This window comes from Haemaphysalis longicornis, unplaced genomic scaffold (assembly GCF_048455015.1).
Source record: "Haemaphysalis longicornis isolate Haplotype H1 unplaced genomic scaffold, Haemaphysalis longicornis Haplotype H1 scaffold_3, whole genome shotgun sequence".
Taxonomy (NCBI): Eukaryota; Metazoa; Arthropoda; class Arachnida; order Ixodida; family Ixodidae; genus Haemaphysalis; species Haemaphysalis longicornis.
The window spans coordinates 207,758,142-207,902,320 of NW_027526335.1; the positions used below are offsets into that span (position 1 = coordinate 207,758,142).

The 144,179-nt window shown below is 46.2% G+C and overlaps 1 long non-coding RNA gene and 1 pseudogene across 1 annotated transcript; both read left to right on the forward strand.

The window, feature by feature from the left end:
* The first annotated feature begins 16,670 nt into the window (after positions 1–16,670).
* LOC144175659 (uncharacterized) lies at positions 16,671–17,531 on the forward strand (annotated as a pseudogene).
* Positions 17,532–32,196: 14,665 nt separating this feature from the next.
* On the forward strand, positions 32,197–96,770 carry LOC144173672 (uncharacterized). Its single transcript, XR_013323356.1, has 3 exons — positions 32,197–32,313; positions 47,506–47,815; positions 96,528–96,770. It is a non-coding gene; the product is annotated as an uncharacterized LOC144173672 (long non-coding RNA).
* Positions 96,771–144,179: the final 47,409 nt, after the last annotated feature.

Below are 144,179 nucleotides of genomic sequence, written 5' to 3' on the forward strand. Positions count from 1 at the left end.
GAATGATCTGGTACAGAAATTCCATTTTGATGCGTGTAGGTAGCATTGAGAATGTACCTGACAAAGAGGCTCCAATGTAATTATAGCAAGAATATTTTTACTTGGCGAGTAAACATTCTCGAATGAGGAAGAGCAACTCCGGTTGAAAGCTAATGTTAAACACTCAGAAAGTTTTCCGCATGCGTTATCAGGTAGCTTTTAAGTCTTTAAAATAGCGGACAATCGCTCTGTATATCAGAGCTATTTTAAGGGTATTTGCAAATAGTCCTATTTATTTATTTTTTATTTAATTATGTTTTATTTATTTATTTATTTATTTATTTAACCTATTTATTTCCTTGGTCAATAAATACCAAAATTCCTCGACACGAACACGTTAAATGCTGCTTTATTATAGGCACTTATAATAATGCGATAAAGAGTTTCAATGGTTCCTTGTCTTTGATTTTTATACTAATGCTAACAAATTTTATTACAATGTGTTTATATTGTATCATTTGCACCTATTCTAGTTCGTCAGCTTTCCAATGGTCTACTACAGGCAGCTACATGCTCTTCTAATCCTGCTATTAACACCGGTGAGTTGAGAATGTTTGCTGTTTTTACGTTTGAGGCTGCAGCTATACTGGGTCTTTTACGTTTCTAAATGTTTTCTGTAAACAGTCACCGAGTGGCTAGTTTATCAGAAAATTCGAAAAAGATATTGTAGGTTCGCGATCTGCAATTTACGGCAATCACATTATTTATAAAGAGAAAAACTGTAACTTTAAAAAGTCTTCTATTACATTTCAATTAAGGAAATGACTACCCCCATCCCTTAATGCAACCTCCTGCTGTCGTACAAACAGTACCTTTCATCCTGACCTTCGCTGAACAGTTTACACGTAGGCCCGATGCCTGATTCCTTAAAGACAATACGGCATTCACAGTAGCTTGAGTCGGTAGTCCACCGGGCTATCTCGGTATGGATGGTCTTCGACTGTACTTAGCCATCGCCGGCCCAAATTTTGACTAGCCCCTGTTCACCGAAATAGTAGATTTTCTCTGCACTACAATGGCTGCAACTTGCTCGGTATCACTCCAGCCCTTGGACATAGTGGAGGGCTTCCATGACCCCTAAATGTTTCTGTGACTGCGCATTGGTCTCTAACGGAGGGGTCTAACAACAACCTACCATCTACCTCGCAATACCGTGGGCGTACAAATCAGACCTATCGCACGTTCTCTGCGCTGATTTGTTATTGAGGAAACGTTTGCAACGTTTGCGGCACCGTTAAAACCCCGTGGGTAACCTTATGGGATTTGAATCCTGATCTACACTGAAGCCGGCTACGCGCTCTACACGCTCTGCCAACTGTGATGCATTTGTGCGTTGACCAGCGTAAGAAAAATTTATTCATTTCTTTGTGGCAAATACAAAATGTGGTGATTGGCGAGTTATCAGAAGCTTTGAAGGGCAATGTGCTCGCTTCAGAAAAACAGTATTAAAAAATAATTGTTCCGGACTAGTGTGAGCGTATTCGCTACGCATAACCACAATCCTATGCAAGCTGTCGTATGTGTGCTGTCTGCTTAATACGGTAATTTTCATCGTTAGAAAAAAAACAACCAAAGAAAGAGAGGCATATACCGCGTAGCCATAAAGAGGACAGTAGAAGTAGTTTGTGCCAAAAAACAAAGAAACCGGAGCAAAGAAAATGCAAATACCAAGTACCAGTCAACAGATTTCTAAGAAGGGTCGCCAGGCTGTCACCATTAACACACGTTAGGCTACAAGCGCCCCGAAGTATTTGAAGAGCGAACCTGTTTCGCAAGTCGTAATGTTTCGGGTCCGCTGTTAAAAATACACCGAAATTGCCGAGCACGTACACGTGACCGCTGGCCTCACGGTGGCAACCTGGCAGTTAACAAAACGAAGGAAATGCCTAGCGTCTGTGTGTGCGTTCCTCGCGGCCACCACCCAGCGTCCCCGGCGAGCGTTTGTCAAGCCAAGCATACCCACTTAGGGAGATTTGCCAATATTGGCAAAAAACTCCAGCGTGCGCCATATTCCTGGAAACACTTGCACGCGACGAGAAAGAATACAATATTGACCGTAATCGTGGCAAAACTGGGTCGGAATGAGACAAACACGGCATAGCATACGCCCTTACAATGAAATGAAAGAAGCTCACACTAAGACCAATATAGATAGACTGAAGGCTGTTGCGGCAGCGAACAAGAAGCAAATTGGCTGCGGTCGTGGACATAAATCTTCGTAATGGTTGGTACGTTTACGCAGAGCTTCACTACATTTAGGGTGCCAACTCTATAATTTTTGAGTGCCATCTCCGTCGGCAAACCTTGATTTACTCTTAGGTACTAAAATGTTTAGCGCTTTATTATTATCTGTCGTAATTTTTTTCAAAAAAGTTTTTGGGCATAAATAAATTTTACAAACAATTCCGAACATTTTTTTCAGCATGTACGCTACCCCTAAAAACTCTTTGAAAACATATGGCAATAGCAATAAGTGAATAGTTTAATAAGTACGCACACCACAGTGCATTTACAATGTTAATGTGGCGATTTTTTTTCGGCACAGGGTTATTGCACGTGTCGGTTATTGCACGTGTCAGTTTTTACCGTGTAAGTGAAATGTGTAAGTTCTAGGTCGTCATGCGATTTCTTCACTTCGTATTTTTAACGCCCACTCTAAAGCGTTTTCGTATCTTGAGCCCTTGTCATACAAGGCGGACGCTCTGTCTGCGCCATTTATTTTGTTGACTTGCATTGACCCCCATCGCGTCATCTCGTGCTTCATCCTTCGCTCTTTCTCGCACTTTTAATAATAAAGTATGGATACCTTATTATGCGAAAGTGTGCCAGTAGTTTGCGTCAGTGTGCATACAAAATGGTCTAAAGAACGGATGACAGCGCCAATAGTTTAAAATAAAAACAAGAAACAACAGGTCTAAGATTCCAACCCGGACGCTGCAGGGTAGGCGTCGCAGTGGCATCCCCGGCCCCATCGCTGAGCCGTTTGTTTATGTAACAAAAGGTGACCTAGTGAAGGTGGTGTTGCCTTCGAATTATAACCGCAGGTTAGAGACCTGTATTGAGGCTGGGTATAGTGAATGGAGCAGTGTAATTTTTGTAGTAGCAAAGCAATATGAGCAGAATATAAATATTTAGAGTTTCAAAAATAAAAAAATATAAAAGTAAAGTGAACAAAATAAACCCAACTTTGGTGTGCGCTATTATTCTGAAAGAGAAAGGAAACATTCAAAAAAGAAGATAAAAATGGCGTGACTGACAAACGGCTATAAGTGCTACAATATTAAGGCAAAATTACCCCACTGGAGGTCCACTGCAGTATTTTCAGAATGCAAATTACCGAAGTGGTAAAGGGTGTTCATGCTGAGAGCAGATATGTGTGGCTATCCAGAGTAATTACATACGCCTATCAGCCCCAGCAACAAAGAAAAATAAACGACGCCACGCGAGAACAGTCATAAGTATTATAATAGAAGGACAGAGTGCCATCTTTGGAGGCCGACATGAGTAATTTGCCAATGCTCATTAAAAAGTTGAAAAGCGTGTGTACCCATCACCTTATAGAAGTTGCTCAAATGGTGCTTGTGGAAACCTTAATATGCAAAGTGAAATGAAAAAAAAAACGACGCATATTTTTAAAGTGTACAGATGATTGTAATGTATACTAATATGTTTGTATTGCTTGCATGAAATAAACTTTCACTTAAAAAAAAAAGACACAATCGCTCTATGCAAGATTAACTGTAGGCCGTAGACCGCTTGAGTTGATCAGAGTAAATAGATTGTTATTAGGTGGTTAGTTCTTTTAATTTTTGCGAACTTTTCTTTCACGGCCTCCTTCTTTCTAAAAAAATATTATTTTTCAGTCCTTTCGAAGTATTACCAATAACCAGGGATTTAGCCCTGGCTTATAACGTTTTTTTTAGGGGGAGGGGGGGGGGCGGGGCAGATGCCATGAACATAGAGGTCATCACTATCATTAATCACCGAACTTCCGACCTTTTATATGTCCTTGCGGCGTTTACTCCGGTTAACGCGAAAGCATGCACCTCAGCCTCAGCTGTGAAACCTATTCGGCCGGAGAACCATGTCTCCTAAGAAGATGCGAGGAAACACGATAATGCCGCACAACAAGCACCATAGCTGGCCGTCGCTGAAGCTGAACCAGCGGCAGGCCGACTCCATCGGAACCGTTAAGGTGGGCGACGAAAACACGCCAGATATACCTCCCTCTTGTGATATAATATTGTCTCAACAGAAGACGATATCATTGGGTCCCTTCGTCGTGGGATATCCCAAAGTTTCAATTCGCAATAATACACGCATGTAGTCCTATGTGCTGCCGTTAGTTTATATATATATATATTTTTTTTTTTCAAACTCCCTCAGTGACCGTTATATTTGACGGTGAAAAAACCAGCGAAATAGACGGAAGACGTAGAAGAGACGAGACAACACACACGCTGGACTAGCAACTGAGAATTTAATTGAAAATTGAATTGAATTTAATTGAATTCTGTTTTTCAATTAAATTCTCAGTTGCTAGTCCAGCGTGTGTGTTGTCTCGTCTCTTCTACGTCTTCCGTCTATTTCGCTGGTTTTTTCACCGTCAAAATGTACCAACTGGCCCAGCAAGCTGCACTTCTTCAGGACCGTTATATATCCGTTTGATGCCCAAAAGCTTGTTTTGTTTTTGCTCAGGACTGTGCAAAGATTTTTATGATCTAAGAAACTTCTCGCATCACAAATATGAAATAAAAGAAATGTAGGTGATTATTACGGAAACAGCGACCCACAGGGCACTGGGAAACACTGGCGCTGGCTGACCAATTGAAGAAGAAAGCTACTTTGATCAGCATGATTTATGGTTGAAGTGAAGAAAATACCGTAAAGTTTGTATTGTTATCGTTTGTACTAACAACAAAATTACGCAATCTCAGCTACGTGTCCCACGCCCATTGCACCCCTTCGCCCCCGACTCGATTCGAGTTTACACGCATAAACAAGACATTTTTAGCACGTGGAAGTACGTGCTACGCTCTCTTTTGAAATTTTGAAGGTGTGGGAACCTTTGTCTGTCAAATGTGGTGTTAAATATAAAAAAACCCCAGAATGCGCGAGAAAAAAAGAAGTATTCTTTGAGTTCTTGCTCCCGAGCAACGTTGGCAATCAAAACCATATGTGCAATGAAAATTAAAACTGTTTTTTCTCTTTCGCAGCGTGCTAGTTAAACAACTTCTCTCTCATCAACCCTTCCGAAATTCCTAAATGTACCCTTTCGAAGGCGCATTCTTCTCGCCTCTGTCTGCCCGCAATTAACTGTGTTGTATCACTATTTTCTATACTTTTCTTGTCTCTCTTCCCTTCCTTCCCTTCACGCCCAAATCTTTAAACCCTATCCCAGCCCTCAATGCCACACTGAATTATTAAATACATTTACCTATGCATATCTGTTCTTTTTCGATCGTGCACCTTGAGTGGTAAAGTCACTTCCATTTACTCTAAATGAGGCCAGCCGTGTGCCTCATAGGTAAGAAATATTCAGCGTGAATGATTTTATCTAATGCCCCACTTTCCACTTACCCTATGCTTACCCCGTATTAGGGAGCTTTCTGTGCTTCTAGATTGTTTTGCCTTTGTTTTGGTTGTGGCCTTACCAGCTAATCTTTAAACATTTTTCAGGTCATTATCTCCGAAGGTAAGGTTCCCGAAGGGTTTTTAATAGAAACCCACTTTCTAAAAATGGAAAGCATGCGCATGGAATGTATAGTTTGTTTTCTATGTCGAAAGAAACAGGAATATGCAATGCAATATAGCTTCCCAAGGGTTACGGTTTCATTGCACTAGGTGGGTAGCTGCAATTACGCTGTGTGACGTCATCTTTGGCATTACCACTGTTTTCGCGCTCTTTTCTCTGGTTGGCCTTGCGCCATTACATCCAACTAGCATCATCAAGGCTGCCAGAACCCTTATACTGCATTTTTATGTTTCAAAGGCAATACAAAGAACAAAAACTACAAGCCTAAAATGGGTAGAACGTTTTCACACCTTGGTGAACTGATAGCAGGCGAGCCTAGTCTTAACAAAACTTAAGCTCCGTAACTCCAAAAATTGCGTATTTGTGTTGATATGCTCGCGTTTTCGGCACACCTATACCGGCTCAAACGTATTGATGCAATACGACTATAAAACAGTTGCAAAGTTCAAAACGTGGTTCGTAAGTAATTTATCAAAAGTAAAGTCAAATAGAGTTTTTTGGGTATCTAGGACTGTTGCGGTTTGAAGCAAGATATTACACAGAATTTACCTTAAATCGAACTTGAGAAGCGCGAACTAATCTGCAACGTCTACGTAGTGGTGGTTCAGGTCACTAATAGGCTGGTTGATTTTAAAGCCAAGCTTTCCATGCCTCACTGATAGGGTTCGATGTCGTGCGAGGAACACCGAGTGTATACATTGAGTGTAACATGCCGATAACGATGATAGGAGAATGCACATGAATCGCCTCAAAAGCGCTTCTCAAGGTCAGAAGAGAACCTTCATCTCTCGGGTAATGAAGCTTATATATGTCCGATTGCACCATTCCAAGACGATCAAAGCTTCGCGGTTGAACCATCGTTTTCTTAGAAAAGAAGGTATGTATATGATTTTAAAAGACAGTAGCAGCGACAGCGTGTCAAATTTTCGCTTTAAAACACAAGCGCAAGTATTTGTACTCGGGGCGTGCTGTCGCGTCTGATACACTTTCCCTTTTTTATGTTTAAAGATTTGGCGTGTAAAGGACCTCATACTGTCAGGTAATTTTATTCAGCTTCAGAGATAACTGTATCACGCGGGGTTGTCGGTGCGGTGTATGCGAATAAGTGTAGATAATTGTTGTGACAGGTTTCTTGATAGATGTTCAGTTTTGGATACCTTTTTTTGCATCTTTTCGCTTGATTTTCAATGACCAACACAAACATAACCTCAAAGATTATTGAACAACACAATATCTAGCTATATAGTACCAATCCTGTCTGGTTGGTGAGAGTGTGAACTAGCGGTTGTGGAGGGCGCAGTCAGCGAGGGCCGTCCTTTCTTTCCCTAGGGTGGGAAAGCCCATACAGTTAGCATTGCGGGTTGCAGATGTGGTTTACGGAGGGATTTTTAACATGACAAGTAGAACCGGTGCGCGTGTGGGGGTTTTGACATACGTCGCGGCGATGACCAAGGCTGCTGCAAAGCGTGCATAGCTGGACGATGTGACGGAAAGGGCGGCAGGGGGTGAAATTGCCGTAGGTGCGTATGTAGAAGGGCACCCGTTGTCCGCCGAAGGTAATGACAGCCGACGTGGTGGAGCCTAGGAGCCGTGCATTTAGGATTGGTGCGTCGTCCGAGGCCAGAGCATTGGGCAGGTCGGCTTTGGGTGTTGTCGGTTCCAATTCATGTATGAGACACCCCGAGTGGTGCCGGGTGGAGGTTTTAAGTATGAATGGAGGTCGTAACTATTGTGGTTGAGTTGAGTTTGAGTTGTGGTGCCTAACCCGAAAGCGCATGTTTCGTCGGCTGTGCTGGCGATCCTTAGGTTTTGCCGGGTCTGCACTTGTACGATGACGAATTGCTGGAACATGGTGGGTTCAATGCCTTTAGCGACTTGGAGGCCGTTCGTGATGACTCGATCGGTCCAGGTAGAGAGGTTCACGCCGGTGCGTTTGCGGTAGTCGATTTTATAGTCGTTTTCTGGCAGTCGACGTAAGGTCACCACAATTTTTGACTAAAAATCAGGGGTGAGGGTATGAAGTAATTTATGTTGTAACCGGTCAATCCTGTTCGGTTTATATTTAAAAATGTGGTTGGGTATGCCTAACTTGCAGCCAACTATATATAAACAAATATGGTGTGACCTTCCAACCTAAGCTTTTATCCTCACCGCCAGATGTTTCCATCGATATTCAGCATTAGAATTTCTTGACAGCTTTCTAACAATACGACGTGCGAAGCCGCTTCAAGGAGTGAAACAGAGTGCTGCCTGTGACGGTTATTTTTATTTTCAGAACCGAATGCCGCAACGCATCGTCTGGGTTTATGTATGTTCAGCAAAAACCATTGAACGTGATTTCGGAAGACAAACTTGTGTTTCTGAGGGAAATATTTATCGCACTGAAAATCGCATACATTGTTTTAGTCACAATGTTAATACACTCGTATCGGCAGCTACCATAAACCACATAATATTAACAACCAACTAGATAATGCATGTCTGCAGCGGTGAACTGGCCTTAACCCATCCTTTTGTGAACCATTGATTCATTTAAGTGGAGAGCTAAGAAGTTCGCGCCTTCGAGCCTGGTGTGACGAATGGTCAATGGTCCTGAAATTTTCGGATTTCGACGTGGTATTTGGTTCCATCTGGAACTCGTACTTTCTTCCCTTTTTTTGCTGAAACACGGGTGCTTTTCGACATTTTCAGCCTGCTCCAGCCGTTTTTACACCACAGGGTGGTTAACTAAGATGGTTATGCTGAATGTGTCGGGGCGCCGACAGCGATAAGCCGCCCTCAAGGCTCGTCGCTAAAATACTACTTTGGAGTTTTTTTAACCACAACCAGCTGTGCCTTCCTTTATTGCCGGCTTTGCACCTTCAAGCTAACCCTGATGACACTGTCGTTGTAGTCAATGAAAAATGTTGCCCGGCGATCGATTATCTTGTCAATGAGACCCTTCACCGAGGCTCAAAATGAACAGTGACGTGAGGTTGAAGCTCAAGTGCACCAAAATTACTTGCTACATAGTTTGTTAGAGAGAGCTGTCCGCGCAGCGGAAGCCGACAATCAAGCGGGGCGGCGCACAATTGCAGCAGAATAATGAAGCAGTATTGGGCGTCGTGTTCGACAAGTAGGTGAAATTCGCCGCCTACGCCATCCACCTGAGTGGCCGAATTGAAAAGATTTTGTTCGCCCTGATAGCCTTAAATATATTGCACCCGCTTATATTCCGAACGAACCTCCGGCTCCCCTCCTGCCCAATACTTCTGTCAGCCATCCCTTATGGAGCACCTGCATGGTTGGGGGCCCGACAGCATTCTTTGTTTAAAGCGAGGGTTTACTTATCGGTGCCCTCTCCGCCCATTGTGGTGACCAGCGATTACACGACCACCGGTACCACAGCGCTGGAGGTGCTGGCCACGTCACTTGCCTTGGGGTTACGTGTGGACACGAAGACCAATTTTTGCAGGTTGTTTCTCTTAGACGGCCTGTTGATTTGGCCAATACCTGTGTTTCTCGTATGGAAGTATATCATCCTGTTAACTGAAGAACCAGCCATCCCGCGCTTCGTTTCGGAATTCCGCACAACACAACTGACTTCCGAAAGGCCCCATGGTTTTTTACGAGCACCCGGTTACACGCGTACATAAGGGTTCTTTCAGCATGACATCTGCTGGCGCCGCATTCATCGTATTCAATGCTGCAGACGTTATATTGACAGCTCAACGCTTCCGGATTGGCCCTGCTACAAACTGTTATGACACAGAAGCAATCGTGTATTTTTTTGGCGCCCTAATAATACGTCCCCGAGCACTCTCTTCATCTCTACCGACTGTTTATGCCGACGGCTTGCTTTTGAAAGCCCCCTCAACATCTAGGACACTATTTACCGAATTCAGGCAAGCTATCAACCATTGGTTTCCTCTATTACCGTACTTGTGCATCACGTTGCTGGTAAGTTGGGGTTGGGCGGAAATAAGCTTGCGGACCTTGTGGCAAAAAGTGCAGTGACCGGCCCCGAAGTGGTGGGAACGCGTGTTTCAAGGCGCATCGTCAGGGAGATGCTCTTGAAACCGGGTCCACTGGCGTGCTTGCAGTCATGGAACACCGACAACACTGAGTGTTTGAGTTTCATCGCTGGGGTCCCAGCATGGTCGCTATGCGGCGCTACTTTCCTCTTCCGGGGCGAGTCTTCCAATCACTACCGGGTATGCCGATCACCCGCACTTTTTGACGGAATTTACTTGCTTGTGAATTTATTTACTTACTTCTGAACGTATTGCCCCTCAAGTGAGCCGCTACCTATGAGATTGCGATTAGATAGCCCCTACTATAACCCGACTTCAGATGTCGTCATCTTGGGACTTCTACCGTGCCATCTCTGGAAAGCTCTGCACATTGCTTGGGCGACTAGATCTTGGTCGAGCTCGTTGAGTTGGTGAACAAGGTCAACTGCGACGTCTCGCGCTCATGATATGCGCAATGAAACGATGTGTGTCAGGTTGTAAAATGGGAGGCACAGCAATTGCAAGTAGTCATTTGCGACCCAGCGTTGTGTATTCAAGCTGGATGTTTTTGCTGCTTTTTGACGACGTCGGGCGCTCTTCCTGATACTCAGACCTGGGCGGCAATATTGTTTTTTTGGGTGTGCTTCTCTGTAGGCGGGCTCTGCAATGGAGACAGAGTGTGCGTGAATGCGTGAAATCTAAATTGCTGACGCTGCCTCTAGACGCTGCAGTGTGTTGGAGTCTACAGCAGAGTGTTATACAGCCGTGTTCTCGTTATGAGATTCCTATCTATTTTAGGTTGTTTATCAATAATATGCTATTTCAGTTTTTTATAACATTTACATTTTAAGCACTTGCCCCTGGTCATTTGCAACTGATTAAATGCAAATCTCCAATAGTTCTGCTGGAGCGGGTGCTTTACATCACATTTGTTTTGTGTTTGTAGGGTGGAACAAAGAAATAATTGGAATGGGCATCTTTTTTAGCGCTCGTACATTCCCATAACATACTACAACAGGACTGCGGCAGTTGAATGGTCTTAACACATTTTATGAGCAACTGATCCACATATGTGGACAGGTAAAAGTTTCAGTTACTGGAAAACCCTAGACACTAAACCGTAAAGAAAGACATGCAGATTAACGATGCAATGGTACATAATAGTGAGAAACAGCCGAAAGGCCAGATAACCAAAAAATATTTGTCATTGCGGCCTGCGAAAGTAGATGTACCGCGAAGCTGTTGTAAACCACTAAAAAAGCTGATGAAATGTTTCTAGTTGTCTCGGCGGGTTTGTCGCTTGCGCTCAGCATCGCTAGTAGTAAATGTTGGGTCGGACCTAGCCTGACGCTGGCGCTCGGCGTCTTAATCAGGAACTGCTGTATTTAACGATAATAAACCTACCTAGCCTTGAAACATAATCCGTAAGCATACTCTTTTTCCAGGAACTCATGGTGGGGGGTCCCACTGTTCACAGGCATCTTATCACCAATATTGCGATGCTTATATTGCGTTTTTAACAGAAACTGTGTTCTATACCGCAAGCCTGACTAGTGTGGCGCTTGCGCTCGGCTCCTTAGTCCATGGCCCCTTGTCGTTTTCGCCCACGGAGACGAAACCGTTGAGGTAGAGGTATAGATTTTTGCAGTAAAAAGGCAGCCAGTGCGTCAGTGACACATGGGTGCTTCTTCGTGTCAATAAAATTAATTTTTTGGAAGCTGCGTTTTAAATGTAGCTGTCATGCCATCGTTTGATGTGGTTTTCGTCTGAGCATGCACCCGGTGAAGAGACCTGTGTATAGGTACATGAGACGATACCTCTCATAAGACCATTTTCAAGTCGACACTTATTGCGTTTTCTCTATTAATGTCAAGGTCCTAGTCGCGCTCTAATTTTTCACAAAATTTAGGTCACCTCTTTCTGCCGTATCTTCCACAGCGCGCGCAGCTCCTTTCATCATTACAGACACGTGGTGAATGTCGAAACTCGGGAGTGGCAGGTACAGTCGGGATCAATTTGAACTTGATCGCCCCGGTGACAAAGGAATAAGCAGGAGCGGGATGTTCCGGGTTGTACCAGGAATGCATCATGCAAAATACGATGGGAAGAAGGCACGGGTAGCTTTATCTCCAAAGTTCTGTAAACGGCTGCTGTGTAGGTTGAAAGGTGTACGGATCTGTGCTCCCGCGATGAGCGTCAAATTTATTCTGACTGTACTGTATGTGCCAGTGTTGGATGGATTAATATGGTCGCTCTTTGTTCTTACAATTGAAATATGCTGGTGTGGTGTCGCAACGGTTATGTATCTGTCACATATTTTTTTGTCGAAGGAAGGAGGGCATAGTTCTTAACGATAGGATCGGTTACATTGTTGTTGGCGGGTCTTATAGCAGCAAGATTTTGGATTACTGAGCTCTCGGCAGGGCACTCGGCATACCTCTTAGTCTCTACAGAACTGTTGTATAACGCTAACTTTAGATCAGGGAAACGCTGCGCTGGTATATTGAAATGAGGCTGAAAGTGCAGAAAGTGCCATCATAGTGTTTTTAAATCCCAAATTAGAGATATAGATTTGAGATTTTCCAGCAGAAACGATTACCAGTGTGCGTATTAGGCTGTATATCCATACACCACCATTCTGAGGGCATGGAGTCAGCATGCAGCGCTGAATATGTTAACTCACTATTTTTGCTTCAAGCTATTCTTTGCGTGGTGCTCCTAATAGTTCAACATTTACCTTGCCCTGTTTCAAGCATTCCAATGAGGCAATCACACCGTCGACGCCGTCATTTTGTGTTCCCTCGGTTGTCGGTTCCTTCAATTTTGGCAGCGTGTGCCTAATCTTGCGACGTCCTCTTGCGGCCTTCTTCCAGAAACAAGTAGATAGATTTACAAGAATAATGAAAGATATAAACACACGAAATACAAAAACAAGTAAGCACCAAAAAACCTCAAAGATGGACCGCACCCTTATACAGCTATACATTTCTTCATACTGTTTGAATTCCGCACAGTTTCTTCTGAAAAGCGTCAGCAAACCAAAGTAACCGCTTCTACACTGCAAAAACATTTGCATACACAATTGTAAAAACGTGGTAAGTGTAAAACTAGGAAATTGCGCCCGCACCCATACCTAAACCGAACTAGAAATTTCGGCAGAAAATCAACTAGTAGGTGCTACGTTATATTCATCTCGAAAACATTGTCAGTTAGCCAAAATATTCATATAAGGGAATGGGCGGAAAAGCAGCGAAAATTTGTATAAGAGCTGTGGTACTTGGTAGCTTTATTTTCTTTTGCAATTTTCTGCATGCTGGGTCTCTTCCGCTGGGTTTACGTCCTACTCGTCCTTGGAAATGCTTGATTAGGCAGTGTAAACAGAGCTTCGGGAAACTGCTTTGTACTCTTGGTTGTTGACCATTCAGCTATATGCAGCCATCCTTATGCGAAACCTCGCATTTTTATCGTTCTCCTTTTTCGTACGTGTATATTTTTACAAGAAAAACGCCAAGACAAGCACTTGATTTATGTTTTGTGTAAGTGTGGTGCACTACCTCTTTTTGTTTCCGCGAGGCATGGCGCTTCGGAACTTTGCTAAACATGAGGAGAGTTGTAGTTCCTCCTAGCTATATACATATATATATATATATATGTATATCTATATATATATATATATATATATATAACACAGAAATAAGGGTTGGCAGTCGAGAAAACCTCGGAAAGCAAAGGGGAAGATGTGGTAGATCATTGAAACAGATATATATATATATATATATATATATATATATATATATATATATATATATAGAATCAAAAGAGCAAATGAGCGGCTCGTAAACATAACACAGAAATAAGGGTTGGCAGTCAAGAAAACCTCGGAAAGCAAAGGAAACGTTGTGGTAGGTCATTGAAACAGATAAAAAATTTGGAAAGAAAGAAAGAAAGCGGAGAAAAAATGCCCGCCAGGTGGGATCTGAGCCCACGCCTTCCAGAATACCGGTCTGGAAGTCGGGGGTTCGGATCCCAACTGGCGGGCCTTTTTTTCTCCGCTTGGTTTCTTTTTTTCCAATTCTTTATCTGTTTCAATGACCTACCACAACCTCTCCTTTACTTTCCGAGGTTTTCTTGACTGCCAACCTTTATTTCTATATATATATATATATATATATATATATATATATATAAGAGAAGAAAAACTTCGAACAAGGTAAACGCACGACTGTGGCATACGTTTGAGCAAAGAGAACTTGCTTTCCTCAGGGCTTTCCTATATATATATACCCTACTAATATTGTTTCCTGATAGTTTGACAACCTCCTCTGTTTCTTAGTTATGCAGTCAGCGAATAACTCAGCCACTAAAGTGCAACCAAACCAGGCAGGCTACTTGTCGCCGGTAAATGGCATCATTTAAAATGTTTCTTGGAGTGGAACAGTGAACACTCGAATGCAAACATTATCGTCTACAAATATACTAATAGAAGTGAATAAACGAACAGTAGATTAACCTTCTTCAATTGAGAAACCTGGGCAAACTCCAAATCAGTATCAGTATTTTGAAAGTAAACTGACCGTGATCTCTTTGAGGTCCTGCATGAGCAAAGGGTAACTCCGTAAAATGTACCTAAATCAGGCATGATGACAAATAAATAAGAAGGAACCAGCTGCTTCTAACACTGCACTGCAACACCCTCCCTCCATCAGTAAAACAAGGCTCATACACTGCCGTTCGAAGCCTTACATTACAAACGCTGGCGTTGTTTTAATTGTCACTGGCTTGATAAAGTTCAACGTTCTGTCGGAGAAAACTTCCTTGCGGTAAATATTCAGACAATCTCTTTCTGAAGAGAAATATCAGAGTATACACCTCAGCTGTTGAAATTGTGGTGGACCATATAAAACGTACTGGTCATAGAAAAAAACGCAAGGATAAAAAAGCAGCAACAAAAAGGTAAGTCAGATTATCCGGTGCGGAAGATCGCGCAGGCCACACTCAATGCTCCCATCTGTAAGGTACGGCGAGCAGCACAGTGAAGGAGGAGGGGCGGAATTTTTTCCGCCAGTGCCAATGCAGCGGAGCGCATGGGTTTGATTCAGGCATCTATTTCCAGGTGTCAGCCTCCTCTGACGCCAAACAGCCTCGCGAGACTGTGGGTGCTCTGGCGACGATACGCCTTTTAGTAGGGGTTCCGCTGTCTCTCGTCCTTCTCATTAGGCACCGAAAACGTCTTAGGATGTGAAAAGTATGGACACGGAGATTCTGCAACCACTGGGTTACTTGAGGGACATCGAACAAAGTGTTTCTGGTCGACCACTACAATTTGCTTTAAAATGTTTCAAATATTTCCCTAATTATCCCAGGTCAATTTATATTTTCGCGTGAAAATTTTGTTGAACTGCAAAAAATTTTACAACGCGTCAAGTGGACCACCGCCCCTGCATGCCCGCGTGCCTCGATCAACTTTAGCGACCTCTAGCTGCGAAAATATTATTGTGAGGCGATTTGCAAATTTTCTGCACAATTTACTCCTGTATTTAATTTATGTAGAAACGTTTTGCTGCTTCAAGGGTATAAATTTCCGCAATGAAATCTCGCATTCGGCTCATAGCGCCATTCTGCTCGAATTTTTCCCCTAAATGTTACAAGAAGTACAAAAGTTATAAATTGCCCATTTTACTCACGTCTGCAGCTTACAGGTTTAACTAAAATCAAGGAATATTAAAACTGTATACTGTACGGTTGAGGTTCCTGGGCGAAAAAGTTGAAAAAAGAAACAGAAAAACGCAAATTTAAGGACCTAATATATAAAAAGAAACGCAACAATTTTCTCTCCTTCTCGACAAATATATCGCTGTACATGTGCTTGCATTATTATCAAAAACAGGTTGCATCATTTTGTCCAGCGAGCGCGTACAGTGGGAGAGAGAATCGCTACCTTCCTAGGCTCTCCACGACATACTGTAGTGATTGTGACCTCCCTCAAACTTGTACAACATATCTGCCTGGTATCAAACGCGTTCGATCCCTTTACAAATGCAATAAGTCAAAATGTGACACAACAATTGCCTTTTTAATAATAAAGTTGCCACCATAACAACGAGTCTGCACCAAATTTAAATGCTATCAAATGTGGAGAAAATGGCAACATGCCTAGGCTCAGCCTCATATTCAAAGAAGCTCTCTTTCAATTTTTGTAAAACTATGACAACATGTTGACCAATAAATAAATTTTGAATGAAAGAACAAACATCCCGCATGCTATCGATGCTGGAGTGTGTACAGGGTCCCATTGCTATGAATGTAGCACCGCGGGAACGTATCCTAGAAATGCGGTCAGTGGTTAAAAAGAGAATGATGTCTTCATGATCAATTGTTAAAGCTTACTCAGAATTTTAGAGCGTTGACACTCTTTGTTTTGACGTGCAATTTTGCATTACCCAAAAACACACGTCCTATCAGCAACACACCGCATTCGTGGACCCCGCCATTCTGAATGTAATGTATTCGCTATGCAAAATTGAATACTTCAGAATTCGAGATTTCGCATACGATTTTGCGTTCTAGTTTGGCGCAAATACCATGAGGCTGCCTTCTCGTGGCAACCTCTTTTTTCCTCATTCGCACGCACACACACTCGTGAGGCGTCCCTATTGATCATGGAATGCAATTCCGGCAGTGCGGAAAAAAAGCAATAGAAAGCTGGAGTTCTCAACAAAACTCAGATAAAACACCGTCTGCGTTGTCCGTGGCGGCGAGAAAACTGGTGAAGAAATACTTCAAGAAAAAATGAATTCCGTGAGAATTCCACTTGCACAAGCAAAGCTATCCTTACTACAGGTCTGGGCTAAGCAAGTAGTGGGCACGGAAGCAGCGCATCAAACATGACGCCTGATCTACGTGTTTTTTCAATGCTGGCTGCACTGGCGCGGTTGGTGGTCTGGCTACCGGCGTCTCTCCTGACTCGGCGCGTTCGCATCTACTCTGGCAGGTGCATTCTTCAGGCGTCAAAACTACAAGAAATGGTGAATTATTAACGCAGCATCATCGGCAAGGATCGACTATCACCTACCAACCCCATTGACGATGACATCGCTACCCGGAAACGACAAAAAACAGCTTGCGGACCAACTCGCTCTTCAGTGTGCGCGGGAGCAGCGCATCAAACATGATGCCTGATCTACGTGTTTTCCCTACGCCGGCGGCGCTTGCGCTTTTGGTGGTCTGGCTACCGGCGGTTTCCCCTGACTGGGCGTGATCGCATCTTCTCTGGCAGGTGCATTCTTCGGGCGTGAAAACCACAAGCAGTGGCAACTTCATCGGCGAGGCTCGAATATCATCTACCAACTGGTTCGGCAGCGGTGCGCTTCGGACGCGGCACTTATTCCTGCGCTCTTTGCAGTTCCTGCAACACGTGGCCTCTTTCCGCAAGAAACGCTGCCCTTACACCGGCTGCTGGCAAGACCGGGCTAACGCCTGTTTCAACATCACCTTATCAACGGACTCGGGAAGCACCGGCACGCCACAAGGAGGACTGCGCAGGACAGGACACAGGCGTCACTGGACGACAGGATTCCACCATAAAAGCAGGACGTACGACGGCCCAGCGCTCTGTTCGGCAGCGGTGCGCTTTGGACGCGGCACTAATTCCTGCGCTCTTTGCAGGTGAGAGTCCTCATTTTGTAGTGACGGTGACAACTTTGAGCGCATTGCTGCCGAACCCAGCATTGATCTTGCAGTATTGATGAGCTGATGTATTGATAGGTTTATAAGGTTCTGCTTGCGTATTCGTAACTGCGGTATTTTTGACGCAATGAGCAAAGAAATGAAGGAAATGCAAAAGACCCTTGAAGACCTCAAACGAGAGTTAAGGGCTGACCTTCGAACCCTCAAGGACAGTGTAAAACATTTTAGTGACAGCTGTGATGGTATAAACGACATTAGTACTGAATTGAAGGAGATTCGAAAATAACTGCTAGCGCTCTCGCGGCAAAATGAAGAACGTCGCGTAGAAAATGGCGGGCTCAGTGTAAGAATCGAACAACTCGAGCAACACTCACGATCTAACAACTTGGAAATAAAGGGAGTGCCGGACGGTGGTGACGTAATAGATGTGCTCAAAAGAATTGGAAGCCACGTAAACGAGCCGATAGCAGACTCAGATATCGATGTATGCCACCGTGTCCCAACTGTTCGACCGAACGAAAAGAATATAATCGTGCGCTTTGTTCAACCATCGAAGCGAGATAGCTTCCTTCAGAAATGTAGGAAGCAGGCAACCACATCGACCGACTTTGACTATGGCGGTAACAGCACGGCAGTGTACGTGAACGAGCACCTTACCCCATCGAATAAGAAACTGCTCGCCGCAACGGTTGCCCGACAAAAAAAACTGTCGGCTGTAAGTTCGTCTGGACCGCAGGGGGGAAGGTCTTTGGTAGAAAGGATGAGGACTCACGTGCTCTCAGGATCGCACGCGTGAGCGACGATGAAAAGATGACAAGCTGAGCAAGAATAAATACCCCGATAGCGTTCCCCCCCTTAAATGGCCACTATAGAGACAGGTTGTTGCTATTATGATTACGAGGCTTTCAACGAAAAATTTGATGACAAAAGATGAGGTTTCCAGGCACTGCATTTAAACATGCGAAGTATAAAAAATAAGATGGATGATCTAGGTATGTGCTTGAGTTCTTTCACTACTGAGTTTGATGCAATCGTGCTTACGGAGACTTGGCTGACAGATGCAGACCTCACGCCCCACCTCAAAGGCTATAGGAGTGTAACCCTGAACAGAATAAATAGAAAAGGTGGCGGTGTAATGATATATCTCAAACGTTATCTACACTTCCGGGTTATTGATGATGTAACCAAAAGCAATGAAAACGTGGAAAGTCTATTTATTATAACATCTAATGTTGTTGGCGCCTTGTATAGGCAACCCTCGGGCAATGTGCGTGAATTTATTACATTTCTTGAAAGCGCATTTTATTGTCTTCATCCTATGAATGTAGCGTTCATGATTCTTGGAGACGTAAACATTGATGTCATGTCGGAAAGCCGTTCTGCAAGGGAGTTTAGAGATATTATCAACGCACATGCCTGTAATAACGTGATCAACATACCAACTAGAATCACCCCTAACACTGCCACATGTCTTGATATTTGCATAACTAACATAGATATTGAGAATGTCTCAGCAGATGTTCTGCTAAATGATATTAGCGACCACCTACCAATTTTTTGCCTCGGGTGCTTGACAATCCAAAATAATTCCTCAAAAAAACGTGCGAAGTTTTGGGTACGAAGTATAAACGAGGAATCATTAAGGCATTTCCTTTGCCTCATAGAACAAGTAAATTGGAGTTACGTATATGCAGAGGACTGCCCAAAACGCGCATACAATTCATTTTTTACGAAGTTTGAGGAATGTTATAACTGTGCTTTTCCTCTTAAAGAATGCAAAACACAACACAAAAAGATTAGAAAGCCATGGATAACATCAGAACTGTATAAAAGAATAAAAAAAAGATAGGATGTTTCATATTTTTCTTCAGAAGCGTGATTCTGAATTATTCTCTGAGTTTAGAAAAGTACAGAATAAGGTAAATTCTGATTTACGAAAGGCTAAGAGCGATTACTATCAGGGCAATTTTTTTTAACGCACGAGGGGACCATAAGAAATTGTGGGATAATGTTAACGACTTATTGAACAGAAAGCAACAGCATGGCTCTGTGCAAGAAATAAATATAAATTCCCGGCATGTCACTGGGGAAGAACTCGCTGAAACAATGAATAGGCACTTTATAAGCGTTGGGAAATAGAATGGGCAAATTCAAATCCCAGATTACCCTATCGAATGCAATAAACTCCAAGACTCAATTTTTCTTTCACCAGCTACATTTGTTGAAATTCATAATATAATTGACAGCCTTGATAATGATGCAGCCGCTGGAAATGACGGAATAAAACCCCTACCATTAAAGTATACCTCCCATATCATTGGCCCAGTAATAACACACATAATAAACAGGATGCTGGAGACAGGCGACTTCCCTGATGAATTAAACGTAGACAACGTCACCCCCGTTTTCAAAGGTGGCGGAGAAGGCGACTTTAATAATTATAGGCCTATTTCAGTTCTTCCCATTTTGTCAAAAATATTTGAAAGGATTATTAATGATAGCTTACGTCACTTCTCCGAAAAACATCAAATAATAAGCCAATCTCCATACGGCTTCCAGAAAAATAAGTCTACTGAACTAGCTCTCGTGCACATTAAGGAAAAAATAATCGAAAATATTGAAAATAAATTAATCACGCTCGGAATTTTTCGGGATTTGCGAAAACCTTCGATACTGTACAACATGACATTCTATTAAGAAAACTTCAGGCAACAGGCGTACGAGGAAAAGCTATAACCTTACTAAGAAATTACATCACAAACCGATACCAGTATGTTCAGATAGGCAATCAAACCTCCTCAAAAATGACAATGAAATACGGCGTTCCGCAGGGCTCCATTTTGGGACCACTGTTATTTCTCGTTTATATTAATGATGTTGCGACAATAACAGGTTGTTCTAGTGTAATAATGTATGCTGACGACACAAACGTTTTTTTCTCGGGACAAACAAAAGATTGCTTGAAAAACAAAACAGCGAACGAATATCGCCGCAAATTATCGCATTGGCTGCCGCAAAATCACTTCAGCCTTAATACAACCAAAAGCCACTATATTATTTTTAAACCAGTAAATAAACGAGACTGCACGGACATTAATGTAAAATATGAAGGTGTTTCACTTACACAGGTTACGCAGTTAAAATTTTTAGGCGTGTGGTTTTCTTCAGACCTATCATGGAGTGTTCACGTTAACAAGCTTAAATCCAATTTATCCCGTGTAATTGGGTGTATTTATAAAATACAGAACCTGGTACCTACCTGGCTTAAACGGATACTATATTACTCCTTTTTTATTACAAATTAAGTTATGGAATGTTGGTTTGGGGCACTACTACAGCTTATAATTATAACAACATTGTTATCCTGCAAAAGAAAATGCTGCGTATACTTGAGAATTACAAGGGGACAGACGTAATCTAAGAACGGGACCACTTTTTGAGAAACACCTTTTGTTGAAAGCAGACCAAGTCTATTTTTCTAAACTCTTGCAATGGATACACAATAATAAGACTCACAAAATCCCAACTGGAAATGTAAGTACATAAGCAATTCGTCATCAAAGAAGAAAGCTACCCTCAATACGAACAAACTACGGGCGACAAAGTATACCGTATCAAACCAATAAACTGCTAAATACCTTAAATGGGAACTTAAATTTTGACCAATCCTTCCCTTGCTTTAAAATGAAATCCACAACATTTCTCATTAATTCAGGCCTCTCCTTGATAATCTGATCACACGCTCCAACTAACTACTATGCAGTAATTACAATATCTGCAACTTTCTACACTTTTGTTATATGTCCCAATTTGATGAGTGGGCTATGTTTTCTGATCTTGAAAATTCTGCTTCTGAAAACATGTTTCTTTATTGATTTTTAAGTTCGTTTCTTGATTGATTTCTAAGTTCTGAGTTCATGATTTCTCAGTTCATGTAGAATCTGTACTGTACATGCATTGTATTTGCCTATTATTGCATTATTTTTTATGAGGTTACTTTTGATGTAAAGAACCGCAAAGCTGAACGGTTCATTATGTTCTGAATGTATGTATTGAATGATGTAATGGCACCGAGGCCCCGTCAGGGATTTCTTGCCTTCAGCCTCGGTGCCCTCTTAGGCGGTGTTTGAGAAAAAAAAAATAAAACCCGATCGACGATGCCATCGCTCCCCGTAAACGACAAAATCAGATTGCGGACCAACTCGCTCTTCAGTGGGCACGGGAGCAGCGCATCAAACATGATGCACCTGCTATGAAGATAAATATAATGTCCCTTCCTGCTCCCCTAAACTGAAAGGGTCACCTATCTCGATTCGCCAGGACTACTCAGCTGGTGTTCGGATGCCACAGAAAAAACTTGTAACGCCTCATCCTATATTTGTTTTGATAAATTGCTTCTCGATGATAAGACGTTCACCTGACATGCCGAAACAGATTCTATAGCCGAAATGAAATCATAGCAATTGCCACGCACTATTCAATATGCGCCCTCCTCTCCTCCTGAAACCTATCGACAATACTCAAATTCCAAAACTTACGACAGTATGGCTGTCCTGTTGGCAAATGTTCGCAGCTATCTTCCAAATAAAGAAGCCACCGAGTCTCTTCTAGAGGATAACGACACCGACATTGTCATACTAACCGAATCGTGGCTGACTCCTGACATACAGGACCAAGAGCTGCTCCAAAGTAGTTCGGCGTACACAATTCACAGGCTCGACAGGATGGGGCGGAGGAGACTAGGCGTGGCCATCCTCATAAAAAAGAACATTCCGTCATATCTGTTGCCCTCCACGTGCAATAAGAAAATTGTCTCTGCAGTCGTTTCACTCCCTGCCAGCGCGAACATAATCATCGCCTGATATCGCGCTCCAGATAGCGATAACTCGTTCACTTCCCAACTACAGTCGTTGCTTCTTGACCCTACAATTCGCTTCCCACGGGCCAATCTGATAGTAACCGGCGATTTCAACTTTCCCGATATCAACTGGAACAAGTTGACTGCGCACTCACGAGTTTTTAAAGACCTTCTCGACGAGATTCTTACATTCAACCTTAGTCAAACAGTCAACACACCAACCCGAGGCAACAATATTCAAGATCTTGTTCTTGTTTCCAATCCTGAACTAACCAAGCCCCCAACATGCCTACCTGGTCTGAGTGACCACTGTGTAGTATCATTTATTCTCTGCATTCCCATCCCAACTGCCCAACCGTCCCTCAAATACATATGCGACTACAACAAAGCTGACTATACCGATCAACTCCGAGCTCGAATCCTTCATCAAGCTCTTCAAGCTGGATGCCTTTCTAAGGACAGAAGACAAAAACTGGATGCTCTTCAAGAATAAGCTCCTATCGTTGGTCGACACACACGTGCCCCTTGTCAAAATTCGTGGTTACGCTAACAACCACTGGTTTTCCAACTCCCTCAGGAAGCTGCTAGAGAAAAGAAACGCCTGTTTCAATGACCTACAAAAAATTCTCGAAACAAACTCCCAATAAGTTTGAAAAATTCTACAAACAAAAAGCAACTCGACCCATAACATTTCCTTCTCCTACCTAGATGGCTCGTATGTTCCCCTTGACCAGCGCGCGATGTCATGAACCAGTGTTTTTCTTCCATTTTTACCCGCGAACACAACCTTGATAGTTTGGTCCCTTCCAACTATATTTTCTCAAATGCCTCCCGTCACAGTTACTCCCGAAGGCATAATGAAGTTCATCTATAGTTTGAAGGTGTGAAGTGTTCCAGGATGCGATAACCTAACTAGCAAGATAATCAAAGCAACCAAAATAACCTCTAGCAAGATTTTCCACATACTCTTTGCCCAAGTGAATGCTACCGGTGCATTTCCGAACGACTGGACACGTAACAGAATAGTTCCCGTTTACAAATCAGGCAACCACTCCGATCCTTCGATTTCCGCCCTATTTCGCTAATATGCATTACGTGTAAATTACTAGAACTCATATTATATTCCCAAATTGCGCGTCACCTCGGCAGCAACAAATTCTTCCTTCCCAAACAACACGGACTCTGCCCCGGGCTTTCATGTGAAACCCAACATTTTGAGTTCACTACTGACCTTCACTTTATCCTTGACTCTTCATTTCATTTACCTGGACTTTTCTAAATCTGTCGATCGCGTTCCCCATCAGCGCCTACTTGCAAAGCTTTCTAGCACTAAAGTTGACTCCGTAGTATTGTCATGGATTCGCTTTTTATTACTAACCGCTCCAGGTTCACTGTAATCAGATCCCAAAACTCAGCCTTAAACAAAGTTATCTGCGGAGTTCCTCAAGGCTCGGTACTAGCTCCCCTACTCTTCTTAAATTTTATAAACGACCTTCCTAACAGAATTTCATCGTCCATTCGCCTCTTCGCGGATGATGCGTTTTGTACCGCCGGATAGAGTGCAACAGCGATGCAGAACTACATCAACATGACCTTAACGAAGTAAAACAGCGGTGCTAAAAAAATGTAATGAAGCTAAACATTGATTAGTGCAAACTCATGCAAATAACACGAAAACGTTCCAGTATAACCAATGCATATCAGTTAAGCTCTTCCACTATCTTTTTAACAGAATCATACCGTTATCTCGGAATTCTGATCACGAAAAAAACGTATCATGGTCCGAACACATTGAAAATTTTGCTGCTGATGCATCCAAATCCCTCCGCTTCAAACGAAGATCTCTTGCTTCATGTCCTTCATCTACCAGGCAACTCGCCTACAAAACGTTCTTCAGGAGCAAACAAGAATATGCGTAATCCAACTGGAACCCTCACCAAGCGTACTTATTCAACTCCCTCGAAACTGTACAGATCCGTGCCGCTCGCTTTATCGCTTCCAAATATAGCCCTCACCATAGCATCAGCAACATCAAAGGATCCCTTGGAATCCCCGCACTGATACTCCGCCGGAAGATCGCTCGACTATGTCTCTTCCATTCACTTTTCTTTAATTCCCCACACCTCCACGCCCCACTCCTGATCCCCCAACCCGTTCGTCGTGGCGCCTTTTAACTCCCACAGCCATCAGCGCTTACATGGCACCAATAATTCCTTTAACAAATCTTTCTTCCCAGCTGCAATTGAGGCTTGGAATGCACTACCCGATGCCATTGTAAATGAGCACGATACAGAGAAATTCCGGCAGAAATTAACCAATTTCTTCCGCACTTAATCACGCCTATTCTCTTTTCTTCTTTGTGCTATCGCTTATAGAACCTACACTATGTAACTAAATAACTGCGGTGCTTATTTTCAAACTTTTTTTGTATAGCAATTACCGCTTAACAAGTTTAAATATGCCCTTGGTATGTTTATGTGTCATAGCCGCCTAAAATGAAAAGAATGTACTTTTTGGGCTTTTATGTGTCAATCACGTGTGTTTTATAACTATGTTTTATGTACTTCCTTGCTGATCTTGCCCCCCCCCTGATGTAATACCCCGAAAGGGGTCTTTAAGGAAAATAAATGGTGATGATGATGATGCATACTTCCTGACGGTTCCTTCGAGTAATATTCTCCAATTCAGAAAACAAATGCCCAGTAGTGCAAGCTGTCATTATAACACACGGAAGAAAAGTCTGTGCGCAATCATTTCTGTTGCCTGCATACTTGATCTCACTTTACCCCACCAGTATTTCATTTTATTTTATTTTATTACCTTAAAGGTCCCCAGAGGGACATTACATAAGTAGTGGGCTTACAAAAAAACGTACAAAACGTACGTATTTGTACCATGAATTAGTTTGAAAAATGGCTTGTGAGGCTAGGCCTAAATGTTATGGACAGGACATTGCTGTAATGTAGTGGGGGAGGTCATTCCGGTCTTTTGCTGCACGAAGAAAAATAAGGCAGCAAATATAATGGCACGGGAACGTTAACAACCAATGCGATATGATCTGCGAAATGGGGTGGAGATGTAAGGTTCGATTGTAACTGAACTGTGAAAAACTTTATGAAACAAGCAAAGGGTAAAATGCGGCGGCCGGAAGACAAACGTGACAAGCCAATTTCTACTTTTAAAGATGACCCGCTAATGTTATAGTCATAGTAGGAATGAATGAATCTACTAGCACGGTTTTGACGTGATTCGGGGGCAGTATTGAGATACGCGTGTTGTGGGCTCCAAATTGACGACCCATATTCGAGCTTAGTTCGTACGAGAGATTGATAACGTGGTAATATTTTATGGCGAGGTGCGTTGCGCAGATCACGTTTTAGGAAGCCGAGAGTACGATTAGCAGCTGCGATGATAGTCCGGAAATGCTCAGCCCAAGTTGGGTCACAGCACAAAATTACGCCAAGTTATTTGTATGATTGCACTGGTTGAACCTGAGTATTAGATTGTGTGTAGGCCGTGGTCAGCGGGTTATAGCGACGCTGAAACGACATATGTTTACATTTGTTAAGATTATGTTCCATTTACCAGGGTTCACACCAACGCTGTACTTGGTTAAGGTCACTTTGGACGCTAATTTGATCGGATACATTAGTTACTGTGCGGTACAAAGCGTAGTTATCTGCAACCATGCGCATGTTACAAGTTAAGTTCGTTGGGAGGCCGTAAATATATATAAGAAATAATAAGAGGCCAAGGACAGAAACCTCAGGAACACTTGATGTGCAGAAGGGTTTCAAGCTGGGCTAGTTGGAAAGACATTCTTGGATAAAACCAGCGCGAACACAGACGAAGACGAAGGACGTGAAGGAACAGGCTGTCCTTGTGTTACACTTCCTTCGTCTTCGTCTGTATTCGCGCTGGTTTTATCCAAGAAACACCTGATGTAACTGGAATAAAATTGTAGAGCTGATCATTTTCAAGGACCGATAGGGAACAATTGTTTAAAAATTATTGAATTAAGAATAAGGGTGCGAGGTGTAAGTTTAAGTGAGAAAGTTTTCAGTAACAGGCGTTTTTGGGCCAACTTATCAGATGCTTTTGTGAAAACCCTTTTCTGAAGCCATGTTGTGCAGGATAAAAAAATTAACCTTGTCAAGTAAACTGATAATGTGAGTGAATATGACGTGTTCCATGATTTTGCAAGGCCCTAGAGTTAAGGAGATGAGACGATAATTTGAGAGGCAAATTTTTGTTACCGGTTTTGAAGACTGGAATGACCTTCCCTTTTTTTCAATCGTCGGGCAGTTGGGCTGTTGCGAGTGACTGCGAATACAATAAACACAAATATTGGGCACCTACATCTACAGTGTTTTTGAAGAACTTGGAGTTAATATTATCTACTCCAGCGGAGGACGACACCTTTAGGTTGTATATTATAGATATTATACCTGACACGGAAAATGTGAAGGATGGCATGAAGAGTTCGATAGTGGAAGTCGGCATAAAAAATGGAAGGTCCGTTTTATTTGTGAACACTGATCCAACTGCGTTATTAAAGATGTTAGCACAATCAACATCGCTCACTGGTCTGCCGGAATCATCGATGAAGTTATTAGACTGCGTAAATTGAGGGTTGATTATTTCAAAAAAAACTTGCGTGGGTCACTTTTTAGAATGTTTCGCAAGTCACAGTTATATAAAGGTGCTTTGCTTCGCATATTTTTTTGGTTGTCATTTTTGGTTGCATAGTATTTTTCCCGTGCGCACTGGCTTCCCTTCTGTTTGGCTGAACGAAAGAGGCGTTTCTTTTTGTTTTCTATGCGGTTTAAAGTTTCAGTGAACCAGGGATTTTGAGTGTCCGCCTGGAAATTAAAGGGGGGTATATATTTGCTCACAAGGTAATCCACCTTGTCCGTAATTTATTTCCAATTATCTTGCACTGATCGATTTTGGAATAATGATTCGAATGATGGAAAGAAAGAGCAGAGTTCTTTGTGTAATTTCTTTTGTAATTTGTGTAATAGCTGTGTAATTTCCTTTGCCATAAAGACGTATATTGTTTACTTTTCTGACAAGACACCGGTTTAAACGTAAACTCAGTATGAATTACCTTGTCATCGCTCATTTCTGGAAGATATGAAACGGAAGAAATGCTCTCAGGGGGATTCGTTAGAATTAAGTCAGGGAGTTGGCGTACGTATGAGTTACGCAAGTTGGTTCTGTTAAAAGTCGGGTTAAGTTAAAGTTAAGGCACATATTATGAAAGTCGTGCGCTTCGGTTTCTCCTGATGCTAAATTAATTTGGTTTACGCAAACAATGAGGGATTGATTGAAATCCCTCGAAAGAAGAAGGCGGACGTTTGTGTATGCAGTAGTTAAATAATTTAACATGTCGTCAAGTTTACGAGCAAAATCGGAGTACTGTGGGGAGTTCTATAGCAGGTACTAATTAAAACAGTTTCAGGTGTGGCGTGGAAAATAAGCCATATAATTTCGAGATCAGTATGAATTATAATATCATTACAAAAAATATCTTGGCTGATTGCAATAGCTACGCCTCCACGTCGCCTATCTATACGGTCCTCGCGAATTACTGCCAAATTCGGAAGGTCTGCTGGAACTTCATGGTCGATGATGTCACTGTAGAGCCACGTTTCGGATAAAACTATTATGTTCCTGCTCGACGAGAACCAAGATTAGAAATGACGTCACGCTTTGGTAGAAAACTGCGTATATTATAAAAATAACTGAGACGGAAGTAGTGGGGGTGGGGTGGATCTGGGGCCATAACGCACGCGTGAATTGCGAGGCACTAAGTATAGTAATTCTTTTACCCTTTGTGTCGATTCGTCAAATATGTAGCGTTTTTTGCTCATGCGTAGGGTTTCGAAGCTCAATATAAATCGAGAGGAGTGGCACCTTGCGAAAGCGATAAGATGCGTACGAGCATTTTGAACTGTGGCGGGAAAGTCTTCGCCAACGCTGTAATCGGTATCTTTGAGCTTGCGGCCGTTTGAAAGAATCTTGTCGTTTGTTTTAAACTATTAAATTTTACAATGTCCGGCCTTTCCCTTGCCCGCAGCGCGACGCCCAAGACGATGCGCTCTGTCTATATTTTTTCGCTCAATATTCAGCCCCATGTGATTACCACAAAGAGCAATGACAAGTTTTTCTGGTTCAGTAAAAAGTTCGGAAGGGTTAGTTTCGGGAGTGCCATAGAATATTATGCTTTTCCTGCGGGAACGACTTTCAGAGTGGTCCACCCGGGCTGATAAGCTGCCTATCTGGGGGGCATAAGAAGTGTGGTAGCCTTTAAAATGTCCATTTCAACTTTAACAGATGAAAGGTACTTGCAGTGGTTGTCGAGATCTGTTATTCTCTTACCTAAGTTTGCTATTACTTTATCAGTGCATTGCAGGTGATCATTTAACTCCTTTAGATTGGTGGGAACGATGGATTGACCAGCGGATAATTTTTTTTACTTCGGTGGCAACTTCTTTAATGGTACAAAGGCCGGAGTATTTTGTGTAATCCGATGAACATACAGGACCGCAACCCAGCATGACGTTTTTGCGCCAAGTTTTCATTCTTCTAGAAAAATGGTCCATTTCTCAAACCCTACCACAATGATTAAAAAATTGACACTTACCTGTCAAATTGCAAGCTGTACGGTCCCGTAGATATATGTACATATTGTGCTGTGTTGGGTGATTTTTTGCCTGCCATATCTTTGTATTAAATACGTTCCAGTACCAGGGCCCGAAAACTAGATATAAGATTCGTGATACACTTCCTGGTTGTCGCATAAGTTGCTTTACGCTTCCTAACGTTCTGTAGGAGATATAGAAAACCAAATGCAGCCTTGGGATTTGCACAACTGTGTGTTTTTTGAAAGTTATACGAGCATAGTGTGAATAATCTCTTTGCTGCTGCGGATAGGACGGCCGGCTTCTGAGATAGCAGATATTAAAACGATGTTTCACTTAAAACCAATTTGGTTGAGCAATGGTCATTTCTTGATCAGTCTCTACTGAAGAAAAGAATCCTTCCATCGGTATGACGACTGTTCTCACTAGTTAGCTTGCGCTCAATTAGACATATACATATAGAAAAAAGCAATTTTCACTGTTAAAAGCCATTCCTTGGTTTCATTTTATTGTACCATGCAAATTTCGACGATCCGTAGTACGAATGAAGTTACACAACTTGGTACAAATTCTTGGCATGCAGGACAGCGCTGCTTGTTTGAACTTAATAATACAAATACTTGGCTCGAGATCTCTCGTGATTACAAAGGGGCTGTATCTATCCATCTGTGGCCGCTTTCGTGATCTTGTGCTAAATCAAGATTTCGCAATTGTGTTTTGTCGTTTCGTTAGGCGTCGTCAAAGGCATTAATTTCCTTGTTTCGCTGCAGTTCCCGGGGACACAAAACGGGGGAAGCGCATGTGACATACCACCGGCTGAGCTAATTAATGGCAGTAGTTGTAACCTGCGTGATGAGGACGACTGTAACGTCCCGCCACTTATAGGTGGCAGCGAACTCATGCTACGCTTATCAGGTGGACGCACACGGTACAGCGTATATGGCCACTTTATAGCTTTGGCGCGAACAGACTGCACTGAACGGGACAAATCTGCGTCACTAGTAGTCGCCTGAGCAACATGCAGCATACAGTCTCTCTCACAGCCTGTCCCCCGTAGTGCCTCCTGCTTGCAAGCCAGGTGTTTATGCTACGCGCAACGCTCCCAGCTGTATCAGTTGCCCAAGCAAAAGCGGAGTACGATATTTTTGCTCATGGGCAACGCCATTGAAAGCCACAGTTTTAAGTGCGAATGCGCTTCTTAACCGACCCTTGTCATCCGTCCGCCGCGCCGTCCGCAGCCCGCTCCGCCAGCAGGTGTTATCTCTCCGCGCTCCTCCTCCTCTCCCCTAGCAACGGAGCGCGCGTAGCAACGAAGCGGCGCCGCGTGAGGGCGCGCGCATCGACAGCGCTCCAGCGGGTTGGGCGCGGGCGCTCGCTGCTGCGCGGGTGTAGTAACGGGTTGCGCCGCGTGAGGGCGCGTCTCCTTTCCCTCTCCACGCGCACCCTCTCCACTCCACGCGTACCCTCTCCACTCCACTCGTTTACCGCGCCTGCGTAATCAACTCGTGCATTCGCACTTTCACGTGCTCCCCCTCGGGTAATGCGTGGGGAATTTTTTCTGCTCCAGGGGACCCTTTACGCTGCCTGGTAAAGCTTGGTTCACCAGGAACACCAATCGTAGCACTCAGTGCGACACAGAAAGCATCGCTTATCTACGCGTTTATCAAGGTATAAATCAGTGTTTTTGCGCATGCCTTAAAATGGCACACGCTTCCGACCAGCCTGAGAAGGGTAAAGCTGAAAGGATTCACTAGGCTACAAAATAAAGTACAAAGGTGAACAAAGTAATCATTTGTACACCAGTTGGTACAGAGGTGACGTCATTGAGCAGGGGAAAAGGAAAAAAAGCGCGACAAAACCAAAAAAAGTTAAGGAAAAATGCGCAATTCACCTCCCCAAAAAACAACACCGTGTTCCGCTTGGCACCTCTGGCAAAAGAGTGGGGTCATATTTTTTTTGTACGAACGAATCTGGAGGAGCGGTGAAGAAAGCAAGCCTTTTTTGCTAAGTCGGACTGCCCATGGTGATGGTGTCCAATTTACCGAGAAGAAAATATATTGGATAGCAGGGGATTCTTTTTTCATTGGTTTCAAGCCATCACAACCCATCCACCAACAAGGTGCGAAGTTGGGGCTAAAAGTCACAAAAAGAACGATTCACCCATGAGCGCAGGATAAGAAAGGCGACGTGCTCTAAGCCGGTGGTGAAAACAAAGCAAAACGACACAAAAAAGAACATTGACGGTGTCACCAGTGAGGATAGCCAAAAGATATGCGACACTGAAATTTCTTTTAATTTTTTTATACTCACAAATAACGGATAGCCATTTCGCCCTCCCTTCCAAAGTAGAGTTGACAGAAGCTTGAAATCTCGAATTCCATCCACCCAACCCTGAAACTACATTTAAAATACATCTTCAAACATTATGAGCACCAAATCCGAAACGAAGAACGAACCCATGAGATTCTTTTGTGCGCACTAAGCAAAGTGATCTAGGAACGATCTAAAGGTGTACTGATACGTGGTTTAAGACTTAAAGGTTCATTACTGTACTCCTTTATTATCGTTGCGAGTGTTGTCGTTTCCACAACGGTTCCTTTTCCGAAATTTTCTTGTAACCGCTTAGACTAAATGCATGCCCTATTTCGCGCAGTCGCTGTGTGTTCACAGGCCTTACCAGAACTTTTCGTTCGACCAACCGGCCGGGGCAGAAGCGCATTAGTTTTCTTTTATAAAATGGCAACGGTTCCCTAAAGGAAGCTTCGGTTTAAAAGTGTTCGCCGCAAAGGTAAATATCAGTAAGCCTTTCTGCTCGACCAACAAGGCCGTTAGCCTTATATGAGCGTTAAAAAGATTTACGTTTTGGCGGAAAAATTTTCGCATTGATGCTCTTTCCCCCTTTAAACAAGAGAGCGTGTGAAAGCGCATACTGATACACTGTGGAGCTGCCTTTCCAATGATGTTCACGGTACTAGGCTCACGTCTTTGTATTTCGTACATTTACTAAATTAAGTACAACTTTCTGGGTTTAATTTGACAGGCACTTTATTTGTGGTGTTTTTAAGTATCTTACGACAGTGAAAGTACCAACGATTTTTATCAGAACCAGGGAGTACAGCGGAAGCGTAATATACGCCACAAACAGAAAAGCATGCGTTAATATAACAATTTCAAATCACTCTTTATGCTGAAAATTTCATGTTTTTTTTCAGATTCTTCTTTCCGCAACCAGCTGCAAGAAATAGCGAAGGCATACCTAGACTTGCCTACTGCAACTGATAATAGCTTTATGAACAATACTAGCGAATGGAACCAACGTATTATAGAACGAGGAAAGTACGTCTTTTCTATATTACTGGTGAATTCTTAGCAAACTCCGACGTCGAGTTTTATGTTTACAGTTCTCCAGGTCCGCGCACAGAGCAACATGGGTATCTATCATGACACTGAATGGCGACACCACAGACCCCCGCACCCACACGCAGCTATAATCAACAGCGCGATATGTCATGGTTAACAGCACAATCCCAACATGGAAAGTAGAGAAGCATTAGTCAAGGTCCGGCCGATCTACTCTATTTCTGCATATTAGGCAGACAGTTCCGGGTACTTGATGGGTATTGGGGTATTGGTCATCTATATTGTACACAAATTACGGCTTTATACCCCGGTTGACAGTGTTCCCTAAGCCCCTCCTTGAACCTGCTGGGGCTGTGCTAGGGGCGTGAACCTTGTCGAGCTTTCTTACCACCATTGGTGGTCCTTTTAATCCAACTGCACAAGTTTCATAGCTTTCTTGCAATGCAGTCTGTGGAAGAAGCTCTAGCCAGGGCGAAATTTGACTTTCTAATCACATTTGGCAAGCGCATGGTTTTGTAACAACTACAAGAAAAACAAACCCCCACAAAGGACGTGCTTGTCGAAGTATACACCCAAAGACAATCTAGAAAGCTCATAAGCCTGATTAGTATGCACAAAGTGGTTGGTAACAACTACAAGGCGATCAACCTCTACAGCTCAGGTCCTCGTCAATGTCAGCCCAAGCGAATGGTTGGTTTTGGCTTTGTTTTGTTTTTTTAACAGTCCGCAAAAAAGAACAATCCAATAAGTTCCTAAGCCAGGCTAGTATGCACAGCATCGGAATTACTGTCTTTCCGCAACAAAGCCAGAGGAGCTTACCAGGTTATATCTGAACCTTACCTCTTACAAAAATAGCTTCCAATATTCTTGACCTGTATCTCGTTGAAGGACGTGGTGTAGAATGCGAATAGTGATTTTAAGGAACCACCTCCCAAAAAACCTGCTACTAACATCTGTATGGAGCGCACTTTTCATTTCCCACTGCATAATGCTCACCTTGAAATGATCGAGCAAATTGTCATGCACTCTGCGATAAGCGTCGTTTCCCGTTCTGCTGAAGCTGGAGAGTGCCAACAACCACAAGAACGCCCCACTCATTCGACTGGCATTGAGAAGCCTCTGTGTCCAAACATTTGCAAGGACGTTAGCACAGACTACCCTTCCCCAATATTAACTACGTCCTGTACGGGAAAACTCATAGAAAGGATTGCGCAGAAACGGTTGTTTTTTTGACGGAAGGCCAATATATATTGTAGCAGTAAAGGAAAGAACTCAGTTTCTTAAGGAACTGCGCACACAAAACAGTGCAACCTCCAGATGGCCACTTCTTATTTACATATTAGTCCATGCCACTTCGTTATCTAGCGGGCGTCCTTATTGCTGGCGCATCGCCTTGAGGGGTCATTGGTATTTGCAGTGTGACCCTACTCCCCCTCTTCTTAAAAACACATCGTCCCGATGCTGAAATATTTTGAGCCCTAAAAAAGCACAAAAAATCCAATTTGCATGTAGTACCAAGAGAGAAATGGGCGGGTTTTTGCGCCATTCACTGGTCAGAATATTTGGCCTGAACTCGGCGAACTTGCGTAGAACATCAGCGGCAAAACTAAGTTCAATGACTAACCGCATTGCAAACACCACCATCACCCAGCGGCAATAGTGTGGCTTCATTCTAGCAATATGAATGACTTCTGTAACAGTCCTTCTGCGAGATCGGACTGGTCCTTCTAGGAAGAACTTGGTAGGTAACACTACTCAGCCGATGCCCCACTTTGTAAGAACCGAAGTAACGCCATAAAGTTTTTCATAACGCCCACGACGACGTACAGGGCTCGAAATTCACAATTCGTCGTGGACTGGTAGAACACCCCGCTTAGGCGTTTGCTATACTGGTATGCGTCGACACACTGTTCGGGGCGTTTGCTACATTGCGCAAGATGCCCAGCTGCTTCGGCAGAGCGAACGATTTCTTCAGTGCCTGCAAGGAGCGCTTCCGTTTTATTGGATAGAAGCATGGCATTTAACTTAATCGTGACCTTTTGACCGCGAACTAGACAGGAAGGGGTGAAACCTGTTGCTTCTTGGACCGCCGTGTTGCATGCGAATACAACGTAAGGTAATACGTCTTCCTAGGTGCCGTGTTCGACGTTTACATACATAGACATCATGTCCTCGGTGCTCTTGTGGAGTAGCTCATTCAGCCGGTTTGTGCACGGATGGTACGAAGTTATTCGGCGGTGGTCGTTGTAGGCAAGTTTCATCATTTTCTTGGTAAGGTTTGCGGTAAACGATCTACCCCTGTGAGTGATTACGACGGCTGTGGCACCATGTCGAAGAACGATTCTGTGGACGAAAAATTCACAATCTCAAAATATGTTCCTTTCTTCAGAGTGTCGTGTGAGATAGTGCGCATGGAGCTCAAATGCCCAGACGAGGGTGTGTCACGGCAACCATATAGGATATTGCCGTGAACTATGTACGGGTTTGTTTATTTATTGTTTGTTTTTAATGCCCGCCCGCGCCCGGCGCTGTTATCTGTGTCCCATGCGAAGCGCGTGTTCCATTCTTTATTTTATGCCGCACGGGCTATCTCATTCAGATAAGCAGTGTTTCGCCGTAATGCCACTAGCCCAGATTGATCTTCTGTGATCTACCATGTTCTGGATGTGAATCGACGGTTCCAGAAACTCTCGCGCCGAAAGATAAAAGCCTGCACAGCAGACGCCGCGGCATTCGATTCTGCGACGCTCGCCGACGGAAGTCACTTTGTTGACAGTTACTTCGCCACCTCTGTATTCTTTTGAGTTGTTAGGGGAGCACAAGTTTGTTCCAATAAACTTGTTTCTCCTTCAAGACAACTGCGTCGTCCTTGTCTTCGTGACAATATTATCAAGCAGGCAATTTGGCACTAACAGAAGATGGGGATTTTCTGAAGTATGGAAGCTCATTTTGTAGAGCACACCGTCCCGCAGCCCGAACGACGAACTACAGCGCCGAAAAATTTGCGGGAACTTGCGAGCCACGCCCTTCAAGGTACTCGATGAGTGGCTTGAGCTTGGGCTCCTCTCTCTGTACTTGGACCTCATCTGTGAACTCCAACGTTCCAAAAAACGCTGTATTGTATTCCTACTCAACAGTATACCGCTCAAGGGCAGCTCGGAACAGAGAGTCAGCGTCGTTGTGCTGCTTCCCACATTTATGGACGATGGTCAACTAAAACTCTTGAAGCTTGAGGCTCTATCATGCATATCGACCCGAAGAACCTTTGAGACTTGCGAGCCAGCACAAGCAGTGGTGGTCGCTAACAATGCGGAATGGTCGACCGTATGTGTAGGGTCTAAACTTAGTGACCGTCCATATATTACAGCGAAGCACTCTTTCTCAGTGGTTGAGTAGTTACCTTCCGCACGAAAAAGAGTACGGGTTCCGCACGCGATCGCTGGCTCGACTCCATCGTGCCACTGCACCAACACGCCACCAGGAGGCACGTTCCTCGCAATGGTTTGAAGTTCGTCTCGGCATCTTTGTGGAATTGCCCGAGTACAGGGGCGAACTGTAAGCACCTCTTGAGCGCCTAGAAAGCCCGGTGCTGCTCATGTCCCTAAGCAAACGGCACGTCGTCTTAAGTCAAACGAATCAAGAGCTCCGCAAAGTTCCTCGCACGGGGCACCTTGAGTAATCTTGATGACGGTATTGGCGACACCACGGATGACGACCCCAGAAATATGAGCTGTAGTCAACCGTGGCAATATGTTTATACGTGGAAGGTGAGAAACCACAAATGTGGCCGTCGGAGTCATGGTCAAGCTCGGGCGGGTCGTCTCCCTGTCTGTTTACCAGGCAGGGAGCTCCGGGACCTCTCAAGCTATCACGGTAAGTACCCTGTCTCCTGCGTTTATACTATAGCAAATTATATTTTCAAACCCCCCTCCAAACGCGATCGATCCCTGAAAAGAGGCCACGCCGAAGTTTCTTTTCCTCCTTTGCAAGCAATCTCGCTCCCAAAGCCCGATAATTTCACGCGCTTTTGGTCGCGAAATCTCTTGATAATACAAAGCCCATTACTCGCCAGTCCATGTTTGTAATTTCCAAGTATCTTGAAAACCTTATCGGTAAGTCGTACGAGGCTAAAAAACTCACAACGGGAGAAGTTTTGATCAAAGTAGAAACAAACAGCAATTCTCTAACCTCCTCAAGCAAACGCGTATGGTTGATGTTGACATCAAGATGACGCCCCACCGCAGCCTTAATAGCTGCGAGGACGGGATCTCTGATCGGGATCTAATAAGGAAGACCGAAGCCGATCTCTCGAGGGCCTTCGTGATTTGAGCACGAGGGCAGTGAGGCGAATAATCATACGCCGAAACTACCAAATAATAGCAACCAAACACATAATCTTGATGTTTGACCGCTTAACACTTCCTGAGTCGGTCAACGTAGGCTTTATGAGATGTCAGGTGCGGCCCTACGTGCCAAACCCTCACCACTGCTCCAAGTGTCAGCGATTTGGGCACGACACAACCTCTTGTCGTGGTAAATTGACGTGTGCTAAATGTGGGGCACAAGATCCTACAACCGACAATTGAGAACCCCAGAGCTTCTCTTGTGCGAACTTCTGTGGACCGCGCCCTGCCTACTTGAAAAAAGTTTTAACAAGAAAATCAGATCATTATTTTGAAGGTTAACGAGAACATCATCTTTCTAGAGCCGCGATAGAAGATCGCCTCTTTCCCCGTGGGGACGTGCGCTGACGCAGGTCACAGGGGGGCCGAGCGGCATCGGGTTTCGGCGATGACCTAGTGCTGGGAGTTGAACCCGGTACATCCGGCACCCCCCTTCCCCTGAATTGCCTCAGGCAGCCCAACAACTCGCCGTCACACCGCAGGGCCAGCCCGTAGCGGTTGTGGGTGAAACAAGCACCACAGGTAGCGCTGCTCCCGTCTCTTTTCCCCCCGTTCCCTTAAATCTGCGGGCACCGTGGAGACGGAAATCGAGGGACCCTCAGCGGCTCTCAGCCCCGCCCCACAGCGTGCGCCACTCATGACGCTCCCAACGAACGCGGCGGTGACGGCTGAAAGAAAGGGAACCACCAAGGGTGTAAAGTCTATGGCATCCGGTCCGCCAGGTATCCTGTCAACCCCCCCTCCTCTCCCCCCCCCCCCCCTGATGAGGAGGTGTATGTGGGACCTTTTCTTTCTCATTCGCAGCGGAAGTAGCGAGTCTCTTCATTCAAACCTCCAGGGATGCCAAAAAAACCCCTTCGAGAGTTCAAGTTCCGAAAGACGATACATAAACAACACACTCCAGTAGCTCCCAACTCTCAATAATGGGAAGAGAAAACATTTTCCAATGAAATTGCAGAGACCTTCATAAAAATGTTGACGATGTATACGAGATACTGCATGCTAATCATCCAAGTGTCATATGTCTGCAGGAATTTCACCTTAACAGTAAATCGGCAAACTTTTCTAATAGATGTATATCATTCAGAAAAGACAGGACTGGCTGCGCACACTCTTCCGGCGGTGTGGCAATATATGCCCGGAAATCCTTAGCATGCCACCCTGTCCCTTAAAACACCTCATTGAGGCTCTAGCCATCCGCACAATAATATGTAATAGGTTGATAACAGCCTGCTGCTATATATTCCTCCTGATTGTGCATATTTGAGCTCCGATTTTGGGGAGTTTGCTGACCAGCTCCCGAACCATAATTCCTTTTGGAGCTATTCCCGCACGGATGTCGGAGGCCGCCTTACTGTAAAATTCTTAACATCTTCTGCAGCATGCCTATTCAACAAGAAACAGCATACATAAAATAACATAGGACACAACACATACCAGTATCTTGACTTGGCTATTGGTTCCGTAGTTCTCTTTTCTTGTCTTGAGTGGGGCGTGAGCGACCCATATGTCAGTGACCACATCCCCACTTCACTAACATACATAGGTACAGGCCCAAGAACTCCATCTTCCCATAACAGGTGCAATGCAGCAAGAGCTAACTGTAATACATTTACAAGCACATCTAAACTTTACTACACATCCATAAAACCCTTACACATAGATGAAGCAACCCAACTCCTCACGGCGAACATCATCGACGCCGTCAAAAAGTCCACCCCAAGGCCATCAACATAGCCTGGATTAGTTTTTTCTATAGTAAAACTTGCACGTTTCAATACCTACCTCTTCTTTTTCTTTTATTCTGATCAATTTTGTTTGGCGCTGTTTGTTCTCGCTAGCCTTGCTAAAAACGAATCCAGCAATCATCATCGCATAAAGGCATTGAAATACAAAACTAATGCACACATCACTTTAAACGGCTTTAAACGAACTTTAAACGAACCTGTGTTAAAGGTCATGGCAACATAATTTTCAGATAGTAACCTCACTAAATTTTTTCTACACCCTTGACAACATTGCGCAGTCAACGATAAATCAATATAAAGATATTGCGAAGCATTTAACCGGGGGACATTAGGACAGGAACGTGCCAAAACACTAAACACGCTAGTTGATTATGTGAGGGTGGCTGCTAAGCGAAGCTGTAATCGGCACCCACAATAATTATACATGCGACGTCATCTCAATTCACACACGGGGCACTACAAAGAGTGAAACCTGAGTCAAGTGCACTTAACCACACTATTTACTCCTTTAAAATATATATTTTTGCTAACTTTAAATCACTGCTTTATCCGCCCATGGTGGTTGGTTGGATTATTAGGTGAAGCGCATGAGTGGAAACTTTTTTTTATAAAACACAGGAAGCATAAACCCGGTGTTAGATTATCTCTCTTAGCCTCCGTCTGTGCCGTCCCCGACGCAAGCGGCGACTTCGGCGGCTGAGACAGAGGAGAAGTGGGATGCCATGCACCGGCGTAAGCTTCGTTGAATTTTGCTAAACCCTGGCGCATGCCCAAGGCACGCACTCGGCCGCTTCACATGCGGTGGTCGATGCGTTACCTAGCATGTGTTTGCCTACGCTGTTTTAACTTCAAACGACGCTCAGCCGATATCTTTATGCTCTGTTTGTTAGTTGTTTTAGAATACGCTCCTAAGGCCGAACGGCCTAACTTTATTTGGTTCAATTCAAGCCATGCTAGAGCGCCTGTTTTTAAGCAGGGTACCACCTTCGCGAATGCGAGACCTGGAATCATCCCTTATTTCCACATTTCTCTAACTACTTCAAAATTGTTATACGCCCTCAGAGTTCAGGGCTTCATTATAGCTGCGTTTCGCTTTTTTTTACCGTTAAATTGCTTCTCGTGAGTTCCTAAGTAGCTGTCCCCTTCGTTTATTCACACTCCCAAATATTTACATTCCTTGACTCTGGGTAATTCACCTGGAAGGGTTGACGCTGCGTGATTGCTAGTATCATTGAAAACCATTATTACTGATAGTTCTGTGATAAAAGATGACTCCATGTCTTTGGCTTCCGTACCACTAATATTTCTGAGCCGTTGCATATAGGTATGTTTATCGGCTATGAAAAAAATGCCATTTGCGGGTAACATTGCCGGAATACACAGTTGTACGACTTCGCCTTGCCTTGAACCCTAATCGTCTTTCCTCTAGTTTCTTTTCTAGCCTTGCCATGTAAAGCATAAACAATATTGGGCTCAAAGGGCATCTCTCAGTCCCAGATGAATGCTTTCCTGCTGTCCGCATTTCTTCCCTCAGCATGTCTAATGCGCTTTATTATCGTATAGGTTGCTACAAAGAAATCTTCATTTATTCTCTGGAGTTTCAGCACTCTGAACGACAGTTCCCTGTATACGTTGTCATGTTCCTCTTTAACGTTCAAGAACGTAATCCATATTGGTCTATTCTAAGCCTTCGCACTTTTAATGCACTGCGTTGTCACGAACAAATTATCGTGCAAACGCCTGTCTTATCTAACACATGCTGCAGTTTCTTAAGGATTTATTTTTCTTTAACCCATGCTGGTATGTCTAATTTTCTCGCTTGCAATATGTATCTATACACTAATGACGTTACGGTGATTGGTCCGTATGCATGAATACGGGGTTTGTAGCGTCTGCCATCATATCTTAAATTTGCCTTACTTTCTACCTAATCCTCCGGTACTTGTTTATTTGGTATGACCTTAACTAGTGCACTCATAAACGATGCCACAATTTTTGTTAGAAGCAGCTTAATGAGCTGCACTGCTATTCCATTTGGGCTTACTGCTGCATGGAGAAAAGTGATCGCTCTGCTTGTTTCTTCAAAACAAGGCTGCTCAAGTTATATTCCCTTTCCGCAGTCTTCCGTTGTGGTGATGGTATCTGTACAGGCTTCCCTAACTCTATTTCGCTAAACTTTTGACTGCAGTGGAATCTCGCAGGTAATATTCGGCCTAACACGTTCTTCGGCTTAATACGTTTTTCTTTTTATTCCCAGCCAACGTCCCTTACAAATAAAACATCCTGGTTCGTTTTCTACGATTACATTTTTCTCAAAAATTGGATAATGCGATTGCAAAAGTGGATCGTGACCGACAGTTCTAGAAATCTTACTAGTTGCTATACTAGTTGAAACCACTTTTCAAAAAAACCACGATCTGTACCTTGCGGAGCCGATGAAGCCGCGGCAGTGCCATTTTTTTGACGAAAACATCGCTGCCAGGCGTGGCCGCTCAGTCCAATGATGATGATGATTCGTCCGGCGACACACTGCACCATCTTCCGAAACGTAGCATAATTTCACCGGAAGATGTCCTCCGTACATGCTTCGAGGAAGGTCGAGCGGAAGGACTCAACATTGAACATGAGTTCGATGCGAGAAATTTGACATATCCGTGCTCTTCTTGCACTCTGAAGACTTCCAAGCGTCCGGCGGCGGGATTCAGGGATTTAAGGCACGACGCTAATTGTCGTACAAAGCAGCGCCCGGCGAAGCGAAAGATACCGCTAGCTTCTTTTTTACGTTACATAAGGACGCTGAAAAGGGGGAAGACCCGCACGAACTGTCCAGCAACTTCGATGGTTCTCAGTAAAAGATAGTTGATGACAGATACAATTTTAGCATAATATATCTTATTTTCCGGTTCCCCTGGAAAACGTATCAACGAGATTTCACTGTATTCATTCAATAAATATTCGCCAACGCCTTCTGTCCTAGAAATGCTTCCCATCGTCATCGATCAAGTGTTTTTGATGGATCTCGGTTTCGGAGCTTAGTGATTTGACATGCTTCTAAAACATATTGGTTTCACCTTTGTCGTTCTTGCGAGTTTCTTCCATTTATTCTTCGTTTTTATGCTTGATCTTTGCATCCACCATATTCTGCGCTTGTTGTTTCCCCGGTGGATACGAAATTTTTCCTTCGCAACCTCCAGTCGCATACCAGTTCTCTTATCAAGCTCTATTTTCTCTCGAGGCTTTTTTCCAACCGGACAATAGCCTATCCTTCTCGTCATTCCGCCAACTTCTCGGTTTTCTCTTCCTTTTTATCGGTTTCGTTGCTTGGCTTCATGCATCTATTGCTGTAAGAACGCGATAATTTCATCGTAATTACAAGTTTTGACTCTGTGCTTAATGATTCGTCTTTCAGCATATCAGCGTTGATTGTTCATCGTGCAATTTAGTGCCTCCGGTTGTACAGGTGTCTAGATTTGTCCGGGTTGCGATTCCAAAGTGCGAGACAAATCGCTTGTGGCCTCTTCCATACCTGTCTCTTCCGTTTTTATCTGTCCTCATCTGCCGCAACCATTCGTATACTGCCTCCCAGGGTAGACTATGGTCTATGCTGGGCAATCTGCTACAGCTACCCACATTGTCTCTCACATTTGTTGTCCTGGTTTACTATTCCTAGCCGGTTTTCCTGGCATACCTCTATCACTAGAGTGTCCTTCTGATCTGCCATTTGTCACGTTATTTCCCTCCCTGTCTTACTCCTGTCTCCATGAATGGAAAAGAGGTTTGTTGAACGCAATTCAATTTTTCCGCTTTCGCAGTTCTCGCACTTCATACCCTGGGACAGCTCGCATCCTTTTCTTTATCGTTTGTTTCTTCTGCCTGCAAAAGCGCGAGCGGAAGCTCTCCTCCTTTTGGGCTAGCTTTCATCTCTCACCTGTTGGAGCACTTCTGGGCATTTTTGAACACGTGTTTTTTTTTAGATGCGAAGCATCTCATGCTCGGGGCTATGTTCCTCCCTTCCTTGTTGTCTGTCGTCCGCACTCTACTGCGCATGCGCGTCTTTTCAGCCCCGTCTCCATTTCCGCTCACGTCAGCGCAGTCCACTATAAACACAAACAGGCGGCGCCTGGTTTCCATCCCACGATTCTCTGGCCGCAACCGGAGGTACGTGGCACTCTTCCCACTGCGCTACAAACCTTGACGGGAGCATGTGCCACGAATTCACCTTATGTCCTTCACGCATTCAAACTACGTCAAGAAACTACTGATAGAACGAAGGCACGCAAAACTGAATGCCAACGGAAACGAAGAACTAAAAACTTTAAAGCAGGATGTTGAATTTCCTGCGGGAAAGATGTGGTGGGAAGCGCCACCCTCCTTGCAGCTCAACCAGCGAAGAGGACGAAGAGGGCGGCCAGCGGGGTATGAGCGTGAGCACGCAATAAAAAAAAGACGACGACCAGGAGGTGTTCGATCAGGTAACGCGGGTGTCGGTCTCTTCGCTGTTTCTACATTTCTCCACATTTTTTGGTCTCTACATTCCCATTTTTGGTCTCTACATTCTACATTGCTCTCTACGTTCCCATTCGTACTCCGATAACTGAAACAACATAACGGCAACACAATGGAACCTACAGGGAACCCCCATGATGCTCCGCCTCCTCCTCATGTTTCCCCATATGAAGATAGTGTTTTTTGTCCTTTTTTCTACTGCGGCCATTTTTTAACTTACTATTGTTAAAACGAACACATTGATGAGTCCTAACTAAATAGGCCCTATGGCTGTCGGTTAAGTTCATGGTATTTTGCCCTAATATACCTGCCCTTTCTTTGTGGTAAACCATGGGGGCATTCATTACCAATGCCGGCAGCACTACGAATTTCGAATAGTTTTGCCTGTGTAAACTTCATTTTCAATTAACCCCATAGAAGTGAATCGGGGGAGAAACGGGTATGTTTTCAACGCCTCTGTGTGCGTGACGCCACGTGGCTGTGGTGGCGGATGAGCCACGACAAGAAGCCGGGCCCCACAATGCTCCGTACGTAACAGTGTGACGTCAACGAGCCGTTGTTTTATACATGCGCAATACACGGTGAATCAGCGCTTCATGAAGGAACATGATTTTAGGAGCAGGAAAACACTTTCTATTGCAAAATCTAAGCAGATAACATATTTACGAGAATTAAGAAAAACAAAGGCGGCGTGTAGGGGGCTCGAACGCCAACAACTACTGCCTGCATGACGACGCTGTTGTGTGCCCTCCCTGACCGCTCTACGGGAGTTGGGGAGGGCAGAAGCTTATCACCACTGCCACCTTCAAGCGCGGTGCCTCGTTAGAGATGACGCGGGCATAGTGGGAGGTTGCTTTTGTCTTGCAGCACGGACGGCGAGTGCGGCATCGTTTTCAAAATTTACGCAGAAGAAAAGTACGCTTCCTGGTTTTTATTACGCAATACATCACATCTTGTTGTGCGTTTTATGTGGACATAAGCCGTGCCAAAATGTTAAGCATTTTCCAAGGCAAAGCGTCGTTCAATATTTGCAGAGTTACACTTCACATTATTAACCAAGAAAAGTAATAAAACCACGAAATAATAAATGGCGTGGAAGTTAGGGAGAAATAGAACAGTTCGTACGGGCACGAGAAACCCAGTGCAGCTTTGAAAATGTTTAACATGTTCGCCCAAGCTTAAGCCAAGTAGGACTCACCAGGCACAATAAGAAGCAAAATGCACTGCTATTTAGCAGGAAAATGGGGGACACCCCGCTAACGAAAGCGGAATAAACTGAAGAAAATAACGTTGTAGTAGTCGAATGCACAAGATGGGCCTGCACATTCCTTTGTTTTGGTACTTCAGTATAACCATTATCGCTGGGTGGGCGCGTTTTTTGAAGTGTACAGGCTAAGCAGTTCACAGACAATAAAAGATATTGGAATAATCTGACATCTGAAAAGGCAATCGGATTTTAGCTTGTTCTAGTTTCTGGTAGCCCAGAGGGTCATGTGGTGTTTTTCCGCAGAAGTACGCGGCTTAAGCTACACGGCCATCGCCACACTGCTCCCGCAGGAGAAATGTCGCAAATGATGAATGTTTGCAGTGGCCCACTTTGGGACAACACGACCAAGCATTGCATGTTTTGCCGTGTGCTAATGCTCGAGTCTAATTTTATTGTCAACCGTACCTTTTTCCTAGAAGGTTTATAAAATCATGCGACCTTGTTTTGTGTAGGGCGGGGGTCGGTTTCTGCGGTATGATATTTGGAAGCGTAACTGGCGTGCTGTTAGGCATGCTCCACTAGAATATCTAGGATCACAAAACCGATTCAGATTATATTGTACAGCCATCGTTGGGTTATCTGACGACACGGTGTTTACGGAGACGCTGTTATACCAGTTATAACGGGTGTTAGAATGAGCTCCTTGCATATGCCGGCTTTGCAACGCAAGTCTGTAGCATACCTGGCGCTTATACATACGAAACTTGACAACAACCCAATGACTCGGTCCTCTACTGGAGCATCTATTGCAATAAATCTTTCAAAGCTATTTTCGCGTCTAAACGCATTGCAGTACCCTACCCTCAGGCGAATCAATGAATGGCATGGAGTGGAGAACAGTCTGTGCAACTGAGGACGAGAACATGGGTTTGAGTCCTGGCCGCAGCGGCCGATTTCCTATGGACGCGCAAAGCAAAACTACGTGTGTACGCGACTTAAGCATGCGTTAAAGATCCCCAGGTGGTCAAAATATAATCCCGATGCCTCCACTATGGCGCCCTTCAACGCCTGCGTTATGTTGGCGCGTTAAACTCAACAATCAGTCAGAACAGACCTAGAATGTTTTCTTAATATTGGGTCGGAAACATTTACTCTCGAGAACATATTACATGCAAGCGGAGTAAATGCATCAAAGAAATATAAATTTCGAACGCATCCTAACGGGAACTGCAATCGTGAACGTAGCGCAAAAGCAGCGGCGACAGGGGGGAGCGGGCCGGAGCTCCCCAATGCTGCTTTCGCAAAGAGCCGCTAGGCGTATTTCATTCGCGCCCCTACAGGCACCGCTCATGGCGTAGAACCAGTAGCCAATTCACAGTATATTACCTGAATCGGTTTGTAACAAGACAGCGCACGCCCGCGTTTACCAATTGCCTGCATGTGTTCACATCTGCCCTCAGGCGAGACCATATTACGAGATCTAATGCTTGCGTCATTAAGCGCCATGAATCCTCGACAAGAACTTATCACGGGCGCGGCAATACCGGCATGACATGAAAAAAACCATTTTCTAAATGGTTTGCAATTTTTGGAGCGAACAGGAAAGCTTATGAGAAGAGGTGTTGGGAAAGGTGGCTATAATTGCATGTATTTTATGTAGGCCCTCAACGTGCTCCGGGCAGTTCGTGACGCTCTCTTCAGCGTCTCATAAATGTAAAGGAGAAAGGGGCGAGTAATGCCACCTTCATTTTTTTTAAGCAACAAAGTCATCGTTGCTTTTCGAGTGATACCTTAATATCTACAAAACGCGTGGTCTTTCCGTCAAACCGACACTGTCATTCAGCTTTAGTCTCCTGTGAAACTAAAACAGCTCCTTGGGAATAATAAACTGAAAGGGAACGCCTCGGCACTTAAAGTGAGACTGAATATTTTCTTGAAATTCGTGTTTAACCAATAGTTGTTTGCTTTGTTGTGTTGGTCTGTGCTCCCCGTCTTGCAGCGATCACTCATTAAATGTATAACGATAATTTTACGTTCATTGGCATCTACAAGATCAGGATTTTTGCTCTAAATGGAATTGCAATGTATTTACGGGTGTAGACTATATTTCATGTTCCCTAAAGTGATGCACTTCTAATCGCTGCTCTGTTGTCAACTACTCCTGCTATAGCCCTTAAAAATCTGAAGGATGTGAAATAAATAAATAAATAAATGAATAAATAAATAAATATGTATATATATAATTAAATAAATATTTTAGTGTGTTTTGAACAGCCGCAACTAACACTACTGTTTAGAAATCATGCCTGACTTGGCTTCGTCTACGCCAGACCTGTTTACTTTCTCAACCTATATCAGGAGTTGCCTCTCTTTCTTTGTTTCTTTCTTTCTTCCTTTCTCAATTTCTTCCTTCCTTTCTTTGCTCCTATCTTTCTTTATTATTTCTTTTTGCACAGAAAGGAGAGCCCAAGCTAAAGGCTTGAAGCCTAACAAGGGCCGCTGCTCGGGGTGGCAGGTAGCATGCGGTCACAGTGTATTGTATTGCAGACTTGCATTCGAGTGTGCAGAAAAAAAAACAGAAAAACCCCAAAAAACTACGGAGAATACATGTGCCGTCATGCACCTCGCCCGCTCTATGTGCGACTACTTTGAAAAAAAAAAAAACAACTACAGAGAATCCATTTGCCGTCAGGGGCCTCGCTCGCTGTATGTCCGTATACAAAACAAATGAATAGAGAGCGAAACTTTCCTCAAGGATATGGTATTACAAAACTCGAACGTTTTCCCGTACAGTGCAATGAGTGAGCGGACAACTAAATACACACAATACCGAAACTTACATAAGCATAGATATCTACAATTTCGCTCCAACAATTTCTTTCATGCTTCGATAAATTTCGGCTATATTTAATTAACCTCTCCAATAGGTCATTTTTATTCTGTTTTTGACAACCTTTGGGCAAAATTCAAGTGGTTCGGAGCTTTGTTCAATAAAACAGGGAATTTATATCCTGCGTGTTGCCGGCCGTAGTTTGTTCTTAAGGAAGGCATTGGTCGATGTCGTCTACACAAGTTATCTTGTGTTGCAGTTAGAGGGTTCAAGTACAGGTTGAAATTGTGTCTTTAATGTACTAAAATAATTTGCAGGAACATAATTTGCAGTAGTACAAACACAACCTCATAATAGCTGTGGACACCAACCTAACATTCTTAGCTCATGGACGAAATATGTTACATTGAGTCTACAGACACACTGAGACTGGAAGGTCTGAATATTGGTTTATTTACCTACTTTTGTTTCCAGAAAACCACTGGAAATCACAGTCTCCTCCATGAAATGTGAGAACGGAAACACAACGTCACAACGTAAAGGCAGTTATTTTAGTTACGATTGCGACAAGATATTCAATTGGACATTGGACCATGTCCTTAGCATGGGGCGCAGTATCAATGGCAAAATTAAAGTTCCACTTCTTTCTAATCCCAACTGGAAAACCCAGGAAGTAACAGTCCAATTTAACGATACCAAGGAAATAACCACAAGACCAAGAGGCTGGTACACGAATCGTCCAAAGAATGATACAATTTGGAGTGGCATTTGTATGCGAAACAGGGTGAGTAATACAAAACTTGGCCATTCGTAGCTGTGAACGTATGTATGCATATAAAAAACTAGCGTGTGTTATTATTCACTTGCAACAACAATGTACTCAAGAGGGACCAAAGCTAAAAGTTTTAAAAGTTGGGTAGGTGTTAACTAGATTTTAATTGCGCAAGGCTAACGATTGGAATGTTCGCCAAAGCATGTTAAATAAACGTGGTGTGAAGGAAAATGCTAAAATTTACTTAAAATTCAAGCCACCGAAAGCAAAACGAAAGAAAAGTGGCTGTTGTATACGGCCAGTTCGCGATGATTTGTGACAAGAAACCAGCCCTAAATTTAATCTGTGATTGGTACCTTAGAACTCGCCTAAGACAAATCGTGAGATCGTAGGATAGAAATTAAAGTAGGCGAAGGCGAATTGTTCGCGCGATGTTGTGTCTAGTGCCTTGCCCTGATTTACAATGTGCATTCGAAATTGGCATCTCCGCACCCTACACCGGGGTAGTGAGCTGGTGGCTGTGGGTTGCATGCGTATGTCCTACATGTAATTTACAAATGCCCGCTATGAAGGCTCTATTTTTCTTCTTTCGTATTATCTACCTATAAGGGGTTCTTGAAGCGGGCAGTTGGTTGCCTGTTTGTGGGTCCTATGCTTTTTTGAAACCTTCCCGGAGTATCAAGTGTAAAACTGGCTGTGGGTGCTGCTAGGTAACAGGCGGGCATCTACCTCACAGTGTCTTATGGCATCAGCGGCGCCCTAGTCAGCAAATGTATTGCCCACAAATAGCTTTCTCTATGCGTAAAATACACAATGGTTCTTTTTGGCACAAAGAATCAGATATTTATTTTACTTAGAAGAGGTCTGTGTAAGGTGTAAAAAACTGGTCTTTGCTTAGTCTCCTTGCGTTGGCAAAAGGTAAGTGACTAGAAAAATTTAGTACATAGATATGTCGTGACAAACAGTAGCACTAAATTCTGTGTAAATACCTCGTATCAGCGACCATCGAAGAATGCCAGCGGCCTGGGTAATTAGGGTTAGGATTAAGATAATTAAATCAACGCTGGAAGTGCTCTACAGGGATAAATACTAAAATGCCCTGGTAAAAGTAAGGACTCAAAAGTTGCTACTGGCAGTGAGCGCGACCACTGGCGGCGCTGCGAAGCGCGGCTCCGTGGCGTCGACTTAGGGATCCTCGCATTTGGCATCTGCTTCACACGGGCGCGCTCTCCATTGTGTTTGTTTGCGCGCGGTTGACTTTTGATGCTTGTCCGCACCATATTTTGCGTATGCGCAACATTTTCATAATAAACGACTTAAAGTCGCATACACAAGCTCAAGGCATGATTTAAAGTATAGTTTTTGATACCGCTCCGGAAGAAACATTGCCGGCGTCTCCCCAATCCTGCGAAGCCGGACCTGTGCGGGGCGCGCAGAGTCGGAGCTAGGCGTCAGCTTCTGTATTCAGCAATCTTTCGAAGAAAGGGAACAGCCAGGGTCTAATAACCAACAGCAGCGAAAATGGGAGACCAAAACAAATTCCAGGCCTTAGGGGCTGTCGGCTTTGGCAGAAGGCATTACGATTCCGCGTAATCGTATGTAAGATGAAAGAGTTTTTGCAACCTTTCCGAGCACTCGAAAGTATTGTATAACATCACTTTACGTTGTGATGGCATGAGAGTATGCCCAAATGCACTATGGGGCACAGAAAATGTAGGTTGAGTTCCAAATAAAATACAGTGTGTGTAGGCGCGTGGTGGTTTTATACTAGGCTTCTAACCAGCATGGAGGCTTATTGAGCAAAACAAGTTAGTGTATGGTAAAAATACAGTAACCCTAGGTTCAGACCGGGAGGGATATTTCGGTACATTTCCCACAGCCATATGTTCCCAATGTTCAGGTATGCGCTACAGTAAAACTACACTCAAGAGGAGTAGTAGGAGGAGAGGGAGAAAATATTGTTAGCAGTAAAATTGAGCTGGTTAGTGTGCGGGCTCCTCAGTCCATGACAAGAGAGTAATTTTCTTCAATTCATCAAACGTTATACCGAGTAGGCCAGGATTTGTTTTTTACACCTGAACGGGTTGGAAAACAATAAAGAGCTGCGTGGACATCTTTATAGGTTTCGATCCTTGTTATACTGAAAACCGCCACGTATACTATTTATTGCGTCCGTTAGCGGGTAAAACAAGCCTTCAACACCATAATCATGTAATAACGGTTAGAGTTGAGGTTCAGTTCATTACGATAACAATGGTTACGATAGAAATTCGGGGCAACCCGCCGCGGTGGCTCAGTGGCTAAGGCGTTGCGCTGCTGAGCACGAGGTCGCGGGTTCGATTCCCGGCCACGGCGGCCGCTTTTCTGATGGAGGCGAAAAGCAAAAACGCCCGTATGTACGAGATTTCGGCGCACGATAAAGATCCCCAGGTGGTCAAAATTAATCCGGACCCCTCCACTACGGCGCGCCTCATCGCCTGCGTTGCGTCGGCGCGTTAAACCCTACAATCAATCAGAAAGCCGTCTTCGAGTGCTCTAGAAAACATAGTCTGCGCGGTTTCGCGGTGGCGCATAGTACAAACCTTTTCATTGCATTTGCATGTGAATAAACAACGCACCCTGCGTATAGGCACCTTCATCTACGCAGCCATATCGAAAGATAATTTCTGAAGAAGGTACTCTATGCCTTACAGCCCGAATAAAATATCCACACCAACTTTGCAAGCCTCCCAAACATCCCCAGACCCCAAATAAGACGTTAGTGACGGTGCACAAAAATAATGCATTTGGCACAAACAAAAACATTCATCTGATCAAGTAAGCAGCAACAAAATAAATAATATACAGCCGTTTTGTTTCCTGCTATGCGGCGCGGGGACCCGCTGCTTGGGGCGTAGCATTAGACTGTTGAGTCTTCATTAGAGTATCTCAAAAATACTGTATGGAATCCTCCGCATTTGAATACTTATCGAAAAGCTCTGAGCACTGAACCTCGAAAGTAAGCTACAAAGGACGAGTTACACAAGATCTTCTGAGCGATGCTCCAAGAAAGTGGTTCTCTGTCTCTTCGTGTGTTGAAAACTTGTGTGGGATAAAGTTTGAAATTATTCAGAGGTGTCAGAAGCTAGAAAAATAACTGAATTACTTGAAATACGCTTTTTAATGCACCAGAGAATCAAAGCGGGTGATTTCTAGCACATGCACTGCTGCCCCTCACAAGCGGACGACAGCGCCGCGAGTTTAACGCCGGCGCGAGTGTAGCAGACGACAGTGGCGCGAGTCCCTAAGCTGACGGCGGAGCCAGGGGGCACCACTCAAACATCTCACCGCCAATAGGGCGAAATGCCATTCGTGAGATTTGCTTAGAGCAGAAAACACGCTACGCTCGCAGGAATCGGCCAGCGGAAATTTTAAATCACTTAGTGCTAGTGAGTGACTCGGAGCAGATAGAGGGTCTTTTAATTAGAAAATTTATTGAAGCACTTGTTTCACTCGTGAGGTCGACTTCGATAAATTCAGCGGAAAATTCTTGATTGTGTCACAGCAATCATAGATGGCATCCCGTCGATCATTATGATAGCTGCACCAGAGTTACTGGATATAGACAGTTGCGAAACTCCCCATAGGCCCCATGTATCGAAAGCCGGTCTTCGGTTGCCCCCCTGCGCCGGGGCAAGCACGGGGCAAGTTGACTAGCCTGTCGTCTGTCGGCAGGACGTTGAAGCAGTACTCAAGTGCTTGCGGCTGCTGCCGGAAGTCATAAAAAGAAAAGCCGAAAAAACACAAGTAAATTTTACGTAATTATTGTGTTTTAATTTAAAAAGCAATCTTTATTTTACAGAAGAATTTTAAATAATAATAGTTTAGCGAAGTTCCGTTTTTATCTCCTAGGTGCCGCGCGCGTCGACTTGCCCATCAGCTTCCACGGAATGGGGGGGGGCTAGCGCCGCCCGGATTCTGAAGCGGAGTTTCGCAACTGTCTATATTGAGTAACTCTGAGGTGCACAAGGTGTGCTAATAAAGTGAGCTCCCGATTGGGGTTGGTAGATTCTTTTTCGGCTGAAAGCCTTAGCTAATCCAGCGTCTGTGAGGGCTGTGGGCTGTGCCTGCGCGGTGCCTCGGCATAGCCGTTTGAGAACACTGAACTTGGTGTCATAATGGGCCGTACTAAAAGGGTTCAACGCTTGTCTACAGTTCAAATGTCGACCTACTGTCCTTCCGCCACGACCCAACCTCCCTTCCCCCCTCCTCCCCCCCCCCCCCCCCGGGAGTGGCTACCGCCTCCGCCGCCGCGTGTCTCACTCAGCTACGCCCACCGGCAACGCAGCACTTCGACATCCTTGGCTCTTGGGCTACGGGGCTAACAGAGTATGAGAATACTTTGGTCAAAAAACCGCAAAAGGTTCAGGTGCGTCCCATGCTTACTGTATGAGTCCGCAAGAACGAGGCGTACTCACGATAACCCGCGGGCAATAACGCTACCAACAACGTTGCCAAGAGCAATACCACGATTACCGGCCATTTCTTTCAAAACAGCTGTCAGAAACGTCCAGCTATCATTCCCGTGGCCATCTGCCTGGGGAAACAGCCGATTGAGTCAATTCCGTTAGGTTTTATTTCAGCATACAATACAAGACGAAATCCGTAAGTACAGAGTCAAAACTTAGGATTCTGATGAATTGATCACGTTCTTAAAGCATACGATAGATGAAGCCAAGCAACATAACCAATGTAAAAGGAAGAGAAAACCGAGAAGATGACGGAATGAGGAAATAAAATACGGTATTGACCGGCGGAAAACTCAAGAGAAAATAGACCTTGTAAATAGAACGGGTATGGGACCGCAGGTTGCGACGGAAAACTTGGGTATCAGCCGAGGAAGCTACAAGTGCAGAAAGTGCTAAAAGGAACGATCAAGTAGAAAAACGAACAATGAATGGGAGAAATACGCAAGAACGACAGAGGTGAATCACAGAAGTTTTAAAGGCATGTAAAAATACCAAGCCTTGAAACCGATATCCATCAAAACCTCTTGATTGTTGAGGAGGGGAATTATTTCTAAGAATAGAAGGCGTTGCCGCATATTTATTAAGAGGATACATTTAAATCTCGTTTACACGTTTTCCACGGGATCCGGAAAATAAAACGTATCATACGAAAATCGTAATGTCGAAACAGCCTAAAAACAGGAGGAAAGTATACATACTCTGTCATGAACTCCGGTTTACTGAGCCCACCATCGAAGTTGTTGGTCAGTTCGTGCTGCCCTTTCCTCTTTTCATCGCCCTTCTGCAACGAAACAATCAGCAAGCGGTATCTTCCGCTTCAGCGGGCGTTGCTTTGTATGACAACTGGTGCCGTGCTTTAAATCCATGAATCCAACCACCGGACTCTTGAAAGACTTCATAGTGCAAGAAGAGCGCCAATATGTCAACTTTCTCGCGTAGAACTAACCTTCGACGTTGACTCCTGCCGCACTAACTTCCTTAAAAGCATGTAAGCAGGACACCTTCCGGTGCAATTATGCTACGTTTCGCAAGTGGCGCAGTGTGTCGCCTGTCGTATCATCATCATTGGACGGAGCAGCCACGAATGGCAGCGATATTGTCGCCGCAAAATTGGCCCTGCCGCGGCTTGCGGCCGCGGCACTGGCGCGTTCCAAACACACAGATTGCGCCTATTCGTAAAGCGGTTTGATTATGTATAGAGAATAATAAATGTGAGATTTATAGAAGTGTCGGTCAAGATCCACTTTCACGATCGCATTATCCAATTTTTGACAAAATTGTTATCAGAGTAAACGCACAAGGATTCATTATTTCTAATAGACGTTGGCCGTGAAAAAAACGTGTTAAGCCAAAAAACGTATTATGCCGAATCGTATCAACGACATTCCGCTTTAGTCAGAAGTTTAGCTAAATTGAGGTAGGGAAGCCTGCACCAATAATATCAGCGCCACGGAAGACTGCGGAAAGAATAAAAGGTTTGAGCAACCTTGATTTCAAAAAATAAACAGAGCAAATGGTTTTCAACATGCAGCAGTATGCCCAATTCGAATAACAGTGCAGCTCTTAAACCACCTTAGACCAAAAAGTACGGAATTGTTTATGAGTGCAATAGGTAAGGTGATACAAACCAAGCAAGTACCGGAGGAGTAGCTTGAAAGTACAATAAATTTAACATATAATGGCAGACGTTACAACCCCGTATTCATACATACGGGCCATGCAGCGTAACGTCAATGGTGTATTGATTCATATTGCAGGTGATAAAATTCAGCATGGGTGGAAGAAATTTAAATCACTGAGATACTGCACCATGGAATAAACAACACAGGCGTTTGGACAAATATTTGTTTGTGACAAGACAGTGCACTGAGAGTGCGAAAGCTTCAAATACACCAATACGAAATACGTTTTTTAACGTCAATGGGGCATTTGACCACGTAAATAGAGAACTGCTGTGGAGAATGCTGAAACTCCCCGGTTTAAATGACGAGTTCTTTATAGCAACCTATAAGATAATAAAGCCCACTACACATGGTGAGGGAAGAAATGTCAACAGCAGGTAAACACTCATCGGAGGTTGTCCAAGTCTAACACTCAAGGACGGTTGTCCAAGTCCAAAATGTCCCGATAGGACGCTAAAAGATACCGGAGTTCATGCGCTTGTGGAGGTGGAAGGTCCGACGCTAGTATCTTCATAAAATCACTGTTTGTCGGCGAAGTGTCCCGTGGATCATCCCGTATGTATATTGCATGAGTGCCCTTGAGCGCAGGCTGTAGCATGCCGTAATGGATGCTGATCATCGCACCACCTGCACGCTCCGCTGTCAGGTAGCTGTTTGCTTAAAATACTGGTGACGCATCATTGTTTAAATATTGTTTGAATTGCTCTCCAGCCCTACAAAGTGAGCTCCGCCTGACAGCAGAGACTCAGCATCTTGCATAAAACTCGACAATAGTTTTTGAAGTGTGTTTCCAGGAAAAACAAAAAAACAAAGGTGGCACCCCACAGGTTTCGAATTAATACGTGCAGCACTCGTCATATCAAATAAATAAATCACCGAACTGTTGATATTGCAGTGCAGCCACCTCTTGCGTTGAGCAAAGGAAGTGTCTGCCATGGTTCCTAGTATAATGTTCCCTTTTTTAGCACGCAGAAAATATAAGCTCGTGTTTTTACAAGAACAATTTTTAATATGTATACCCGTGTAACGTTTTACGTAAAGCAGAGAAAACAATTACTTTTTTTTGTGACGCATACATCCGTAGTAGCTATCACGAAATCTATTTCAGTGATAAGAGCAATAATACAATGACTGAGGGTTAACTAAAATTACTTAGAACAAAATAGCTTTGATAAGGTGACCACTAATAAGTTTTTCTAGGTTACGAAAAATTCCAATTAATAAGTGCCATTCACGTGGCGGGAGTAGGATTCTGATTATTACGCCGGGACTACTAACAAATGCACAACGCTGGTATTATTTGCTAATATTTAGACACGTAATTACTGAGGCAAAACTGTAGGCTTTGAAGTTTACCGTGAGATGTTTCATAGAATGTTCTTGTTATTGCCAGAATGTTTTTGTTATTGCCAGTGAAAGTTCTTCATGACTAGCCGGCACAGATTATTTCGTCCGGAGGCTTTCATTTCTCTCCCAAAGTGGACCGCGTTGGCACGCGCTAGAACCCGCACACAAGCTCAAAGCCAACGCGCGCGCTACGAATCCAAAGTAAATACTCTGGTGATTGGAAAGGCTCTGGTACTAGAAATTTTTGTAGATTTTTCCAAAGCGATTCATTTAGCGAAGCAGGAACTACTGATAAAGAAACTAGCGTGCTACAGTATTAGGGACAATGCTGGTTTGTTAATAACGTCATAAATGCCTAACAGAAAACAGGTTGTCCACATAAATGACACATTCTCCACTGTTAGCCCTGTGGTTTTTGGTGTCCCGCAGTGCAGTATACTGGGACCTTTGTTATTTATGCGGACGACACTAGTATATTTTTCTGGCGATAATATTGAACTTATATGTACATGCTATCTCACGAGGCGGGCGCTGCCCAAATCGTGTGACGCCAACTACTGTTGTGCCAGAGCGGCCGGCCCAAAGGCGTTGCATGCAAGGAGGTTGCATAAAACTTCTGGAGTGGAGGCCGCCCATAGCGGGTAACGCGGGGAGGTGAAGCCGGGCGAACCGGTCGGCGGCCATATTGCCGTGGGTAGAAAAGGCGCTGCGCCGGCAGGGACGCTGAAGTGCAGTCGCGTTTTTTTGGCTTTACAAGGGAGAAAACGATGGTAAGCTAGTTTATCGATTACGATATTTGAGGGCGGACTGAATTTCGCCTTACGCGTAAGGTTTTGACGTAAGATATGGCTCAAGCAGCGAGTGCGCGTGTGTATATCTTACGGTGGTCAACAGAGCTGTCGATGCGGGAAAACGCGCAGCGCTATGCTAAAGGCACCACCCCTGATTTTATTTCAATAAACGTTTATTCGGTATAGCTAAGGCTATAGACCGCCCCCTTAACATTAAAATTATCTCATGTTGTGCGCCATGGCAAGAGATTCCGCGTTATAAGGTTACTATTAGCCGTGATTTCACGCTGGAAGTGCGGCACACGCGAAAGCGCGATTATTTGACGCTTGTTTCTTTTAGCGGCGTTTCTAGGATTAATGAATGCTTATTCATTAATGATTAACAAATAATAACGTAGTAGCGGTTCCAATGGTTTTTAAGCAGTACTGCAAGAATCATATCCATCAGGGTATTGCAATCTTTATATGTAATGCAAATGCACGTTTTCTGGTTTTAACAACATGCCCAGTTTTGCCCTTGCCGAAGAAGACCAAATTAAGCACGAGCTTTTGATTGATTGATTGGTTGATTGATTGATTCATTGTGGGGTTTAAAGGAGCCATGAAGAGAAAATGCAAGTTGGTTCTGTTCGAAAGATTTCGTGTTTTATAGTGCCCCCAGCGCTTGTCCGGATACAAACGGTGCTTTATTCACTGAGAAATTAAACAATTTAGGTTAAAATTTTTATTTTCCCGCTCAATCGTGCGTTTTCGTGGTCCCAAGTGACATCACAGGAACCGACCGCTCTGCAGCCTAGAGTACCTTCATTCACGCATCCGCCGTACAGGGTAGAGACACGTATACGCTGGCGCCGCCATTTTCGGTTGCTCGCTCGCCGACGAAGCAAGTCATTGTGTCAAAACCGCGCTAAAATTATCGCCGCAACGCGGTTTACTGAAGAAGTTTTGAATCATATTGTCTGTTTCGCGTTGCTAGGTCTCGTGGGAAACGAAAAGACTAACAAGTTGAGCCCGTTGGCCCAATTGCGGCGGCACGGGACCGTTCAAAGGTTGTCTCCACCCTGTACAGCGGTGTTGGTTTGTTCCCGCGTTTCTTTACGTTCCGTAACCTAGATGGCGCCACCATACCGTGGCAAGCGTTTGGTTTGTTTTTGTCCGCATTTAAACCTGGCTTGTTTTTGTTCTGGGAGAAAATATTCATTCCCTGAAACAGTGCTCGCTCGACAAATGGGGTAACGTAAGACACCGTTGCTTGCGTCAATCGGACAGTGTCGTCTGAGACAACCCCAAGCCCCGTAGTGCTGTGCAGCTAAACCAATCATGCTGTGCGCAGTACGAACAGCAGAACGCATCAGTACTTCTATGTTTACATGTGCTTTCGTAACTTCCACTGTTTGTCCCATCATTCTTATTGCTTTGTAAAGAATGTGCCCTAAATTTAAGCGCAAATCGCTCGTTCGTCTAGTTTGTAAGCTCTACCTAATTTGCGTCTGCTTCTGCCAGCCTCCGCCAATCGCAGAGCTTAGCTCATGTGACATCACAGGTTCTGTTGCGGGAAATGAGCTGGTGGGTCGCATGACCATTCCCGTTTTTCCTAATTATGTAGCTTATTTGAGCGAAGTTTACGTTAAAAGTGGTGTCAGTATGATTCTAACGAGGCAATCTTTTGAATGAACCAAACTTGTGTTTTCTCTTCATGGCTCCTTTAACGCGCTGACGCAACGCAGGCGATGAGGCGCGCCGTAGTGGAGGGCTCCGGATTAATTTTGACCACCTGGGGAATCTTTAACGTGCACTGAAATCTCGTTCACACAGTAGTTTTCGCTTTTCGCCTTCACCAGAAAAGCGGCCGCCGGGGCAGGGAATCGAACCCGCGTTCTAGGGATGAGCAGCACAGTGCATTAGCCACTGAGCCAACCTGGCGGGTCTATTTCCAGCTTTTCAATCGTATTTTGCGAAATGGATTTGGCACACATGTACTGAAGCACATTACAGCAGGTTTTTTTATTCCGCGTGCACTTTACAGAAGGCATGGGACAAAATTAAGGAATTATGAAATGCGTGAGAACATAAAGCAAAAAAATCACATGATACTCAAAAATATACCTGTTATTCTATGGAATACAATTTAAGGAAACACAAAACAAAGTATTTACAACAAATCTCAGGAATTCTGAAATGCCGCAAAAATATTAAAAGTGAAAAATCACAATGCACTCACAAATATAAATGGAACTCTGAGCAATACAATTTCAATAGACACAAAACACCGCAAAACTAAGAAGAAATCTACAGGAGGTATTTACAAGAAGGTTTAGGAATTATGAAATGCCGCAAGAATATGAAAAAATTGATTGATAAGAAAACTACTCGCAGGAGGTTACTCAATCACATTCACAGCCTCGTTGACCGCGCAAGTTGGGACGCGAGCAGTGTGGTATTGATAAGAAAATCATATGGACGAAGAACGCGGAAGAGCATTGCGGTGCATCATAAACTTGTACGAAACAGCGCTAACAAGAAACGTCATAGTATTCACGTATTGCGGGATGTAAAGGAAATATATGAAACAAGAGTGCCTTGATTTTTTTTACGGTAACTGCCTTAGCAATACTCTGCATTTAAATTAGTGCGGAAAAACAATTTGGCCCCACATATTTACAAACATGTGATTTCGTGCTGCCAAGCGACTACAGGACCACCACAACTACGAGCGAAAACATTCGCATATCTGCGTAAACAAGCGCGTACGGTGGTATGCTCAGTAAGCGGACGGCAGGTGCTACGGCAAATTTTCCCTTTACATCACGCACAAACGCCGGGAAAATGTGTACTCATAACGTTATAATACTAGTAATGCCCTCGAAACCCAAAACAAACACATACCCTCAGTACTTACAGATGAAAGGTGATGCCCGACGCCTTCTTCGCGCGATTAGCGCAGCCGAACGCGACGCACGAGCAGACCATTTCTGCTTTCTACACCTTTGGAGCATCCATCCGCGAATGAGGATCGAACGAACACGAGTTCTGCTCTTTGGCAAGAGAGAACTCCGAAGAACGACACATGGGGCAGAAAAAAAATGTCATTGTGTATACTGTTTATTTTAGTTGTTTGCGCCCAAGAATGTAAATAATTACCAGATGTGTGCGCCCCCGCCGCACGCACGGGCGACTTGCGAAGCGCTTAACTAGAAACACGGAGAGGGGAGCATAACCGAAACCACATGCGGAGAAAGGAACGCGCGCAAGAAAAGCTCGGTGCGCTTGAAGGTAGCCGCATGAGAGAATCAACTTGCAAAACAAAAAGAAAACAGAAAAAGAACGGAAGCAAAAATATAACGTAACCCGCCGCAAAAACAAGTACATTATGCGACGAATGGAATGCGTCTGCTACCGCGGAACGAGTTTTCTGCACAAGGCAAGATGGCGGCCGTCAGCGTCAGTTTTCGAGCACCATCTCCACTCCAGAAGTTCTATACAACCTCTTTGGTTGCATGGGGCGACGCGCCGACAGCGGGAGCTGATTCACGCCTGGTTCAAACCAGACAAAACCGCCCGCGGTGGAGAAGCTGAAACACGCACCGCCGCAGAGGCACCTCTCCTTTTACGTTGGGGAATATCAGCGAGATCCTGCCTCGAGTGAACGCCCGCAACGGGCTTGTCGCTACTCCCCTTGAGGCGAGGCCACGGAAACGGCGGGGGCGTTGCCCTAACTTTCCCCATCGGGCGGGGCGGGTGACGCAGCCGCTAAGCTACCACTTGTCGGATTTCAAACTTCAGCCAGCGAAAGCACTGATTGGAGCGATTGAAACTTTACCGGGCCTCGAACGACATTCCGGGCAATAAAACCCACCCGGATCATGTATCGTCGGCATTCCTCGGCGGCTTTTTCCGGCAGCATTTTTCGGGGCCACTTTGTGGATGCCCCGAGTGGAGAGGTGCTTTCGCCTTTGTGCGATCCATCTAACTTTTGCCTACCCTTGTACATACTGTATATAAATGGTACTTCAACTTTTCGTCGGCTCGAGAACTTAATCGCTCTGCTTTATGCCGCGTCGATAGCGGACGGAGCAAGGCAACGCCGCTACACCGGTGGCTAAGCTTGATGGCCAGTCGCAACAGTGGTGGTTGCGGTTAGTGGGCCCAGTACCAACAGCGGAGACAGCGTCGGGATGATTGATTCCCAACATCGGTGACGAGGTGGATGCGAGTCACAACCTGGGAGCAGCACTGGAAAGGTCATTCCCAACAATACGTCCGAATAAATAAAACAAAAACAAAAACAGTTATATTTTGGAAAAAAAAACCGGTTCCCTCTAATGATACTATTAAATTAACTTAGCACAATTTACAGTTTCTGGGTAGCCCTAATTGCCTAGGTGTCATGTTATTGCAAACATATCTCGGTATAATCATGTAGACATTGTTATAAATAAGTTGGCTCAAATCACTGATGTCATTGGTCCTTTCAGGTACAGTCTCCCCCAAAACTGTAAAATTGCTTCTTTACAACTCTCTTTTTTATTCTAATTTTAATATTGTCAACTTTTTTGTTCGGGGTACCGCAAACTATTCTTCTTTACACAAACTTTATTTACCTAAAAAATTCTTTGTCGCGTTTATAACAAAGGTCACAGGGAGCCAATCAGGGACCTCTTTCTTATAAGTGGTGTAATGTAAATCCTCAAGTTGTACAATTATCGTTTCAGTAGCCGATTCAAACAGAAACCAAAAGAAATACAAACTATATGCGTAATTTGGCCCGGTTGCGACAAAAAGAAATGAATTACCCTTTCAGGTATAAGGAACCTTGGGCGGTCCCTGCGGCCCGTTTGAACACTCGGAAAGAGCGCATACAGTATACCCTGCCTTCTAATTTGAATGTATTTGAGTGCTCCGATTTTGATATCTATAAATGTTCTAAGCGTCAATTATGTGCCGTGTGTACCAAAATGTGTTACCCTTTCTATACCTCTCATTTTCTTTATTGTTTAACTGTTCTTCTTATACCCACTGTTCTTCTTATACCTGCAACAAGAAGTGTCTTTAGTTAGCTTTCTATTGTACCTTTTTCCGTTTGTCTTGAAAAAGGTGTTTCATTTTGTAGCGATGCTGCTGTTGAGCAAAAAGGGGGCTACGGCCTCGTCAAGCTGTCTATGACAGCGTTTTTCCGAGGTTCCTTTTTTGCCATCTGTGTTTTTCAAACAGAAATAAAGTTATTATATTGTTGTTATGATATTGGGCGCCCGGAATTCAAGGATAGCTCAATGGGATAGGCGTCGGTTTTATAACGCGAGGTACCCAGGTTTGATTTCGACTACAGAGGCATGTTTGTTTTCTTTCCATTTGAATGAACATGTCAGCTTTTCCCGCCGCTGCTAACCCCGCCCATTCGGGCCATTGGAGTGTCCTGATTTTTAGGTTGCAAATGTCATGGCATAAACGTACCTCGTTTGATTCCCGGGTCCGCCCTAAACGGATTTTTACACCAAAGCTGTTAGCAAATCGTAATATCTTGTATCTGCATACCAAGACATTAAAAATACCAAGACATTGCACGAGCGAGCGAACGTAGTGACCGCGTGGCAGGTAAGAAAACCAAGAAAATGCCCAGCACTCGGGTGTGCTTGCCTCACGGCGACTGCCCAGCGTCCCCTGCACACGTTTGTTTAGCGAAGGATACCCACCTAGGAAGATTGGCCGATAATGCCTCCCCTAAAATCTCCAACGTTCGTCGTATTCGTGGCGACATTTGCTCGGGACGAAAAAGACACGTTATTGCGTACTCCCCTACAAGGTGATGTCCAATGATTATCACCTTCAAAAAAGGAGAGGACGCTCGCACTTAGAGCAAATATGATGTGTTAAAGGTCCTTGCGGCAGCAAACAAGAAGCAAATCGGCTGCAGTCGTGGACTTAAACCTTCGTGATGGTAGTGAAGGTTGCGTACAGCTTCCCATCTTCAAATCGTACGCGTAATTGTGGGCTTCGTTCATTTTTCCTTGAGGCGCCAATGTTTTTTTCGCGCGCCGGACGGACAAAGCGCCTCCTGAGCAGCTCTGCTATTAAGAATTTGGCTTGCCTTTAGTCGGTCGCCACGGCTACTGCTCTTCGCTCGGCGTGCTGTGTGGTGGAAGCAAGAGATATTCGAGCCAACTTATCGAGGGGTGAAAAAGGACAGAGTCTGTCTCGCGCGCAGCCTTCGGATCTAGACCAGGCGCTTCTTCACGTTGCCCGGCAAGCTGCGTCGGCGTAACTCGACAGGGGTATACAGGCGAATGCCTTATTGCAGATCTGGCAATTCTCTTTTTGCGTAACTAGAAATCTCCTTTTGCGGATCTGTACATGTCCTCGGGTATACAAGTGAATCTCTTGTTGCTGAGATGGTGTGCGTGATTTTCAAGTTTTATCTGCATTGCTGTTTATGCGGAGCTTCGCCTGCGCGTGGCCACGATAAACCTGGAATGCTAAGGAAAAAGATGTGGTTACCGCAGCCTCTGAAATGAAATTTTATACCATTACGCCACGAAACCAACCACCGCACCACTGGTCCACCCCAAAAGCCCACGGGGCGTGGTGGTAGCAGGAGCAGGGAGAAATAACATCGGCAGCCAACTGAAAAGAAACTTCACATTACTGTAAACCTAAACTTCACGTTACCATACTTAACTGGATCGAGTTTCCTGTTTAACTACTAACAACTCATTACTGCTAACAAACTAAATTCTTCTCTGTACCACATTCCTTTAGGAGTTCCCCATTGATCGGTTCATCATCCTCTCCGGTTTATTATCTACATGACGACCGTTCGTCTCTCGTATCTGACTGTTTCGGCACGTCAGCAAATACAGCCGTCGGGCATCGCACATGGTCAAACCTAAAGAGCAGTAGTGCTGGGGCTCAGCAATCACCGATGATGGCGTGCCACGTGTCGCTAGCGTGGTGCGTGCCGCGGTCGAGAAATGAACGAGTCCTCAGTGTGTTTGTACCCACGTATTAGTTTCTGCAATGAAAATCAAACATCCTGATCAATCAGCTTCTCATATTTCTACCAGTAGCGCCAAAATACTTTTGTCAATATTACTTACGGGACTACTGAACGATTATTTGACCAGCTATATATATTATGTAATACTGGAAACGTTTCGGAGTTTTGCGGGTCAAGACGGGTGATCTCCCAGGGCGAGCCGCGAGCATTGCACTGCGCTCGTGTTGACCCCTGCCACTACCCGAAACAGGCGCAGATGGGGCATGTTTTTTTGCAGAATGTGAGAGAAGGGCACTGTGAAAAAAGAGCAGTTTAGAAATATTTACTCTCGCCGTAATGGACACCTTGAGTATTCATGTTGACGGTGTTCACAACACAGCACACCCCGAGCTATCATACCCACTCTCTAACCGACCGTGGTAATGAGTTTTAAGGTGAACGGCAGTAACAACAATAGGTCCAGCGGAGCCGTGGTCAAGCTCTGGCGGATGAGCTCACTGTCTGTTTTCTAGACAGGGAGCTCCGGGACGTCTTTAGCTGTCAAGGTAAGGCTATAGAAGAACGTGCCCCCGTCCCCTGCATTTTTTTGCGCTTTGTTTTTTAGAAATCTTTCAAAAACAATGATCACCCCTTAAAGGGGCTATACCAAATTTTTTTCCAACTACTATGACCACCACAGTCGCTAAACATGACATCTAACCCCAAATATTGGCAATCCAATCTCTTAAACAATTCAAGCCTATCGCCTTACAGTTCGTGTTCTCTGTCTAAACGTTTACAGAAAGTATTGTAGAGGAATCCCATAAAGGTAACAAAGATCGCACAACCGCCCACAAAACTCCTGAACCAAACCCGAGTTGCCCATCTAACATCAAGGTCACGCCCCAAGTTAGCCTCAGCAGCTCGTTGGGCGTGATCTCAAAGCCAGATCTAGCAGGGGAGATACCTGAAGGATCCTGGTGGGCGCCTTGCCTGTTTTAGCCTACGACTTCAGGAATTTCATATAACGATAACATACAAGGCGGTCACAAACACAGCAATGCGACTGCCAGTCAATGCACTCCGCTTAATAAAAACTCTTCTGACATGGGCAATAACGCAGGCTTTTTGGGTGCCGTGACCTCCTCTGGTCTTGCCCAAGATCAGCGAAATGACCCAGAGCTTCGTTCTCTAATTGATCGCCTGGAATGAAGATTTTCCCGGCCACCGAAGCCTTATTCACGCGGCAGTGCATCATTTTGTCTTAAGAACGACGTCGTCTACAAAAAAAACATTGCTCTCACAGAGACATCGTACCTATTTGTTTACTCGAATACCTTACGCCATTGAATCTATCAGGACTGTCTTGGTGAACCATCGTCCGGACATCTCGGGTTTACCCTCACGCCACCGCGCACACGCCAACGGTATTACTTGCCCAAACTTGCTGAAAGCGTCAAACGGCAGGTTCGCCTTTGCGGACACTGTCAAGGACTCAAGACACCCACCACGAAACCACCTGGCTTTCGGCAGCCTATGGATCCGCCGAAGGCACTATTTCAGCTGGTGGGCATGGATCTATTGCGACCCTTCCCTCTGTCACCCTTTAATAACCAATGGATTGTGGTGGCCACGGACTACTTAACGCGAAACTGTGAGACTAGGGCACTGCCGCTAAAGTTGAGAGGTTTTTCATGAAAAACGTTGGGCTTCGACATTGTGCCCCTACCATCGTGATTACAGACCGATGGACAGCACACACGGCCCAACTAATTCACGACGTGTTGCAGCTCAGTTGCACTAGTAACAGGAGAACGACGGCCTATCGTCCGCAAGCGAACGGACTCACCAAACAGCTGAGTAAGCCTATAGCGAATACGCTTTCTATATACGTTGACGTGGACCATCGGAACTGATGCTCCATACTATCGTATGGGACATTCGCTTATAACACCCCGGCGCAATAACTACAAGCTTATCACCCTTCCGCTTAGTTTATGGCCGCGAAGTGCTGAAAATGTTTGATTCGATGCTTCTGCTTGAAGAGTGCAGCTTCACCACAACGGAAATTTAATAAATCGTCGGGAGAGCAGCGGCGATGCGACAGATTGCACGCCAGCGAATCCGACACCAAGAAGCCAACGACGCACAATGATACAACCTCCGACACCGAAACGTTACCAAGGAACGCAAGTATGGGTGTGGAGTCCTATTCGCCGACGAGGACATTCCGTCAATTTAATGCGCCGCTACTTCGTCCTATACGGTTGTCCGTCAGACCAGTGATGTGAACTATGAATTTCGCCCTGAGAGATCCATGCGCTCTCCCCGGTCTGACGTTGTACATGTGGCCAGTGTGAAATCTCCCTACTCTCGTTGATCTTCGCCGTGGCCCTATTCGCCAACGAGGACATTCCGCAAAGTAATGCGCCGCTACTTCGGCCCTTACTAGGTTGTCCGTGAGACCAGTGATGTGAACTATGAAGTTCGCCCGGAGGGAGCCATGCGCTCTCCCCGGTCTGAAGTTGTACATGTGGCAAGTGTGAAACCCACCTACTCTCGCTGATTTTCGCCGTGGACCAATTAGGTGTCATGCGACAGAAGTGCAGTGTGTATTTCAGCAGTGTTTCTCACCGCATCGGAATGATGCATTCTTGTGGAGGGGGGTAATGCCACTGTCTATTGGTCAATCGTAGGCAGAGTACGTGACAGAATTCGAACTGAGCGAGAAAGTGAATAATCTATTTAGAGTATTTATGGCAGCGATGAGACAGCCAGTGCCAGGACCACCATACATTCGTCGTCGTCGTTGCTGGTCTTTTGTGATGGGGCTGTGGGGTGTTGCCCACCTGCATGTCCCAAGACATTATCATCCTTTCACTGTTCCACTCGTCCGATCCACATCAATGGCGGTTTCATTTGGTGCTCCATCCGAGGGTACATCCCGAATCCAGCGCAGTTTTAATTGCCAGCGGTTCAGGCATGGAAGCAACTCGTTGTAGGGTACAATAACATCTGCCAAGTGCGCCTAACATGACCACCTTATAGGTTATTGTAGCTCACAACAACACCTCTGCATTAACTGTCAATGCCCGCACATGACCACTCGAGAACATGAGAAAAAGTCAAGCTGGAAAAGAAGATAATAAACGTAAAGGTCACTGGAGACATCACTGTCCCAGAGGCGCGAGGGAGGTTCGGCTCTTCCCCTGGGGCTGTTTGCCGATGCAGGTCGCGGGGGGAGGAACAGAGTCTGGTTTCCATGAGGGCCTAGGTCACGAAACTGAACTGGTCGTTACTTTTTGCTGAATAAAAGTGAATTGAATTGAATTGAATTGAATTCTCACTCCTGTTCATTTGCCGTTGGGAGTCCAACCTGTTACCGTGCCGCATGCCGAAGTTGTAACGTTTGCAGTAGCAACCAGCACCGATTGGGCAGAGTCAGCTCCTCTCGTATCTGCCTCCGCGCCCACCAGTGCACTTGAGGGCACTGGCAAGATGGACATGGAGGGACCAGCAGTGACGCCCGGTCAATGCCACCTGCGGCGCTCCCCAAGCCCTCGGCACTGGTAGCAGAGGCAAAAAACATCGGAAGTGGTGCAAGCCCACTGGCAAGCCTCGTACGCTGTGCACCCCAGTCTCTTCAGATGACGACCACTACGTCGAGTCGTTCCTGCTTGCATTGCAGCGAAAGGAAGGAGGTGCGGCGTCCAGGTCAATAGAGAAGGTGAACAAACCCCCTCTAACAGTTCAAGCTCCGAAAGACGACACGTAAACACGCATATATTCCTGTTGGTGGAACCTTAAATATTAGAAAGGGAAAATATCATGCAACAGAATTGTAGCGGCCTTTTTTAAAACCCTGATGATGTCCCTGAGCTATTGCATTTAAATTAGCCAAGTGTAATGCGTCTCCAATAAATCTATTTAAACTCCAAACACAAAGATTTCTTGAAGAGGTACGCGGGATTTGTAAAGGAGAGGGGTGGTGGTACATCCTCAGGTGGTGGGGCCAACATAGCCCAAAAATCTTTGGCGTGCCACTTTGTCCAATACCGACCTTCCTTGAGGCTGTTGCCGTTCGAATCGTAATTGAGACGAAGGAATCGCAGAAGCCGTGGTGACGTTGCGACGAACACATATTTATTCTAGAAAAGCATGATGACGACTAGAACAGGAAAATGCATGTGGTGACTTCTTCTTCTTCGCTTCTTCTCCTTGGTTTTCTACATCTTCCCGCCCTCGAGATTCCATTGTAGCATTCCTCCATGTAATATAAAAGCTGTACCGGTCTCCTGATTAACTGCCGGTCAGGTGTCTTCAGCAAACATGCCCTGACTAGGCCGTCTCTGCCTGGGAATATCTTCTCAACTTTGCACAGCTTCCAATGGGCTCGGTGTGTCTTGTCCCCTAGTAAAACTATGGCCCCTTCCTTAATCGTTGTGTTGGTTGACGACTTTAAGCCTGCGCTTCTTAATTCTGCTAGGTATTCCTGCTGCCATCTGTCCCACCACGCTGCTGTTCTTTCCCGGGAGTTCTTCCAAAAAGCTCCTAGGCATGTTTCGGCGGCTGTGGGGTCTTGATGGAGTCTCTGTCTACCGCCGATGAGGTCGGCCGGGGTATTTGGCAGTGGTTCGTTCGTGTCGTCGTATACATATGTGAGCGGTCTGTTGTTGAGTATCCCTTCAGCTTCCAAACGATTGTTTGGAGTTGTTCTTCTGTCATAAGTCGTCTTCCAATGGTCTTTCTCATGGCTGGCTTAAAACGTCTTATCAGTCTTTCATAAAACCCGCCCCATCAGGGTGCTAACTCGGCTGTGTACTTCCACTTTATCTGAAGATTCGTTGTGAATAGACGCACTTTATCGTCCTCCATCCTGAGTATTTTATTGATTTCTTTTTCTGACCTTTTGAATGATCTGGCATTATCGCTGTAGATGGTCTTGCACATTCCCCTTCTGGCCACGAATCTCCTAAAAGCGTCTATAAAGCACTCAGAGGATGTGCTCTTCATCAGCTCAAGATATACCGCTCGCGTCACCGCACACGTGAAAATGACAATGTACGTCTTTTGCTCAGTATGTCATTTTTCCTCTCTAGCATACAGTGGTCTAGTGAGATCGACTCCTATGACGTCAAAAGGACTTGATTGGGTGATTCTGTTAGCTGCCAATGGCGCCATTTCCTGAGCCATCTGTCGATCGTTGAATCTCCTGCATGTAATGCATCTCCTAATGATCATTCGAATTAACTGTCGGCCTTGAACTACCCAACACTTTGTTCGTAATCTGGTCAATGTTACACAGACGCCCCCTTGCATTCTCTGATGATGCACATGTCGTACCGAAAGCTCAGAAAGCTTACTGTTTTTCGGCAGTACGATTGGGTGTTTCTCGTCGAAACTCATGTCGCTTCGCTCCAGCCGTCCTTTTGCTCTGATTACACCTTCAGTATCCGTGAAAATTCCGATGCCATGTAATTGGGATGCGCCTTTCCTTTCTGTCGCGACGTGCCTGACCGTCTCGCGTGGACGCATGAGTTTTTTTTACTCTTGCCTGATGAGAAATAATTCCGCTTTGTTGAGTTCTTCTGCTTTTATAGGACCTTATGTTTTATTCTTTCGTAGCGTCCCAGCATAACGTAGCACCCATGCGGCGATCTTTAGTGCCTTCGTATAAGATCCGAACCTGCTCACGTCAATAACTTTTTCTTGATTATCGCACACCGCAAGCATACAATGCTCCATGTTCGCGACCTCCTTTTCTTCCATACTGTTTATCTGTGCTTGATATCCCGGACTCTCACAAGATCCTATTAGCCAAACTGGACCTTTCCAACAGGCTTCTGACGCAAGCAGTTGTTTCATTTTTATCCCTCTCGTCATCAGGTCGGCAGGGTTTTCCTCACTTTTTACGTAGACCCATTCATTTCCACTTCATTTCTTCTTGATTTCATTTACTCGATTTTGAACAAAAATGTACTTAATTTTGCTTGATTTGACCCAGAAAAGCACCATTTGTGAGTCTGTCCAGAAGTTGACGTCTTTGATTTTTCCGACAAAGTTGTCCACGATGTATTTGGCTAACCGTGCTGCGACCGTGGCTGCCAAAAGCTCTACTCTTGCGAGTGTTACGTCCTCAAGCGGTGCAGCTCTTTCTTTACTCATTAGAAGCTGGGTGTTCTTGCTTCCATCAGTGTATGTGGTTACAAGATATGCCGCTGCTCCGTATCAGAAAATACGTGCAGAGTCGATAACTCTTCCGCTTTTCCATAGGAGTGTGAGCATCTTGGTAACGAAAACCCGTCCAGCACCTCCAGCTTTAAAATTCACTCCATAAGCTGCTCGATATCCATTGGGTAAAGGATCATCCCAGGTGAAAGCCTCTTACCAAACATTCTGCAATTGCAGCTTTGCCCGCACGGAAAAGAGTGTCAATAGTCCTAGGGGATCGCACAATCTGGCAGTGGCTTGTAAAAGTTGACGCTTTGTTATCTCTGCGACATCGATCTCCGAACGCCAGGCTGTGCAAGGAGAGGTTATTTGGTCCTCTATGAAATTCCACTTCATCCCCAGCACTTTCGTTTTTCCTTCTTGTCTCAGTCGCCGGTCTAGGTCTTCCCCTTCCTGGTCAAAGACACTTCGCAGGATTAGATCGCTAGATGTCCACTTCCTTAAATTCATTCCGGCTGCAGCAAATATACTTCGTGCCTTGTTGTACATGGTTCCTGCTGTTGACATATCTTCAGACCCTAGCAACACATCATCGACGTAAATTCCTTTCTTTAGTTCACCCACTGTGTTTGGGAACTTTTGTCTTACTGCATCTAGATGATGATGAATCATTGCAGATAACAGAAAACTACTGGGCTGATGTAACTCTCTTCATCCTCCAGGTCTCAACTGTCGGGAGCTCTGAGTCTTTGTTCGGTAGTTCCTTCCACCACAAGAAACGAAGTGCGTCCCGATCGTCTTTGTGGATGGCTATTTGAAGAAAAGCTTTCTCCACGTCTGCAGCCATCACTATTCTGGGTTGCCTGAAATTGATCAATAGGGATGGGATGTCAGGGTTAAGGTTTGGTCCAGTCTCTAAGTTGTCATTCAACGACCGACCTGCCGTGCGACTCGCAGATGCATCAAACACGATTCTAATCTTGGTTGTCGCTCTGTCCTCTTTAATCACAGCCTGATGTGGCGTGTAGTAGACGAAGTTTTTCCTTTTTTTGTCTTCTTCCGTGGTCACTTTCTCAGCTATACCTGATTCAATATACTCTCGTATTGCCTTATCGTATGCTTGAAGATTTTTGGGGTCCTTAAGTGGTTTTTTGGTTGCTTGTAAAAGTCTTTTTTCGGCGACGGACTTGTTCTCGTCCAACGTGACGTGTTCCTTCCAAGGAAGCATGACTTCGTAACGTCCGTCCTGGAAAACCATGGTGTCTTTGATGTACATATGGACTCCATCGTTGTCTTTTGTCTTGGCGTGAGCTATGTTGTCGCTGATGCCTATTGATTCTAGCTGTAAAAACCTTTTTACTTCTTCGTTTATGTCTTCATTCGTAGTGGTTACCTTAAATACCATCACTGTTGACGAATTCATTGGTTGGGCTCTAAATTGTGTTGGCCCATGTAACGTCCACCCTAAAACCGTTTCCGCTGCCATTACTTTGTCTTGAAGCCTTTTTGTTCATCCCGCAACGATCGCCCCATAATAATCCACTCCGACGAGCAACGACGTTGTTAATGGGGCCCTTGTCTTGTGATACTGCGTCAGGTCATCTGCCAATGTCAGTCCTAGAGCTTTCACTTCCTGAACTACTGTCTTCGGTGGTGATGGCAACGTGTCTTTAGAGATCATGTCTATTTCCAGTGCATCAATTATAATCTCTTCTTCGGACGGGTGCCTCTTAATTTTCACCTCCACAACCCTCATTTCCATTTCTTTCTCGCCGCCACCGAGCGACCCAACAATTAGCCTCTCAATTATTTTCTCCTTGCATCCTTGTTTTTGTGACAAGCTTTGAAGAATGAAGGATCGTTGGCTCCCGGTGTTAAGCATTATTCTTGCGTAGCTGCCAGATTTCTGCCCTTCCGTCCAAGAGAGAGCAGTTTGTAGCAAGAGGCACGAAGAGATGTTTGTCTGTTGAGTGTGCATATTGCACGACCAACTGGATGTAGCTTGGCTTGACTCTTCCTGGCCCTTAGGCATCGTTTCTGCTTCGCTCCTATCATGGTCACGTTTTCTGGGACAGCACATTGAAGTGGCGTGTATTCCTTTGCAGGTCTTGCAGCGAACGTTGGCTCGGCAGATTCCCACCGTATGATTTGGTCTGGTGCATCGGAAGCATCGGTTTTCCCGTTAAAGCACAGCCTTAATTTCGATCAGCGTAATGGTCCGACGGCAGTCTTCTGCATAATGTCCTTGATTTTCACAGAATACGCACTTTTTGCTTGCGATGCTCTGGAAACTTGACGTCCTGCACGTAGGTCTGACATTCGTCCTGGGTGCGCGATGGTCTTCCGCTTCGTTGTTGCTTCGGTCGTCAAATTCTCCTTCTCTGCTGCTGATGTGAAATCGCAGAAAATTTAACAGTCTCTGGATTGTTTGAACACTGGCGTCCGATGCAGATAGCGATGATCCCGCAATGTTGTTTCTTTCTTTGGTGGCTTCTTTCATCTTGAAGTTCACTATCATATCGGAAGGCAAAGCTTTCTTGATCAGAAGCCTGGTCAGATCAGAAGCCTTGATCAGAAGCCTACATAGCCTTTAACCACTACGGTGCCTGTATATTCCTCCAGACTTCAAGCTCAAGCTCAGATCTCGGAGGCCTGGTTGATGAGCTAGTTGAACATTTCCTTTTATAGGCAACCTTTACGCTCCTGCCTCAAGCCTGGCCGGGGTCGCCAGATTGAAAAACTCTAAAATCCTGAGCAGTCGGCCTTGTCAATGTGAAACAACCTTCGTACTATAATGCAGGCCACAACATTATTCACACATGCACTTGGGTACTGCTTCTGCAGTAACCAATAAAGCAAGAGCAAAGTGGAATATATTTACGGAGACATCTAAACTACACTATACATTCACAAGACACCCATTCGTTGAACAGGCAACCCAACTCTTCACAGCGCACAACCTCGACGTCACAGAAAAGCCCGTTCCCAATGCCTGTGGTTCCCTGTACAATTAAAGGAGGCTGTGGTGAAAGGAACACTTTCGGTGGGCACGAGATGCCCAGAACAAGGCGTGGAGTAGCCTTCGTCGCTTCCCCACGTCCAATAACCTCATCCTCGTTTCAACGGGCATAGGTTTTCAGAAAGCCCGTGGCGCGAAAAGGAGAGTTGGCGCGTCATCCTCATATCCATTAACTTATACACAGACACAAACACACGTATACGAAAATACAAAGGACATCCGACATGCAGGCTCTTCCTGGTTAGACAACAAAAGACACTGTAACACACTCGCATAACTCTTCCTACACGGCGCAAGTTCCGCACGGTACACAAACACTTTCATGAAACGGAATCAATCGGCCGAAAAGAAGCCTTTACTTGATAACAAGCTACCACTTCTTGTAACTCCGAGTATTCCCTTAAGAGCTGGGGCTGCACTTACCACGTGTAGGCCCTCAGCTCTACGCACACACATCACATATACAATGATGCAAAACCTACACGAAGGCAAGTTTAAAACACTATTCCACCTATATAACACGATGTGGCTTTTGGGGCACATTTCAAGGTATTAGAGGGGAGCTATATTTGAAGCTTTCCTGAAGAATGAGAAGCACTCTTCCTCCCTCGATAGCTATCTACCCATTTCCCTCGCCAGCAGTCTGGGCAAGCTTCTCCAGATGATGATAAAGCAGAGGCTCGTGTACTTTTTTGAGTAAAATGCTCGCTCGAGAGCTTGCGGGCAGGCTTCAGGGCAGGGTGACTCACGGAAGACCAACTCGTGGCACTTGAATCATATATCCAGGATGCCTTCCTGCATAAACAGTGTTGCCTAACAGCGTTTTTTGACCTCAGCCCTCAATTTCCTAAAGTCATTCGTTGTTTGGGTAACATGTTAAACACCCTTCCTAGTTAGCCGTCAGAGCGAACCTTTCATTTGAGATATGGTTGTGCACTCTCAAAGGTTAATGCACGAGAAAAGGGTGTGCCGCAAGGTGTAGTGTTGAGCTGCACTACGTTCCTAGTTAGGATAAACTCTCTTTAAAGGGCACTGTCACCGACAAACTTCTAATTCCTGTATCCAGACCACATTCAGATATCCTTTAAATTATGTAAGGTTTCGGTATCCCAGCGTCAACTCCAGCTTAGCATAAAAAATCTTGCTATCGGGGCAGGCATGAAGGGTTTTAAATAACCTTGGGAAAACCTCCAGCGGTGTGATCTCCAGGAAACATGGGGTCTTGGCGGACCCATACATTAGTAATAGTGGTGTGTCAATAACTGGGAACCAGGAGCACCCTAATTTAGGTTTTGTATTTGATCACATTGTCACAGTAATTTCTCATATAGAGAAACTCAAGCACAAGTGTCTGAAACCTATAAATATCGTTATGTTTATCTTCCACCAATGATAATGTGTCGACAAAGAACTCCTTCTGCTCCCCTATACTCATTGTTGGGCTCTTGGCTAGACTTTCGGAGCCTGGTGTATGGGTCGGTGACAAAAACAGCATTGCGAATGCTCGATCTAGTGCTTGACATGGGACTTTCTCTTCATTGGGTGCTTCCCGCCCTAGCCCGGTCCAAAGTCTTTGCGTTTGATGTAACAAGTTATGCCTTGAGAACTCACGGAAGTACACGGGCCTTCTTTATGCTTTTTGAAATCTAATCAACGTCTAACAATCCTTTCAAGTCAGCTTTTTACCATACATTCATAACCAACTGCTGCTGAAATCGTCCATCCTTCTCTGCACCTTTATCTTACTGGGCTTGCTGTCTCCTTTTTATCAAAGTTCCTGTAACATATTTCATACCAGTATGAAATCTCCGCCATTTATTATGCGACATACCTTTTACAAATACAGCGAAAAAGCGAGCGCCTATGTGTGCAATCCTGCAGCAATTGTATCTGCAGCAAAAATACAAGTGCGCAGAGTTTTACACTGACACCTCGAAAACTGTCACATATATGTCCCCGCTCCGCGTACACCCTGCTTTATTGCCAATAAATCTCTCTATACGAATAATAAAATCTTCATGGCAGATGCATATTCAATCCTTCTCGTTGTTAGTCATAATGTTGAAATTAACAGTTCAAAATCTATCAACTATACAGATTTTTAAGGTGTTGTGCGGGCATTGTCGTCTCCAAAGTCTTCCAAAACCCAGGTTCTAACTCTCGTCTTCAATGTCATTGTGTCTGTATCTGCCCAAAAACCTAATGTGGTTCAGTGGTGGGTAGAAGGTTAAACTTAAATCACGGGTAATGGGGCGGTAGATCAAATGGCCGCGACTGCTGCGCACAAAAACAGTTTCTACGTAACAAGCCGACCGTGCACTGGCATCAAGCACACATCAGACTATACCTCCACAAAACATGGCAAACAGAGCGGAGTACACAGATAGACAAAAAGAACACGCGATAAAACCAGACCTAAAACACCACAGACGCACACAACAGATCCGCAGAAGTCGCCTTGGCTAGGCTCCGGATATTGCAGACACATGCAATCCACTCGTATCTGCTCATGGGATCTTCAAGACCCCCGAGCAGCAGGTGTGGAGACAGGTTATTCGTAATTCACATACGCATCGAATGCAAGGCACTTGAGACAACGCGACACAAACTGTCTTTCCCCAACTCTACACACAACACATTCCACTTCACCCATCGTTGTTGTGGGGAGGATGGCACGGTTTCTGTTAAACGCATTTTTAAGAATTTCACGGATAATAAGTGTATAACCTCATTTCTTAATATGCGTATTCAAAACTGACCCTTTACACCTTCCACTACCATTGTTTTCAACTGATTTTAATGCAGATTTTGTTAAGATTTCTCTCTCGTTCAGATTGAGCGATTTTAGAGTTTAATCTTCACTGCTCATACATAACCACTGATTAGCCTCTCTTTGCCCCAGCTGGCCTTGCGCAATAAAATTCCGAGCATCATCATCATAAATTTTTAGTCCTCACCTTAACTTGTCAGTCTCGCTTCGTTCACCAAATTTCACTGCAATATTTCAAGCCGAAATCATAGGAGTAGTACTGGCATCAAAAGAACTGCCACCGCAGCACTTTATTGCAGGTGTAACTGACTTACTATCTGTCTTTGCTGCCTCGTCATCATCCAAAAAATGCCCGTGGTTCGCACATTCACATTTCTAGTCATTTCCTACTTGCAGGTACTGTGCCTCTTTTCTCTTAGTGGGAACAAAGGTTTACTCTTTAATTTATTTTCATTGAACTGCTGACCTCTAGTACAAGGTCCTCGGCAGGAGGGGGCGGTAAAACCAAAACGAAAAGGACGCGGCATGAACAAGTGAAGAGAGCAAGAATATGGCAATATGTCTCACTGAGAAACGTTTATGGGTAGTGACATCACTGTAGGCACAAGAAAAATTAGCGCCGATCCACCCCGTGAATGTGATTGGAAAGCAAAGTGTAAACGGCACCCATTACGATTACCCATGCGACATCACTTAAATTCACTCACATCACTCTACAAATAGTAAAACCATAGAGAAGTAAAATGCACTTAACCACACCATTTATTACTTCAAAGATATATTCTTGGTAAGGTTAAATCAATGCGTGAAGAGTGTTTGGTTGAGTTGTATTGGTGTAGCACAAGAGTGGAAACTTCTTTATAAAATAAAGTAAGCTACAACCAGTTGTTAGACGATCCTGCTTCTCCGTCTCTGCGCCGCGGACGGAGGCGACGAGATTTGCGGCAGAGAAGGAGGATGAGCAGGAAAAAATATTTTTGTTCAGATTTCTGAACGGCCCAGAGTGCAGCACTGGGGAGTAATTCCTTCTTCTGCAGGGCCGATATGCAGTACGCGCGGCCTGTGTTGTGTCCACCCGCTGAAGCTGGGTAGGTAGAGAGGGCCTGGACACCAGCATCTCCCATTGCTTTTTTTGGGTAGTTGACAGAAAGAGAGGAGGGTGCTCAGGGCTAAAGTAGCACATCCCGATTACGGGGCGGAGAGTTCCTACCTCTGAGCAAAATTTAAATTCAGCGTCGTAGCGATTCGGATGCATTAGGTAAATACGCATAGGCTGTGGGAAGGAGCCCGGATTGTATGAGTAGTAGGGTAGTTTTATGTTCTCTGGAAAAGTCAGGGTAAGGCGAAGGTAGGGTCTGTCTCAGAAGGCGATAATGCTGGGGTATCTCCCTGAACGTGACAAGCGGGTGACTGTCGTCGTGCAGCTCCATAGCACGGGAGGTAAAAGCGCAGTCTTGTTGGGTGGGCGCATTTGTTGCCCTTCATTGAAGCGTGAGGGGGTGTCCAGATGAGCTGAATGGAACCTTTTGGGGAGTGGTTTTTTAGTACGCGCAGTGCAGGTCAGGACATCCAACCCAATTGGTAATTCCAGTAGGCTTGCTGGGAATCAGTAACTACCCTCCGAACCCCTGGTTGAGTGAGAGACAAGGTAATGCTGCCTCTTCTGCTGCCGTCATTTCTTGGGCCCTAAGCGAGATACGCGCATGGAGGTTGGTTCTGGAGGTAGCCACGATGATGGCGTATTGCGGCCCTCGATGTATGGAGGCGTCTGTGTAGATTTTTGCATGATCCCCACCGAGGGTGGTATTTAGCGCTTGAGCCCGTGCTTTTCGGTGACCCTCATGATGTGAGGGGTTCACATATATAAGCAAAGGGAGCATCTTTAGTTTTAGTCGCCAAGAGTCTGGGAGTATGTCAAGCTGAGTGACATTCTGGGCTGCCCAGCCAACCTGGTGAAGTATACGGTTGCCCGCCGCAGTTCTGAGTCGGAGCTTCTGGTTAGAAAGATGTCCTTCTATCAGCTCTTCCACCGTGTTGTGGAGCCCCGTGCTAAGCAGCCTCTGTGTGGACGCACTCATGAGAAGACCAATGGCCTTCTCGACCGCCTTTCTAATCATTATATAAAGCTTCTCTATGTCTTTCCTGTCGAGAAGAAGACAGGGGGTTGACGTAGGTTACTCTCGAGAAGACAAAAGCTCCAATTAATCGGAATGTACCGGATTCCTCTAGGCTTCGCTTCTTTGTGGCAACTCGCCTTTATCATGTGTATGAATTGATTAATGCTGTTTCTGATACCCTGATAGGAGACGTCACTCTTGGTGTTAGCCTCGAGATGTAGGCCCAGGATCTTGATGCTGGGGCTTGGAGTGATAGCCTGGCAAGCAAGGAGTATTTGAATATTCCTTGGTCGGGCTTGAGGGTGGACGACAAGGAGCTCTGAGATGTGAAGTGAGATGTCATGCATTGATGTGAGCTTCCTTCAATTTTTGTAACTCTTAGCAAATGAGCAAGATGCCTACGGGGCCGCTTGACGGGCGTGAGTGGTCACGTGACGCTTTCACGTGGCATTCAGTGAGAACGCAGGGGTAAACCCGTAGATGTGCTTGGTGAGTACACCACATGTCTTCCCCGTCTTCGCGTGGGATCGTAGCTAAATCAGTAAGACAACGGGCTGTCATTTTGTTAGTTAGTTCCAGGTTCGATTTCCGGCGGTGCCAGTAAGTTCTTTTATTTCTTCGCTGGAGTTTTCTGGTGACACCAACGGCCGCGAAAGAACCCTTGAGGGGTAGAGGTACGAAGCTTTGCTTTAAAAAGACACAAAAAAGGCGCCGAAAAGAAGGCAAAAGCATCAATGCGACACAGAGCACGCATGCGCAAAAAGATATCTTTGCACAGAAGGAGCAACCCATTAAAATCGAGAAGGTTCAAGACACCTTTCATCAGTGATTTCATCCCAACAGAACGCGACAATGTGAGCGGAAAATGTATTCTACAATAACGTAGCAACGTTATTTAAAAGAAAAGAAAAGAAGAAAGCACGTGCAACTGTCTGTGGGAGGAAACCAGGAAATCCTACAAGAGGGCTAAAAAGCGCAACCGCACAGAATGATCATAAAGGTACAACTCGAGACTTACACTACAAGATATGCAAGGCGATTGTTGTTGGACAAGCGAAACGTACACAAGATGATATTTTTTTGTACCAGTCATAAATGATTCGACACGTCCCGCATTCTGCAAAGTCAGCTTTAAGCTGATTCTACTCGCGTATTCTATGGGGAAACAATGAATACTTAAAGATGTCGGCTTTGCATGAAAGCTCCTTTAGCTTTTTTGAGTGTTGAGAACGATTGGAACGCCTCGTAACTGGTTCGCTATAACCATCCCCACTAATCCCAAGCTTGTAATGATACAGCAAATACACATATTTCTGTATCTTCTAATATCTTCTTAGTTCCAATTTGGTTAACTGTGCTTTTTCCAAAAGTAAACTAGGCGAAATACGCCAACTGTAGCTATTATACACGAAGCGAATAGCTTTACTCTGAATGTTTTCTAATTTAGTAATGTTCAACTTAGTATAAGGGTATCCAACTGTAGACGCGTACTCAAGTATTGGTCTGATGTAAGTTTTATAGGCTAACAATTTTATTTCTTGCGTGTATTTTCGAAAAGCCCTCCTCAGATACCCCAGGATGCGCATGGCGTTCATTTATATGTATGCAATATGTTAGTTTCACTTCAAATCGAAAAAAAAATATCACCTAAATACTTGAATTCATTCACCCTTGCAAGCACATGATCTTTGATGCAGTAGGTATATTTAAAGCGTCTCGCTTTTGCGCAATAGTAACTGGTACAATTTTTAGCACACTAATTTTCATTTGCCATGTTTCACACCGTGTTGTATACTTTCCAGCAATGTGTTTAAAAGGGCGTGGTCAGCAGAGCTGTACAGTTGTGATACAGAACACAATCGTCTTCAAAAAAACGTACGTTTACGGGGAGGGCACCTGACATATCATTAATAGAGATTAGAAAAAATAGTGGTCCTAATACGGACCCTTGCGGAATACCGGACTGTATTTGCCGCGGACTTGTGCAGACACCTTCCATGTCTACACTTTGTCACCGGTACGAAAGATAGGCTTCTACCTACGACAGAAATGAGTCGTTTTTTCGAATAGACTGATGTTTCAGGAGTAGCTTCTGGTAACACACACAATCAAACGCTTTTTATAATCGATAAATATAATGTCAGTCTGCCCCTGTTTATCTACCCGTAAAATACCAATCAAGTGCCCCCCCCAAAAACTTGTAGATAATTGGCCCACAGATAGGGAAAGGGCCGTTATTCAGATTGGGCCCAAAATTCAAGATGGCGGCAAAAAATGGCGGCGATCGCGAGAAAGGCACTGTAGCCTCCATTACAAAAATGTTTATTTATGAGTCATCACACTTCTAGGCAATGCTAAAAACGTAAATTCTGACATTCACTTCAATCACTGTTAAATCCGCAAAATGATACTTCTGAATCCGATAGAAAAATAAGGTTCACGCCCTCGGTCTGCAGCTCGTCAGGGTCCTCAGGGACAACGGCACCAATGTCCGACAGGCGTTCAAGGAGATCACCCTCTTCACACCCGTCAAGCGCGTTTGAGACGCCACACCCTCTAAAAGAACGTGTTACAGTTTCTTCCGGGACAGAAGACCATGCCTCCACTACGAAGTCAAGAACATCCTGCCTTGATGGCTTCCGCAGGTTGCCTTGGGGCGTTTTCTCCCCCTTTCGCATAAAAGCCTCCCGGGTCCAGCGAATACTAGCCTTGAAGGGCTTGTTCCATAACACCTGCGCCGGCTGGAGCAGACTGGTGCAGCGGGCTGGCACGTAGACTACGTCGGTGCCGTGTTCCTCTATGGCGTCCTTGGCCGCTACAGTCTTGTGTATGGGCGCCTTATCCAACACGAGCAGCCGCCGCACGTCGTCAGAATTCGAGCCACCAGATCTCCCTCAACCACTCTTGAAACTTCTCCAACGTCATACATCCGTTTGTCGACGCCGTCACGCGAACGTTCGCTACGGTTAAAACAAAATAAAAACAATGGTTTAAGTACGCGACCTCAAAATGCATCGCATTCTATATTTGCACGAGACCGCGAATGAAACGTTGTCGTTACCTGGCACACGGAAACTCTTTAAGGCCCGTTCTGGAATTTTCCCGCTCGGCTCCTTGAGTATCACGAACGCTGGTAGCTTGCGACCAGGGGCGCAGGCTGCTAAAACAACCGTAAATCTACGTCTAGCACATCCGGTATTCGCAATTCGTGTCGTACTGGCTCCTACGAAGTCGTTGGTCCGATTCGCGGGCGCATCAATACCAACCATTGTCTGGTCCATGTTTGCAATGTTGTGCAAGGTGTAATCGTGACTGCTTTGCAGTGAGCCAACTGCAGAGCGAAATGCTCGCACGGCATCGGCACAATCTTCGGGCAGTTGTTGACTAAAATTAGTTGCCTCTCGCATGGATACTCGCAACCGTTGCTTCCATATCTTCAGGTACTGGCTGGACGCCTTGACGTTACCCAGTTGCAGCTTGTTTGCGATGTTGAGGGCTTCCTGGGACAACAGTCTATTGCTCACCGCACGTCCGCAGTTATTTTCGGTCTCAAAAAACTCGTACCGGGTGCCATCGAGCTCTTCTCTGAATACGGAGGCGCCGCTGCTCAATTTGCGACAAACCTTTGATTTCCCGAAGTTTTGTTACAGCAAAAATTCATAGTTCTTATCCCACTCACGTACCCTTTTACGGTCTAACTTGAACACGCAAGGAGTGAGGTGCACGTTTCTGCAATTGTTCCGATATCAGTCCACTACTTCGAGCTTCCATTTTACCTTGTATGAATGCATAGCGAACAAAGACAACCACTCCCGAAAACATGGCTGCGATGACTAGTAACGCCATGGAGGAAAGCGTAACGCGTTCTCGTAGCAGCAACGACTTGAATTCGATTGGATTCCGCATCGGCTTTGAACACGGTGGCATCCAAAAGCCCAAAAAAATGCCTTTGGAATGGCGGGAAGTGAGAGGGGGCGCTTGCTCGGTCATGTACACAAATGCTAAATTACGGGAAAATGGCTCCGTGGCGCTTGAATGGGTGGGGGTGCTTGATCGGTATTTACGGCAATCCTCCAGCAAAGTCATTACCAGATTCCAGAAATTGCGTGGTTGTTGAAAGGCCTTTCCCCAAGCCGTGTTGACATGCACTAATTATGTTACGGTATTCTAAAAAAGCGATATGTGTTTGAAAATGGCAACAGGAATTTTTCATCGATACTCTTTGGCCCTTTTTGTACTGTCGCTAAGCTGCGCGCGCAGAGCAGCAAGCTTATTCATACTTGCAATGGAAGCGCATTTCGTGCGTTGCTTTCTAATGCATTTCGCCTTACGTCTGAGGCGGACTATTTCCCGTGTCCTCCACAGGTTTTCAGCTTTCGCTACTTTTAGCCGCGTTGCGGCACAGTCTTTCATGCACTTGAAAACAAGGTTCTTGAAAAAAACGCCATAAATAGTCTACCAAGCACACGCCCGTCTGAGAAATAAAAATGAGTGCAGAAAACGACTCGTCAAAAACATCACTTACGTTAACGTCACTAGATTTTCTGAACACGGGAACCAGACGTGTTCCTTTTTTAGATTTTGTTCTTTGATGTTTTGGTGTTGCCAAAGATGTCATATTGTTGTCGGATATTCCGTCGAGAACGTGCACCTCAGGATCCTGAATATGAACATCAGTGGTCACGAGGAACAAATCTAAAATGGACTTAGTATCGCCATGGACGCGTGTGGGTTCTTTGAGCAGTTGAGTTACATCGTAAAAAAGAAGCACGTCAACAAAACGCTCAGCATCTGTAGTAAAGGATTCAGAAAATTTGCTGCACCAGTAATGAAAGGTTATTACAATCAACAGCATGTATCAAGTTCCTAGATTCGCCTTTGCATGTACACAAAAATTCATTGAGCTTATCACAGAATTCGGGGTTCGCATTACATGGGCGGTAAAATCCACCTAAGAGTAAACGTAGCTCGATTAGGTGTACTACATAATGACGCATTCAATTTTCAGAATATCTGCCAACCTGGTTACACAAAGATATTCGCGGTAAATAATCGCCACACCACCGCACCTCGAGTCCCTGTCTTTGCGATAAATTCTATAACCTTTTGGTGTCACTTCTTCAACCCTAACATTGGACTGTAGCCAGGTTTCGGTTATGACAAGTACATCGAGTTTGTAAGTTACTATGACGATTTTTAAGTGGGAAGATTTATTTGGGATGCTGCGTGTATTCAAGTTTATGAAGAGGCTGTCTCATTGAAGAGAGCGTCTCCTTGGCGCAATTGTCTGTGGGTGATTTTTTTGGTTAACCTTTGCCCAGTTCGTTTAATGTGGCCGAAGCAAGTAACCGTAGATATCACCAACTACGCAGGAAACCCCTTCCTCAATCGATGATTTTGAAGCCTATGCCCATTTATAGCATAATTGTAATCCCCGGTTTTTTGGATCTCGTCAATGCGAGGTCACAATAACCAGCTTCAGATGTCGGGTTCCCATCTAAACTGCTCTATGCGCAGGTCTGGTCTCGCCACCTACGCCCTATGTGCCGTTTGCGCTCAACATGATGCACTTTAGCATTTCCTCTTACATTGTCGCGGTTTTTAATGATCAGACAACCTGACCTTGTCAAGCCATTACAACAAATTGGATTCTCTATTTCCACGCTCGTACTACATTCGTCTGGGGCCACAACACTGGGGTATTGTCAAAAAGGGATGGCTACAGTCATTTATGTATGCGCGTCCTAGACCACGCATTTGCCCTGTTAGCTTTTGTTATTGCGTGTATGTTTACTCAATTTCCACCTAAACTTTCAATTTTTAACCAATTCTACGCTGTACTGACGTACCCTGTGCTGAAGTGAAGTGGTTAGTTTTTTTTTTATTTTCTAGTTGCTGTAAGCCGGCGTATTAACTTCCTTCGTGCACGATTCCTGGCAATTCCTTCGCATGGGTATGCCCCATGTGCCATGGAGAGGGAGAGAGCAAACTTTATTTTCCGCAGGACCTAAGTCCAGGTTCTAATTTGAATGTTCAACTCTTCGGATCCACGTAGTACTGCAGAATCTCCGTGCGGATCTGGTGCACGTGTTTGTAGAGAGCTTCCTGGGCAGCCTGGCTGTTTGCTGTCGGCGGGAGAGACAGCCAGAGCTCCCAGGAGGTGATGGAGGCGAGGGATGGGTCAGTGATGGCGGGGGACAGTCTCAATAAGAATGAGGGATGGATGGGTAGGAAGAACAGCTGGGACAGGAAGGATGACCAGGGCGCTGATAGATGCGGTGAAGAATGTGATGGGAGGGGAGTGAAGAGGTTTGAGCCTGCCGAATGACGAACGCAGCCTCACGACTTAGACGGGAACTGGGCGGTGGGTACACAAATACGTGATAGGCGTTGGGCGTGTAATTGGTAACGGCAGGAAACGCGGTGATGAGTACGAACCGTTGGCGGGTGGTACAAGGTTGCTCAGGAGATGGGCGGACCCGGGAAAGGTACTCGGGTGAGCGCGTTTGCTAAGGTGTTTCCGCATATGGCAGCGCGGCCAGGAACCCAAAGCAGTGTGAAACGTGGCCAATAATTTTATGCAAGTATCGGAGTGACGGAGTCAGTAGTGAGTGGGCGAGTCTCATGGTAAGCGAAATTACGAAGGGCTGACTGACAGTCAGAGAAAATATATACTGGCGTGCTGGTAGGTACAGTAATAGTAGTGTGCTCTATTGCAAGGGCAATGGTGTATTCTTCGAGAGAGATCGAACCCGGTAGGGAAAGAAAGGAAAGCGTGACAGTGTCTAAAGAAGAGAGTTAGAGAAATGAAGCAGTGCCCGTTGAGTTTGAGGGGATGACGCTGGCTTCAGTAAAGTAAACGATGGAACCATGGGAGAGTAGAAAATTAATTTGTCTGGAGGGGGCCTGAACGTCCACTGCACGACGAGCAAAGTGTCGATCAGGGTTCATGTTGCGGGGAAAAGACTCAAACCGTAAATTAGTGAAAGTCGCCCAAGGGAGGCGTGTCTCTGCTGGGACTGGGGCCGTTGTCGATGTCGGTATTGGGACCATTGTCGTCTTCGGGACGAGGATTGGTGACGCCGGTCTTGAGGATCTGGGCTGGTCATGTCGAGGGCAGGTCTCTGGGAGCGGCGGTTAGCCAAGCGACGTTGGTAAGCGCGACGTGCTGATTGTGCGTCGGCATCCATGCGTGTAGAACACTTGGGCGACGTGCTGGCGTGAGGTCCCTGGCAGAGGTGGCACTTTGGAACACAGTCGTGTTCCTGATCCGCTGTCAGGCCGGTGATATCTCGGGAGCAGGTTGGGCACAGCACGGTTTATGGAGGCAAGGGACAGACGTCCACTCGGTGGCCGATGTTGTGGCAGCGGGAGCAGAACTGGGGTTTTGGTTTTTGAGGGTAGCTCCTGAATAGTGTAATGGTAAATCACGTATCGTGGGATGGTGGAGCCCGGGAATGTAATGAGGGCAGTTTCAGTGCGGGCCATCATGCGTGCTGAGATGATGGAAGCACCCGTGCTGATCAGGTTGGCTGCGAGGTCTTCAGGCGGGGTGTTAGCTTGCACGCCATGAATTACTCCGCGGCAAGAGTCTGTAGGAACAGGAAGGTATGCGCAGAGGGGAATGTCGGTGTCTTAAATGCGCAGGGATTGGAGTCCACGAAGCTTGGTGAGCGCTGAGATCCGAAATGTGGAGACAGATAAGATAACTTTGTCCGGTTGTGGTTGCAGAAGGGTATCTTGAAGTTCGCTCGGTGTTAGGTGGGTGGCCGCTGCGATGGCCTGGCATATTGCGATTGGTTTGTATGCTTTCAGATTTAGATTATGTGGTTTAAACACAACAGTCTGTAGTTCTGCGCTGCGTCGACGAGGTCGATACACCGTTCTCCAGCGCTCAGTATCATCTGGGGTAGGCATTGTCATCGGAGGATTGGCGGCTATCGGGCAAAGCCGGTGCAGAGGCAGTGTTAGGCCTAGCGCCGGGAAGGAATGTGACCCAAATTTATTGTGACAAAACACGGGCTCTCCGTGTTTGACACTTGTGCCAGTGGTGACCAGGTGCTTCTAACGATGACGAAACACAAAGTCGTGGCCGTAGGTTCGATGCAGCATGTGCGGAGAGATAAAACTCTGAGACGGTTCAGACAGACCGAGCCACCGGATCTTCGTCGTCATCGTCCATGTGTCGTGGAGCAAAAACAACTCGGACAGCAGTTTCGGGTAATGGCGCGGAAGCGACCAACGTGTCCCGCTTCATCTCTCCTTCCGCAACGGCAACAATTGGGTAACCGGGGGTTGCAGCGGATGGCTAGCAGCCGGATTGGATCCTCCCCTCGATTCCAGTGAGGTAATTCTGCGCACTCCGCTGTTTCCCATGGAGTTCCGCCACCGCGTGCCGTTTGCCACCCTTCAGCGCTCAGCACATCGATGTGTGATTCGTACCATTGCATGAACATTTCGGGGTGTGCCACGTCACGTCGCAAGTGACCCGCTTTCCAATTGCTTTTGTGAGTGTAGTTCTACACATTTGCGGCACCACAAGTGGAGAACCCTTGCGACGCGTTGAAGGTAACCATCTTGAGCCACCCGAGCTCTTCATGACGCCAGCGTTACCGGCGGCTACACTCTGCAGAAGAGCGGAGTAACCATCGACCGTCGCGGCTCCTTCGCGAACTGCAAAGTCTGCTCGGTGACGCCGCTTCTGCCACAGACTGTTCTTTGGTAATGCATATTTTTCTGCAACCTCTTCCGCTGTTTGAGCAGCCGATTCTGGAAATGATATCGGCCGCTAGGGGGCCGAATGAGTCTGACAGGAGATGTACATGCTCCAGTTTCACGTCGCGAAACGGGAATAATCCACCACACAAGAGCCAAGAACATCAGCAATTGATTATTTTCTCCGAGCGGCATCTGAGGATACCGGAGAATACCTCGTGAGTGACTTTTATCCATAGTTCATGGACTTCGTATTTCCGACGTGGCCGCGGCTCCACTAGGCCTGACGAGGAGTACGGCTGTGCGATACCTTCACCGGCATCCGAACGAGGCTGTACTCGTACGGGTTCCTGGCGTGGACGATCGTGCTACCCTCTCCTTTTTATACACGTACATGAAGGTGAGAATGTGTGCCTTTGTTTATTGTGGGCTTAGGCCTGTTGTTGTAGCCGATACGACTGCAGGACGCTGGAAAGTAGCGTCGTTTTCGCCTGCCCGTGCTGTGTGATGGCTGACGGCCCCCATCGGAGTTTTCACGGTTGACGCATGCAGTGATTATCCCATCCCTTCCCCTCCGGCCGGCCTGAGCACAGCGGGCAGCGGGGACTTCGTGGCTTTGCGGCGGTGGAGAAGCATTGATGCACGTTCCTGCAACTATCCGTACCTTTCTGCACCCCGCATGGCTGCTCGGGCGCTCGCAAGTGCGTCGTTACAAACCTTCCGTGAATTTCCGCGAGCTGTCACTGCTCTCCAGCGTATCGGTGTGGATCACGTAACGAGGAAGTAAGATGAAATGAAATATCCGTGTGGCGCATAATAAAGCATTGTGCGCATTCAGCCACCATACCCGAAGCCACTGGCCCGGGATCGTCCGCGCACCCAGAAAAAGTGCCTTTCTATGCTTTTTCAAGTGTGTGCCCTACAATTGATCACATACCAGCCTCAACAACACCTCGAGGCCACTCGAGTGGAATATCAGTGACTACAAGCCCGCACGAACCCATCAACCAAACCAACACGGACTGTATCCCGGAACCATTCGCCTATATTTGCGTCACAAGAACAGTCAGAACTGCCTGTATGCCCGTGAGCCGTCAACGTCATCAGTTTAACGAGGGCCACCGTTACCCAAGGCAGCTCCAGTGAGTAAACTCTCGCGCTCAAAACGACACTTTTCGACAGCTGGCCGAAACCTGCTAAAGTACCCCAGTCTCTCAACGCAAAGTCATCCCATGGAAATTCAAAACAATAGACGGACTGTAGGTGACTCCACCTCAAAACGTATTCATGTAGCTCGAAAAAATTCTACCCACACCAAGGCAACTCCTGTTCTGGCCCTGCTCGTAGAATATGCACATCGAACAAAAACCATGCAAACCACGTCAGAACGTGGACCGTATATGTATGCAGTCATTTTATAAGAACAGCAGCCTAGTGGGTATAGACCGAAAATAACCAAATGCATCAAATATAACGGATTTTGCCAAAAACGTTTCAATACGTGATTTAAATTTCCGGCACACAAAACAGTAGCCAAACCAATGTTAAAACCAATGTTCCCTACAAAAAGGAACCGTCAATTTCGGCTGCGAACTTGGAACCTGATAACGATCAGTTCTAGGCCTAGTAAGCCCGATGAACGATGACACGAACGAAGGAAAAATTCAAGAAAAACGCGCATCAAACAGGAAAAAACTTCACAGAAAGAAAAGCGAAGACACAACGAGCGAAGAACCGTCAGATCTTGCCTCGGACTGTGCAGAGGTATCTAAAGCAGTGCTTCTTTCAGACACAGACTAAGCAGAAAAACTGGAACAAGTGCAGGGATACATAGGAAGAACACTTCCCTTCAGAAACGCAATCCCAACAAAGGGCTCTGCATCGGAATGCGGCTTCACTGTACAACAGTTGACAATGAGTAAAAACACTGAATACTGTGAAGACGATTTTCTAGCCTCCAACAAGCACTCACAAATTATCCAGGCAAGGATGATTCTCTTCTGGCCAAGCTGGCGAACAGGAATCGCAGATTCTCTAAATCCTTGATGTCGATTTCAAACAAGTTCCAAGAACAAGAAGTTCGCAAAAACTTGGACTTTCTACTAACAGAACACACCAGAGAGAGTAAAGCCGATTGCGCTTGAAGCAAACCAAGAACTGAAAGTTGCACAAGGGGAGGTCAAGGGTCTCAGGGAGGCGCATGCCATTATCCCAGAAGCTCCCATATGGCCCAAGAAAGAATTCCCCAAGTCTGAGCCAGACAAACCTGCAACAAGAAAGAAAACAAAAACTGCACTTGTAGGGCAGTCAAATCTCCCTACCGGGAAGGTAATTGATGAAATTAAGAAGACCATTGGCCCCGCGGACATACGCCTTAAGGATGGTAATATCAGGCCGTCAAGAGAAGGGGTAGCATCTCTTCCAGTTGTAAAACAGGAATAGATAGACCTAACCAAATTATCAAGACAGATGGTAGCTTGAAAAAACACTTCACGACAAAAGTCCTGAAGACAAAGCTCCCAGAAATCAAAATTGTCGGCATAGAAGAAGTCATCGAGACAGACTCCATCCAACAACGTCCCATGAAGCCAAACCATCTCGACTGCTCGGAGGAGTATCTAAAGGTCAAGGCATCGTGAAAAAGAAAACATGGCAAGACAGTCATGCTGCAAATCAAGAAAAAAAGCTTATAATGCACTGCTTGGTAAAACTCACCTGAACATTTCGTGGACACGGTGTCGTTTCTTTGATAACACATTCCTCCCACGCTGCAGCAATTGATCAGTCTACGGCCGCCTGGAGAAATAGTGCAGTTCATCAGACTGCACCAGGCCTCCCTTCTGCTGGGTGTGCAAGAAGCACAACTGCGACGGCGGCGGGGACATTGACACGCGCCATGCATTCTGCTACCGCGACTCTCCGACTTACCTCCGGCGCGTCGCGAAAGAGGCTGAACGCATCTTCTTGTCAATGTGTGAGTATGCTTACAGGGAATTTCGAACTGCCATAGAAGAGCTTCCATCTTTGCATGTATGTACGGGTTACTGCCGCAGTGAATTTAGCTTCGAACTTTGAACGATGAAAAAGGACAGAGCGAAAGAATCACAAAACGCTAAATATGTCGGGAAAGTAGCATTTGGGGTTCTGGTTCGGAAAGTACTGACTGCAGTATTAGAGGCAACTTGAAGAATTCCCTCTCATTACGGCACCTAAGGAAAGCGGTAAATCTTATTATGACATTGATAGCTTTTTCAAAGCGTTGACCGGCTGTCGTAAACTAGCGTTGATGCATATAAATTCCAGGAGCACGAGAAACATGCTAGATGACATTATTATCTTCTTTGAAACAACTAAACCTTAACTTGATCTGGTGTGCTTTTGGCAAACTTGGTTGACTGAAGTGATGCGATTCCATTCTTGAATGGATACCGATCTAACCTCCTTTTCAGACAGATGAGGAGGGGGTGGATTTGCAATTTACCCTAAAGAATCCATACCTTATACGGTAATTGACGACTTTTCTAGGAGTAATAACGATGTTGAGTGCTTAACAATTCGTTTGGGAAACACCACAGTGTCTGTGGTCTATACAACACCAAATGGTGAAGGCAAAGCTTTAGGTTTTTCCTTGAACGACTCCTTCAGTTTGATAGCAGTAATAACAACTCTTGTAATAATATGGGGGATCTCAATATAGGCATGAGTTCAGCGGATAAGTGGTCTCTGGAAATAAAAAAAAACGTACTGGCATGCCATGAATGAACAAATCTCGTAGAACTACCGAGTAGAGTAGCTTCTAGTAGTGCTACCATGCCAGATATCTGTCTTTCTAAAATCAACATCGATGAGATTCAGGCTGGCGCGCTTTCCGCTGATCTTAGTGATCATTTACCAGTGTTTTGTTTTGCCAACACGAACTTTACTGTAAGGGGCAATACTTGTGACAGAAATGTTCGGCGTAAAATAGGTAGTTCGGAAGTGAAGCAGTTTAGAGACCTTGTCAGAGTTTTCGACTGGAAGGAAGTTTTCGCTCAAAACGACTCAAACAAAGCTTATGGCCTATTTTTGAGGCACATACTGGCGTGCAACGACTTAGCGTTTGACCCAGTGGCACAACCAAAAAATTCCCGAAAGGTGCGAAAGCCCGGCATAGATCAACAACTTCTTAAACCTAAAAAGAAAAACTCAATATATCACTCTGTTGTGCGAACCCGTGACCCTAACCTGCTTCTAGAATTCAAAAAATATAGAAACAAACTGCAGAGTGACCTGAAAAGTGCCAAGCTCAGATACTATGCCCGCCTCTTCGAGGATATACGTAACAATTCCAAAAAGATTTGGGAAACAGTTAATGTGATAACGGGCCGCAAGAAGCGCATGCCGTCGCATGTTTTCTCGCTTGAACGGTAGACGGGTATAATCAGCCAAAATGACAATCGCAATGAATAGGCATTTCATCAAAGCAAGGGCTTACATTGCGAAGGTCGATGAAGATAAATGCAGCGCTATACTGTAAGAGTCACAACTTTAAACTCTATCTATTTAAGTCCGACAAACGCAAATGAGGTGCAAACTTTTGTTCCTAAACTTAAAAACAACGTCGTATCTAGCATCGATGGTATTGCACCACTTCCTGTTAAACACATCGCTTCTGAAATTAGTGACGATTTAGCTTTTATTATTAATTTGAAATTATGTATTGGAGTTTTTCATCAAACAATGAAAGTAGCACGAGTTAGCTAATTCACAAAGGTGGTGGCGATGACCAGTTGTCAAATAACAGGCCAATCTCTGTGTTGACTGTCTTTTCAAAAATATTTGAAGACGTAATACATAATAGATAACAACCTTTTTCAACACACACAAGGTCATTTCACCGTATCAGTACAGCTTTCAAAAAAACAAGTCAACGCAGGAAGCTCGGCCTAATATTAAGGACAGTATAGTAGAAAATATAGAGAGAAAGAAATTTACACTCGGGTTATTCGTGGACGTACAAAAAGCATTTGACTCTATCAATCATAAAATATTGCAAAGAAAACTAAAAAAAGTAGGAATACGGAGAATAGCGGCTGACCTATAGGAGCCATATAGGTAATAGGGAGCAATTTGTTGAATTTAACGGTATTTCATCGGCGTTATTGGCAATAGAGCAGGGTGTTCTGCAAGGGTCAAAGCTGGGACCATTGTTATTCTTAATATATGTGAATGATATTCCAAACTAACCTTGTACACCCAAGATAGGTATGTATGTACATGACACGAACGTATTTTTTTTCGGTAGCAGTATAAGGGAACTCCTGTATGAAGTAAATAGATATTTAGAAATGTTGTAAAAATGGTTGCACAAAAATATCTTACAGCTAAACGCATCGAAGACTACCTATATCATTTTAGACCAATTAATAAAAGATAGATCAAGGCATTCATATCGAATATCGGGGCAATATGATCAACCAAGTCAAAGAACAGAAGTTCTTAGGAGTATGGTTTCCTGAAGAATTATCTTGGCATCCTTATATAACACACTTATGCAATAAAATTTGAAACAGATATTGGCGTTCTCTACAGATTGAGAGGCTTAATACTACTTTGGTTGAAAACACAGCTTCATAACACACTTGTCTGTTCTAGGCTTTGGTACGGGATATTAGCGTGGGGAACAACAAACAAAACGAATATCAAACGGGTGATCGTCTTACAGTAAAGAGTTCTCCGTCTATTTGTCAAATTTCACGGGCACTCTGCAGACTTGAGAACGGGTCCACTATTTGTTCAGTATAGTATGCTTAAGGTTGACCAAATTTATTATATGACACTTTTACAAGCTTTGCATAAAGAAAATCTCCATGGAAAACATAACGACAATAGCAGTATACACCCTCTTAGGTTTGCCAAAATACATACACCAAAATTGCAAACAAACTATGGCAGACAGTCTTCTCGGTTTTAACGCGCCGACATACTCAACAAAGTTGCACACCACATTGATTTCAAATGCAGTAGAAACATATTTAAAACACAGGCGAAAGAGTACCTCTTAAATCAAAACATCTGCTTCAATGGCTAAAACTGTAGATGTCGTCTAGACCTGTTAAATACGCAGGTTTTGTAATCGTATCTATCTTTAAACCTCAATAATAGTTCTACTCTGATTCTCCACTTGTAGTTTGTTTTACTTTACTCTTTTACTCTAATGTACATCACGGTACCTTTCCCATATTGTTCTGTAATGTGTTGTGCTCTACTAGTTGCTTGTATTTTTGTAACTCCCATTATAGTTACTAGCTTGTTTGATTTCGCCTCATCATTGTACTCTACGAAAGGGGGCGGGGGCCTCTGTCAGGTTTTGTAGCGTTTACTCCCAGCCTGCCTCCTCTTACTTTTGATGAAATAAAATCGCTGAAAAAAATGTTTGAATGTGTTTCCGTGGCTTTGCCGATTTCGCCATTGAGCATCGGCGCACGTTTTTCGTTCTGACGTCACGCCCCCGCAATCTCAAAACCGGGTCCTTTTTTCCTGTTGCCACGGCCGCTTTGGCACGGTGGCAACACGTTGCACTCGGCCTTAAAACTGGCTGAAAAGTGAGACGCGGGATTGTTAGCCTGGACGACTGATTCCACTGCCAGCAACTGTCCTGTTTTTTGCATTATTGGCAAGACAAGTGGCAGACATTTTCGAGTAGAAACTTATGCTGAAGTAAGCATGCTCTGAGAAAGTTCCCACTGCCATGCTGAATCCCCGGACTGGCATTTTAAGCAACTACATTTGCCCTCTTTTGACTGGGGGAATTGTGTGGAACTTGGCTCCGGCTTCGGTGCCCACTACGCCTTGTTGGCTACAGCGCCATCAGGTGCCAGTCGAAGGCGCTGCCTCTCTAAGTGGTACAGGCAAAAGCTACCGGAGGCTACGATCTCTTCATTGAAGTCTGCAAGCATTTAACCATTGCCGCTATTGCCGCAGCCATTACACCACCCAAAATTATTTGATAGCGGACCGACATCACACGCGCATGGCAGCTACTCGTATATGGCGCGATAAGAGGTGGGCAGTAGGCTGCGCTTCAACCTTCTGTTATGCACACCCGCACCTATCTCTGTATGAGCCATCTAGTATCGCGTCTCATGCGCATCACAATCTGCGCCAAAACCCAGTAGCCCAGCGGTTGAAACCACGCCTCCAGCCTTGTTTTGAGTGTGATAAAAAACGAGGAGCCAAAGCCGCTGCTGTGTTATCAAAACAACTGTGGAGGCCACTCACGAGTCGTCAACCAAGAGAACAGTTAAAGCAAAAGGCGAACCGAGCAAAACCGCATCAACGTGTCTTCCGCATCTTGGTGTGTCCGCCTAAAGGCATTAGCCTCGCTTGAGGCAGTTCCAGTGAATCTTGCACGCCTAGTAACTCGTTACTGTGTGAGATCGCAACGGAAATCCCAGTGCAGACCTCTTTGGGCTACTCGCTACACCGTAATTGTCATCATCAGCAGGATCATCAGCCTTTCTATGCCCACTGCAGAGCAAACGCGTTTCCGATAGCACTCCGATATACCGGTCGTGTAATAACTGTAACCAATTTCTTTCCACCAACTTGTTAATCTCATCTGCCCACCTAATCTTCACCGCCCGTTATCCCGCTTGCCTTCTCTATGAATCCACTGGAATTCTTATTGACGAATGGTTATCTTTTCTTTGCCATACATGCCCTGCCAGGTCCATGTCTAAAACTCGACTATTATGTCCTTAAAAAGCATTTGTTCCCTCACCCACTCCACCCTATTCATATCCCTAATGTTACTCCTATCATCTCCCGTTCTATTGCTGGCTGAGTCACCCTCAATTTAAGTTGGGTGCTTTTAGTGAGCCTCCAAATTTCTGCCTCTTATATGTGTACCGGTATGATGCAGCTGTTATGCACTTTTATCTTCAGGGACGATGACAGGACGAAATTCACTATCTGTAATGGCTGTCGAATGCACTCCAGCCCATACTTATTCTTCTTCTTATCTCTGCATCATGCTTGGGATCCCTCGTAAAACTTGGAGTAAGTATATATATCCGCTTACAAGTTCCGCTGCCGCCCCACCTATTTCGAACGTCTCTGCTCTCTCGATGCAATTAAGGATTACTTTAATTTTTTGCATGTTAATTTTGAGGCAGACGATTCTACTCTGGTTTTCCAGTGCGGTAATCATGCTTAGAAATTTGTCACCCGACTTACTTAGCCAGGCGACATCATCACCAAACCTGAGGTTACTGAATCAATTGTCCATTAACCCTTACGCTTATTTGTTCCCAAAATGTTCAGAATAAATCTCGCATAAGATTTCTTCTCAACATTTTGCTTTGAAAACATGCTGTGAATAACGTTAGAGAGAGTGCGCGACTTGTCTGGCGCCCTTCCTTATGGAGATTTTACGGCTCTCCTTGTGGAGGATGATGGTAGCTGTGAACCCATTGTAAATAAACTCTAATATTTTTACACAATCCTCCTCTTACATAAGGCTTCCGTAATGCTTGAATGACTGGTGAGATTTCAACCCAGTCAAACGATATCTCATAACGTATGAAGGCTCTTTATAGGGGTTCAGTATGCTCCAGAACCAAGCACTCCGTAACAGCCCGATGGTTTTGCCCTGCATGAATGATGATGTTCGGTGGTTGCAAAACACACCTGCCTCTAGTTCCGACGTGTCAATGCAGCAAAGAACACAGTTACTACGGGTCGCCATTCCATACACCGGACACCGGTTTCGCGGAATTGCTGTTTGTAGTCGGCCTCCTGCTCGCTGCTTGTTCTGGTGGGTTGCCTGCCGCCTTCACGAGGTTGAAAATACTTGCCAAAGTGTGCGGACTATCCCACGCGCTGGGCAGAGGCGAAACCGATCCCAGATATTCCTGCCAAACCACTCACCAGTGCTTGTGTCGGCTGAAGGGTATCCTGTAGCTTCTATACTGCTGTCGTCACCACAGACCATGGGGGGCAATTCCAATCCACCCTGTTCAGCGCTCTCACTGCAATCTTTTGATTACCTCACATTCACACCACTTGCTACCATCCGCAATCAAACGTAATAGTGTATAGTTTCGACCGCCACTCAAAGCAGCTCTCACCACTTACGACCCACTGGCACGTTTGGCTGGCCACCTGCGCCACGCCAGGCTCGGCATACGCTCAGCATCCAAGAATGACTTGAGTTGCGCATCAGCTGAACTGGTGGACGGCTGCCCACTTCGCCTCACGAACCACCCCAGCATACCTATTCCGGCCGATGGAACTCTAAACGCCTTCTATTTCGTGGTTCACCCAGTTACCTAGTTCAGCTAATCCGCCCCGTGCTTTCTCGACAGCGCAGCGATCACTCCACCTTCGTGATCCAGGACCTCTCATTCTGCTTGCACTAATGTGTTTCGGCGTCAGGGCACCACCAGTCCTAATTGTACTTCCGCCTACTATCACCAATATCGTGCAATTGAGCGGAAAACGAAAACTTTCACCCTCCACACTAACACCAGCCAATACGTTATCGCCACCGACCGAGTCAAGCCCGCGTACGTGGCCTCCCTCCAACCTGTTCCGGTTTTCCCGTATCTGTGACTTCGCCCCGGCATTCCCAAGCTCAACCAATGGAAAAGCTCACTAGGCCGACACAGCAGTCTCCGGCTCTAAGGCGGGAGAAGTCCTGTGTAGTAGGCTATAAAGAAGGCTACGCCTGTAGTGACGACGACGAAAGCGGGAGCTCCTACCGGTGCGCAATCCCACCCGCATTCCTTCACTACTCAGTGCAACCGTCACGAGGCACACGCTCACTCGCCCTCACGCTCACTGGAAAGAAATTGAGTTCAAACCCAAACGCTATTGTGGCTGATATTTTACTGCCTTTGGTCTCTGCGCGCTTTTTAATGGGGAGGAGCGCAAAAAGAAAGAAATTAACCGACAAGAGCCACGTCGTCGGTCATTGTGATGTGTACGACGATTCTTCTCCTAAATGCACCGTTAGATACTGTGATGTAGTTCGTTGGGGAACAAGAAACTTAAATAGTTTCGTCTTTGCAACCGACATCAGAATCATCATTCTAGGATTATTTTATTCCGCAAAAAACAAAACGCATCGCTGCGCGTGTGCTTTTGTTTGCGGTTTTGCAAAAATCTGTCATTGCAATATATTCCAGTAATATTTATTTTGAAAAAAAGACGAACTTCATTTTAGCATAATTGAGTTAAATCTTTAATTATGCTTCACGCGACTAAATTGACAGACACCTGCGGTATGCTCCTATGTGGAAGCGCCCAAGCTACATTGCGCTTCCTTTCTTGGAAGTAAATAAATCTTGATATAATTTTAGAAGACCCAGAATGAGTACCCTCACCATAAAAAAATCCCTAATTTCTACTGAAAACGTTAGTTCTCTAGGAAGTTGTTTTTTACTAAAAAAAGGACTCTTCAAACAAACGTCGTCGAGAGCGCAAGTAAAATTTTTATTACGATTTTGCAGACGTCGTATGCTACCACCAGAGTTACCGGTCTTCCACATTCATATTGTTATTGTTTTTTCTTACATTCAAAATGCCTTCAAAACCATCATGTAAACTATATTTATTCTCTTGGTTCACCCCTTCTTGCCGTTTTTTTTCAGACATGTAACTTTACAGCCGAGATATTGTTTACTGGTAATTTCGCATATCGAATCGACGGAGTGAATTATCTTTTTATTGCTGAGGTTGGAAGAGTTCTGGGAACCGAAACTGCCAAAAAATATGGCTTCGAAGAAGTAAATCACACAGTGGGGAAGTATATATTAAAAGGACAACATTCTGACGTGTATTGCTATCGCGCTGATAAATGCAACGAAAATTAAATACCCTTGCTTCCAACAACACACACGTTGTTTGTCAGCGTCCATGAATGAAAAGTCCAGGCCAAGCGTGCATTGCAGCAAAGAACGTTTCTAGAGCGCAAAAAAAATCTTCTGCGCTAAAACAGGGACGAATAAGAAACACGTAACAGACAACAGAATGCCGAACTTCCAACTAGATTTATTATAAAAACGGTGTTTATATACACAACAACTAAAATACTAAAACCATTGTGACGTCAAAGCGCATCCCGTTTCTACAAAGGCTACTTTATCTGACAGCGGTATGTAAGGAGTACTAATACAGTTATCCCCTGCCGGTCTGATTAAAGGAGGTTCAAGAATTTTGCGCTCAAGCTTTCCTCTGGCTCTCCTCAAAAACTTTGTGCTATCTAGCAGGAGGCTCAGAAACGTGCACACCAGCATTATTAGAACTGTCCAGTTGTGCTCCCTCGCCCTCTCATAAACACCTTCCAGCTTTCCTCATGTACACTTTTTTGCAGCTCAGCAGAATTTGGTAAACTGCACCCGTGGTGCAGTCTATTTAGCCAACAGCGTGGTTTTTTACACAGGGTTGTGTTTCTTTCTCTTTTAATTTTCACTCATCCAATGGCATACTTCTGTTAACTTTTCCGGTTCACTAAAGACTATATTTACAGCGTCCGTTTGTGCCATTTTTTTACATTATAGGTCACTTTTTTGGGTAGATATGGTATGACGTTCACCTTTTTTTCTTATCGGCCTTTCTTGTTCGTCAGGGCTATCTTTACGCACATTCTTGCGAAGAGCTTCACACATGCTCGAAACCAGAAAAACAAAGGAACCGGGCCTGGCTTAGCCTCAAAATGTCGTCGTATAAACTAGCCTCTACGTTGTGAATGCACGATTTTTTCTACAACCGACAGAAGGTAACTGCAATGACATTTACTCACGTGATGGCAGGGGATGGCTTGATTTGGAATGACAGAAAAGAGAACAGTGTATCAGAAATATGAAGTAGCAATACCCTGATGTGGGCGAGTTGGTACATTACGGCACAAAAATTCCTCGAAGCTAAAACAGGGACCGAGATGAAACACGTTACACACAACACAGTGCCAATCTTCCAACAAGATGTTATTGAAAATAGACGCCGCCTAAATGCACAAACACTAAAATAATAAAACTATTTTGACATCAAAGTGCATCACGTTTCTAAAAACGTGAACAGCTATGATCAGTATGCCCTTTATTGAGTAAAAGTTAAAAAAAAAGAAAAACACAGAACTCCGTAAAAAAAACTACGCTGTTCGCTACACAGACAGTGTAGGTGGACTGTACGAACTTCCCGTGAGCTGCAAAAAAGCGTACATAGGGAAAGCTGGAAGGCGTTTCAACGCGCGTAGAGCGAGTAGAACTAGACAGTTCCAAAGAATGCTGGTGGCCACCTTTCCGAGCACTGCAAAAGATGTAAGCGTAGCTCCCTGCTAGAGGACAAAGTTTTTGAGGACAGCGAAAGGAAAGCTTGAGCGAGAAATTCTTGAAGCTCGTTTTATCAGAGAGGCATGGGAACTCTGTTTGTATTCCGTCCATATCACTGTTCGATAAATAAATAGCATTTTTAGACACGTAATATACTCTGGCGTCACAATGCTTTTAGTATTTTAGTTTTTGTGTATATAGGCCGTTCTTTTTTGAACAATTTCTACTCCGAAGTTCGGTAATGTGTTGGGCGCTCCGTGTTTCTTCTTCATCAGTATTTTAGCACCGAATAATTTTTAGCATAATTTACCAACTCGCTCAACGAAAGTTTTTGCTACTTCAGTATTCTGATGCACTCTGCCCTTTCCTTTCGTTCCAAGTCAAGCCAATCCCTGTGATCACGTGTGTAAACCTCCTGTGAGTCTAGGATCCATTCGTACTACCAGAAGCAAGGAATCGCCGAACCCGAAGTTCACGTTTTCTTCGGAGGTTAGGAGCCCTCGTGAATCCACGTCAGAAGAATCTACAATATTTTGAAGGCGGAGAAGCGGAGATAGTTACGGAGGTACAACGACTGACTCTGGAATTTATCCAAAGAAAGTTTTGAAAATCACACAGCCGAACGCGCCATCTACGACCAAAGAGGATTGCTGATCAAGTCTCCGAGTTCGTGTGGTAGCGTGAAAGACTTGTTCTACCGAGAAGAAAGCGGTGCTTAGGACGTAAAAAATGGTCCCAAGAACAGCTTCGAGGCTGCCCTCAAGAAGCACGAGCTTCTTTCCATGGGTCGGCGCGTGGGTGAGCGTGCGAAAAACGAAGACCGCGAGAGGGCCACAAGGGATGCTGTCGACACCTTACTTTGCACCGTCAGTACGAAGCCTGTGTGGAACCCTCCGTTTAAGAAGATGATCAGCGCTCTTTGGCAGCACGTGCTTCCCATTGGGCAAGCGGATAAAGAAGGAGGTTTTGTGATCATTTGAGAAGGCGACTTTCTAGAGAAAGCTATAGGAGCTATTCAAATGAATTTCGAGAGAGTGGAATTTAATTCGAAGAAACAGAAATCAAAAGTGCTCAAAAAACTTTCGGACCTAAATATGGATTCACTTAGAACGGCCGCAAGCGGGGCTTTTAGAATTGTTTTTCACTGGCAAAACCAATGGGCTCTACTGTCCTTTCCATGTTGTTGTTTTGAAAAAGCACCTGGAAGTCTCAGGTGGGGCACTACCTGCAGCATCAGCAGCTACAGCGGCGCCTAGATGATCTTTTTCCCGTCAGAGCTCTATTGAGGTCATTCAGACTTTGGAAGAAGATACGTGGAGTGGGGTGTGTGCCGCTTCACTCGGCGTAGAAGACTGTACAACAATAATACTCACGATAAACTGTTCAGTGTCCTGCCCGCAACAAATGACGATTATGGTAAAATAATGTTCAGTGGCGTGAAGCGAGTAAACAGCGACCATTTCCATGCACTTATAAACTGTTAATGCATTCCACGGTGGTTAATTTTGACCACAAATACTATGCTCAACGTACTGCAGTTTACATTGATTCTTCCATTGCCCCCATCTTGTCCGATTAGTTTTTGAGTGCCTTTCAAAAGCGCGTGAGCTTTTTTCTGAATAATTCGCTTGACCTAACAATTTGTAGGTATGTAAAGACTATAGAAAAAATCACATAGAAAAAATCACTTCGAAAGCGTTTCAAAAGCTTGGATTGCTTAAACGTCGCCTTCATCTGGTACTTCCGACATGAAGCTTCAGGCATATAATACGCTGATTCGTCCTTCTCTCGAATACGGGCAAATATTATGGCATCCTCATCAAGTTGGACTTATTAACACAATTGAATCAGCGCAAAACAAAGCCGCTCGATTTATTATGTCTTCATACTCGCGATACCATAGCGTTTCTGCCTTAAAAAAGCAACTAAATCTTCCCCCTCTCACCCTGCGCTGGCAATTTTGAAGGTTTTCTTTTTTTCTTGCACTGTACAAAACACCTTTGGACTTCGCTCGTAAATTTATCGTTCTGGCACCATATACTTCAGCACGCGTAGATCATGGTTACAAAGTTAATCCCATTTTTGCCCGCACAAAATATATCACAATTCTCCTCCAGTATTGGCCATGAACGAATGGAATTCTTTACCCGCAAACCTAGCCACACTAACAGACGCATCTTCTTTTTAAACAGCACTTCTCTCCGTTTTAACGACTGAAAGCACTATCTAACTTTAATTTCATTGTGTCTGTTATGTTGTGAAAATATTGGTTGTTGCCTGTACGACATAATATCGCTTGTTATTGTTTGTTTCATAGTTTTGTGTAGCGTTGTACTCTGCGATTTCCGAGTGCGATTCTTGTATTATTACTGTTTATCTTGCTATTCAGTTCATTTGATGGTGGCTGTTGCCTGTACGACATCATATCGCTTGTTATTGTTTGTTTCATAGTTTTGTTTAGCGTTGTACTCTGCGATTTCCGAGTGCGATTCTTGTATTATTACTGTTTATCTTGCTATTCAGTTCATTTGATGGTATTTTTTATATATTTGTATTATTAGTGTATTATACCTCAATCCCCCCCTATGTAATGCCCGCAAGGGCCCTTGGGGTACTTAAATAAATAAATAAATAAATATCCTCTGGTGGTGAATCGCGGAATACTGCAGCGTGATGATAAAAAAATGTGATTAACACTTTCAGTAAGTCGACAAAAGTTCTCAAGTTTACGTGTGAGCTGCCAAGTAATAATGAAAAACGCTTCCTGGATGTGCAGGTTTTGTTTACATGAAGCACACGTGTTTCGTGGCAATACTGTCCGAGGGCACACAAACGGCTTCTTTCGTTTCATAGCACGCACTAAAAACTTGTTAAAAGGGGTGGGGCGATGACATGTATTCAGGGAGCCTTGAAAAAATTGTGCATTCACAAAGTGGAGGCTAGTTTCCAAGAACAGATTTTAAAGCTAAGCGAGGCCCGGTTCCCTACTTTTTTTATTTCGAGCGTGTGTGAAGCTCTTCTCCAGAAGATGAGGCGAAAGGTAGCCCTGACGAACAAAAAAGGCGAATAAGAAAAAGGTGCGAGTCTTACTGTATCTACACAAAGTGTCTCCTAATGAAAACCATGGCACAAAGGATAGGTGTAATAATTATTTTCAGTCCCTGGAACAGCTATCAAAAGAATGCCTTTTGATGACCAAAAATCAAAAGAAGAAAAAACAACAACTCTGTGCAAAAATACACGCGGTTCGATACAGAGACTGCAACATGGGGGTAGTTTACGAAATTCTACTGAGCTGCAAAAAGTGTAAATAGGAAAGTTTGAAGGTGTTTTAATGAGGGCCCGAGGAAGCACAACTAGACAGTTGTTATTCATGCTGGTGGCCACTTTTCTGAGCACTGCAAAAATGCAATTGCAGCACCCTGCAAGATAGCAAAAACAGTTTGAAGAGATCAAAGAGGAAAGCTTGAGTGCGAACTTCTTGAAGCTCATTTTTTTAGACAGGCAGGGGATGACTCAGGTATTACTCCATCCATATTGCTGTCAGATAAAGTAGCCCCTTTAGAAACGTGATGCGCTTTGACGTCACAGTGTTTTTGGTATTTTCGTTTTTGCGTATAGAACCACCGTTTATTTTGAATAAAATATAATTTCAAGTTAAGCATTGTGTTGTGTGTTACGTGTTTCTTCTTCGTCCCTGTTTTAGGGCCGAATAGGTTTTTAGCATAGGTTTTTGTTTCTAGAGCCAGCGGGCGCCCTTGCCTCTGTCCAGCCATACGACGATCGCGGAGTGGGTGCCGGAAAGGAACCGGTCGGAGGAGTAATCGCCTACTTGCTGAAACTGTGACACTTTGTCTTGCGTTGGATCGAAAAAAATTCCCTCGCACTTCCCCGAGGGGGAGAGTGTGTAAGTGCGAATGCACGGTTGTTGATTGCGCGATTACGGTGGATATCGTGATCTTAATGAGTAGTCGAGAGATTACACACACGCACACAACTGTAATGTTCGCGAAAGAGAGATCACACAAACACACACAACTACAAAGAAAGAAAGATGCATTTATTCACAGACACCTATTTGTGTTGTCGTTGTACTTGATTGCTAGAGCGGATCTCAGCTTTGAAATTTCATGTCAGTACTCCTTTAAGCGGGTGCATTAGCCCTTCTCACGCCCGATTCCTGGCCAATCCCCCACGTGGGTATGTGCCGTGCACAGACATCTATTTGTGTTGTCGTTGTACATGATTGCTAGAGCGGATCTCAGCTTTGAAATTTCGTGTCAGTACTCCTTTAAGCGGGTGCATTAGCCCTTCTCACGCCCGATTCCTGTCCAATCCCCCACGTGGGTATGTGCCATGTCAGCGGCCAGGCAGCGCGCGCCCATCTCCCCCCGTTGCCAAGGAAGACGAGGAGATTCCTGGCCAATCCCCCACGTGGGTATGTGCCATGTCAGCGGGCAGGCAGCGCGCGCCCATCTCCCCCCATTGCCAAAGAAGACGAGGAGCGCGCGCACTCGCAGCTGTTGCTATACGGACGGCGGCGGATGCTTCAGGCTCGCTTAAGAAGTGCATTCGCACTTAAAAAAGTATATTAATGAGACAAAGAATAGCCTCAATGTCCTTTCTGTCACTCTACGTAGCGTAGTAGGTCTCAGAGTAGAAAACCTGGCGTTTGAAACGGATTTCTTGACGGAATTTCTAAAATTTGTGTTATAACAGACTGCTCCCCGATATATCTAGTACTTGAAATTAGTTTATATATGCTAGCTTGTTTTGAATGGGTTTTATCTATTTGTAAGGTGAAGCGCTCAGTCGGCGGGGACGACGACGACGACGACGTCGCGGACACATGCCCGTGAAGGGATTGCCCTCGTTTCGGCAGGGCCGAAAAAGAAGAAGTGGTAGGTCACTTTTGTAGATTATAAGAAATTCCAAATCTCTCTGAAGGAGGCCGTATCTTCTCTGCCTGCAGAAGACACAACTGAACGGGCGACGGGTCTTTGTGCTGCCCTAACCACTTCGGCGCAGTCCTCGTTATTTGAAGTACGGTCTAAGCGAGCTGTGTCACCTAGCCCCTGGTGGAATGAAGAATGTACACGCAACTTTAGACGCAGGAAGAGAGCCTGGAAGAAGCTTTGCTATAACCATTGCCCGCTGAACTGGTGCAATTATAAGTATCATTCCGCGATGTTCAAACGAGCAGTTTCTAATGCGAAACAGGCCTATGACTGTCACCGCTGCTCAATTTTTTCTCAACCCACTTATAGGCGGGCCCTATTTCGATTTCTTCGGTCTAGGAAAGCGGTTCCCCAATCTGATAATTTAGACTCTATAGTGTTATCTTCCAATGAAATCTCCGAGTCTCTAGAGTTGATTGCTAGGGGTCTGCAAATTCGTTTTTTGTCTGCTCTAGCTACCTCGCCTCCTCCACCTATAGTGGTAGAGGACTTCGCAGAAATTACGCATGCGGAGCTTTTTGATGTTATGTCAAAAATGCCAGCAGCGGCGCCTGGTCCGGATCACATTACTACTGAAATGTTAAAACTACTATACGATTATGCACCGGATGACATGCTGAGTATGATTAGTTATTCTCTCAGGAATGCATGGATTCCCGATGTGTGGCGGATAGCTAAAATACTTCCTATCCCGAAGACTGTTGGTCAGGGCGTCGCTGTTGATAATACCAGGCCTATCTCTCTGCCTTCGAACGGAGTAAAACTAATTGAGCGGATTTTGCTTCACCGAATTATAGAATTTTTGTCTGAGTATAATATCCTCAGCCCAAGTCAAATTGGATTTCGCCCAGGGTGTTTTATTTGGAGTGCCCACATCGACCTTGAATGTCGTATAAAACTTGCCCGTCGATAGAAACAGGTTGCGGCTCTAGTGACCTTGGATATAGCAAAAGCATACGACAGCGTGGAGTACCCTGTGTTAATGTCTCGCTTGCAGAAATTAAATTTCCCTAGATACATTATAGCATGGCTGCGTAAATTCCTAAAGGACAGGCAGTTCTGGTGTGTGAGGGGTAACATTTGTTCCTCTCGGCACTCACAGAAAATAGGTGTACCACAGGGATCTGTCCTTTCGCCGGTTCTTTTTAATATCCTGTTAAGCTCGGTCCCTGTGGTGTCGGGTGTCCAGACTTATGTTTATGCCGACGATATCGCGTTTTTCGCGTCAGCTTCTGACATACACGAACTGTATGCATTAATTCAGTCATATCTGAATTCTTTAGATTCCTGGTTAGATAGCATCTCTCTCACAATAAATGCCAGCAAATGCTCTGTGCTAGCTTTTAAGTCCACGTTTTCCTTTAATATCACTCTCTGTTACCGTCAGCACATCATACCCCAGGTTGATTCTTTAAAATACCTTGGGGTAGTATACACCAGCCAACTTGACTGGAGTCCACATATAGAGCGTATAGCTACTAAAGGAGCACGTGCTGTTGGCATGTTGAAGCGCCTCAGCCGTAGAAAGAGGGGAATGCGCCGTGAATCTCTTCTGATGATATACCGTATGTACGTGCGGCCTATTTTAGAGTTCGGGTGTGTTCTATTCTCGGGTGATGCTACGTATAAGCTCCATCGCCTAGCTCTCCTGGAACGCCAGGCTCTTCACTGCTGTTTAGGGCTACCTAAAAATGCATCTAATGCGTTACTTTATTTGGAAGCCCGAGTTCCCCGTCTGATACACTGATTTAGAAAACTCACTGTGGATACTTTCCTGAGAGCCTATGGCGCGAGGGTTAACATGGCACAATTTCTCTTTGTAGCTGAGCCAGCTGTGGTTTTGGCGGCCCAGTGGCCCAGGTCCTATCGACCGCAAGTTACTCTAGCACAAAGCTTGGTGTCTCCATTAGGGGTTGCGCTCAATAACGTACTTCCATCTCTTGATAGGGGTCATACGATAACGGTCAACTTCCGGAACATCTTTCCCCAAAATTCTAAAATGCTACCTGCCAGACAGCTCAATAGTATCCTACAAGATCATTTGGCCTCAATTCAGCAAGGTACTATCATATATACAGATGCTTCTCAACGAGATGAAAAATCCGGAATAGGTATAGTTTCCCCTTCCTTAAATTGGTACTTTTTGGTTCGTCTGGTGGATTTTATCTCTATATTCTATGCGGAATTCTTGGCAATTGTCTTGGCAATACGAAAGATTGACATATTGATGTCGTCTCCACTTATAATTACAGATTCCCCATCCGTAGGCTTAGCCCTTTCTTCTCCGAAAGACTCACCTCTTCTACGGACGTTTCGATCCCTTCTACCACCTCATATTACTGAAATTGACCTTCTTTGGGTCCCTGGGCATGCGGGAATCACCTTTAATGAAACCGCAGATTCACTGACAAGGGTAGCACTCTCCGGGCCTGTTGTCGATGTCATTGAGACAACGCCTTTATTAGCCGCTGTAAGATTCCGTAGATTGTTGCAGCTGCAAGGGCAGCACGAATAAGTCTTATTGTGAATGCGAGATTTTTCTCATCTAAAATTCTCCTGGAATCCGAATTGGTGCCCCTCACGCGACCTGGAGGCGATTGTAACGAGCCTTCGATGTCGTGTGCCCCAGTTGAACAGATACCTCCACAGGTCTCGTCTGGCGCAGACTGCCATATGCAGTTACTGTAATGAAGAAGAGTCTGTCGACCATTTCCTTTTGTCATGTCGGCGATTTTCAAGCCTCAGACGTCAGCTCCTTGAAGTGCCGCTTCATCGCCTGGGGTTGGTATTATCAGTGCCGGCTCTTTTAAGTGCGAATGCACTTCTTAAGCGACCCTGAACCTGCGTCCACCGGCGATGTCCGCATAGCATACCCACGTGGGGGATTGGCCACGAATCTCCTCGTCTTCCCTGGCAACGGGGGGGAGATGGGCGCGCGCTGCCTGGCCGCAGACATGGCACATACCCACGTGGGGGATTGGCCAGGAATCGGGCGTGAGAAGGGCTAATGCACCCGCTTAAAGGAGTACTGACACGAAATTTCAAAGCAGAGATCCGCTCTAGCAATCAAGTACAACGACAATACAAATAGGTGTCTGCGAATAAATGCATCTTTCTTTCTTTGTAGTTGTGTGTGTGTGTGTGATCTCTCTTTCGCGAACATTACCGAACCGCGCAAATTCAACTCGTGCATTCGCACTGTCACATTCTTCCCCTCGGGGAAATGCGGGGAATTTTTATCACTTGGGGCTTCAGAAACAGGATATTGCCGCCGGGATGTTTGTTCTCTTCTGCGCTTCATAGAAAATTCCAAAAGATTTACAAACTAATTCGTATCTTGTTCTGGCTGCTCACCTGAGCCCTCCAAAAGCATCCATTTCTGATTTTTGTTATTCTCCCCCGCTCCCTCCTTCTTCGTCTTCCTCTTCTTATTTTTCTTTATTTAATTATTTATTTACTTATTTCCTTTTTTTTTGTTTCAATATTAACCAAATTCTAAACTCAATTCCTCCAACACAAGAAAAAGAAAAGCTTCCAAATTTTTATAATTTTCTTTGAATCATTCTAATCTTCTAATTTTCTTTGAATCTCATTCGAATTAACAACTGATGTTTCGCCGATCCCCTGATTGGGTATGCGCCAATATACAAAGGAACAACAACAACAACAACACGAGCCGATGATGGTAAACGCGAGTGGCCTATGATAGCCGGCACGGCGGAGTGGTGACGAGGCCATACGGGAACGAGGAAGGACAGCCATTCCAGTGAAGGAGTTCCGAGAGGACGGTTCGAGGAGAGCGGCGTCCAGATGCAGATCGAGAGCTCATCGGGTCTCGGGGACCCAAGTTCGGAGGGATCTACCTGACGCCAAGGCCTCCCCTGACCAGCGTCCTATTCCCCAGTGTCCTGGCCCGTGGAAGGCACACGCGCTGCGGCGTGCCCCGGCCTGAACGACCACGGCCTGGAGATCATCGTCCACCGGCGGCTACCAGGTGCCGACTGCCCGCGGCCTTCCCTGACGTGGCGCCTGGTGGTGACCACGTTCCGGCCACGACAGCTCCTGCAAGTGCCGTTCGTGGAAGCGCTGGGACAGAGCTGCATCGTCAACGGGCGAGCACGCCAGACGTCCGACGCGACCCTCAGCGCAACGCAACGCGACACTCCGACGCCCCAAGTACTACGCCACGTCACGGTGAACTGTTTATGAACTTTTCTGTTGCTCTTTTCTGGTGTTTAGATTTATAGGCTTTTCTGTACATTAGTTAGCGTTTTGGTTTCTTGATGTCGCATTAGTAGACTAGTTATTCCCTTCGGGTTGTTAGCTCTCTGGTAGTCTCTCGTCTAAGTAATATTGTTTGCATCGTGCTTTGTTCTAAAATACATGTTTTCTTCGTAACCTCACAAAGCGTCCTCGTCTGGTTAAGTGGCGACTGTGGCTAGCCCCACTCGCCACCGAACACACCCTACTCAAGAACCTGCAGAGGGGGTTTTTCCTTCCCTCCTCACAAAATTGGCGTCCGCGACAGGACGAGGGCGTTTGCGCATAGAGAGGTTACGGTGCGACAGTTATCCCTGATCGGTGTACAATGAACGTGCAGGATTTAGTGGCCACCGGCGAACGTCTTGGGTTGCGTGAGGCGGAGTTGCGTGCGTGGGTTGACGATGCTCTAGCGAAGGCGCGAGATGAGAGAGCGGTAGAGCGAGAGGCTAGCCGTCAGGAGCGCGAGGCTGCACGAGTGCGACTCGAGCAGGAAGAAAAGAACCTGCAGCTAAGACTCAGGTTGGCAGAAATTCGGGAGAGTAGAGGCTCTGGGGCGACTGCTGGTGACGCGCATTCTGCGGAAAGACCTGTCTTTATTGTCAATCCGCACAACTTCATTCCCGTCTTCAATGAAATTCGTGATGATTTGGACGCTTATCTGAAGCGTTTTGAACAAGTGGCGAACGACCAGCGTTGGCCCAAAAAGAAATTGGCCACAGCACTCAGTCTGTGTCTAGCTGGAGAAGCTTGGAAAGTCTTCGGACGGCTGTCTCCTGAAGTCCGTCGATTATGACAAGACTAAAATGGCGCTACTGCAACGTTTTCGTTTCACGGCTGAAGGCTACAGGAAAATGTTCCGGCAGAGCAAGCCGCAAGACAGTGAGACGGCGAAGCAATATGCGATGAGACTAGAGTTTCTTCGACCGCTGGGTGGAGATGGCAGGTACTTCTAAAACCTATGACGGAGTACGAGAGTTAATTGTCCCGGAGCGATTCCTGACCAACTGCCACAGTGCGTTAGCAGTTTTCCTATGGGAAAGGGACTGCACGAAACTCGAGGAAATAACGCAGGCCGCCGATCACTTCCTCGAGGCCCAGCATCAAATCAACCTGCTGCGCTTTAAGGAAACGCAGAAGGCTGGGTCGTCAAAGGAGGCGAGGAATGTGAAAAACCCAGCCAGAACCCCTCGGTGCTTTCTGTGTGACAAGCTGGGTCACCAAGCCTCAGACTGTCGGTCGAGGCCAAAGCAACTGTACTGTTCGGATTGCCGCCGAGTGGGTCATAACTTCAAGTCTTGGCCTGAACGAGCCAACATCAAGGAGACGATATCTTGCTGTATGTCGCCGAAAGAACACCAATGCGTGTCTTCGAAGGACAGGGAGGAGAGTCCTCTGTGTGATCATCCTTGTCCAGAGAAGGTGCAAGAAATGAGGGTTGCCCTCGTGGTACAACAGAACTCCACGCTGCCTCGGCTTCCAGTGCTGCAAGGTGAACTCTTCGGGAAGAAGGTTTCTGTGTTGCGGGGCACCGGAAGCAATACACTGGTGGTCCGTAGATCCCTGGTTACCTTTTCGGCGATGACAGGGATAAAAGCTACGGTGCCTCGAGTAAATGGGCAGAGCGTCGAGGTCGAAGAGGCCATTGTGGAAGTACTAATGCCTTCTTTCTCCGGAAAGGCTACAGCAAGGTGTATGCACACCCCATTATATTGTGACGTGGCAACGAAGGGGATGTATTTAGAGATTGCAGGTACAAAAATAGACGGGATAGTAACGACAGACAAGGCAGCAACGATGTCCCAGGTACGGCACGCACACCGACATCAGCGAGCGTCTTCTTCTTCCCCAGCCTGTGGGCTCACTTGTCCCAGAGGGCGCATACCCGCAGAGCGGTGGTTGGCCACTGGTTCCGTTTATGGTAAGGAGCCAAAGACCGAGCCCGTGACATGAACCCTGGCGGTAGGAGCAGCGTTCCAGTGCTGAAGACGGTAAAAGTTGAGGGCTGAACTTAATCACGGACGAAGTAGGGCTTCCGGCGGGACACATGCACAATTTGAGACGCTGGTTGCACAGGTGTCGGGGGTGGCGTGACTGGAAGAATTTCGTACGTCATAGGAGTAACCAAGCGAATGATGCGGTAGGGGCCTGTGAAGCAGGACAGTAGTTTTTCAGATAGGGGGACCACGGAACCAGGTGGGAAGCACACGTCACGGTGGGTGTCGTCGTAGCGGCGCTTCTGGCTTGTCTGTGACGCCGTAATCTTGGCGCGGGCGATCTGGCAGGCCGCATCAGCCTGGGCAATGAGATCGCGTGCATACTCAGTTCGTGGCGTGGTCGAGTCAGGCAACATGGTGTCCAATGGGAGGGCAGGGTCACGGAAGAAAAGGAGGAAGAAAGGAGAGAAGCCGGCAGTGTCGAGGCGCGAAAAATTGTAGGCGAAAGTAACGCAAGGGAGAGGAACGTCCCAGTCACGGTGGTCGGTGGACACGTACATAGCGAGCATATCCGTGAGGGTGTTGTTAAAGCGTTCAGCGAGCCCATTGGTCTGCGGATGATAGGCCGTGGTTAGGTTGTGCTTAATACGGCAGGACCGAAGAAGGTCGTCGATGACCTGAGATAAGAAGCACCGACCACGGTCCGTAATGAGCTGACGAGGAGCACCGTGATGCAGAATGACGGCGTGTAGTAGAAAATCGGCGACGTCCGTGGCACAGCTGGTAGGAAGGGCACGCGTGATGGCGTACCGCGTGGTGTAATCGGTGGCAACGGCGATCCACCTGTTGCCTGAGCGGGATAAGGGGAAAGGCCCGAGAAGGTCCAATCCAACCCGGAAGAATGGTTCAGAAGGAACATCAATTGGTTGAAGAGTGCCTGCTGGAAGTGTTCAGGGCGTCTTGCGGCGTTGACAAAGGTCATAAGCCGTGACGTACCGTCGCACGGACCGGGAAAGGCCGGGCCAGTAAAAGCGTCGCCGCACACGGTCGTAGGTCCGAGTGACACCAAGTAGACCAGCAGTCGGCACGTCATGAAGCTGGTGGAGTATGTCGGCACGGAGATGCTGAGGTACGGCTAGAAGGGCGTCGGCGCCATCCGCCCGGAAGTTGCGGCGAACCAGGACTCCATTACGCAGTGTAAAGGCGTGCAGAGATGGGTCGGACGGCTCTGAGCTAAGACGGTCTATAACCTGCCGAAGCGATGGGTCGCGTCGTTGGTGGGCGGCTATGTCGTGCAAGCCAGACAGGACAAATACGCAGGGGTCATCATCATTCCACGTGTGATCAGGCGGATCAACAGGATGACGAGAGAAGCAGTCGGCGTCCCTGTGCATGCGACCAGACCGGTAGACCACAGAATAGTCATACTCCTGGAGTCTTTACGCCCAGCGGCCGAGTCGTCCGGACAGATCTTTAAGCGACGAAAGCCAACATAGGGCATGATGGTCGGTAATAACCACAAAGGATTTGCCGTACAAATAGGGCCGGAACTTGCTGACTGCCCAGACGAGGGCGAGGCATTCACGTTCCGTGATGGAATAGTTACTTTCAGCGGGAGACAGAAGGCGGCTGGCGTAGGCTATCACCGTGTCGTGACCAGTCTGTTTCTGCACCAGGACTGCCCCTTTTCTGTGGCCACTCGCGTCCGTGCGAACTTCTGTGGGAGCCAACGGATCGAAATGGGCCAAAACTGGGCAGCGAGTCAGGCGGTCAACGAGAGCGGCAAACGCTGCACTTTGCGCGGTGCCCCAGGAAAATGAGGTGTCGGCCTTAAGGAGATCTGGCAATGGCCCCGCGATCTCAGCGAAATTTTCGATAAATCGACGAAAGTAGGAGCATAGTCCCACAAAGCTACGAACATCCTTTGCCGAACGCGGAATTGGAAATTCTTGGACGGTGCGTACCTTCTCGGGATCAGGCCGGACACCAGCAGCATCGACTACGTGGCCGAGGATCTTGAGTTGCCGGCCAGCAAAATGGCATTTTGAGGAATTGAGCTGGAGACTGGCACGGCGGAAAACTTCTAGGATGTCTGCTAGACGATGGAGATGACTTTCACATGTCGGGGAAAAAACGATGACGTCGTTCAAGTAGCAGATGCAGGTCAACCACTTGAAGCCACGTAAGAGGAAGTCGATCATTCTTTCGAAGGTAGCTGGCGCGTTGCACAGACCAAAGGGCATGACCTTGATTGGTACAACCCATCGGGTGTCACAAATGCGGTCTTTTCGCGGTCCTGGAAATCAACAGCAATATGCCAATACCCAGACCGAAGGTCAACAAAAGAAAAGTACGATGCACCATGCAGGCAATCGAGGGCGTCATCAATCCGAGGAAGCGGATAAACGTCCTTTTTGGTGACTTTGTTCAAGTGCTGCTAATCAATGCAGATGCGCCACGACCCATCCTTCTGTTTCACCAAAACGACTCGTGACGCCCATGGACTGGAAGAAGACTGGAAATTGAATTTTGAATTGAATAAATTGACCAAGCGTGAACCTGAAACGTACATGGGTAGAGAGTTACTGGGAGGTCCGAAGGTTAGAACCACAGGCAGGACCTTTTAGACGATTTAAAAAAAATGAATAAAAATCAAGCAACACTAGAATACAATGTAAGCAAATAACCACTCATCATAAAACAGTGAACGATGAATACAAAAGCCAAAGGAAAAATATTCTCTAAGAACCAGGAACACTTAAAAACAATGAATACAAATCCAATATATTCAAAATTGGGATATAAATGCCACATCAACAAATCAACAAGAACACATAACACTTCAGTTACAATTCAATCAAACAGAAGGGCCTACAAGAAAGTTTTTATTTTACCTTTAAACACGAAGTGAATTGGCGATGAATTGAATCGTATGCTTGCCGTAGTTTTTGTGAGTACACGTAAGTAGCACGTTCTATGAAGCCTTTATCTCTAGGAACCTCTATGTACCCTTCATCTAATTTGGATTAACCCTATATTATCCCACTTAATGTTTAAGAGATCCTCTATTAGTACCGCTAAGCGTCCCTCGTTAAATACAGGGCGTGCGGTGAACTTTGCTAGGGACTTTGAAGTCCCAATGGCGGCCTGTCCGGACCAAGAGATTGTTAGCAACCTCTGTTGTCTCGCTGTTCTGACCACCGCCGTATTCAGGTGCTCTACGGCTGCTGGAGGCTGAGGGGGGAGAGTTGAGTTGGTTAGTCATGAGAGGTGGCGGCCAACAACTACACCAGGGTTGCAGATCATACTCTGGTGAAGGAGTGCTGTTTATGTCCCTAAGAGCCTTCCTTGCATGGTTGAACCATTCCAGTGCAGCCCATAAGGTACGCCGTATTATGGTTACTTCAGGAGCAGGCAGCACTCCATACCTGCATGAGTGGGGCGCAGAGAGGCTGACGAAAAAGAAATAGAGCGAAGGAAGTTGCCTAATGACGAAATTGCCGCGCACTCCTGTAGTCATCTTGAGGCAGCGCTCGTCGATTTCAATGTAATATTCAAATTAGTCTGTAGGGATGTTGGATTTTTTAGTTGCTTTAGCATTTTATGATCGTTTCTAGAATGGAAAATAAAAATTGGAAGCACTGATACTCTCGTTGTCTGTGCAGTGACAAGGGCGTACAAAGTACAGGATGGAGCTTTCTGCAACCTCCAGCTTCCTCCGACGAGTAACATTACGGAAAATTGGATTTCTGAGGTCTTCTCCGCGCCATCGGGAGTTAGGCGCAAGAAATGCTTTTTCCGCCTGCATAAATAAGAATGTTCAGTTAAATCCCTTATTATGAAAAGAAGTGCGGCACTATCTCGCACCAGATGTGTACGTATAATTAAAACAGCCAAATTACCCGACGTCGCCATAATTTAAATATGACCTGGAAATACCTTAGGAGCTTCAAATAGTACCAGTTGTTTTTTTTCTGAAGGCCATGACCAGTTTATAGCTAGTAATCGCTAGCCGACCACACTTTTTAACGCCCGTATTCTTAGCTTGCAGGTGCTGTTTAGACGAGGTTGAAATGCTCGTAAGTCATAGTAGTGTAAATTGGGAATTACACACTACATAGCGTAGAAACGGGTTTCCTAATCCTCGTTATAAACCCTCTGGTAATCCGAATGCTTCTCCTTGGCGCTGTTTTTTGTGCGATACCAAGAAAACGTCATCGGTTACGAATCGGTTACAGCTAAAGGGCTACAACTTTTCATGAGTTTTATGTTTAAGCTTGACCAGCTTTTTTACTGCGAAAGTATTTATTTCTCCATTCCGCAAAAAATGGAAGTTTTAGGCATAAAAAATTTCAGTCGCCGTAGAAAGTAATGGGAAGTGCATTGAAACCTATACATGCCTAACCAGACTTCTCAGAGTAGAAGCCGGTCGAGTCAGCGCCTTCCTTCCTCAAAATATTTACAGTCGACCCCACAAACAACGGCTCTCTTGAAACGAACTTTCGCTTATAACAAACAAACAAACCCCGCGTGACCGACAAATTTACGTTATTTCAATGGCATAAAATCCCACATACACTGAAGTTCTTTGAGCCCTGCCGATGTGTTATAGCGAACGGACGGGGTCGCGATGTGTGTTGAAACGACGTCTTCTGCTTAGCTCTGCCGGCGCAGGAGGACGCGCTACTGAAGTGGTTCACCGACGCACGGGCTCGCAACATGCCAATAAGTGACCGAATGATGCTACGCAAAGCCAGAGACTGCATTCATTTTTAACTTTTATAAGTTGTTCCCAGCAATCCCTAGCTACATTAGTTCAAATTGCGGCACGATTGTCGGCGAGGCAACGTCCGCAAGTGAACACGACGTTGAAGCTTGGCTTGAAACAAAAAAATCACGCCATATCCACGGAATGAATGATGATAAGTGGGGCGAGGCTCGAGAGGGGGAGATCATCGGTAACCGTAACTCTCCCGTGAAAGTTCGCCCATTACATGAATAAGAAAGACGTAATACTGTGTGCGTACATTGTACAAATAAACTTTTATTTTCGGAGTCAATGCTCCCACGCCCAGACCTAGTGAAAGACCGCGCGCCATCGAGGACTACCGCGCACCCACCACAATTTGTCACGCAGGATGGGACACAAAGGTAAAGAAAGAACTTTTATTTAGGGCGAACTTGTGCCCGAACAAGACAAGAGGAAACGAGCAAAGGTACTTGTGTCTTGTTCGATCTCCGAGAACGAATGCCTGCGTTCGTGGCGTGATCTCTTGCGTGATCTCCCCCTCGCAGTGCACGTGCGCTCGCGCCTCCGTTGGCGAACACAGACAAGCTCGCTCTCCCGGTGACGAGTTTGCGCTGCCGGTTACAGCCGGTTCTTGCGCTTGCACCGCGGCACACTTTGCGACATCTCGGAAAGCATGCGGCGGTCACGTACCACGAGACACAAGGAATGGACAGACCCACGACTTAAGCGATAAAACGCACGCTATGAAAGGTGACACGTGCAGAGGCGAAAAGCAAAGCAAAGTGCCCGGCACAGGACTTCTGCGCACTAGCATGGATTGCAGCGACTGGCGCTTGTCCTTCGTCACCGGAAAATCGAAGAAGCCGCGTTGCTTTAGGAGCTATTTGTCCGTGCGCAACGCACAACGCTAAGGCGGGGATGACGCGCGACGTATTCGCGGAATGGCTAGCGAGTTCGACAGTAACATGCAGAGGTAAGGCAGGCGCGTGCTGCTCGTGATAGATAACTGCTCTCTGCACAACGTGCAAACGTCCCCAACGGCAGTGACCCTGGGCTTCCTTCCATTTCGAAAGTGCAGCCACTTGATTCGGGAATAATACGTATAGGCGCCGTGTTGGGGAGTGCTTGGTCATAGCTGTTGACCACCCGTCAGCCAAGTTTCCGCTTCAGGTCTCGCTGTACTCAGCTACGGAGATGGTGAAGGCTGCCTGGTTGGTGGTTACAGCAACTTGCACGCGGAATTGTTTCCGCAAGCCCGGCTTCGTCGACACACAACCTGAAGCCGCCAAGCCTGACAATTCTGATTGGCAGCCCGGCGGCGATTTGTGGCAGCGAGACCTAGACTACGACATGGTGGCCATGACCTCGAGTGGGACGATTTTGTTTGTGCCGATGAACATGCTTACACTTCGGAACCATGCACGGGCGAGGGTATTGTTAATAAAGTGCGGATGAATCGTTAATGTTAATTGTCAATGAAACGAAGCGTAGGAATATAACGCGAGGAACGACGAAACTTCTGAGCCTGCGCATACAAGCGCTCCTGTTTCAATGGGGTATATAGACGGCCTTAAACAACTTGTTCACGCCATGATCCTCCGCGAAGAGCACGCGGATGCTCTAAATAAACTGTAGACCACCCTCATCAAGTCTGCCCTGCAGAAACAAACAGGCATCCCAGACGTCTTTGCGAAAAAATAAATTGTGTTTTTACCTTTGATTTTTTTACTGTGGTTCATTTACTACGAACTTCTGGATATAACAAACGCAGGCCGTGTGACGGTCAGGCTCGTTATAAGCAGGCTCGACTGTACAACAGCTGAACAAGAGAGATCAGTGTGAGTGTCGCTGACCTTGTATCGCCTGACAGGTGAGTGCGACGATATGAGAGTAGAATAGGTGCAAACAAGCCACAGAGAGCAGCGCTCCATAAACGGTTCTAACAACGCTGATGCTTACAACATACTTACACAAGTAAAAGGAGAGAAAATAGAAGTAAAAAGTCATGTCGTAATATATAAAAAACATCAGAGCCCTTTCCGCTTGTGAAGACCAAAGGGTGGTGCTCCGGTCGGGTTTGCTATGTTGAGGTTTACCTCTCTTGGATGTCGCCTTTGTAGAGTTTGGTGGTTAAAAGTCGAATTTTGGGCAAATTTAAAGACGGCCTCTTGGACATTTTAACTGTTATAGACGGCACGGGGAGCACGTGTTCTGCGTCAATGTTTTTTCCCGGGTAAGCTCGATAATGTGGGGACGTTGGCATTGGTGAAACACTAGGGGAGAAACGTTTCAACGTGAAGGAAATATCCACACCCCGTCTATTCGGCAGACGACATAGAAATCTTGCATAGCGGCAATCGAGGCATTGCCGACTGGCTAATCTTTGTCAAGACGTTCACCATATGCATTTTGATCGTTCTTGGACGTTGAAGGAGTGACGTACATATTCGGAGTCAACGTGCATTGTGCAACCTCCAACCACAGGCGTAGGCACACAAACGGTCCCAACAGCTTTATCTATGGCAAATAACCAGTAAACATACGCGCCAACGACAAACTCGCTTAAGTAGATAGGTAGAACTTGGAGTCCAGCATTCTCGATAGTGTTCTTAAGCAGACCATGCCGGTACGTAGGTGTAAAAAGGAGTTGACATTTGAAATAGGTTTCCATGAACCAATTGTCACTGATGTTACGCGGTAGGCTGTGGAGCGTTTCCAGGACGTTGATTCGCATGTTTATCACTTGCACATTGATGCCGTACTGTACCCTGTTCAATTTATGTTTGAACGTAAATTTCCCAATGAACATAAACAGTGAACCAGGCGCAACCAATCACTTATTCGACACGTTAGGCTTTGGTGCCCACTGAGGAGCACAATCCGGGTGACCATACTTTTTTAGAGGAATTTTCCATATCTTCCGCACAATGGCTCTCTCTCGACGTCTTTTAAGAAGTTCCACTGCTGCAATGTACTCGCTGCCCTTTCGCTATGGTCCGCATCAAGCACACCGCCAATATTTGACACGTACCCAACGAACCTGAGGCGGTATTACACGACACAGGGCGCAACAGAGGGGTTCTCGATGTGAACTGCCCCGCTCGCATTAGCCTTCTTACTTACGGCATTCGGAACGGCGGGAGAACAGATACCCATCGCGTTCACTATGATCTTCCATTCCACCATAACACAGCTATTATCAGTGACTCTACATCAGCCATCCTAGATTTTCTCTGCGCAAGAGTTTCCCCAGCAACTTTATCAGTACTTTTCAAGGCGCAGATCTGCCCGACCGTGCTCTTTCACTGTCGTATGGGCTCCTGCCTGTATGGGCTACCTGGAAACTGAGTGACCCACGAAAACTGCTCGAGCATTGATTTTCTGTGAGCTCGATGGCGTCGCCAGTGATACTCATATATTCACTCTAAGTGGCGGCATGGACACATACTGGAACATCATCTGCAATTATCTCTTGGAGGATCCCATTTTTCTTCATTTTGAATGCAGAGCATTTCAGTAACTCACGATGTCACCCGCGTTGACGTCCGTAGGCGTCCGTAGTCGTAGTCCGCACCCCTCCCACTACACTATATAAAAAATACTATCCGGCGCCTGGTTTCGATCCCTCGACCCTGCGGGCGGAACGCAATGTACATGGTGCTCTACCCACTGCGCCACAAAGCCGACACAAAATGGTAGGCTAGGAACGCGCCTTATATCCTTTACTCATTCAAATTACTGCTGACGAGCGCTCTCTCGTCAGCAGTTGCCACAAGTGCAGCAACATTAATGTAACGCAAACTACTTAAGTGCGCCCCCGGAAATGCTCTGCATTTGATCGTGCCCCTCGTGAGTGAGATGTTTCACTGCGTCGCCATGCGAACAGTTTGCCATTATAGTTTCCGCCCGCTCCGGTCGGTGTCGCCACGGTTCAAACCACGGTAGGGGAGCTGCGCGGTCGTTCGTTGATCAGCGTGCGTTCCGGCGTGGTGGTTTGATTTTTAACCACGTCTATCCCAACCATTGGCTACCATCAATCGCCAGCTCCATATTCCTCCTTCACCACCCCTGCCATGATGTCTGCAATATTTCCCCGCATCTACATAGACACATGTCTCTATTGTTCTGCCCCTTAATAATCACTATCCAAAATCATATGGGCATCTCATAGCATGATATGTGGGTTATAGTAAATTCTCTTTACCCCCCACCCTCCTACTATTCCGGCACCAATCACATCTTATTATTCTTATCGCCACCAGCGATGAGGGCTCGGAGCACGCTCTGCGTGGCCCAAACCCCCACGTTCGAGAATATCGAGCCCAATTGGCGAACGGCACCTGGCCCCTCTGTAATATGGGCCCCCTCCCCGACGGACGACGATGAAGACGTTGCCGGGCAAATCGCCCGGACTGTGGTCAATTACAGTTATTCTTTCTGTCTGTCCATCGATAAACTCAGCAAAGAACCTTTATATGGCTCCGGAAAATCGTCCCGATGGTTTAGCGGTGCGGGGATATCAGTCGCGCTTGCATTTACTTCTCTCGCACAATGTCCTCGGCGTCATTGGTTGGAAGCCACCACCTACTTTGACCTGTGATTGCTCTTTCGAAACAGGATTGAAGTATAACTTAAAGCCGGGTTGCAGCCGCACGGAGCAGACTGCATGGGTAAATGATTTTATTGCTCTTTGACGGCTGTGCAGAAGCGTGGCTGTAGTATCAATAAAGGCTAGCACGGAGCCACAATTCGCCTAGTGCATAAATAATTGTGTTGATTGCACTCTTTTTAGCAGAGTGCAATGCCGGGATGATTCACTAACAGTATGCGCAAGTGTTCGTGTGTGATAGGGCTCCACCACGTCCCTCGACCAGTGACCGCTCTTTCCAAACACGATTGAAGTATAACTAAAAGCCAAGTCCCAGCCACATCGAGCAGAATGCATGGGTAAATGATTTCACTGCTCTTTGATCACCTCATTGGCGTCATACCAGAATTCCGCACTACCTTCACCTTTTGAGGAATTTTTCGCGAGAACGAGTAGAACGTGCTGATAATCTTCTCCTTATTTCCCCCAACGCCCCTGTGGTGCTCTCCACACGGTAATACGTTGAAGCGTTCTATGATTCGGGGAGTTTCAGCGTACCCAACAAGGTGCCGGTACGCTCTGGAGCGATTCTTGTCTACACTGCTATCCTGCCAGAGGTGATCTCCCGGACCCTACCCACAGACATATTTTGTGTAAAAAGGCCAATACAGGGGATACTTGTAGCAAAACGTCTCTTGGAAGCGAAAGACCAACATGCTCAGGCTGGGTGCATTTGCGTACTACTATGTGGCAATTATATTCCAATATTAGATTCTGTGCGATAGCTTGATGTTGCATGGTTTTGCGAGCGCGTAAACGTACGCAGAAGCAGAAATCAATGGAGTTGATAAAATTTGCGCAGCTCCATGTGGTATTTCGTAAAGTAAATGGGGGTCCAACTGGCGACGTGATCTTAGAGTAGTAACAGTACTTACTACAAAGAAATGGCTTTCTCAAAAAGACGAGGGCTCTACGCGACGGTTCGCCCATGCATGATGCGATTGTATAAAGTATTTCGTTTGTATAGCGAGGTAATAAAAGTAAGCCTACTTTATTCAGCCGAATAAAGTATGCTGATCGGTGACTTAAATATGGGTGATTTGAATATAGGATTATGGGTGATTTAAATATAAATATGGTGGTTGGTGATGCTCCATCCCAACAACTTACTGAACTTAGTAATTCCTTCGTTTGCACAAGCCTTATTACTAAGGCAATACGACTCTCTGGGGAAACCACAAGGCATTTGGGCATTTCAGCAACCACTTGGGCATTTCAAAAGTGCATCCACCTGATATCGCTGCAGATCTCTTATCACCGAACGTAAGGGATCACTTGCCTATTTTTTGCTTGTTTTGGGTATCACAAAAATGTGAAAATAAACAACATGAGCTGACGCGTAGGATTGATGAACACAGTTTGAACCGATTTCGCTTACTTGTATGCAATACAGATTGGAGGTGTATACTCTTGAAAAAGACCCAAGCACTGCGTACAACAAGTTCGTTGAAAAGCTTTTGACATGTTATGATTTAGCTATTCCTCTCAAGCGAGGAAAAGCAGGCCTTAGTAAAATACGAAATCCCTTAATAAGCCCCGATTTGTTGAAAATAATTAAAAGGAAAAATGACATGTATCATTATTTCGTAAAAACTGGCGATAGAAAGAAGTTCAACTCTTATAAAAAATTTCGAAATCGGTTAAACGCTGAGAAAAAAAAAGAGAAAATAAGATATCACAAAAACCTATTCTCCAAAATGAGTGATGACCCAAAAAAGGTGTGGAATGAGATAAAAAATCGGAATTCACAAAAGCATTGTAGCCCTACGCCTAATATATAAACGCCCACTGGAGTGTTGACCGGTGACAGTGCTGATTCAGCAATGAACACATATTTTGTAAATAGTGCTGATTACGATGAAACGCCTCTTGCTGATGTTCATGTACAAACACTCTGCTTGACCTAGTTTGCGATTATCACTTCAGTACCCCTAACACCTGTCGCACCGTCAAAAGTTGAAACAAGCATCAACAACATTAGAAATAATGTTGTCGCTGGTTTCGACGAGATTGTTTTTATTATCTGTATTGCTATGTTACTGTTCATTTCGTTGCCCCAGTGTTTTTAGTTCAGCTTGATTGTAGTTGTAATGCAAGTGTATACTTAATGTTTTTTTTTGTGTTGTCAACCTTTTTTACCTTTTTTCTTTGTTTGAATTAGTATTGTAATAGCAATATTCTACGTGTATTTTTTGCATTTTTGTTTAACCGGTTCCGTCACTTACTCTACTCTAGCTCTGCCTAAGCTGTGTTCATTGCGTTTAGTTACTGTTATTTTTTTTATTTTGCTGCTTTCTGTGTATTCTTCATTTTGTATTAATTAATCAAGGGTCCCGTTGCAGTCTGTTGACTATGGGACCCTTGTCTGTATACTAATTTGTATGTATTTCTCACCGTTTGGAATAATAAAAACAATTCAATTAAAAAAAAAAGCAATTCCAATTAAATATGTGTCCTACATCATATCTCCAATTTTAACCGCCATTATAAATGCAAATTTTGAAACTGGAATTTTTCCCGACCGTCTTTAAATAGCCCCAATATCTCCAGTACACAAAGGCGGCAACCACCTAAAAGAATTGTCAACCTAGCTACCGATTTTTGTCCTAACTACCTTGTCAAAAGTATTTGAGGGTGGCATAAAACAGATCAGAGAATTTTTTCAATAAACGTAAGGTAATTAGCAATGTGCAGTATGGGTTTCAGAGCGGGGAAATCAACGGAACAAGCGCTGCTAAGTACCAAACATGACATTATACCTAATTTTGAGAATAGACTGTACACTCTAGGACTATTCGTTGACGTTAGCAAAGCATTTGATTCTGTATGCCACGAAGTTCTCTTGGCAAAATTACAAAAATACTGTGCTCGAGGCATTGTGCTAAAATTAATTGAAAGCTACTTAGCTAACCGCTACCAATTTGTGAAAGTCAAGCAAGCGTCGTCATGAATTTTAGGCATAAAAATGGGGTACCCCAGGGAACGATATTTGGGGCATTGCTGCTTATCATATCCATATATGATGTGTGCCATATTCCTGACTCCCCCATATTTATCATGTATGCCGATGACACCAATATATTTTTTACAGCATCTTCGCTTACCCAATTCCAAAAGAGAGTCAATGCTTATCTCTAACAATTATCTGTATGGCTTCACATAAAAAAGTTACAGCTGAACGCGCAAAAAAATAAGTACATAATCTTTGCACCAATAACAAACCACTGGATAAAAACATTGATTTAGGAAATCGATTGGTTGCTTATACAAATTGTCACGACTTATTCCCTTATGGGTAAAGAAAGTTCTGTATTACACGTTGTTCTATCCTAAGTTTACCTACTGCATGCTGGTATGGGGCACTACGACCTGTAAAAACTACAACAAACTAACTATACTTCAGAAAAAGATTTTCAGGCTATTCGGAGGATATACAAACCCACCTCGACTTTTCCATACATGCACACTGTTTAAAAACATGATTTATTGCGAGCAAATCAAGTTTACTCTTCAAGTTAACACATTACATCAGTAGCAAGAAATTACACGTTAGCGACCCTTCCGCCCTAAGTACGCATTATACTTTTCGTAGACCGCAACTAAAAAGACCACTCACTAGAACTAACTATGTCAAGGAGCACGTGAACTACAAAGTTCCTACCCTACGAAATAAAATTGGCCACCTCATCGACCTTAGTATCATAAAATCAAAGAAGAAATATAAAACAGTACTTATAAAAATGACATCCAATTGTAGTAATGTTTCATATTATGTAATAAACAGCATTCTCGAACTTGTGTTTTGTTCCTAGCTGCATCACTTTTGGGCTAAATTTGTATTTTTTGTGTATTTTGTTTGTCTTCACGTATCATGCTAACATTGTATGTTTTGGTTTATTACGAGATGTACGCTTTTAAGGGAGTGTGCTTTTTTGTACATGTGCGCAATTCTCAAATAGTGTTTTGGGGTACATCAAAGATGAGTGCTGTGTAACGTTTCCTAATATGTTCTTTGTTGCAATATGTATAGCCATGCAAAACTGCCACCATGGGAAAATCCTCTGTCAAGCTTCTAGCCTTTTGCTTTTCCCCCGGTCTTTGCGTCATTTCGCCCTGTATGCGGAAAGAAAAAATAAACTTTAAATAAAACCTACACGCAGCATGTGTGTCGTGTGGGCAGAGAAAAACGCGCTCTTCATTCCCTTCAGAGCAAGAGTTCACTTTAAAAGGCGTAAATGGTGGTAGCTGAAAGTATTTCAACCTTCGTAAGATACACAATAAAGAGGATGGAAACACAGGGCGTACGAAAACCTGCTTGTATGTTAGTTTGTAGATCTCATTCTGAAAAGTCTTTATTGTCTGAGTTTGTAAGCACGGGAAATAAAGAAACATACGATGTGCGCAAAAAAAGTCAACATAAAACTGACCATTTTTTGAGTATTTTGGAAAACGGCAAAGAAAAGAATACAAAGAGGGATAATAAAACATACAAAACCCGCAAACTTTGGAACATGGTTTGGATGTTGTGCTTGATAGTATAACTTGTAACATTGTACTATAGTGCTTCTACTGAAAACTTGTTACCACCTCTCGACACCCCCTTCGCATGAACACACATACACCCCAGGCGTGCGCAACGAGTAAATCCAAAGTTGTGAATTCTATCAAGCAAAGCAAACTTGTAGAATCGTATAGGCGTCCATTTGCTACATACATTTCTGCAAGGTGGTTTGAAAGAACAAGTTACAGTTGCCTTCGGTAACCATGCATCCGCTATAGATGACCCTGTAATTGCACCACAGGGTAATTTTTAATGTTTACAACTGCAGCCTCATATAACGAAATTCTGAAAAGTAAGGAGATTTGGCATAATGACATCATCGTTACAGTGAACAATTGGAGTAAGTGTAGCCCCACAATAAAAAGAAGTATTGACCTGCAAGTTTTTTGCATTGTGATGATACATTTTTGCCTATAATTTCATCATAAGCCATTATAAAACGCCTCTTGCCGTATCAACTGCTTTCACGCCGTACGTAATGTCACATCTCATTGACCATAGCCGTGGAAACTGCTTTGTAATGAAAAATACTTTGCTGTGTTTTTCGACAGATAACAGGCCGAGTATAGAAACACCTTACGTGCAGTACTGATGATGATGATCGTTGGATGTTTATGGCGCAAGGCCAACTGGGGCAAAGAGCGCCAAAACAATAGTCGATGATAGGGGTGAAACCTTAAACACTAAGTAAAATCAGCAAAAACAAAAGTAAAATCACAACACGACAATGAGCATGGCTGGTGTATAGGGCCAGATTTCATGATGCGTGATAGGAAATGAGGTTTAAAAACTTGACGTCGGACAAATACTCAAACACACGTTTCACGGAAACAATGGCATCATCACCTAGGAAAAACGATGGATGTAGGGGGATATGTTGTCTGTAGAGTTCTCTGAAGTGTTTGTGTCGTGTTGTGTGAAGTGCCTTGCATGTGATTAGTATGTGCACTACGGATAGGGCCTCTCCGCACCTGCCGCACTGGGGTCTAGGAGATCCCGTCAGCAGATACGAGTGCGTCGCATGGGTGTGCCCTATCCGTAGCCTTGCCAAGGCGACTTCTGTGTGTCTGTTGTGTGAGTCAGTTGTGTACCGTCCCAAGTGTGGCTTTATTACGTGTAGTTTGTTGTCTGTCTGTTCGTCCCAGTGTGTTTGCCATGTTCTGCGCAGGTGCTGTTTTATGTGAGGCTTGAGGTCTGTATACGGTACGCTTGTTATGTCGGCAGTGTTCCTGAGTGCAGCAGCACCGGCCCTCTCGTCCGCCAACTCGTTCCCAGCGATCCCAGCGTGTCCTGGGACCCAGCAGAGGAGCAGCCGATGCTTCTCCGCATACACCGACATGATAGTGTTGAATACAAGATTAATTATGTGGTTTTTGGGGGGTTTATGCGATGATAATGCGCGAACAACACTCAAAGAATCTGTGTAGATGATAGAATTGGGAATTTGATTTTCAAGGATATGTCGTACAATCAGTAAAATTCCGTACGCCTCTGCTGAAAAAATTGTTGTGTGCACGCTCATGGTTCTGGCTGCATTGAAATTTGGACCATGAGCAGCGCACGACACCATAGTGGAGGTTTTAGAAGCGTCACTGTAGAATTCAGCACGTGGGTATTTGAACTGCAAAGAAAGAAAGTGCTGAAGTATTGCAGCTCGCGGTACCCGATTTTTGTCAAGCTTTATAAAAGAAAGGTCACAGGACACAGGGCGAACTTGCCAAGGCGGTAAAATGTTTAAAGAGGATGACCTGTACACGTCTAAAAACGTAGCACTCAGATCCGAGGCTCGCTCTCTCGCTCGAAGTGAAAAAGGCGGAGTAATGGACGGGCGATTTACAAACAGCACAGATGTGGATGTATCGTTAAGGACAGGATAAAAAGGGTGGTTATTCTGAGATGAAATTTTAAAAGCATAAAGCAAGTCCATGTACGTTCGCTGGTTCTCAAGGCTCCACTTATTACATTCAACATATAGACTCTCGACAGGGCTAGTGCGAAAAGCACCCGACGCAAGCCGTAGCCCCAAGTGTAGTACTGGGTCAAGCATTCGCAATGCTGTTTTACTCGCCGACCCATATACCACACTGCCATAGTCCAAACGAGACCCAACCAAAGCAGTATAGAGCCGTAGTAGGAGTTCTTTGTCAGAACCATACGAATGATGGGAGAGAACCTTCAGGATATTCATTGTTTTAAGACATTTTTGTTTTAGTTGTTTCATATGAGGGATAAAGGAAAGTTTTTCATCAAGAATTATACCGAGGAACTTGTGTTCTTTTTTGACCGGAATCGAGACACCATTCAGTTTGATGTCTGGATCTAGCCTGATCCCACGCCTTTTGGAAAACACAACACAAGTGCTCTTGACTGGGTTCAGCTTAAAACCGTTCTGATCTGCCCAGCCTGCTAGTTTGTTGACACCAAGCTGGACTTGGCGTTCGCAGATTGACATATTGCATGATTTAAAAGATATTTGCACATCATCTACATATATTGTACAGGAAATGGTTCGTGGCAACGCCTTTCGAAGTGAGTTCATCTTGACAATGAACAATGTGCAGCTCAAAACGCCGCCTTGAGGCACGCCGTTTTCCTGCAGGAAAACATTTGAAAGGGCAGTGCCAACTCTCACACGAAAGGTTCGCTCCGCCAGGTAGCTACGAAGTGTATTAAACATATTTCCCGAGACACCGAAGGCTTTTAGGTCGCAAAGTATCCCGTATCGCCAAGCGGTATCGTAGGCTTTCTCGAGATCAAAAAACACCGTAGCACAAAACTGCTTATGGACAAACGCATCCTTGATATACGACTCAAGGGCGACGAGTTGGTCGTTTGTGGATCGCCCCACCCTGAAGCCGGCCTGGCAGCTCTCGAGAAGACCATTGAACTCTAAGAAGTACACAAGTCTCCTGTTGATCATCTTCTCGAGAAGCTTGCCCAGGCAGCTTGTGAGGGCGATGGGTCGATAACTGGCGGGAGAAGAAGGGTCCTTACCCTCCTTCAAGAACGCCACTACAATAGCCTCCCTCCAAGATTTTGGGATGTGCCCCGAAAGCCATATGTTGTTGTATAGGTGTAGGAGTGTTTCAAGAGTGTCCGGGTGTAGGTGTTGTATCATGGTGTATGTAATCTTATCTGCGCCGGGAGCTGAAGGTTTACACGTGCTCAGTGCAGCCCTCAACTCATAGAGTGTAAATTCAGAATTGTAACCAGATTTGGACCTGTTATTGTCAAGTAGGGACTTCTTTTCACAAATATTTTTATGTTTCAGGAAAGTGTTTGTGTAGTGTGCAGAGCTGGAAACGTGTTGAAAGTGTTGTGCAAGAGCGTTAGCCTGGTCTTCGAGTGTGTCCCCTGTTGTACTGACCAGGGGCAGGCTATGTGTGTGTTGTCCTTTAAGTTTGCGTATTCTTGTCCATACCTTGTGTGCATCTGTGTATGAGTTAATGGATGTAAGGAAGGTGCGCCAACTCTGTCGTTTTGCCTCCCGGCGCACACGTTTGCCGAACGCCTTGGCCCGTTTGAACAAAATAAGGTTACCCGACGTGGGGTACCGACGAAGGATACCCCACGCCTTGTTCTGGGCCTCTCGCGCCCGCCTACAGTCCTCATTCCACCACGGCCTCCGCTGGTTGCGCGGGGCTCCAGAGGCGTGGGGAATGGACTTTTCGGCGGCGTCGAGAATGTGCGCCGTGAGGAGTTGGGTAGCTTCTTCAACGTGTAGGTGTCCTATGGATGTGTGGTGTAGTTTGGATGTCTCTGTAAATGTATTCCAGTTAGCTCGTGCTTCATTGAACCTATTATGGGAAGATGGACTGCTTGGGCCTTTGCCTATGTATGTGAGTGAGGTGGGGAAGTGGTCACTGCCATATGGGTCAGTTCCCACTCCCCACTCGACAAGAGGAAAGAGAACTGCGGAGCCAATAGCCAAGTCAAGACATGAGTATGTGTTGTGACCTATGTTATGGTATGTAGGCTGTTTATTGTTGAAAAGGCATGCTCCAGAAGATGTAAGGAATTTTTCTATCAGGCGACCTCGGGCATCCGTTCTGGAAGAGCCCCAAAGAGAGTTGTGAGCATTAAGGTCGCCTATAAGGATGTATGGTTCGGGCAGCTGGTCAACCAGCGCCTCGAAGTCGGAGCTCGTAAGTGAAACATCAGGAGGAATGTATATGGAGCATACCGTTATCAACCTATTAAATATTATTAAGCGTATTGCTACAGCCTCAAGGACGGTGTTCAAGGTGACAGGGTGGCATGCTAAGGATTTGCGGGTGATTATGGCAACACCGCCAGAAGAGTGTGTGCAGCCATCCCTGTCTTTCCTGTATACCATGTAACTATTCAAGAAATTTGTGTTCTTGGAATTCAGGTGTGTTTCCTGAACACACATTACACTTGGCTGATTAGCATGCAGAATCTCATAGACGTCGTCAAGATTATTTAGAAGGCCTCTGCAGTTCCATTGTACTATGTTCTCTCTTCCCATTATGAAGTGTTCGGAGCTACTGGACTGTGTTGTTTATGTGTCGTCTTTCGGGGCTGTGACTCTCGTCTTTTTTGGCTTGTCGGGAGGCTTTGGCGTCGGGACGCGTTCCTTGCGGTGCACCGCAGACAAGAACGGACCGACGTCCATTTCATCCTCGGATGTCCTCAGAGCGCCTGAGGGATCAGGCTCCTTGGACCGCGAACCCTTTGGGGCGCGCTTTTCCTTGCCCGCAACCACCGTGGGGTTCAGGAACGCCTCGGATGGCACAGGCGGTGCGGTGGGGGTGGGAGCTGCCGCTGGCTCCCCCAAGTCCATCTCCTCTGCGCCCTCGCCTGTGGCTTGGGACGCTGGAGTGGAAGTGGGGGATGCAGCATCGCTTCCACCAGACGTGGTTGACCCCACATCCGCTGCTGGCTCAGCGAGCGGTGCGGAGGCGGGTTGGGCTGCCCGAGGCAACCCAGGGGGGGGCGGGGGCGGGACCAAGTCCGACTCGCGGTACTGGGTCCCCGCAGAAACCACACGCCGCTCCGACCCCCGGCGAGCTGCGTCGGCGTACCTCCCCAGAGGGAAAGAGGCGAACCTCTTCCGCGCCTCTGGGAAGGTGATGTTTTCAGTGACCTTGATGTTAATGATTTGCTTTTCTAATTGGAACTTTTCACATTTTCTGGAGTAGGCCGCATGTGGGCCCTGGCAGTTTACGCAAAGAAGTTGTTGAACGTTACAGTTGTCAGACGGGTGGTCGTGCTGGGCGCATTTTGCGCAGGTAAGTCGGCCGCGACAGGAGTTTGTGCCGTGCCCGAACCGTTGGCACTTGAAACAGCGCCGCGGGTTCGGGATGTACGGCCGGACTGAACATCGGATGTAACCTGCGTTGATGAATTCTGGCAGGATGGACTTGTCAAAGGTTAGGATGAGGTGCTTTGTCGGTATTTGTTTATCGTCTCTGCGGATGGTTATGCGCCTGACCGCTGTTACGCCCTGACTACGAAGGCCCTCCAGCAGGTCAGCTTCAGATTCATTTAGCAGGTCATACTCGGAAATCATGCCCTGGGAGCTGTTTAAGCTGCGGTGGGGCGTGACTCGGATTGGCAGATCGGCGATGCGGGTTTGAGCAAGAAGTTTATTGGCCTGATCCTGGCTACTGACCTCGACAAGAATTTCACCGGTTCGTTGTTTTTTGGCCTTATACGACCCTCCAACAATACCGTCAAGAAACTTGGAAATGAGAAATACAGACTGTGAAGCAAGAGGTTTTGATTGGTCTACAGATTCCATCACAATGAAGCGAGGATAGTTGTTCGGTTTTGGAGGACTCAAGTTAGGAAGTGGTGGAAAAGAAACTTCGGTGCGGCCCCTTTTCGGGGGCCGATCACGTTTGGGGGGGGGTTTTGAAAATGCCATATAGCATAGTATAAAAGCAGGGAGACTGGGGTACTTTCTTCTTTGACCTTACCCTGGTAGCCAAAGAGGTCCCGGAGCTCCCTGCCTGGTGAACAGACAGGGAGCCCATCCGCCGGAGCTTGACCTGGGCTCCGACGGCCACCGTTCGTGGTTTCTAACCCTCCACCTATAAACACATTGCCACGGTTGGATCCAGCGTATGTTTGGGGGCTCGGGGTCCGCGGTATCGCCAGTACCGTCACCAAGATTGCTCAAGGTGCCCCGTGCGGGGTACGTGCAGTACTGCTTTTATCCACGACATAAATTGTTTTAATACGATCGCTTACATTATGTATCGAGGACTTCTTTGGCATTTTTTACCTGCACGGCACCGTTATGACTACATGTTTCCCAGTACCTTTTTTTGCACTTTTATGACTCTGCTTATGAAGATGGCAGAAACCAAAATTATAAAACAAGCCTGAATCCCGGTCACCCAAGTACTATTTTAGGCATAGTTTCCGACAGAATACTGATATTGAACAACTCTGAAAAAAACTTCAACATAGGTTTAAAACAACGACTTTCTGAAAGTCTTCCCACACCAATCCTACACGTAAGATCTAGGTCGCAATTTCTTTAGAAAAACTACCATTGATCCCACATATAAAAAAAAACTTAACCATGTTTGCTCAACACGATGAACACTTGAAGGCCGTCATACACCCCTTCTACGAATTAAAGATCTCTTTGGGATGTTGTTTGTCAGCTAGTAGCCTGGCGGTTGGGAATGGGCAGTGCGGTATTCGGCCGAGCAGCAAATATTTCTGTGGCACTAAAGACTAATTAGTGCTTTGACACCGAAAGCTTCAATTTTCCAAATAAAGGCGGGTAGCACACCTGTATATGTCTAGCGAAACATATATACCTAGGCAAAAAAGCGAGTTTCAACGGCATATAGAATTCTTTGAGGGAAGGAAGACCCTTCAGGTTCTTTTTTCAGGTATCCAGTGGAGCGACTAGGACGTGCCCCAGAGCGAATAACTAGATAAGGGTGCTTCATGACGTGACAAACACAAATACACGTCAAACACAAATACAAGAAAACAAAATACACGTCAAACCACGAAGGATTGCACCCGAAAGCAAGCCACACCTCAAATGACCATCATGTATAAATAATCCGGAGAAATGCTAATTTTAAAGGAAGCACCAAAGAAATGTCCTTAACAAATTTTCAGGACGATGAGGCGTTCTCCACAGGGCGTCCTGAGTTATGGTGACGATGCGAGGTGAGGCATCGCGAGCTTATGGTGGCATATTCGCGCATGCCGGAACGTCCACGAGGAAAACTCACCGTTGTCCTCGTAGACAACAGTCTGCTCGGCACCCACTCATGATCCGGCGCCTGTGCGGGCTTGCGTCTCCAGCTGCATGTATAGATGTGCGGATTAGGTTCCGCTTCTCTGCCCCAAACACTACGTGTCATTAGTTAAGCTGCTCCCCAAGAGCGGTTACATAGTTTCTTTTACTGCTCCTCTATCTGTATGCATGCTGCTGTGTTGTTGAAACAACGTCGAAAGATATCTTTTTAAGTAGTCTGACAGTGAACCAAATATATAGTTGTAAAAATATTATAATAATTCTGAGAACAATGCAGTGTGTTTTATTATATCGCTTGTTTTATTGTCCGGCCATGCCCGGCTGTGTTATCTGTGCGCCAAGCGAAGCGCCTCTTGCATTGTTTGTTTTTTATCCTTCCTTTCTCTTCCATTCTTTCTTTCATTCATTTTTCTATTCTTTCTTTCATTCTATCCATCCCCAAACATAGGCTGGAACAAACCGTGGCGATGTGTTGTAAGGTCAAGGGTAGAAACCATAAACGATGGCCGTAGTAATTCAGGTCAAGCTCCGGCGGATGGGCTCCATGCCTGTTTAGCGGGCAGGGAACTCCGGGATGTCTCACGGTATTAGTGTAACCCGAGCGAAGGAAGTACCCCAGTCCCGTGCTTCTATACTATAGCACATGGTATTTTCTCACACACCCACTCGAATGATCGGCCTCCCAAAAGAGGCTGTACCGAAGTACATGCTAAAGAGAGGGCACAACATTTACATAAATATCTTGTAGTTTATTCCACAGGGGACACTCCTATTGCCAAGAAGTCGGTCATTCTTTTGGCCAAATGTAGTGAGAGTGTGGTCGGTTCCGACTATGATGCTAAAAAGCCTTCATCCGTTGACCCACTTGTTGAAGTACAAAGAAAAAATCAAAGCAAAACCCCCCTGAAACAGGCCGCGTTGGCTGACCTGTCTGTTCGTGTGACTCCACACAGAACCCTCAACTCATCTCATAGCGTCATCTCAGAAAAGACCTTACACTCTGAGACAGAGGTGGAACTTCTCCAGGCGCTTCAACCTCAAGGAGTGACTTCTGTCAAACGAATGTAATCCGGTGAGCAAACGAAGAAACCCCAAGAAAGCATCTTCTCATAGCATTTGATTTCACACCGCCACCCGAAAAGGTGAAAGTGGGCTTCCTAGGCTGCAATGTTCGACCATATGTCCCTTATCACAGGAGCTGCTTTGAGTGCCAAAGATACGTCCATAGAATTCTATCATGTCGAGGAAAGCTCACTTGTCCTAAATGTGCAGAGGCTGACCATTCGGTGGATTACTCTCCAAACAGCACACTGAAATGCCCGATTTGCAGTGGCACACGCTGTTTATTGCGAACCTGCCCGAAATTGAAAGCAGAAAAAAATTCTACAGATGAAAGTAACAGAAAACATCACCTTTGCTGAGGCACGCCAAAAGCACAGGCTGCTTTCGGCCACATCTTATGCAGACGCTGCCCGCCAGGGGCTGTGGGGGCCTTTGGTCAGCACAACAACACAGTGCAGTCTTGTTGCTGATGTGTTGCTGCCCCAGCACCCCCCTGAGCTACCACCTGCTGCCTCACCGACACCTGTAGAGTCTGCTGAGGCCCCATCTCTTACCGGACTCCCTTCAATAGTATAGAGTTGTCAGGAATTGCCCACTATGGCGACTCCAGCAAATGTGGCCATTGTGATCGCGGCTGGGAGCTCTGCCACTCTCACATTTTCATCTATATCGGCCCTAGGGGCACCTGACGGCGCGTCCGAGATGGACACGGGAGGGCCCACAGCAGCGTCTATCCAAGCCCCACCGCCTGCCCCGCCCGCGGTGCTGGCGGCTGGAAGCAAAGGCACCCGAGAGGGTGCCAATTTCAAGGGGCCCGTTCAGCCGGACACTCTCCGAACGTCTGGGGCGCCGAGGAACGTGCGCTGGCGATCGGACGCACCTTACATCGGCTCCGCGAGGAATTAGGAATTTCGGCGGTTCAAATTGCCCCAGCTCGACCCGAAAGGTGTGTACGCATTCAGTTTGACGAGATCTACGTCCTGCTGAAAGAATTTTGCAAATCGGTGCACTTCTGGGCATTTTAGGCCCATAGTTCTAAAATCGAGGTGGCGAGCGCGCTAGGCCTAACGGGGCGGCGTGGTCCGCCGTCGGATTCGGCCGCATCGGAGCTCGCCCCGGGCCTCACCGGAGAAGAAATGACGTCGTCGGGACCTTCGACGGACATGGAAGTGACTCAAACGGAAGTCCAGGATGGATTTGTGGACCGCGGCTTAGGCCGCACGGCGATTGCAGTGCGTGGCTCAGACGTCGACGACTCGCCGTCGGGAAGCCACGCCGGATGGATGGTTGTGAATCGTCGCAGCCGACCGACGAAGAGGGACTCGACCGAATCTTCGCAGCAGGTTCGTCAGCCCGGTAAGCGTTCTTCGACTTCACAACCATCGAGAGCGCAGTTTGCCCAGAGAGTGAACGCGGCTTTTACGAAAGCGGCAAGGATGCCTAACATGCCCATTGGAGAGCATAAGGTGGTTGTTCGGCCACGTGGCGGACTGCTAGTAGGGAAATTGGACCCGCTCGTGCTCGTGCGAGCCATGGCGGCGGCAGCCAAGATCGAGTTGAACGCGTTTATGTCAGACAATGCATGCCCGAACGTGAATCAGAGCATCTTTGTGATCGGAACGGCCAGCGAAGAGCGAGCGGGTCTGTACGACCGCGTGAGAGAGATTTCTGTCGGAGGCCGCAGCTACGCGGTGTTTGCCTACAGAGTTGCGCCGGAGAACACGGCTAAGGGAGTTATATGCAACATCTCCCCGGAACACTCGGCTGAAACCATCAACGAATGCGTTATCCAAGACCGTAACCCCACGGTGCTTGCCGCGGAAAGGATTGGAAGTTCCAGTTCTATGATCGTGCTGTTTCAAGGCACCAAAGTCCCGTCGTACGTTAACTTCGCGGGCGTGTGGGTGAGATGCCGCCTGTATAGGCAGCACAAGGAAGTGTGTAGAACGTGCGGGAAAATTGGGCACCGCAAAGATGTCTGCCCGCACCTGGAGCTAAGAATATGTTTCGCCTGCGGTCGTAACAACCCAGGCCCAAACCACGCTAACGAATGTAAGGCGAGATGCAAATTGTGCGGCGGACCGCACGCATCGGGCATGGGCAACTGCAAGAACAAGTTCAAAACGCCATTTCTAATCCGAGAGCGCGAGCACGAGCGCAAGATGGCGGCCGAAAAGGCGGCAAAATCTGCCAGCCAGGCAAACAAGGTCTGGTTTCCAGGAAAGGAAGAATTCTCGAAACTTCGAGAAGTGTGCTTACGTCACGCGAGCCGCAGCAAAAGCCGCGGCAAGAGCGGAGAGAGAGGGAAGAGCGGAGAGCGGAAGAGGAGCCAGTCACGCAACCGCGCGACTTGGGCGACCGTTGCTAGGCAACGCGAGGAAGCCGGCAGCACACCTAGCTGCGCTGGCACCGCGCCAAGCGGAGAATGCGGGCACTCCAAGACTCCGGCGAGGAAACTGAACGACCCGATGACGTTAAAGATGACGCAATTGGAGAACACGATCAAGATGTTAAAGAGACCATCAAGCAGCAGAAGGAAACCATCAACAAGCTCACGGCAGCGCAGAGGCCGGCATCCCCGTTCACGTGGACGCTCGGATCGGTCCCCAAACCGGCGAGCTTCACGGCCCTCGGGGCGAAACCGATGGCTGCGGAGACGTCGACGCCACTAACCATGCCGTTGACATCGGCGCCGGAACAGCAGAAGATCCGGCCTCCCCCAGCCGAGCTGCGCGGGAGGAAGGCACCAGAATCGGACACCGAAACCGACAGCGCCATGGGCGAAAACAGCTCGGGTGATTCTGAGACCTCATCGGACGACGGCATCAACTACGCCGTCAGAATTCGCAAGATGAACAAGAGGCTCGATTGGCACGAGCGGGAAATCAAGGTTCTGAACGAGAAGGTGACCCATCTCGACGAGCGAGTGAGTCGCCTGGAAGTCAGAGTGGAGAAGGGTTTCGCCGAAACGAAGCAGTCAATCGAAGAGCTCAAGCAACTCATCATGGGCCTAGCAAGCAAGATAGGCCACGGTAACCAGGAACAGCAGCAGGGTCCGACTCCGAAACATGGATAGAAGACCCCAAGGCGATCAACTCAGGATTTGGCACTGGAAAAGCGAACGGGTTTCGGTGCCGAAAGGCAGTATTACAGCAGCACCTGCGATCGCTAGATGCATCGGAACTCCCCGACGTAATAGCGATGCAGGAGACGCACGCGGAAGATTCCACGAAGATGACCCTGCCTGGATACTGTACACACGCCTGCCCGCCGAGCGCCCGCACCTGCGGGAAGGGGGTGGCACAAGGCGTGTGCACGTTCGTCCGCAAAGGCATAGCGCACATCAAGCACGACAAATTCCTCGGTTCCCGGGATTCTGCGATAGAGCTCTGTGTAACCGAACTGGCCATAGCGGGAGGGCGAAGCGGAAGCAGAAGAAAGGGGAAGACGTCGACGACGGTCTACGTTGCCCACGTCTACAGTAATCCGCAACACGGGAAACAGAAATTTAAGACGCTGTTTCACAAAGTCAAAGAAGCCACCCTTCTGGCGGGGAGGGACGTGGCGGCAAGAGGAGACGCGGCAGCCATCGTCTGCGGCGACTTTAACGCACAGCACACCGAACTCGGCTACACGCACACGACGGCCAAGGGCAGAAGCCTGCTGGACGACGCGAGCGAAGCCGAGTACACGTTACTCACGAACCCGGCGCACCCGTCACGCATCGGAACGCCGACTGCCCGAGACACAAACCCGGATCTCGCCTTTGTGATCCTGCCCGACGGTGGGACCGCGAGGTGGCGGAGCACGGGCCACAACTTGGGCAGCGACCACTTCATCATCGAGATCACGATGCCGCTGAGCCACTCCCGCGAGGGAAGCGGCGGCAAGGTTACCAAGCACAAACTGGTCGACTGGCACAAGTTCCTCGAAACGGAGCTTGGAGAAGTCGAAGACATCGAAGCGTGGACCGGCAACATGGTGGCCGAGACAGAGGGCGCCACCGAAGAAATCGAGGCGCCGGGTGACGTGGAGAGGATGGATCCCCGCCTCGCTCACCTATTGGAGGCCAGAAGATCGCTCCAAATGCGATGGAGGAAACAGCGCCATAACCGGACGCTGCGCAAGCGGGTGGCCAATCTCGGTCGCGAGATCAAGAAATACAGCCGCCAGCTCTGCGCGCAACAATGGTTCGCGCTATGCAACCATGCCGACGGGCAGCTGCACCGCGGCAGTACATGGAAGTTACTGCGACAGCTCATGGACGAGACCAAGAGCAGCGAATTTCAGCGCAGCCGAATGGCGCAGATATTACATACCACCGCAAGACAGCTGGGCTAGAACGAAATGCACAGGCGTCTCAACGAGAAGTACCTGCCGTCCACCACGCTCGAGGATCATCCAGACTACGCGGGCCCGCCCAACCCCGAACTCGACCGAGACATCGCGGAATGGGAGGTGCGACAAGCCACGCAAGATTTGAACTGCCGGTCGGCCGCTGGCCCCGACAGGGCAACAAACAAAGCGCTGCGAAACATGAGCGACGCGGCCATCTCGTCGCTCACTAGCTTCCTCAACAAATGCTGGCGCAGCGGACAGTTACCGAAGATATGGAAGACGGCCAAGACCATCTTGCTGCCAAAACCCAACAAGCCGCCGGGGATAGAGGGCCTGCGACCCATCTCGCTTACGTCCCGCGTGGGCAAGGTGCTGGAGCACGTCCTCAACACCCGGTGGAATCAATACTTGGAATCCGTGGGATATACCCGGATTCGATGCTGGGGTTCCAGGCGAAGCTCGGCACCCAGGATGCAATGTTGCTGCTTCAACGAGAGATTCTGGAGCCCCCCGGCGGGGTTCCGAAGAACGACAACTGCGCGATCCTGGGCCTGGATCTGCAGAGCGCATTCGACAAGGTGCGTCACTCTGCGGTCGTGGCCCAGGTGTCGCGCCTCGGGTTAGGATCAAGATCTTACGAGTATATACGATCCTTCCTCTCTCGTCGCACGGCTCGGCTGGAGGTGGGAGGAGTCAAGCTAGAAGAGCGAGAACTGGGCAACGTGGGCACCCCGCAAGGCTCTGTGATCTCCCCGCTCCTCTTCACCCTCGTGATGATGGAGGTGGCGAGGGGCCTGGAGAAGCTCGCACCTCACATCAAGCACTGCATATATGCGGAGGACGTCACCATCTGGGCGACGGGCGGCAGCGACGGCGACGTCGAAGCCGGCCTGCAGGAAGTGGTGGACGCCGTCGAGACCGCGCTCTCGGGCACGGGCCTCCGGTGTTCGCCGCAGAAATCGCAGCTCCTGATTCCTCCACCACCCGGCCGGCACAGGAAGAAGGCGACCGAAGAAGCGGCCCGCAACATCGTGGTCCGCACCGGAGACGGCGAACCGATCCCGCACTTCCCGGGCCTCCGGGTCCTGGGCATGTTCGTGGACGCCGCCCAAACCAACAGTACGGCAGTGAAACACATCACGACCAAGATGGGCATCGCCACGCGCCTTGTGAAGCGGGTCTCGTCTCGCTCGCGAGGCATGAAGGAAGAGAGCCTCCTGCGTTTGCTGCAGGCCTTTGTGGTCAGTCACGCAGGTTACGCGGGGGCTTTCCACCGCTGGACGTAGGCGGAACGTCAGAAGATCGACGCCGCCATCCGCAAGGCGTACGCGGGGGCCCTCGGGCTCCTGCAGGGAACCAAGACCACGGCCTTGCTGCCTCTGGGAGTACACAACACGCTCTCGGAGATCAGCGAGGCACAACGAGCGTCACAGCTGGCGCGCCTGGGCAGTACTGCCGTGGGCCGACGCTTGCTGGCGAGAGCCGGCCTGTTGCCTCCGGGCAACAAGCCGACGACAACATCGACGACGGACGAGCTCGTTCCCCTGCGGGGCGACCTCGTCAGACGACTAGTGGTCTACCCGCTCCCCAAGAACACGGACCCGGAGCGGGACGGCGGAAGAAGGGCGGCACGCGCTCTCGCGCTCGCCCGGCAGTACGAGAACGACGACGGCGCAGTCTTCGTGGACGCCGCGAGGTGCCGGGGAAGACGCGACGCTTACGTGACGGTGGCGATTCGGGCGAGCACCGGGGAGCTGATCACGGCGAGCAGCGTGCGAGCTCGGACGGCCGGCCAGGCGGAGGAGATGGCGATCGCCGCGGCCGCGGGCCTACCGGGCACCCGCCCGGTGCTGAGCGATTCCAAGACGGCGGTGCGCAACTTCGCGCGTGGCGTGGTGTGGAGCGGTACGGCGCGACTGGCGGAGTCCCTGGAGGCTTCGCGGGCTGCGAGACAGGACCGCGCCAAGAGTATCGTCATCAAGTGGTTCCCGGCCCACGCGGGTAGGGAGCTGGCACCCAACATCGGCAACCGCAACGAGGAGGCGGATGCCACGGCTCGTGGTCTCGCCACGTGCCGGGCCGCGGCCGATCGTCCGCCACACCTCATCGACGACGGTGAGGAAGACGAAGAAGAAGAAGCGGAGCCCCTCGTCGACTACGGCGGGGTGAAACCGCTGGCACCGCGACCAAATAAGAACTTTCCCACCTCCGCATAGGGAATTATCCCGGGCCGAGGCAACGAAGTTCCGGCAACTGCAAACGCAGACCGTGCTCACGCCCGCGCTTGCGCGTCACGTGTGCCCGGAACTCTATGAGAGTGCTACGTGTAGCGTCTGTGAACTGGAGACAGCGACGCTCGCCCATATAATGTGGGGATGCAACAGTGCTGTGCGCGATGGGGGGACAATGTGCTGTGCCCGACGAGCACATACCCTCCGGAAGTGTGCATGTGCGTGGGTTCCGTGGAACTCCAAGAACAGCGACGGGAGATCCAGCGGCTCGAAGACGCCCTGGCGAAGCAAAGGCAAAAGGGGATCTCGAATCCGCCTACCCCTCCCGGTAGCGATGCCAGGGACGGTGGGAAGGACGGAGGAACCCAAGTAGCCGGAGCTAAGCCGGGCCCAAGTCTCCGAGGTCTACGTCCAAGACAGTAGGACTCTTACCTAAGTCTACGACAGGGGTGAAACCGAGCCCTGCGTGGCCGGTGTAACCCTGCACGCCGGTTTCGTTCAATAAAGTATTTTCTCTCTCTCTCCGAACGTCTGGTGAGGAAATGGAGTTGGGACCGTTCCTGCGTGCATCGCAACTCAAGAAACAGGCTGCGGCGTCCAAACTAACAAAAAAGCCAAAACAACCGCCCCAAGAATACAAGCCCCAATAGACAAAACATGAACCCGCACACATTACAGTAGCTCTTAAATGTAAATAATGAGAAGAGAAAATATACACTGAAACTGTGGTGGCTTCGTTAAAAATTTTGATGATGTCTACGAAATATTGCTTTCCAATCAGCCAAGCGTGATGTGTCTACAACAAACACATTTAAACTCCAAACACACAAACCTCTTGAATAGTGACATGGTATAATAGGAAGGACAGGGATGGTGGCGGTATATCTTTAGTTGGTGTGGCCATCATTTCCCGAAAATTATTGGCATGTCACGATATACACTTACAGACTATCCTTGAAACTATTGCCATTCGAACCATAATTTTCAATAGGCTAATAACAGTGTGCTCTATCTGCATCCCACCTGAATTCCTGCTTTCAAGCTCTGATTTAAAGGGCCTTGTAGATCAGCTACACGAACCTTTCATTCCTATCATCATCACCAGCCTATCTACGCCCACTGCAGGGCAAAGGCCTCTCCCATTATTCTCCAATTGCCTCGGTCCTGTGCCTAATGTGACCAATTTATCCCAGCAAACTTCTTGATCTCATCTGCCCATCTAACTTTCTGCCGCCCCCTGCAACGCTTGCCTTCTCTAAGGATCCACTCTGTTACCCTTAATGACCTGCGGTTATCTTGCCTTCGCGTTACATGCCCTGCCCACGTCCATTTCTTCTTCTTAATTTCTACTAATATGTCTTTAACACCAGTTTGCTCCCTGACCCACTCCGCTCTCTTCTTGTCCCTTAATGTTAAACCTATCATTTTTCTCTCCATTGCCCGCTGAGTCGTTCTCAATTAAAGTTGAACCCTCTTAGTGGGCCTCCAAGTTTCTGCCCCGTAGGTGAGTACCGGTAAGATGCAGCTGTCATACACTTTCTTCTTCAGGGACAATGGTAGGCTGCTATTCATTATCTGAGAATGTCTGCCATATGCACCCCACCCCATTCTGATCCTTCTAATTATCTCTTCCTCATGGTTGGGATCTGGGGTCACAACTTGGCCTAAGTAGATATACTCGCTTACCACTTCCACTGCCTCGCCACCTATCTCAAACCGCTGTGCTGTCCCGAGGTCATTGATCATTACTTTAGTTTTCTGCATATTAATTTTCAGGCCCACAGTTCTACTGTGTTCGCCCAGTGCGGAAAGAATGCTTTGTAATTCGTCCCCCCAGTTGCTTAGCAAGGCAACGTCATCAGCAAATCTGAGGTTGCTGAGGTATTCTCCATTAACCCTTACTCCCACCTGTTCCCAATCCAACATTCTGAATACTTCTTGTAAACATGCTGTGAATAGCATTGGAGAGATTGTGTCTCCTTGTCTGACACCCTTACTTATAGGTATTGTGCTGCTCTCCCTATGGAGGGTGATCGTAGCTGTAGCCCCATTGTAGATATCCTCTAGTATTCTTACATAATGCTCATCTACCCCCTGGTTCCGTAATGCCTGAATGACTGCTAGGGTTTCGACCGAGTCAAATGATTTCTCATAATCTATGAAGGCTATATATAGGGGTTCAGTATACTCAGCGCACTTCTCTATCACCTGATTGACCGTGTGAATATGGTCTAGTGTTGAATAACCTTTACGGAACCCTGCTTGTTCTTTACGTTGACTGAAATCTAAGGTTGCAGAAATTCGGTTAGCGATTACCTTGGTAAATACCTTGTAGACGACTGACAGTAAGCTGATCGGCCTGTAATTTTCCAAGTCCTTCATGTCGCCTTTCTAATGGATGAGGAGAATGTTCGCGTTCTTCCAAGATTCCGGTACCATTGCGGTCATTAGGCATTGCGTATACAGGTTTGCCAGTTTTTTAAGGACAATTTCTCCGCCATCCTTCAAGAGGTGTGCTGTTATCTGATCCTCACCAGGTGCTTTGCCCCCTTTCATTTCGTTCAAAGCCTTCCTTACTTCTTCGGTCGTTACTGGTGGGATGTCTATCTCTTGTGAACTACTGTCTCGTTCGGCATTATCCTGTATGTCCTGGCTACTGTACAGATCCCTATAGAACTCCTCGGCCACTGTGACTACTTTATCCCTATTTGTGATTACATTGCCTTGCTTATCCTTAAGTGCATACATCTGATTTTTCCCCACGCCAAGACGTCTCTTAACTGCTTTCAGGCTACCTCCGTTCTTTACAGCGTATTAGATCCTCTCCATATACTTCCGTAAGTCAGCTGTCTTACGCTTATTGATTACTTCGAGAGCTCCGCTAGTTCTATTCTGTCAGCTGCGGTGGAGATTATTATGGTTTGCCGTTTCCTAATTAGATATTTCGTCTCCTGTGAAAGTTTACCAGTATCCTGTCTAGCCATAGTGCCCCCGACTTCTACTGCACACTCCGTGATAATACGTGTAAGGTTGTCGCTGGCTTCCTGTGTCGTAAATTCGGCTTCCTCGTTAGGAGCGGAATATCGGTTCTGCAGCGCGATCCTGAATTCTTCTACTTTACGTCTTACTGTTCATTCCTATAGTCTTACGTCTTACTGTTCATTCCTATAGGCTACCTCAATGCACACAATACCCTTTCGGACTCTCTCCATGTGGATGGCCGAGGTCGCCTAATCGAAAAAATTCTAATATATTAAGGAGCATGCCGATTTAACAAAAACAAGCCTACATACCATAAAAATCACCCCCACCCCCCATCGCGAGAACACTGGTGTGATGCGACGCTGAAGGGGGTTCCATTGTGCGTTTCCGTAGGGTCGATTACTCGAATTGCGTGAGCAATTGTGGAGTAACGCGAGAGAGATAGAGAGAGAGAGAGCAAGCGTAGTACGGTCGACAGTCGACTGAGAGACCGGCCGAGCGCGGCACTCCGCTTGCGCAGCGCGCCCGAAAAAAAGGAGAGCGCGGAGAGAGAGGGCGCTGCACATGCTCACAGCGCGCTCGCGCCGCGCGCAGCGCCGCCCAACAGCGGAGTGAGAGAGCGCGCTGCACTGCCCGCGCCACAGATGTTGGAGGACAGGGCGCGCTATCACGGCGAGAGAGAGGACAGAGGGTGAGCGTAGGAGAGACGCAGCTGTGCGGACCATACGTCGGCAAAGTTCGCGCGGCTCACTCAAACTCACTCACAATTTTTGTTTTCGAATCACCACTCACTCAAACTCAGACTTAATGCTGAGCAGCACATCTGCGCTCACTCAAACTCAAACTCACATTGAGCGCAAAACTCAGAACTCACTCGGACTCAAATCTCAAAATGTACTCAGAACTCAAAATGCACTCAAACTCAAACTGTAATCAAAACTCAAAATGTACTCAAACTCAAAATGTACTCAAACTGAAAGTGAACTCAAAACTCAAAATGTACTAAAAACTCAAATTTGTACTCAAACTCAAAATGTACTCAAAACTCAAAATGTACTCAAAACCCAAAATGTACTCAAACTCAAAATGGACTCAAAACTCAAAATGTACTCAAAACTCAAAACGAACTCAGAACTCAAAATGGGCTGAGTACTCAAAATGAATTCAGAACTCAAATGGCCTCACAGAGATTGAGACAGTGAGAGTGAGAGTGTGAGAGTGGGTGTGAGTGTGAGTGTGAGTGTGAGTGTGAGAGTGAAAGTGACAGTGAGAGTGTGAGTGAGAGTGAGAGTGTGAGTTAGAGTGTGAGTGAGAATGAGAGTTAGAGAGAGAGAGTGAGAGTGTGAGTGAGAGCGAGAGTGTGAGTTGAGTGTGAGTGAGAGTGAGAGTGTGAGTGAGAGTATGATGTGCCTGTGAGTGAGAGTGTGAGTGTGAGTGAGAGTAAGAGTGAGAGTGAGAGAGTAAGAGTGCGAGCGTGAGTGAGAGTGAGAGTGAGAGTGTGAGTGAGAGGGAGAGTGTGAGTGTGAGTGAGAGTGTGAGGGTGAGAGTGAGAGGGAGAGCGTGAATGTGATTGAGAGTGAGAGTGTGAGTGGAGTGAGAGTGTTAGTGTGAGTGAGAGTGTGAGAGTGTGAGTGTGAGTGAGAGTGAGAGTGTGAGGGAGAGTGAGAGTGAGAGTGTGAGAGAGAGTGAGAGTGAGAGTGAGAGTGAGAGTGAGAGAGCGAGGGTGTGAGTGAGTGAGAGTGTGAGTGCGAGTGAGTGTGAGTGAGTGAGAGTGTGAGTGAGCGTGAGAGTGTGAGTGAGAGTGAGTGTGTCAGTGTGTGTGAGAGTGTGAGTGTGAGTGAGTGAGAGTGAGTGAGAGTGACAGTGTGAGAGTGAAAGTGAGAGAGTGAGAGTGTGAATGAGAGTGTGAGTGTGAGTGTGAGGTGAGTGTGAGTGTGAGGGTGAGTATGAGTGAGAGTGAGAGTAAGAGTGTGAGTGGGAGTAAGGGTAAGAGTAGGGGTGTGAGTGGGAGTGTGAGTGTGAGAGTGAGAGTTTGAGTGTAAGTGAGTGTGAGTGTGAGTGAGAGTGTGAGAGAGAGTGTGAGTGTATGACTGTGAGTGAGAGTGTGAGTGTGGGTTTGAGTGAGAGTGATAGTGTGAGTGAGAGTGTGAGTGTCAGTGGAGTGAGAGTGAGAGTATGTGTGCCTGTGTGTGAGAGTGAGAGTGTGAGTGTGAGAGTGAGTGAGAGTGAGAGCGTTAGTGAGGGTGAGAGTGTTAGTGAGAGTGACAGTGTGAGAGTGAAAGTGAGAGAGTGAGAGTGTGAGCGTGAGTGTGAGGTGAGTGTGAGTGTGAGTGAGAGTGTGAGTGGAGTGAGAGTGTGAGTGTGAGAGTGTGAGTGTGAGTGAGAGTGTGAGTGTGAGTGAGAGTGAGAGTAAGAGTGAGAGTAAGAGTGTGCGTGTGATGTGAGTGTGAGAGTGAGAGTGAGAGTGTGAGTGGGAGTGTGAGTGAGAGTGTGAGTGTAAGTATGGGAGTGAGAGTGAGAGTGAGAGCGTGAGTGAGAGTGAGAGTGTGAGTGAGAGTGTGAGTGAGAGTGAGAGTGTGAGTGTAAGTGACTGAGAGTGAGAGTGTGAGTGAGAGTGTGTGAAAGTGAGAGTGTGAGTGAGTGTGAGAGTTAGAGTGAGAGTGAGAGTGTGAGTGTGAATGGAATGAGACTGAGAGTGTGAGTGTGAGTAAGAGTGTGAGTGTGTGAGAGTGTGAGTGTGAGCGTTAGTGAGAGTGATAGTGAGAGTATGAGTGAGAGTATGAGTGTGAGTGAGAGTGTGAGAGTGTGAGAGTGTGAGTGTGAGAGTGTGAGAGTGTGAGTGAGAGTGAGAGTGAGATTGAGAGTGTGAGTGTGAGTGTGAGTGTGAGTGTGAGTGAGAGTGTGAGAGAGAGTGAGTGTGAGAGTAAGAGTGACAGTGTGAGTGTGAGTGAGAGTGTGAGTATGAGTGAGAGTGTGAGTGTGAGTGTGAGTGA